At 39.8% G+C, this 123,536-nt stretch overlaps 9 protein-coding genes across 11 annotated transcripts; 3 read left to right on the forward strand and 6 right to left on the reverse strand.

Moving 5' to 3' along the window:
• Positions 1-610: 610 nt before the first annotated feature.
• On the forward strand, positions 611-10,203 carry ajuba (ajuba LIM protein). Its single transcript, XM_038270323.1, has 8 exons — positions 611-3,090; positions 6,287-6,388; positions 6,478-6,545; positions 6,635-6,697; positions 7,671-7,801; positions 7,945-7,996; positions 9,392-9,460; positions 9,605-10,203. The coding sequence occupies exons 1-8, from the start codon at positions 1,587-1,589 to the stop codon at positions 9,728-9,730; spliced, it is 2,115 nt and encodes a 704-aa protein (XP_038126251.1). The 5' UTR covers positions 611-1,586; the 3' UTR covers positions 9,731-10,203.
• A 2,512-nt stretch (positions 10,204-12,715) lies between these two features.
• Positions 12,716-41,974, reverse strand: acin1b (apoptotic chromatin condensation inducer 1b). 2 transcript variants are annotated; one of them, XM_038270425.1, is made up of 18 exons: positions 41,773-41,974; positions 38,104-38,169; positions 37,884-37,995; positions 37,692-37,762; positions 34,370-35,671; positions 33,650-33,732; positions 28,067-28,187; positions 24,313-24,358; positions 21,041-21,186; positions 20,587-20,733; positions 20,334-20,502; positions 19,856-19,915; positions 19,423-19,568; positions 16,778-16,885; positions 14,729-14,836; positions 14,216-14,579; positions 14,030-14,124; positions 12,716-13,942 (listed from the first exon to the last, which is right to left on the reverse strand). In XM_038270425.1, the coding sequence occupies exons 1-18, from the start codon at positions 41,905-41,907 to the stop codon at positions 13,631-13,633; spliced, it is 3,591 nt and encodes a 1,196-aa protein (XP_038126353.1). In that variant the 5' UTR covers positions 41,908-41,974; the 3' UTR covers positions 12,716-13,630. The 2 variants fall into 2 exon arrangements, with proteins under 2 accessions (XP_038126353.1, XP_038126354.1); XM_038270426.1 differs by lacking the exon at positions 19,856-19,915 and having other exon boundaries at positions 41,773-41,966.
• A 208-nt stretch (positions 41,975-42,182) lies between these two features.
• Positions 42,183-56,273, reverse strand: efs (embryonal Fyn-associated substrate). Its single transcript, XM_038270427.1, has 8 exons — positions 56,137-56,273; positions 55,503-55,710; positions 52,614-53,909; positions 52,355-52,477; positions 48,348-49,259; positions 48,207-48,266; positions 44,158-44,415; positions 42,183-44,046 (listed from the first exon to the last, which is right to left on the reverse strand). Exons 2-8 carry the CDS (start codon positions 55,512-55,514, stop codon positions 43,861-43,863), a joined length of 2,847 nt encoding a protein of 948 aa, XP_038126355.1. The 5' UTR covers positions 55,515-55,710; positions 56,137-56,273; the 3' UTR covers positions 42,183-43,860.
• Positions 56,274-62,155: 5,882 nt separating this feature from the next.
• Positions 62,156-71,763, forward strand: dhrs4 (dehydrogenase/reductase (SDR family) member 4). Its single transcript, XM_038270319.1, has 9 exons — positions 62,156-62,282; positions 62,551-62,666; positions 64,159-64,336; positions 65,070-65,171; positions 68,919-68,989; positions 69,068-69,119; positions 70,828-70,962; positions 71,046-71,101; positions 71,182-71,763. Exons 1-9 carry the CDS (start codon positions 62,271-62,273, stop codon positions 71,294-71,296), a joined length of 837 nt encoding a protein of 278 aa, XP_038126247.1. The 5' UTR covers positions 62,156-62,270; the 3' UTR covers positions 71,297-71,763.
• On the reverse strand, positions 71,669-85,120 carry tinf2 (TERF1 (TRF1)-interacting nuclear factor 2). The gene is made up of 10 exons (XM_038270318.1): positions 84,840-85,120; positions 81,878-82,080; positions 81,691-81,798; positions 78,630-78,725; positions 78,435-78,545; positions 78,234-78,357; positions 75,995-76,760; positions 74,483-74,541; positions 74,331-74,404; positions 71,669-72,039 (listed from the first exon to the last, which is right to left on the reverse strand). The coding sequence occupies exons 1-10, from the start codon at positions 84,865-84,867 to the stop codon at positions 71,920-71,922; spliced, it is 1,689 nt and encodes a 562-aa protein (XP_038126246.1). The 5' UTR covers positions 84,868-85,120; the 3' UTR covers positions 71,669-71,919.
• A 1,247-nt stretch (positions 85,121-86,367) lies between these two features.
• cideb (cell death inducing DFFA like effector b) lies at positions 86,368-89,734 on the forward strand. Its single transcript, XM_038270321.1, has 5 exons — positions 86,368-86,507; positions 86,704-86,818; positions 88,193-88,351; positions 88,440-88,624; positions 88,976-89,734. Exons 1-5 carry the CDS (start codon positions 86,482-86,484, stop codon positions 89,115-89,117), a joined length of 627 nt encoding a protein of 208 aa, XP_038126249.1. The 5' UTR covers positions 86,368-86,481; the 3' UTR covers positions 89,118-89,734.
• Positions 89,735-90,056: 322 nt separating this feature from the next.
• homezb (homeobox and leucine zipper encoding b) lies at positions 90,057-121,303 on the reverse strand. Of its 2 annotated transcripts, XM_038270371.1 has the most exons (3): positions 121,227-121,303; positions 121,010-121,065; positions 90,057-91,315 (listed from the first exon to the last, which is right to left on the reverse strand). In XM_038270371.1, the coding sequence occupies exon 3, from the start codon at positions 91,304-91,306 to the stop codon at positions 90,356-90,358; it is 951 nt and encodes a 316-aa protein (XP_038126299.1). In that variant the 5' UTR covers positions 91,307-91,315; positions 121,010-121,065; positions 121,227-121,303; the 3' UTR covers positions 90,057-90,355. The 2 variants fall into 2 exon arrangements, with proteins under 2 accessions (XP_038126299.1, XP_038126298.1); XM_038270370.1 differs by lacking the exons at positions 121,010-121,065; positions 121,227-121,303 and adding an exon at positions 98,329-98,449.
• On the reverse strand, positions 106,386-107,984 carry LOC119773373 (trichohyalin-like). The gene has a single exon (XM_038270358.1). The coding sequence runs from the start codon at positions 107,876-107,878 to the stop codon at positions 106,457-106,459; it is 1,422 nt and encodes a 473-aa protein (XP_038126286.1). The 5' UTR covers positions 107,879-107,984; the 3' UTR covers positions 106,386-106,456.
• LOC119773347 (trichohyalin-like) lies at positions 108,323-110,191 on the reverse strand. The gene has a single exon (XM_038270313.1). The coding sequence runs from the start codon at positions 110,189-110,191 to the stop codon at positions 108,767-108,769; it is 1,425 nt and encodes a 474-aa protein (XP_038126241.1). The 3' UTR covers positions 108,323-108,766.
• Positions 121,304-123,536: the final 2,233 nt, after the last annotated feature.

The raw sequence follows: 123,536 nt of genomic DNA on the forward strand, positions 1-123,536 counted from the left end.
TGTTTTCTTTAATGTCATCTTTGCAAGTCCATACAAAATGTTAATTCTTGACAGACATTCGGTGAAATTTAAAATAATAAATTTAATAATAATTTACTGATCTGGCAACTAAAACAATAAATAATAATAATTATTATTATAAAATAATTAATGCTCTAGACTCATGGAGCACATTTTAGCTTCCTGTTCACAGTATGAAACAGAATTAACATAACTTCTTTTCTCTCCGTTTTTATCCACCTGGCACTTGTTGAGCTCCATAAAAAGGTGTTCCGGCCTATTGGGGAGGGGAAACAAGCCGCCCCTGATGAAAGAACAATACGCGTCAAGTTAAACAAAACAACACCTAACCGACGGAAAGGACCCTTGCAAGTTATTTTAAAAAATAAAAGTAAACGTGTTCCAGTTATGTCCAAAAATACCTAAAAATCTTAGATATTACTCGTGGTTTTGTGCTTCGAAACGCCCCAATGCTTCAAATGCGAATTTTAACTCGAGCTTTAAATCATTTTTCCCGCGCTTTCCAGTTTTTCAAACTTAACGTTGACTAAAGGACGTTTATTTTGAAACCCTTAAACCGGAAGTGTCCGTTTATGTTTTAGCTTCCACCAAACTAAATGAAGAAAAAAAAGAGGGGGAGGAAAGTTATTATTTGAGGGTAAAGAAAGAGACAAAGTTGGTGGACTTTACGGTGCTCCCAGGGAGGGATTTTTTTTGTATTTATCTGGACCGACTCGTTTAAACTCAGCGCGGAGTAACGGAGCGCCGGTTAAAATCATTTCCGTTTCTGCTTCCAAACTTATCAGCTCCTACTGGATCCTTTCTTCTTCTTCCCTTTTTTTTCTTGCATCGGGGATGATAAAAGCAGCCGAACCGAGCGGATGGACGGACCAAAGGGACGGAGTCCAGTCGGTACCCCGTGTGTATCCCCTGTGTTCCTTCATTTTTGTTTTTTAACGGCTGCATAATGTTACTGTGAGCGCGTGAGATGAGCGGCAGACGTCGGCTGAGTCGACTATCTGAGCACAAACGGGTTTATTTTCTGGTCTGCACTGGACCCACATGAAGAGGCATCCTGCTGAACTTCTCTGCTTTGTGTTTTTCAAAGAAAATAAAAAATAAAAGTGGACGCTAATGAGACTTTAGGAGTGTTTTTTTTTTTAAAGGAGACCATCCAGATGCGGCTGGTCGACAAAGGAAGCCCTCTGTCTCCATAGGTCACTCCAAAGTATCCATGGTTCTCTTATTTCTGGCTTGAAGTTTTTGGTTTTTTGAAAATATTTCCATGGAGTCTTATCCTCCACAGCCTACTTGTGTCCGTGGGTTTTTCACACGTGGACTGAAATCATGTTAAAGACTTGAAATGTCTTAAAAAGTTTTTTTTTTTTTTGTATTTTATTTATCTGCTTTGTATTTATTGTGTGTATAGAAGTTGTCCTTGTAATTTCAAGAATATTTCTTTTATTTCTATTTTTTTAATATATACATGTATGGTTTGATTGAAGCTTTTTTAAGTTTTATTTGAGCATCTCTGTTCTGCTGTACATCTCTCCCCTCACACTGTATCATAAAGCAGGGCTCTGATCATGGACAGGCCCATCAGCAAGCTGCTGGGGAAGCTGAAGCTCACCGACGCCGGCAGCGTGAAATTCAACAGCTCCAAGAAGAAACATGATTCTGCCAACAACTCCAATAACAGCAATGCCAACTCTGGCCCCTCCGCGGCGCCGCCTGCCCCCGGCTCTGTGGCCGCCTCGCCCTCCCGACCCGGACAGTTCTCGCTGGCCTCCTCCTCCACCACCAGCGATGCCAATGGGTCGGGGGGAGGAGGAATGGGAATGGGTCCTGCTCCGCTTCTCACGTCAACGCCGTCCTCCTCCACGCTTGGCGCCGTGGCTCCAGATGGGGAGCAGCCGCTCCATCCTTCTACGTTAGCTCAGCTGAGGAGACCCTCCCTGCAGCAGCGAGCTTCCTGCTACCTGACTGAAGGAGTGGATTCCCACTTGGGACTGACTCCTGATGGTGACCCCCTGGGAGCGTTGGGCTCCAAAGCCTCCCTAAACCAGAGACGTTACTCCCTGGAGCTGCAGAAGCTGGTGAGACGCCAGCAGCTCCTGTCCCAGCCGCCTTCTCACTCGGTCCCACCGCTCTACCCTGCTCCTGCTGCGGGATACGGACCTGCTCAGAGAGGAGGAGGACTGATGGAGCAAAGCTACAATGAACCCGAGCGGCACAAGCGCTTCTCCCTCCAGGAAGCCCTTTTTTACAAACGCCTGAGCACAGGAAGCGAGGTGTGGGACAACCCCAGGCCGGCTTCTCTCTCCCATCCTCCTCATCGGCCTTCTGACATCCCAGGGGGGAACGTGGCCTTGTTTTACCCTCCTGGTCCGACCTTGAGCCCATGTTCGTCGTTCAGCCTCCAGGAGTCGGTCCTGGTCAGCCCCAGGTCCAGCTTTGCCTCCAGTACGGCCAGCGGCGGAGGCGGGGGGAGCCCAATGGGGAGCCGCTGCAGCAGCAACAGAACCAGCGGTATCAGTTTAGGCTACGACTCCCGGTACTCCGCCTCAGGAGGGCTCCCTGTCCAACAGCAGCCAGTACAGACAGGAGGGTCTGCGGCGGGTTACGGAGCTCCAGGGAGACCCGGGGGGACCTCAGTAGAGGCCTGGACTCAGTACCTGGAGGGCGGGGCTCGCTCAGGTGCATACGACAGCCGCCATTCGTACCCCCCTGCCGTGGGAAGTCCAGCGGCGGCGTGCTACCAGGGAGGGCCGGAGTGGTGGGATGATCAGCAGGCGGGGGTGAGGGGGAGGGATGCAGGCGCCATGGGTGAAAGGGCCCGATACTCTGACCTGCCTGGGACCCGATACCAGGAGGAGCTGACCCGACTCCTCCTGAGAGATGCTGCTCGAGAAGGAGGGGGGCTGCTGGAGGGGCTGAGGCTGAAGGATCAACCTCTTCCCCCAGCCCCGCTACCTAAACCCGGCACTACGACGCAGGGGTCCGCTCTAGCCGGCGGGTCGCTCAGACCTCAGGAGGACTCTGGAGGCGCAGCCGGAAGGGAGAGCGGGGAAAACCGGCAGGAGTACTTTGGTGAGACGGTTTTCTTTCAGCTAAAGCTTTGAACTGCTGTTCCAATATGGCCGTTTCCACTCTATAGATCTAGAGATGCACCAATAAGAAGGCTGATTCTCTGGTTGATGAACCTCGAAAATCTCAGAGTGCATCAACCATCAAAACGTACGCTGATGGTCTTTTAAAAAAGTTCATTACATTCAATAAGGCTTTAATCCACATCCTAGTAGTAATAGAGCGACACTTGATATGTATGATATTCTTTAGGGGGAGAAACTGAATTTGAGGTCAAAAACCTCACAGAAAAAGGGAGTCGGCTGGAGAAAAAACCCGCCGACTTGCCTCTCTAGTCAAACCACAACCCTAATTTTATTTTATTTTATTTTTTTTTTTTTTTTTTTTTTACAACCCTTTTTTCAACCCTAATTTTAGCCCCCGCTCCCAAAATCCTGTGTTTGGTCATCCAGCATCTGCCTCGGCTGTGTAATTATTGTTGTCTGGTCTCAGATCACAGGTTTGCCTCCGAATGAAGGGGTTGCATGGAAAGATGGACAGATTAATAGCTGAGAGAGAGCATATTGGTTAAATGGATGGTGCCACAGAAACCTGCAGAGACACGCAGGGTCAGAGCGCATCAAGCGTAAGAAGTGAAAGAAATGAAAGAAAAACAAAAAAAAAGAATCCAGACGAGGAGAGGAGTTTGGCTGGAGATCTTAACCAGAAAAAGAAAAGTGCAGGATAGACAAACAGACGACAAGAAAGGCTTTTATCTGTGAACCTAAAGAGGGAGGCAGGTGTTGCAGATTTAACCACAGCAAATATATTTCAAAAGCATGGCCTTTTTATATGAGAGAATGTTTCTCTGTAGCACAAATTACATGCTTCCACATAAAGAGCGACTCCAGTCATTACTGAGTCACACAAGATTAGGACTCAGCCTTTCTGTGTGTTTTTTTTTCCTGTGGCAGGGTGTGTTTCCCCACCTCCAGTGACTTTAGGCCACAGTAATGCTGTGGAAGAGTGTGTGTGTGTGTGTTCAGTGCAGCCTCAGAGTGTGCAGGGTTGGAGAGCTGTAGCCTGTTTTTCTGCTCAGGTATGTGTGCCCAGAGGGGACATACAATACTGTACTCCTCTCAGCCATTTAAGACAGACGCTCTCAGCTGAAGTCGGCACACCTTCAGGAAAACTCCCCTCTACCTGAACAGGAAAGTCGAAACAGAAAGCCAGAATTAATTAAATGTAGAGGAACAAAAAAAACATATCGACTTAGACACTTCTTTTAATTTTTTGTGAAAAAAAACAGGCACAGCTGGACTGGAAGGTTTATAATTGCAGTGCCGATATAGTCACACTCTTGATATCAGAAAATAACACAAATCCAGTGAGTCTGGTTTTTAATTCTGATATAAACCAACACAAAGTTGTGTCAAGTAAAATGAAAATCATCCATCTGCATTCTTTTTGGATGTATCTTCACCAGCTTTATAGATCTAGAATTGCTTCTTTTTGCTTGTTAAGCTTCAGACTTTAACTAGACCATTCTATGGTTTAGTCAGAACTAGTAGCTCATGCTGTATCTGTAAGGTTGTTCTGCTGGAAGACCCTACCCCAATCTTTTTTTCCCCCAGATTCTGTGTTTTTGCTCAGCCAGCTTTTTCTTAACTCTGTCCCAGAACAAAAGTATCCAAAGCCTGATTCTGCCTCTATCTGTGGGGTTACTGCATGGGCGGTTCAAGGCGGGGGGTCAACAGGAGCCCCTGCCCCTATAGAAATGGTCTCTATATAATAAATAAATAGATATATACTGGAACAGAAATTGCAACTGATAGGTCCCTTGAAACCAATTCTTTTTTATTATTATTTTTGCAGTATTATTTTGTTGATCATTAGAAATGTAAGTTTTTGCAGTTTTAGCTGTTTTTATCTGCTAGATCTGAGGTTTATAGAGCTGCAAACAGCTTTTTCGTTGACTTTATTTTGGCAGATGAGCTTCTGCCTTTTTCTCTGTTTCATTTTTTGTTTATTTATTTTGTGTTGGTCTGTGACATGAAATTCCAGAAAAAAATAATGTATTGTTTCTGCATTGTTGTTGTACAGTTACAAAATGGCGCAAGAATACTTTTGCTAACTATTTGGGAGGTTTTTTTTTCCGGGGGGCTTTGCCACAGGCCTGTGTTTGCTCTGAAACATCAAAGAGGTCGTCCAAAGCCTGAAGCAGCACTGAGGAGGATTTTTTTTTTTATTTGTGTGGCACTCCCTTTACCACATTAGAAGAATGAGGGGAACAAAAAAAAAAAAAAGCTTGGTGCCGTCCCTTAAATAGATCATAGAGAGGCCGACCATCAGACCACCAGGGCCTCTGTTTTACATTTAATACGCTGCTTGAAGATGCAGCACCGTTTCCAGGTGCACTGCCACTCTTTAGGTCATTGATGATGTTGCTGTAGTTAGTCAAGGTTCCTAATAATTCCTTCCATTAAGTGTTTGGGATCTTCTTTTATTCAGGAACTTAAATGTAATCTTAATTATTCCACCCACATTGCAGTGTGGTAAGCCCTCACCATGATGGTGCCGTTACCATGTTTGAGAGAAGGGGCTTTGTTTTTAAGTCTTTAAAAAAAAAAAAAGGCTTACTTTGATGCTAGCAATAGCCAGAAAGCACAGATTTTACTGTCATCAGACTACGAATCTGCTTTCCATGCGGGCAGCTGCATGAACCAGTCCAGTTAGAAGGTGTTGGCTCAGTGCTGGTTCTTTATTTTTAAAGTGCTTGATGGAGATGTGTCTTAAAAAATGAACAATTCTTTGGGGAAAATATTATTGAGATAATTGGCAATGTAACAAGTTTAGATGCTTTGTGACTCCTGAAGTGGATAAAGAAGCCCTGTAATTAAGAAAACATCCCAAATTGCTCTAAATGTGGGGGTTTGAATGGAACTCAAAGGCTCTCCTAAGCCTCCAACTCCTGAAGAAAGAGCGCTCTATTCTGCCAGAAGAGCCAGATCCGGTGGAGTTTCCCTTTAATAACAGACGCATGAGTGGATGAGCAAACAGCCTGGCATGGGGAGCCGGGTTCGAGCTGCGTGAAAATCCCCTAGGTGGTGCGAACGAGAGGATTTACAAGTGTTGACACTGCGTGGAGTTGGGTTTCAGGGACACATCCTCCTAGAATGCCGTCGTAAACACTAAGCGTTTTCTTAAACCCTCTGTGCAGGCACCTGCGTGAAGTGTGGGAAAGGCGTGTACGGGGCGGATAACGCCTGCCAGGCTCTGGATCACCTCTATCACACTCGCTGCTTCACCTGCGTATCCTGTGGTGAGCTTTCCTGCAGAATCCCTGTCACACCCTTCATTTATAATAACCTCTTTTTATATTATTTCATAAAATGTTGACCTCCTCTGCAGGACGCACCCTGAGAAACAAGGACTTCTACAATGTCAACAGCTCTGTGTACTGTAAAGAGGATTACATGGTGAGGGTTGGGGTCAAGGCGTGTTTTATCATCCTCCACCCTCTGCTTTTTTCAGCCGCCGTTAATCTGCGTTTTTGTTTTAATTGCAGTTTTCGGGATTCCAGGCGGCTGCTGAGAAGTGTAGCGTGTGTGGTCACCTCATTCTGGAGCAGGTGAGGGAGGGGGGGGGTTCCCATTCACACCCACAAACATTTAGATTAGATTTTAAAAGAATCCACCAATCTAGTTAGGGTTCTTGTTTTTTATGCATTTAATTCATCCCATGTTTTCTCATAATTCCTTTTGAAGACCTCTCCTGAGGACGGAGAAATGTGCTGACGTCCCTCTGTTGGCACTTCTTTGGTTTCCCACGATAAGATTTTCTCTGGAATGTTTGCCTTGGCTTTTTGGTAAATAGAGTAATGAGGCTGAGCGGTGATTAACTGTAGATTTTATTTATTTTTTTTCTACCTTATATGAACCACATAATACTTATAAATAGAAGTCAGCCTGTGAGCCGCGGGAACTGCTCTTCACACGAGGGGTTCCAGGGATAAAGATGTTTATCTCAGTCACTTGGAATTAAAGGGACATTTTTCCTCAGTCCTCTTTTAAAAAAAAAAAAAGATATTCCCAGGATTTATTTCCTACCGCATTGTTTAAAATCTCTGACCTTACATTCCTCCTCTATCTATGCTTCCTCTTGGTGTCCTTCCTTTTATTCCTTCCCTTCATCCTTTCCTCTCCTGTATGTTCCGTCTTATCCGTCCAGCCTTGCCCCTAAAAAGGAATGAGAACTCAGGAAAGTGAAGTTTAGAAAAACATGAAAATATTTTAAATGCATTGGTCTGATTAAAGCTGACCCTTTATTTATTTATAACACAGATGTGACCTTTTCCAGAGTTCTAGCTCATTAGCTCTACATGCATTTTTTTAACACACTAGGTTTCTGTTAGCACATGTTGGAATTGCGCATTTAAGGTGTATTTATATCCTAATAACTGTTGCTTAAGGCGGTATGATCTGTGAGATGTATTAGCAAACTAACCTGAACCCAGTTTTAAGTAGTCAAAGAAAACACCCACACATTGATAGAAGCTATTTTTTTCCCCTTTTCCTCAGATAATAATTTCCGTTTGTGTTCAGATCCTGCAGGCTGTTGGGAACTCCTACCATCCCGGCTGTTTCCGCTGCGTGGTTTGCTCCAAGGCTCTGGACGGGGTGCCCTTCACTGTGGATCAGAACAGCAACATCTACTGCGTCGCTGACTACAACAAGTGAGGCACAAGAGTTGATTGTTTTTCTATACTTTTATTTTTGCAAGTTTGATGCATTAAAGATGAAGTCTTTGTTTTTTTTTTCTATGGCAGGTTTATATCTTTTGTTACAGCAAATAAATCTCCTTATGTTACATTTGCAGGACTTTTGCTCCAAAGTGCGCTGCCTGTTTGCAACCCATCTTACCGACTGAAGTGAGTAGCCTCTTATGAATAATCTGTTATGTTTTAACTTTTTTTTTTTTTGCAGATTTTCCTATTTTCAGTAGTTTTTTTAGCAGTATCGTTTAGGAATATATGAAAGAGAAGGAAATGATGATGATGCTACATTTAAACGCAGCCAACAAAGATAAAAGCAGAGATGATAAACTCTTCAGCTGAAGGATTTAAAAGCTCCCAGTTCAGAGGGAAGCAGTTATTATTAGGGGTAAACTAGTTCTTAGCACGGTTCATTGAATGATTCAGACCTGCTATTACTAGCATAATTGTTAGCTACAGCCCTTCTTTGCATTAAGCTAATGGTCCACATCATATCTTTTAGGTTTCCCATAGCAACATATTTTGTCTGTGTGCTTTTACAGGGTTTCTGCGGGTCATTAAAAATCATTAAGTCTTTAAATTGTTATTTTTTTAAATTAAGGCCTTAATTGGCATTTAAAATGCTTTATAAAAAAAATAAATAAATAAATTTTTTCAAATATATCAGATTTAACCGGTTTCACGTGTTTGCGTGGAACTGCTCCTGGTTGATCCTAAAGCCATATCTTCTGAACAGAAGCTCGAGGCACAGAAAAAGATAGAGAATGCAACTTTTAAAATAAGTGGCTGGAAAACGAGACATTTGGGCATTAAAAGAGCATTAAAAAGCATTAAATTAGAGTTCCTCCTTCCTGTACAAACCCTGTTTTAAATTTATGGCTCTATATGACAGTTTATATTGAATTATTTTTCTTGTATGTTGTTGTATGGGGGGTGGGGGAACAATTGTTTCTGACTTTCTGCTGATTATTATTGTAGATAAATAAAAGAACAGTGGAGCTTAAGGAGCAGGCAGATATTTAATTTATGAAAGCAATTCCGGGAACCATTTTCTCAGCTGAGAAACTGATTACAAAAAAATTAATAATCCTGCTCCTGTTAAAATTGTCTTTTTTTTTGTCAAGAAAACAATCTTGTTGTATACTACAGCAGATAATTATGCTTTGTTGAGCCAGACAATTATACTCTGATTGGGCTTCATTTGTATTAGATTGCTTAAAATGACTTTCCTTCCAGATCGTTTGTAGATTCCTAAATTAATCTGCTCATTTAATCATGTTATTAAACCCTTAACTATATTGTTATGCCTCCAAGTCTCTATGAAACTTCTAGTTAATTTTCAGTTTCTAACATTGAACTGAAGTCAGTTTCATGCTCTTGTGCACAACAATTTTTTGGAGAAATAAAAAAAAAATCAGATCAAAGATAATAAAAATAATCCAAAAGGTTATTAAAATTTAGGTTCCAGGGAATGTGTGTAATCTCCCTTTCTAAGTGAGTGAAGGTGCTCCAGATTATTGCAGCTCTGTGACCTTTCGTGTCGTCTCCCAGGGCAGCGAGGAGATCCTCAGGGTTGTGTCTATGAACAAGGACTACCACTTCGAGTGCTACCACTGTGAGGTGAGTTATCCTTCAACAAAAGGCTTCTCCTTTCCAGGAATGTTATGAAACAGAGAAACGACTGAGCTGGCTTCCCTTCCCCTCTGTGCGCATTCCTGTTCTTATCCGAGTATTTTGTTTTTTCTTCCTCTCTCTCTCTCTCAGGAGTGTGGCAAGCAGCTCTCTGATAAGCCCGGCTCTCAGTGCTTCCCTCTGGACTCTCATCTCCTTTGCCACTCCTGTCACATGAGCAGAGTGTGTGGCACTCACAGCGCCCCCCCGACACACTGAGCTGACTGCTCCAGCTGTGGAGTTTTCCTTTTTTTGTTTTTCTTTTTAAAGGATTCATCAATACATGTTCTCAGTCTCTTGTGTATCTTTTAAAAATGAAACTGCTGATGTCGAGACATTTCATTGGTAACATTTCATGTCTGATTGGTTCGTCACACGTGCTGCCTGCTGTACTCTAGTTTAAAAAAAAGGGAACAAACTACTGCTTTTTAACCCCGGTGTTGCTACTGTTTGCTGTAGAAGAACAAAAGGGATTTTTTTTTTCTTTTTGCTGAATTATGTTGTACATACATTATGACTAGCAAACTTTTGCACTTAAATTTGACTTTACTGTAAGTTGTGTTACATGAATCTGTGCAAGCTGAAGAGAAACAGTAACTTCTTGTACATTAAGTATTTTTTTTTGCGTTTGTGCTCAGATTGTGTACTTACAGAGACTGGTCACAATTTCAATAAAAGCAAATGTTAACAGATGGTGAATGGTCACCGGATCTAATCATTTGCATGTACTGGCACCCCTTTACGAAATATGGAAATGAAAACCTTAAAGGATTATTCATTTACTGCAGATGCGTAAAGTATTTGAAATATTTAAACTCTACAACTAAAGTTTGATTTGACCTTTGTCATACCTCATCCAATGTAGATATCCTGAGCTATTTTCTATTTAAAGCTGCTATAGGCTTAGACTGCTGGATGACATAGGGACCACTTTTGATCATTTTGTTTCTACCTCTATTCTCCATTCCTCCATTCTGCAGTAATTAATTTCCCCTATAACTTTGCATCTCTCTGCTGTTTCTCATAGTAGCTTCATCTGGTCTGTTCTTGTTCTGTTCTGACTCCATCCCAGAGATATGTCAGCTGTGCTGCTGCTATTAAAACCTTTGTATATAGATGTTGGCACTTAGCCTGTTTCTCTGACTAACTGTATGTGCTCTCTCATTCTCTTACATGGGAATAGGCTGAGCGTTTGTGTGCCTAGCTGGGCTGTAGAGGTTCAGAGTTACCTTTTGTATGTCTTCTTCTCTGTCCTTGAACCTCAGACAGCCTCTGCAGAAGTCTGCTCACATGTAGCCTGGTTCTGCAGGTTTCCTCCTATTAAAAGGGAGTTTTACCCCCCCCCCACACTGACCCTGCATGCATGCTAGGTGTGAGGGATTGCTGAAGAGTCGACAAAAATGCAATCAATCGTTGCATTAAGCTCATGCAGGTGGAGCATATCTTGCAGGTCAAAGCCTGGATGCAGTCATCTGGTTTTGCTTGACAAACGTTGGACCAACCTGACTGCATTGTCTGTAAAGTACCTTGAAATATGTTATATAAATAAATGTAATTTTAATTGGATAAACGAGAATTCTATATGCATCTTCAAATTTGAGTTCAACTGCAAAATAATGTGATAACAGAAATATTGGGTAACACATGTAAAAACATAATTGGATAATATCAAATTTGAACGAGGTTTGATAGCTAACAGCAAGACCTCAACAGCATACATATTTAAATAGGAAAAATAAAGGTAGAAGTAATTGAGATATGGTATATTCGTGAGATGCTACAACGTCCAAGTTGAAAACAATGGTAAACATTTGGTGGGAAAAATATTGTGAAATAAAGTTTTGTGTTGATGCACAGATTGGAGATTTTATGGCAAAAAGCATAGAAATGTCTTGGTGACCAACTCCATAGCAACCATTTACATCGGATCTAGAGGCTTTCAGGAGAGAAAACGGTTCAATAAGCTTTGGTTGCATGAGACTATTATTAGAAATTTCAACAACTAACACTCCAGCTGGGCTTGGATGGAAACTGAAAGCAGGATGAAAATAAAGGGGAAAACCAGCAGCTGATTGAGTATGGAGGAGGAGTGATGCTGTGGGCCTGATCTAGAAAGACCCGTATCCCTGCTATAAATAAGAGTCAGGCTTATTGTAGCAGCTCCTCAACCAGAGAACGTGCTGTTCAGATTTAAGATTTTAATACAACTCATTTTGGTTTGGAGTGTATAAAACGATATCTGAAATCATAGGAATAGAATGTCAGCCTTAATATGTATACCTCAATTTTTGGAACAATACCACTTGATAGCATGGGTATCTCTAGGTTCAAAGATATACCGGTAATAGCCTTTTCAACTTTGATAGCTAGAAGCAAATTCTTTTACACTGAAAATGTTCCTGCCCACCAAAATTATCTGAATGGATGTCTGATCTAATGTACCTCAAATTAGAAAAGATTAAATATACATTAAGAGGGTCCAGTGATCGCTTTTATGGTGTTTGGAATCCATTAATAAAATATTGTTAAGCTTAAGACACTTCCTGAGAATCCCTAAGAGTAAAGCATCGCAATCTGATGGCCAAAACCTACAGAAGTACATATAATAAATACGGCTTTTCTTTTGTGTGTGGTAGGAATAAGTGTACATATACGCACATACATTGTTGACTTTTATTTCTGTGTTTATGTTACAATTTAGTGGTTGTATTTTGTGTTTGTAGTCAAGTCCACTGTTTATTTTGTTGTTTTCCTCTGTTTTTTGGTCTAAGATGTATATGTGTATATAACATATGAGTGTTTTATTACTTTTTGATCTTGTGGGTAGGGGAGGGGGGGTGTATTTTGTAATGTTTCAAAAAAAAAAAAAAAACGTATCTTGAGCCAAGAATGCAACTGTTTTAGTGTTTAATAAAAATATTAATATATATATATATATATATATATATATATATATATATATATATATATAAAAACATTTAGGAAATGAGTGGCTAGAAAAAAAAAAAAGATTACATTTTACCCATATTTAGGCATAAAAATGATTTAAATGTTTCAAAATCAGACAGAAGAGACTAAGTGATCTTGGATTTCAATGAAATAATCTTTAAAGATTATTCCAGTATTAGATTATGCTATTAGATGGGAAAAATAATCCAGAATCTAAAGCAGACATCGTTTCAATAAAGCCCCTGAACAATGATCCAGATGGTGTGGTAAACCCAATTTATTCATTTCACAAATTCTTGGTACATTCAGCACTTGGATGGAGAGAAAAAAAAATAAAAAGCAAACTAAAAACAAAATTAAAAATATTAAAATTCCAAATATTAAGTATCAGAAGATGAACCTTTGACCTTTACCTAGATGTGACAGACCAGGCTGCTGAGCTGGGCTTCTGTCCTGCCTTCTCAAACCGGGCCTAGCGCCTCCTCTCCCTGTGCTCCTTGTACGGGTTACAGTGATCAGACCAGTTGCATCGTTGAAGAGAGAATAATATCACCAACTTGCTTCAACACCATAACCATCCACGGCTGAGAAAATAATCAGCATTCAAAAAAATAAAATAAACCTTCGATTCCACTAAGGGTCATTTGTAAATTTTGTTGTATATACATAGATAGATATATTTGACTCTTGATGCTGAACAGTAAAACAGCTTCTAGAAAACATGGGTCACGGTCGGGGAGCTATTTCGGACTGGTTTTATTACAGGGCTCTGAGGGAGGAAGGAAGCGTGCGGCCACGAAACTAAATTAGTCCCGTCCTAAAATGAAGAGGGAGGCATGGAGAACAAACCGCCCCCCCGCTACTTCTCCTCAGCGGAGAACTGAAGCATGATGAAGAGAATTGGTCGAGACTGGAATAGAGTAAACGAAGGATGAAGACAAACGGACACTTCCTTATATCTGAAATTATTTCCTGTATGTGAACGCTAAAAAGGAAGGAGGGGGGGTATGAGAGAAGTGTGGAAGACAACACTGGCGCCATGGTTGAACCGTTGAAAGCACGGTGGAGCAGACGGTGAGGACATTTTCCTTTCATGACTTCCTGCCTGTTGCGTCCTCTGCTACTCTGCACCCTCCCTCTCTTTGCCGCATCCTGCAGCTTCCGGCCCCCTCAGCGGCGCCTGTCCCGGGGGTTGCTGCGACTACGGGAGCGCCGTCCGCTGCCTGACACCGGCGAGGCTCGTCTGGATCGGTGGCTGCTGTCTCTCCTCTTGTCCCCTTCTCTGTCTCGGCTGCGCTCGGCGTCGGCTCCTCTCCCGGAAGGTCCACCGCTTGCTGCCACGGCGCCGACCTCCTTCTCCCTCCCCTTGAGCCTCTCTTTCTTCTCCTCGTCACGCTTCTTGCTGTTCTCCTCGTCTAGCTCCTTGCGCCTTCGTTCGCGCTCCTTCTGCCGTTCCACGCGATCTAGAATCCTCTGGTTCGCCTGCGTTTAGACAACAAAACAAGTTTGTTAACCAGCACAGAAAACACAGAATAAAGAATGAAAAGTGAAGAAGAGCATCTGCGCCACCTGCTCCTCGGTGAGGGGGAGCCAGTATATACAGGGAGCTGCTTTGGTCTTCAGGAACAGGTCGTCTAGTAGTTTAGCAGGAGGTTCATCTTTCTCTGGTGGAGGAAACAGACATGGCTCATTTCAGACGTCGCTTCTCAGTTTTCTACCTCTGTGTTTCCGTTTAATGCGGGTAAAGTGCCTTACCCTTCTTATCAGTCTTCTTCTCCTTACTCTTTGCTCTCTCCCTCCTCCTCCTCTCCCTCTCTCTGGACCGAGATCGCCGCCCCTCCTCTCCGGGTCTGGCAAATTCCCGGACCTTGTCCCGGTCCCACTCTCGCTCCCCTCGAGCCCGTTCTCGCCGCTCCATCTCCCTCTGTCGCTCTGCCCACAGATCCCGGACTCCTCTGTCCCGTTCCCGATCACGCTCCCGCTCTCTGTCCTGCTCCTTGTCCCTGTCCCGTACGGGCATCAGAGGGGGCAGCCGGGGCTGAGGAGGAGCAGCAACAGGAGCAGGGATGACCTGCTCCTGTTCTTTCTCTGGCTTCCGGATGCCTTTATGATAGTCCAGCTGTTAAGGTGGAAAAACAAAAACATTTCTACACATTAACATCTAAAACATAAAACAAACACAAAGGGCTTCATGAATGAGACATTTAGGCCAGAAAGTCAAGGCCTCCAGCAGTAACGGGGAGTAGACGTTTTTTAGGCCTCCATTACCTCATCTTGCTCACAGAAGTCCACACTGAGCACCTTAGGGTTACTAGCAGGCCATTTGACTCCATGAAGAGCCGTCCTGGTGGCAACCGCCTCCTCTGTTGTTGTGTACTGAATGAAAAAGGACAGAAGAAGAGCAGAACTTTCAATTTGGGACCATGAACCAAACCTTAATGAAGGGATTACAGAGTGGATGGTGGAGGGATTGAACCGCCACCAAATGCTCCAGAACACCAGCCTGACAGAGCAAACATCTGTCCCCTGTTTGCTCAGCTCCACCAGCTATCTTTAGCCCTAATGCCCAACAATGGGCCTAATGGAACATCTCGCAGCTACTTGAAAACCCTCCCAGAGCTTCTGTTTTAGACTTTGTGGGGCTGGTTGTCATGGGAATGCTGATTAGCCTGATAAACCAAATTAAATGTGAGATTAAATGTGTAATTTAGTCTCGCCCTGATGAATAAGCATTGGAAGATTGTTGATGAGAACAACCCGTTGTTTTTCAAACCATGTCTGTGCCTATTGGCAAACGCTCTGACCAATGAGAGCAACTGTCTGTGACGTAAGAAGCGCTGGTGGGGAAGTGTAAACAAACAGCCTGTCAGTAAAACGGCAAATATGTCCTTCTTAAAAATGAATAAGCGTAAACCCCCAATCTAATCCTTTCAAAAATAATTCCAAAGCTGAGTCCAACGAGAACTGTTCAATAGTTGTGGCCATCCTCCTTGTTGTGCTTTCTCCAGCTTTGTCATCACGCCCTCAAAACACATCTCTGCGTTGTGATTGGCCCGCCAGTTCTAGGGCCTGAGGCAATGATCAAGGCTAGACCACTCACAGGCAAAAATGATTTTGGCCTCTGGTGGGCGGGGCTAGTTTACTAGGCCAAGTGCTGACGCCACACTCCAGACAATCCAGACTCTTTTAGAAACCTCTCAGGAGTGCTACCAGAGCAGAGGCGTTCATATCTACTGTAGGGAATCTTTCTAAGGCCCCTGTGTTCCCTCTTCCCTCCCCTTGACAGAACATTACTAATGGTCCTCCTGCTCAGTGGCTAATTGTTGAGTTCATTAATTACTGTGCTTTGCACTTAAGCATCTGCCAAACGACTCATTAAAGCATGAACATCCTATTAGGGGCCTTAAAATATATACCGTAAATTCTCTAATATAGGCCCGGGCCTTTATTTCACTCAAGTGCATCGCGGACCAGGCCTTTATTGGATAGAGGCCAGTATTAGAGACAGGCCTCTATTGCTATTTGAGCAAAACAGACTACCAGTGGAATGAATAAAAATGAGATTTTGTGTCTATTTGAACCTATAAAACACTAGGTTCTTTTATTGAAAAAGTACAGTTACCATGTCTCGCTTGGTTTGAAGTAAAAAAAAAAAAAAAAAATCCTCCAATTCTGTTTAATCCTCCTCCTCAGTTTTCCTCCTCCTCTTCATCTCTCCCTTTAATCTCCTCATCACTCGCGCTCCTCCTCATGTTGTGCTGCGTGTCTGTTCTCTTCCTCGCGCAGACGGGCAGCAGTCGGCCTGTCGTCCAGCTGCGCAGGGCTGTGGTACTTGTATGTTACTTACTACCACAAGTATAATGTTGAGGTATGCCCAGAAAAAACGTTTATAGCCCCGGCCTGTATTAGAGACCGGCCATTATTTACCTCCTCTGACAGCGAGACCGGCCATTATTAGAGACCCGGCCGCTATTGGAATACAGGCCAATATTAGAGAATTTACGGTATATATTTAGATAAAACCTATTTTTTAATATATTTAATAAAAAAAAATATTTCATTACATTAAAATACCCAAGTTTTCAGCATGATCATTATTTTCTTAAATTTTAATTAGTTTTTGTTTGAGACAAAGGTATCTCTATAATTATGATAGTTTTTACTTCTTAAAAAATAAATAAAAAAGACCATAGCAGCTATCAGTTATCTACTGGTACGATGTAAATGCCTTTGACCAGAGGTCACCGTCTGCTTTGAACTAACCAAATCTCTTCTGTTAATAGAAAGTATCTGATGCCCTGAAGTCTTTTTACTTACTGTGACGTAGCAGTGAGACTTGATCTTGTCGATCCAGAAACCCTCCTCCACCACAGTCCCCGTTCGGTTCAGCAGCTCTTTGAGTTGGAGCAGAGTGAAAGGTCGGACCTGAGGATGAGAAAAGGCCGCCATCAGACTCTGGATGTTGGATATTCTAGGACGCAAACGTCAGAAGACTCAGTGGAGTGTTTCTATTGGCTGGTAGATGTGATGCTTTTCAGAGCCGCAAATAGGAGGCGAAACGGTGAAGATCAGATAACGGACGGTTAAATGATTAGCTTCACTGTGAAGTAATTCATTACAGACACATAAAATTTGATATTGTGAAAAGTTTTATTGCTCTTTGTAAATCTATATTAAAAGCAGAATCATTAGGCGGCAAAATGTCTTAAGTCTATTTTCTTGTCATTTTATTAATTTATTCTAACAGATAATTAAACCATTCAGTGTCTTGGAAAATTAGACTATTTAAGACAAACTTTAGGAAAGTCTGGAACCCCCTGCTGTCGCAGCATAAACATCTTATGCTACATTCAGACTGCATGCAACTGAAGCAGCAGACTTACATACAAAGTCAATGGTTGAGACGGATCAAGGCGCATGAAACGGTCCAGCAGGGCGTCCAGAGCAGCAGGAGAACCTGCATCTTAATGCATCTGAGCAGCGCCTCATGAGCTTCTGAGGCGCGACACACTTCACAAGCAGCTGCTGCTGGAGTTGGAAAAATTGAACTGTTGCTGCTCGACGCGCCGCATCAATCAGAGAAGCTGATCTGGGAGCTGGCAGGGAGATGGACACAGGGCTGCTGATGCAGATCGCTATAATCACTCCTTTATAATAGTTTATTAACACCTAAATTAACTTTAAATGTCAAAACCTGCCAGCAAAATATGTTCCCCTTTATTATTCTGGTGCCTGCAGTTTGGATTACATACATGAAAACCACTAGCATCTCCTTCCAGCCGCCACGAACGGTAGAGGAAATTCCCCAAGAGGCAACCGGGCCAGAAGCTGCTGTTTAAGGGGATTCCTGGTGACGGAGCACCACCGGTGTACGGGGGATTAGTGCTGGTCTGACAGCAAAATAACATTAGAAGGCAGGATGGTCATCTTGACGGCCTGACTGCACAGATGAAGTTTTCAGGTTGACTTTCTCACTTAAAAATATATTTAAACCAATTTTTTACCTACTTATAACAGCAAATGTAGCAAAGCTGCTCTCTGCCATTGAACACAGGAGACGCATCGGGACACACTTTACTGGACGTGCTTCAGAAGTGTTAAAGATGCTCTTGAGGCGCGTCGGACCTTAAGGCGTACAAGCGTTAAAAATAAAGCAGCAGCTGCTTTTTGGCTGCTTCTAACGCATGTGGTCTGAACGTAGCATTAAAAGAAATAAAATTAAAATCTTAATGGTTCCCAAATCAGTAGGCTGACTGGGTAGATGAACCTGGTCAATGCTAAAGAAGCTGCTTTTTCAGAGTGCTGCACATAGAAAGTCTAAATGCTGCTGTCATTTCTGTTTATGATCCTTTATTATCACAGCTTTTCCTTTCAACAGACGAATGCCAACATAAATGCTACACATAGGATCCAAATGTCGCCTCCATTGATCGGCCACTCCTGAACCAAAGACAACATTACAGAGACCTTCGGAGGCCAAGGAGAAGAACTGGAGCTCAATGGTCTGAAATCAGATTTTCAGATGAACGTAGAAATCTGCATTTTATATGGAAAACAAGGTCCTGGAATCAGAGCTGAGCAAGGATTCCAAATTAAAATATCTATTTTAACTGATGTTGTGTAAAATGCTAGTTATCTGAGACATTGAAATTTTGCTTTTGAGCAAAATATTATAGCAAAAAACAAAACAGGTTGAGATATTTTACTGTTTAATGGATCTTTATCATCCTTAAGAGGAATAAAGTATTTTCTGCAGCACTGCAGACATAAGGACACTGAACTAGAGGATAGATAGTGACTGCCATGATTATTTATGCTTGGTTAGAGTTTTTATTTTAATTCAACACAACTAACAACTTAAAAATTATTTACTGTGGTTTTATCATCCGGTACACTGCATTATTTTCCCTAAACCCTTCTGTTGCTTAGCATTACACCGCCTTAAGGATAAAAACTCTCCATCTTTTAGCGCCATCTCCTGGCCAAAAATCACTATCAGTGTTTAGATATTATATTTCCCATTTTCTTATCAGGTAACTTTAATTAATAATGAATATAGCAGCAGCAGCAGTGATCTGAGCCAACCTAACCTGCAGTGTTGTACCACTGTGTGCCCCTGACTGCTGCCTCTATGACACAAGGATAAAAAATGTGATGACTGAATGTGTAATGTCTCATCTTGTTATCGTCCGTTAGTCACGCCCCGCGCTGCTCCACTTCAGATTACACCTGACCGCAGCTGCAACACCTGGGTAATTTTTCCTGGCGGTAATTATGGGTCTGGTGCCGGCGTTGACTTTATAAACACCTCATTCATGGAAAAGGTGTTTTTTTATACTTTAAATGCAACCAAAGCAACTTTAAAAGTATCTAAACGCTGCTGGCTTAATTCTGCTGAAATGCAGAATAAAAACTAAAAGCAAAAAAAACCTTTTTTTTTTGTATTCATGTAATGGACTCACCAGGTTTATCACATGGATGATGTTGGAGATTTTTCCTCGAGGCGGTGAGGGCTGCCTGGATGTGCGAACAGGGTCGTCGATTGTGACGGAAACGCCAGACTTCTGCTGACTGATGGAGCGCCGCACCAGACTGTCGCTGGGAGTCACTGGAAGACATGAAGAAATGAAATCATTGAGTAGGAGGTAGATTAGAGCTGGAAAGGACTGGTGAACCTGGTTTTTAATTAAACTGCAGCAGAGCTCCTTTAACTTTCACTGCTTCTGAAAATTTAAGACTCAAATTTTAAGTTGGGTTTAATTTGGAAATATTTTTAAGAAATCACCATGAATTTGTGGCAGAAATACAAGAAAAAAAATGTTAGAAGAATAAGGGAACAACTGATGGTGGACAGGTAAATAGTTGGATGTTACTCTTCCCCTGATTCTATTTTACCTGGTAGTTTTTTATCCACTTCCATGGTAACGACAGACTTCGATTCTTCACCGGAAGGAAATGAGGGAACAACATGCGTTGAATCTTCCATTTTCCAGAACCAAAATACTTAAAACATGATAAACCCATAAAGCTTAGCCGCTGTAGGGAGATGGGCGGAGCTTGGTGGAAATGTTGGTGTCTATTATTGCTAAAGATGAAGAGCTGAATATTCCTGTCAGAACAGTCGTTTCATGGCTAAAGGTTTTTCTGAGAGAAGCGCATCGTTACTGACTGATTTCAAATGTACTTTTGGATGCTGTGTGAATCAGAATGAAGAAACAATCTAGTTCTTCAATCTTCAAACAACAAAACACAAAATTAAAGACGGATATAAGTATATTTTACATTTATTTCATATCAAATAAAATGGCAAAAAAAGATTTTACCGTTAATCTGGTAAAAGAAGATCAATCTGCTGAAGCTTCCAGTAGCTTACCTTTCTTTGCCTCTCCATCTAGGCTGACAGTGATCTGCGTCTCAGACGTTTCCTCAGACACACTGCTCTTCTTTTCCCGTGGAGTCTTTGGCTGCTTTTCATCCTCCGTTTTCTCCATTTCTTCTTCTACATTAGTTTGTCCGTTTTCCTGGCTTTCACTGGGAACAACCTGTGATGGAATAAGAGTGTTAAAGCTTTTAAGCGCTTTCATGTTTCTTCACACGAGAAAAATAAAATGAAATAAGGTAGAAACCTGGGTAACGGTGCGTCGGATCTTGAGGCCTTTATCAGGGTCGCTCCGACCGGCGTCAGAGTTCTCCTCGTCTCCGGACGTCTGCAGCTCCTCGGGGTGAAGGTCCACCACTGCGTCCTGGTTCACCTTGATGTCTGGAATCAGAGACTGAAGGTGGGAAGTCAGGAGATAGGAGAAGGTGGAAGGAAAAGACAAGATCAAAAAATTCAATATTTAAAACCATATTCATTTGCTTTGAAAGTTTGAAACATTTTTCAGCACCAAGAGATTCAAATTAAATTTTCAAGAGGAAAAAATATTAAAGCTAATATGAGGACGATCATGGTATACATTGCTTTTTCATGAACAAAATATCAAAGCAAGTTTACTAGAAAAGCCCCACTAATTTACAGCCTGTGAAACAATTTATGGTTAACTTCTAAAGTGGTAAAGCCAATAAACAAGGTGTTGGTACCTTTAGGGAGTCTGTAGTGATGCTGATCGATGGCTTCTTAACAGTGACTGCTGTGCTGGAGCCCCATCGCCTCTTCCTCCCTGCAGCGTTCCCCGTTTCAGACTCTCCTGCTCCTCCATCTGTGCTGGCTGGAGATGCCTTGCTGCCTGCAGGTGATTAAAAAAATATACTTTATCACCATAAAAACAAAAACAAAAAACAAACACAGGTGACCCACTCTGCAGGAAACAGAAACAAACTAACAGGTTACAGAAAGAAACCAACCTAAAAGGAGACAATCACTTTGAGTCATTAAGGAGTTTGTAAAAGAAAGACTGCATCTATTACATAATTCTTCCCTGAACTCTGTCAGCTGCTAAAGCGCTAACACATGGAGACAAGCAAAAGACAAACTGGGCAAAGTACTGCACCAGAAATGTCTAATATTTGAGATCTATTGAAATAATCCTCAATATGCAGTAACTGTTCATGCTATAGTTTTGTGGCACGTCTAAAGGCTCTACTTACCACTTAAAGGGTTAAAAACCAAAGTAGAAAAAAAAAATGCTGTCCCATGGAGATTATGGTTTAAACTCAGTTTAAGTTGGAAATATACCATAGAAAAAACATACTTTAGGGCCCACTGACCCGCCATCATTCATAACTCTGTCTGAAACAGACAAATATTAACCATTTGTTCAGGACTAAGCTAAATAACTTCTTTAAGAGTCGGTTCTCTTTTCTTACTGACAACTTTCCATTTCCCATTGCTGCCGCTTGTCAGAGGAGACACACAAGCATAGTTCAGGAATTTACATTGTTATATGATGCATTTAATAAATTACATCCTATAAACAGCAAATAGAAAACTATAGATCTATCCATAAAACAACAAACAGTCAAGGCCAGGATGGTCCCTTGAAAAATAAACAGATCATCAGGTTTACCCATGAGGTCCAAATGTTCAAAGTTCAGTATTTTATACTTGACAATATTTAAAGTTAAATGTACAGTAAAACAGAACTCATTTGTGACTTACAGATTGTTTTTTTTTGCCTAAACAAAAAAACAACAACAAAAAAAAATACAAATGTTGGTAGCCTAGTAAACTAGCTCCACCCACCAGCGGGCAAAATCATTTTTGCCTGTGCGTTGGTCTAGCCTCAATCAATGCCTCAGGCCCTAAAACTGGCTGGCCAATCACAACGCAGAGATGTGTTTTGAATTTCTGGATGCAAAGCGGGCGGGGTTTTGAGAGCGGGACTACAAAGCTGCAGAACGCTGGAGAAAGCACAACAAGGAAGATGGCAACAACTTTTGAACAGTTCTCCTTTAACCCATTTAGGCCTAAAACGCCTGGAAAAAACACCTTAAAAACCTATGGCCGATTTTAAAAAATACCCCTAAAACCTGAAGTTTTTCTGTAAATTCAGCAACTGTGTCAATGCCTAGTAAATTATTGATATCTCAGCTTCTGTAGCAGATAGAACTCAAAATATATTTTATCTTTGAAATTCTTCCCAAAAAAAAATGTGAAAAGCAGTAATCAAAAAAAAAAAAAAATTCAACCTTTTATTTTTTCCATATGTGATCATGTCTTCATTGAGAATGTGCAATATAAAACGTTTTCAAAATAAAGAACAAACATTACATAAATAACTATCTGATGATTACTTATTAACAGTATTATTATGCATAATAATGCATATGTCTGTGTTATAAATTGCATACAACCTACCTCCAGATGGCCACAAATCTGTCCCGGGACATATTTTGGGGGAACTGCGTCCTGAAGAGAGGTTTACATACACAGCCCAATAAATGTCTTCATCTCCGTCACAGTCACGGGTGACCACTTTGCCATCTTTGCTCTTGTTGGAGTTTGGTTTGTTTGGTCACTGTACCTATTCGTCTCGGTAACTAGATGCATCCAAAGTTCTTCATTAAAAATATGCTCAAATGCCTGCAGCGGTGTGGCGTCTGCAGGCAAATCAACTTTCACTCCAGGTGTGCGGTTGAAAACACTCCGTGCATTGCGGTGGTAGTTCGATTGGTTCAGCGCGTTCAAAGTCATCATTTCATCTATACCGTCATCAAAGCCGACACACTCCTCAAAATCACTGCCTTCCGACAACTCTTCTCTGTCAAACTCCTCCATGTTTGCTTGAAAAAAACTTCTTTCTTCTTGCTTGACTTATATGCTCTCCCGGCGTCAATGGTAGAATGACGCAACAGCACCCCCGGCTTGAATGGTAGAAATGCGGTAATGCTTTCCCGGCCTAAATGGGTTAACTCAGCATTGGAATTGGTTTTGGAAGGATTAGACCTGGGGTTTTCGTTGAAATGTGAGCAGGAAGAGGCTCTACGCTCATAAATTTTTAAGAAGGACGTATGTTTGTTTACATTACCCCAACAGCCTTCTGTGGCGATTACTACGTCACAGTCAGTTGCGCTCATTGGTCAGAGCGTTGGCCAATAGGCACAGACATGGTTTGAAAGAAAACGGGTTGTTTTCATCAACAATCTTCCGATGTGTCATTCATTGGGGCCAGACTAAATTACACATTTATTCTCACATTTAGTCTGGTTTATCAGGCTAAAATATTGGTATAATGTTAATGCTTTCAAAGGGATGCAAAGCAAAAGCATCAAATTCAGGCTAGTTTGATTCTTCCAGGGACGATTTTCATAAACATTTTCTTAACATGTCAGTTGCTTTTAACCCATTTTCGTAAGAATTCTTTCATAGAAGATATTAATGGTATATTTCTGATACAAAAAAAACAACAACAACTATTTAGCTCTATTCTACTACGCCAAGTCGTATAAAGATTCTGTTCTATTCTCTACTATGAAATCTTTCCAAATGATGAAAAACCGTTTTATAAAACTTCTCTAGAACATTAACTAAAGCAGAGACTAGTTAGGCTTTTCAATTATCTTTTTTTTTTTATTTGGTAGTTAAACTAAACTCCATGCCACTGGTTTGTTTTATTTGACAGCTGTTCCCCAGACAGGAGATATTCTTTCCTCTGTTGCTGTGTTAGCAGCTGCCCTCCAGGGCTAACACCACAGCTTTAAGGATGGAAACATGAAAACCTGGCGCTAAGGAAACACCTCATTAAGCCCAATAAGTTAAATAGTGAGATAATTATATTCAATAAAAAAGTTATCAGATGTTGTCTCCAGCCTGCTGCATCTAAGGCTCAGGCTACAAAGCAGAACACTAAAACCAAAAACATCGCATTTCTTTTTCGTATTTCCTAGTGGTGTAATATGAATGCAATACTTACTGGACAGGGATATCTTGCGAGCAGCAAAAGCCTTAGGAGTGGTGCTCTGGAAAGACAGGGAGACAGAAAGAACATACAGAAACCCCAGGGGTGTGGGGTGAGATGAGAACCCAGAGTCCAGACCCAAACAGGTAACAACACAGAGGAGGTGAAAAGGAAAAAAAAAAAGTGGAGGAGGGGGCGGGGAAAAGGTGTGTTAGAGTAACTGAGACCTGCAAACCTAAACCTTTGTCACTTTAAGGGATGGGTGCTTAGGCTGATCCACACCCAAAGAGCAGAGTCATCCACCTTTGCTCAGCAACTACATCTTTACTGTCAGTTTTAGGATTGAAAGGAAGAATAACATGAATTTAAAAGTCAGTCAGAATAAAACATCTCTTTAAATCTTAAAATATGACAAAAGATGCAGTAAAAGATGCTATAATTGCTCCAAATAAAGGTTGAACAGAGGTGGAGAACTGAGTGTTTACGTCTTTTCCCCTGATTATTAATACTGCAGGTAAAAATCCCCTCTTCCTATATAATACTGTAGCTTCAGTATTTAAATATATGATCCCCAAATTAACTACAACTTTTAAATAAACTGTCAAAAAAGGGCAGTGGTTTAAAAATGTTAACTATATTAGAAAAAGATCCCAGATCTTCCCATGTTTTTAAATACAGGGGGAAACAATCAAATCAAGAAGAAGGTGAATAAACCACTTTGTTAATCCTTTTAAACTGTAGACATTTGAAACAAAGGAATACTGACAAGTCATTTCCTGGTACCATTCAAGACCTGATTCCTTACTGGATTGACTATGGCCCAACCGCACCACAGTGTGCACTGTGTCTAGGAAACAAGGCTCCAATCAGAGAAGGCAGAGCAGTGAGTGCAGGGCTCGGTTTCAGAGTGCAGATTAACCAGCAGGCAGGAAGTGGTCACTGGGTCGGACTCGAACTGGGGGGGCAGGGGAAGACTTTCTCTGGGCTTTACTGCTGCTCACAGTCACATTTCAGTCTTTTTAGGAAGCACAGCTTTCAGTGTTGCTTGGTGGATGCTGATGGAGTTAGAGTCTCTGAGGTGTGAGCACCAAAAAAACAAAAACTTTGGCAAATATTTTCAAAATTGTCCCATAGAGCCCAGAGAAAAATCAGCAGCAAGATTTTCTTTTCTGTCAATTGTCTATGAGTCTCTTTGAAGGTGAAATAACAAAGTCTTTATAAATTAATAATCCAGGAAAGCAGTGAAAATAACAGACTTGGAGTAGCGCTGGTGCTGAATGCAGGATGAGGCTCTGACAATGGATGAACACCAGTAGGCAGCAGCAGATCAGAGTCAGAGCATCCCGGTTTCCATGAGAACAATTGTTCTAGTCAGTGGTTGGTGTGGATCTGGGCATAGGAGGCTTCATCGGGGTCTCTGTGCGCCCAGAGTGAATAAAAGCAGAGCGTCCTTTCAGGTGGCAGCTTTGACACATTTTCATGGTAGAAAACAGTCTCTGAAGGAATGGTGTGTCCAGGCCAGGCGTTGGCTGAACGGGCTCAACTTTCCCCGTCTCAAAGGGTCAACATGACTGTCATGATCTGAGTGACTGAATCGTCCATAAATAAAAGATTCTCTTTGAGGATGTTTAAAGTTTCCACCCGCATCAAGTACAGCATTGATTCTCAGTCCAAAGTCAGTACTGCACGGCACCAGCAGAGGGGCGAGCATCAGATTATGGGCAGAGTTTAAATCCAAGCTGTAGTTTTTCCTGAGGACGACGCCTCGAGGCTTCGTTTCTCGTTCACATGGTTGCAGCAGAAGCAGGGGAGAATAAGGAGTGCGTTACAGTCCAGTTTTGTTCAAAACGGTACCCATGGTAACCGCGAACTGCTGCGGTTACCAAGGCTGCTGCTGATGCGAGCTCCGCCTCCTGCTGGCTCAGGTTTAACTCAGTGTCGTGGGGTTGCAGACTCTGGGCCTAACTCAGGTACCATCGGCGCACAAAGCGGGGCGGGAGTTGTAGAAGGAGTAGGAGTGGAAGAGGTGTTGTTGGTGGTGGTGGTGGTAGTAGTAGTACTCAGCAGGTACCAATAGGGACAATGGAAGAGGCATGGGCACCTTCATAACAAAGCAATCATGGGGTTTTAAAACAGCAATCACACCATCAATATATAGTGAGAGAGAGAGACAGAGAGAGAAGCGATCATAAAGGGAGACGGAGGCAAATAATGGACAGAGAAGAGAAGAGAGCAGCAGGAAAGGGAAATCAAAGCAAGACAGGAAAAGAAAGGAAGTGACAACAGTGTGAAAGGAACAGCAGCAAGCTTCATCATGCAGCTCGGCGTGCACACACTGTTAACATCCATCATCCATGCAAACCCAAAACAGGTAGAACGATAGAAGCCACACGCTGACAAATGCCACAACATAGATCCAAAACTAATATATCTGCTAATCTCGATTAAAACACCTCTGATCGATAGATTTCCTTCCTGCTTCTCTACTACTTAAGACTGAGCAGTGATGTGAGCACTGAGGAAGAAACTGTTTCTGCAACTCTTACTAAGCATCCTTTATCTAATGTAAAGAAGCAAACCATCTGGAAGAGCATGCCCTGATTAAAGTAGGATATGAAGTAGTTCTGCACAAGCGTGAAATGCATCCATTACAGCACCCAAAGCTAAACAATTAGTAAGGAAACTATCGAGTATGGTACGGGGAGAAAATGGAAAGAAGAGATCAAACAATCAGGCTTTCCTGGCTGATTCTTCCATGTCTAAACTGCAATATCCCCCCTTTCAGAAATAAATAAATGAATACTCTACAGGTCATCTGAAAGAAATATGCTTTTTTTTTTTTACTTATCTTTTGTCCATATTAAATTAAAGCATCCATATTTGAAATAAATCCTAGACAACAAGAAACTCATTTTCACTCCATTTATGATCTTTTTCCAGCGGCTCACCATTACAGCAACGGGCTCTGCCTAATTTGATGCTGGATGCATACTTGATTTAATTAAGTCAATCACGCAATTAGCATTCAGTCTTAGGTTGGTTTTGTAGTTCCTAACTGCCATGGCATTTCTAGACACCCAGGATCTGATGGTAGGTCTGAAATGGTGCATCAGGACAGGAGGAAAATAAAAAAAAACAACATCTGCAGCCAGTGGGAGCTCAATAAGAGGCTCCTGCTGCAGTCAAATACAGCAGCACTGCTGAATCCAATTACTAAGCAATAGCTGCTATCTCGCAGAGTGAGAGCTTTTAAATCAAACGTTTTTCCTCACAGGACATTAGGAGCGATACAATGGAAGCCCGCCCTGAAACATGAACGCTCCGCTCCAATATAGCAGCACGTAACCTATCGGCGCATGGAGCAGACAGACAACAGATGCGTGTGGGACCATCCGCATGAATAAGCTTGCCAGGAAGTTGGAAGATGCGTTAATAGCAGATGGAAGGAATGAGTTAATTCCCAATACCTCCAAGACCCAAGTCCAACTCAGCCCCTTTGGTTTCAGTGATTATCTAAAGATCAAATTTAAAATGTGTCTGTTTAAGTTTTGCAACTACTTTTGTATTGAAGAGTATCAAAAGAAAAAAAAAGTTCAGTTTTACGTTTGATCAAACTTCAGGGCTAGGTTGGTTTTGAGTGACCCTCCCCCAGCATTGCTCATGAAACATGCTTTCACATGAGTGAGGATGCAGGTTAGTGGGAGATAGAGCCAAGACCCCAAAAAATAAAAGACAAAAAAAACACCCACAACCTTCCCAGTGACCTTACCTCCTCCGTGCGGCTCTCGCTGCTCTCAGGCTCAGCCCCAGATGCTGGCTGCTGGGCCATGGAGCTCTCAGAGTCCGGTTCCACCTCGGTAACGGCAGCTGTGCTGGGCTCGGACACCTCCCTGCAGGGAACCAAACCACCGTCAAGGAGACGTATCGCAGCACGTTGAACATTCGTGAGCGTTTAACTAAAGTTCTCAACATGGCTGTTAGCCTGCGTTTTACGCCGGGCTGTATGAGGGTTTGTTTGTGCAGCAGGACACAACATGAGTAGGTCAAGACGGGGGGAGAAGCAGGAAGTCAGAAGAAGAAGGGGCGCTGGAGGCTGGTGATCTGGGTCACTGCTGCTATAAATACCTCGCCCGCTAACTGACACCCAGGGTCACAAACCGACTCATACTCTAGACGTACACTCACAGAGGAGACTGTGGGTGGTCTTTATCTGATCCGTCAGGGGGTCTCTCAGCTGAACCTTCACCGTGCGAACCAATCAGACCTCACACAGGCCCACTCTAATTGAGCATTTTAATACTTTTTATAAACAAACAACCCAGGAAACATTTTATTTTTAGCCAACCATCAACCCACTCCGGCAGCAACAGCAGAGGCTTCTACCTTCATGGTTTGACAGAAGCAGCACCCTGTAGGTGGGAGGATTTAATCCTCCGGCAACCCTTCCTTATCTCTCTTCTCTGATTCCTTCACTGCTTTGGGCTCCCTGGAACTATATGTCACTGTTTGCATAACAGAAAACTGAAAAAATGCAAACTATGTGAAACAGAACAGGAGGAGTTGCCTTTAGATTGGTGAAATGAGACTAAAGATGATGCCAAATGACCTATAGTAATACAAATATTCCAATAATATCAAGATACTTTTAAATGGAAAACAAAGCCATGATTAGTCTGTACAGCATGTAGAAACAAGCCCTGATAAGGAAGGACAAAAGGAAAAATGTGACCTTTAAATGAATGAGGTACTTGAATATAAAGTACTGTAAGGCCCTTTTCCATTCATTTATATTTTCTTTGGTTCATCTAAACAGAATGCAGATGATTTTCCATTACAGTTGGGCACCAACGGCAATTTTTTAATACTATTCATGCATAATGTTACATTATATTATCTTAAGTATAAATAAAATCCATTAAAAGTGCTTTTAGCAGCTCAAAGATTTGAAATAAGCCGTAGATTCACTGCAAGGTCTCCTACAAGATGCTTCACCAGTCGACCTTTGCATTTTTTTTTTCTTAAAATACAAAAGATGCCTCCTGGCATCATTTCAAAGACTCTCCCGGACGAGGGCCTAAAAAAGTAAAAACAGGCTGGAGCTCCAGCAGAGCCTGTTCAACCAACACTAAAGCTTAGTAAAAAGGTTTGGTCACAGCAAAAGAACACGGCTTTTTTTAACCTTTCAGGAAACGGTACTAAATTTCTCCAACATTTTGTAAAGGATTATATGTCAAATTGTTAAAGCCGAGGCCGGAGGCACACCTGCACAGGTGTAACTAAAGATTCAACCCTTTATAGCCTGGACAGGGTAAGGGGGGCAAACCCGTGACACAAGGTAACCATGATTATTGCCCTTAAAGCAATAAAGATCTTAGCAAAGAGATGAATAATCAATTAACTTATCCTCTTAAAAAAATAGCTCTCTACTCATCCGGTAAGACAGGAATGAGGAAGCACAATGAAGTCCAACTGTCACCTGAAGGTTAGTTTCATAAGCTGTAAAAAAGGGACCATAAAATCCACTTATACATGTCAAACTACCTAATAAAGCCGATCAAAGAGATTCGATCCAACATAAATGACCAGAATGAGCCGATAAGAAGGCCCAACACATTTGTAAGCTGTTAAATAAAAAGGTAAAGTGAGCTCCCACAGGAGAAGATCATGAATGCTGGAACCAGCTGGAGAATTATAGCACACCATGAGGGATCAGTGTACAGCCAGCAGATGTCTGCTTTAATGATCTCCCCTGACAATGCAAAGACCATCACCTAACTACATTACACATTCATTTTTAAATTAAAAAAAATCTACATGCAAGGAAAAAAAAAACATGAGCTAGAAACACTAGGAGTGTGTTCTTGTGCAACACAAGTGAGAGAAATCAATGTTTTTTTTTTCTTCTATGATCTCTGAGGACATTGGTTATTCATTAGTTTCGTTCAATTAAAGGCTATTTGAGGCACTGATCCCCCCCCACCAGCCCCTTATCCCCCAACAAGAAATCTTCCTGCTCCTTCACCCAACAAAAGGCTTTCATCAACGCCCCCACCCCCGTTTTTTCCCTCACATGGGCGAACATGCAACACGCTAACCAGGCCGATGTGAATGGATGACATGATATTTCACAGCCAGGCTTTAGCTGCCGGCTAATCGGCGGCGACAGAACAAACGTTAAAAAAAAAAATCTATTTCAATTTCTACCCAATAGATGGAAAAGTACAAGCAGCAACCTGAAGCCTCCCGTCGCCTTTTTTTTTTCTTTTGGCTCACCCTTACCCGTTTTTGTTGCCTTCGGACAGCATTATGACCGGCCGTGAAAGAAACACTCTCAGGTGGGGGGATCGGCACGGTGGGACTGGAGGAGGTTTAGCTCGATTAAAGGCTGAAAGCGGGGAAATGAAACGATAAAGCTAATCAGCTCGCTGCTGTTTCTCACAAGCCGTACACTGCGTCGGAATCAGGGATGCGGTACATGCACGATGGCCATGTTGGCTAGGACGAGTGAGCCTTACAGAATGCGTGGCCGACTTCCGGTGCCGGATTTCCAAAGTAAAAGCATGACGCGTTAAAGTCTTGAGTTCGATTACGGATAATTTTATGGGCACTAACATAATCTGTGCTTTAATATAAGGACAGGAAAGCACAGAAAATTATTATTGTTCTTAAATACAACTCCGTTATTTTGTGGTAAAAGAGGAGGATTAGGGCCACTGAAACTGATTTTTACATTTTATATCAGTATAATATAAGAAAAAAGTCAGAATTCTGACTTTAACCTTAGAATTCTGACTTTTTTCTCTGAATTCTGACTTTAATCTTCGAATTCTGACTTTTCTCCCAGAATTCTGACTTTTTTCTCTGAATTCTGACCCTTTTCTCTTAATTCTGATTTTAATCTCAGAATTCTGACTTTTTTCTCTGAATGCTGACTTTTTTTTAGAATTCTGACTTTAATCTTGGAATTCTGACTTTTTTCCCTGAATTCTGACTTTTTTCTCTGAAATCTGACCCTTTTCTCTTAATTCTGATTTTAATCTCAGAATTCGGACTTTTTTCTCTGAATACTGACTTTATTTTAGAATTCTGACTTTAATCTTGGAATTCTGACTTTTTTCTCTGAATTCTGACTTTAATCTCAGAACAGTTAACAAACATGTTAGCATCAAGCGGCAGCCATGTCTGTTTTAGAGACTAAACTAGCTCTCGTTTTAATCACCTTCTGCTCTTCCATTAATGAAATAGCATCACCGGGAACCCCTAGTTGCCTAATTCTGTCATTTTCTACCAATGTATCACTGGCCCTCCCAAACAACTCACATCTTTGTCAGTGAAGCTGAGTGCTACCACATCTCTTCCTTCATGGTTCCCATCTACATTAAGATCCAAAATTCTCAGATGAAAGTCAGAATTCTGAGATTGAAGTCAGATTTTTGAGAAAAAAGTGAGAATTCTGAGATTTTTTTTCACATATTAAACTGAAATATTTAAAAATCAGTTAACTTCTTCTTTTTTTTTCAGTGGCCCTAATGCTCGTCCTTACCCAATAACTAACTAAATAAATAACTGGAGTATTTTTTTAAAGGCAAATTCCACAGTTATAAGTATTTGTTCACAAAATCAATGTGACTTTTAATTTTGAAAAGAAAAAAACATTCTTTTACAAATATTATAGTCAATAAGAGTACTGCTAAATTGCTGCTAACTAGCATTTTTCCACAGATATTTTGATCAGTTATTATTGTATTATTAGTCCTTGAACATTGGAAGGCTTCCTTGCTTTCATGCTAATATTTAGCTCCATCCACAGATCCAATCATTTAAAAACAAATATGCCTCTGAATTTATTTCATCCCTGATTTGTGCCACTCCATTAGCACTACTCATTATGCTTTAGACTACAAACTCCTTTATTTTTGACAATACATTTATTGTAAATGTAATATAATAAATAAACTATAAGGAACATCTTCAACTATTAAAAAAAATGTTGTACAATTTTTATGTGAAAAATCAGTCCTTTCAATTTATGACTTCCTTCCTTTTCTTGCTCCACCACCAAAATCTGACTAATAAAAGAATCATCCTTTAATGGTGTTTCTCTCAGATCCTCTCTCAGGTTTTTGCTAGTCTTAAGACCTTGTGATTTGTGATTATGTCTCCATAGACCAAATAACATCAAGGATATCCAGTGCAATGAAACATTCATGAGGAATTGATTTCCCCTCTAATATCATCTAGCAGCTTAACCCCCTGAAAACAGCTAAATATAACAGATTCTTTATAATACATAGAGAACTGTGCTCCTTTTATCCACCTTTAATGTCTTTATGAAAATAGCATGTGTCTCAGAGAAAGCCTGCTTTAACAAAACAGTTAAGTGAGGCTTAATTTAAATAATTCCTCAAATTTGGGAGTTTTTATCTGTGAATGATCTACGGTATATCTTAGAGTTAAAATGCCTTTGAGTTAAATAGTTATAGAGGAAAAAAGGCTAAAAAATAAAATAAAATAATGCAAAGCTCAAAACTGATTTCCTTTAAACATCTTCTTGCACACAAATTGTGAAGCACTGCTTCGATCGTTCTAAACTATAAAATAATATGTATGTTTCAGCACATTAATATCAGCTGCTATACTTGCACAATAAATTTACATCTGCTTTTCTCTTGTACAACTAACTTAATTAAGATTAAAAAGGCAAAAAAAAAAAAAAAACCTTGATTCAAACATCCTCATATTTAGTAGCAACCAGAGATACTTTGTTGAGTCTAATAGATGCAAACCACAGAACAACTGGCTTGTTATTCAACCATGTCTAACAAGCATCCGCTTCTGGGATTTCAGTGTAATAGTAAATAGGAAAATAGCATGTTTATTAAAAAATATTGAAGTTTTTAAAAGCAAAACGGTGATAAATATTCATGGTCCAACTGATAATTGACTATTGTAGAAAATCAGAGCTGAGGAGGTCTAAACTACTCAAATCTAAAGACAAGTATAGTTAAGAGGCATACCTACAGAGAGGGTTTGGAGCAAATAAAAGTCCTTTAAATTAAATAAAACAGTCAGTCTTGTTCCAGAACAATACAATAACATCTATGAAACTGTATTAGATCATATAGAATACCCTAAACTATCATGTACTAGGAGTTATTTGCTGGTCTTCCATGATAAACAACAGCTTTAAGCCTGTTATATACTCTAGGAACTGTAATGTAAATTTAGCTAATGTGTAGAGTTGAAAAAAAAAATATCTAAAACTTTTTACTAGAATGACTGTTTTTGAATGTTTTTGTGGAATAATTATAGACTTGGTTATATTTGGAAAATCTTTTTAATGTTCACTTACCTTTTTGAAAGGTTAGGTTTCTCAGAGTCTTTATTCAACTTAGTCTTTTCATTAACCTCTGCCCTTTGTCCTTCGTCTGCCTTCTGTGAAACGAATAAGAGTAAAACAAATGAAAAAAAAGATGCAAACAAGACAATACTTATTTTAAATGTGTGTGCAAGAAGAAAGCCTTCAAGTTATATTCACTATAAGGGCTTAAAAAAGAGAAGAAAACCCAAACCTGACCAGGATCTGGGATAAAACACTCAAACCGGAGCTCTGAGTATCTAAGATCTAAGTATGATAGAAAACGACTCCCTAAACTTTGAACCTGTTATTCTGACTAAAATAATGCAAAATTCTTATTATTTTTGGCTTTTAAAAACTAACTTCAAAGTATGTTTCTTAATTTCTATGATCAGGGCTTCATGTCCTGAAGATTTTGCCAATTTATGCATTTGCTAAATTCTCATAAAGTTAAATATGGTGTTTCCTTTCAACATTATACAAAACCTTTAAAATATATTGTTTTTAATCAGGGAAATAAGCAGAAAGTGTCAACATGTTTCCCATTAACACATTTCTAAATTGCTATTAGTCAGTAAACCCCTGATATATATATATATATTTATTTTCTTCCTCATCAAGAGTTAAAAGCTTCAGGGTTGCTATCAGAATATTCTCTACTTTCTCATGTCCTGAGGCCTTCAGCATGAAAAACACCCACACTGAGGCACCAACCTTCAGCTGACTGGCAGGCTGAACTTTATCCCTGGAGGAGGAAGAAGAGGATGATGATGATGATGAGCGTGAGGAAGACTCTGATTTGGAGTCTGAATCTGAGGAGGAGTCTGAATCTTTTTCTGCAGCTGCTGCTTTCTGGTCAATCCTCTCCTCCTCTTGTTTCTTTTCTTCCTCCTCCTTTAACCGCTGCTCCTCTCTTCTCTTCTCCTCCTCTTTGTGTTTCTTTTCTTTTTCCAACTCCTGGTGTCTTTTTTCCTCTTCCTCTTTCTGTCGCTGCTTCCTCTCCTCTTGCAGCCGTTCTCTTTCCTTTTCCTTCTCTTCCTCCAGGCGTTTCTTCTCCATTTCTTGCTCCTGCCTTTTCAGACGCTCTCCCTCCCTCTCCTCCTTCCGCTGTCTCTCTCCTTCCTGTTGCGTTTTTGTTTCCGATGACGGAAGAGGGGATTCACTGGAACACGTAGCGGTTGAATGTGCCGTTTCTCCGGAGAACCCAGGAGATGAGGTCCCTTCCTCCGACTCCATCCTGTCCATGAGCAGTGAGAGGGGGCCGGAGCGGCGCTTCACAGGAGGCTCGGGGCTGCTGGAGCCGGAGCTGGAGCCGGAGTCTTGCCTCTGCATGGGGGGAGGCGGGAAAGAGTCCATCCCATCTGGAGCTCCTCTTTCTTGATCATCTGGGGGGCTTTGCTTTGGAGTGTCAGGTAGGGGGAAGAGGTTAGGGGGTGGAGAGGGGGGAGGTGTTGGGTGACGCAGCTGCATGGGAGTGTCGTGTACCTGCGGAGGAGGGATGTGCTGAGGAGGCTGAAGCTTGCGTTTGGATCTTGCAGTAGCTGATGACGCACTGGGAGCCACCGGCTGCTTTGAGGGAACCGTTGCCTTTCTCCTTCTTGCCCCTCCAGGACCTGGTCCCCAATCCTCGTCTTCATCGCTGTCATCATCGTCCTCCTCCTCCTCATCGCTGTCGTCTTTAACGTGGTTTTCAGCGGAACTCCGGGCGGAGCGGCTGAGATTGAGCGCAGGCTGAGCTTTTTTTGGAGTGGCTGCTTCCTTCTCCTGGCCTGGGGGCAAAGCGGCTGCGTATCCTTGCATGTCAGGCTGTCCCAGGACACGGACTGAGAAGGAGGCGACAGCTCGTGGAGGGGAGGTGGCTGATGGCTCCTTGGGTCCTTGGGGGCCGCGCTGCAAACGCGCTCTTGGGGCTTCAGTAGACTCTCGGCGGTGGGAAGCGGGAGCAGATCCACGACCACTCACAGAGTTATCCCCTCCAACATCAGGACCAGAGGGCTGCTCCAGGGTGCCTTGATGCTTTTGGACAAGGATGACAACTAAATTACATTTTTGAAGGTTTTTAAAATAACATTTAGGTTTGAAATGTTTATCTGTATCAGTTAGATACAATAAAAAACAAGGGAAGTAGCTATTTATTATAAAGCAATAAAGCATTGGGAGAAATTTGTTAAGCTTAAGCAGCTCAAACTGCTTTGTGTCTTCTGGTTTTTAGGTAGAAAATAATTATAAAGAGGAACACAAAGAAACTATTATTTAAATAAAATTAAAAAATTTTATAATTCACTTTTATTTATGTTTGCCAAAAGCATCACTAACTGCAGATTCAGCTTCAGGTATGTCCATCAGCTTCACACATCTACAGCCTGATTCTTATCCCACTCTTTGTACAAAAGCAGAAAACTTAGGCTTTATTTCAATTGCCAAGAACGCGAGTATGGACTCGTATTCTTGTCAAGTATGTTATTGACAAGAACACAGGAAGTATGCACTCGGGGAGAACGCGAGCACAGAACAAATCTGTGTCAATTGGAACAGAAGCGTACTTCAGACCACAGACTCGGCTCGTCTAGAGCTGCATTTCTCCTCCTGTTATTAATAGTCTGTAGATAATAATAAATTCTTACTTTTTTCTTTTATTGGGGGAATAATAATTAACAAAGTCAGATAAACACAAATCAAATTAACATTTTGCCAAATAAAACAAAAAACTCACACACAGCTGTGGTTAGCCCTGGCTGTGGTTATCCTCGGAGCTTCGCTGGATGCCACGGTCCTCTCAACATCAGAATTTTTTTTTAAACTACGCACTAAATCAGTAAACGGGTCATATAGTGATGCTTAAAAGTATAATGTTCTCGCCCCAAATGATCTTAAAACGTACTTTTTTAACAACGGCAACAGAAAAGAGAACTTTTAACTTAATACTCTAAGCTCTGTAAGCGCTCAATTGAAAGCTGTAGCTGCTGCAATGCATGCTGGGACAGCTGTCAATCTCACGAACGGACAAGTCTGCTCTGATGTGTACTCGGTAAATAGGGAGGGGCAAGAACAACATCCGGGGACTCTGTCTGTTCTTGTGAATTGGAACAGTACTAGGGCTGAGGGTGATGACGTTTCACGAGTACACGAGCACATGAGATCGCACAAGTACACATATTGAGAAACGGCCTTAGACTCACTCGATGTGAAACGTCTGTGAATAGAAACGTTCCAAATGTTCCTGCTGTGGATTCTTAATAGGATTCAGGTCAGGCCTTCAACTGGGCTCCTTGATTAGAGGGTGAGTCTTGAGGATCAGGATCGTTATGGTTCTCCTGCTGGAAGGGGGAACCTTTTCTCTTGTTTCAAATGTTTGGTTTTTTTTGTGTTGTTTAGCACCATTTTTCTTCCCATTAACCATGACCCCACAGTAGATAAGCACTTTCCTCCACACTGTAACGCTACTGCTACCATGTTTACCAGGTGGATGGTGTGTTCAGAGTCAAGTGCAATGTTTTCGTCCACGTACAGTTTGTTCTGTCCATGTTTGTTTTCTGATGCCTATTCAAGATTTTGGCAAACTGCTAACATGACTTTTTATTACGTTCACTTCTTCTCCATCTCTCTTAAAAAAGCCATAATGCTGCAGTGTACTACAGCCAGTAATGGTCTTTCCAACAGATTAATGTGTGTAAGTTCACATTTTAGTATTAAAAATGTTTTTATTGCTCTGATGTAATGAGATAATCTTTAATCCTGTATTTTTACCAGATGCAAATCCTCTTAAATAACAAAAACGTGTGAAATTACTATATTTTTAGGTCCCTGAGAACTGAGTTATTGAAATAAATAAACAGTTGTAACTACATAATCTAATATAAGGAATATAGGGTATATATATATATATATATATATATATATATATATATATATATATATATATATATATATATATATATATATATATATATATATAATATTTTTTTTTTTTTAAAGTACCATAACTTTACAACATAATATTGATTCTCTTTCCTGTTATTTAATTCCGGTTACTGACCTTGCTGGTGAAGGGAGGGCTGTCATTTTCTTCAGACTGGTCTTCATCTTCCTCTGCTCCAGCTGGGCTTTCTGCAAAAAAAAAAAAAAAAAAAAAAAAAAAAAAAAAAAAAATACACACAGCAGCCTTTAAAGTCATGTTGCTTCTTTACCATATGTCTGGCTCTTTTGAGTGTTTATTGAAGAGTTTTACCATCGGCCTCCTCCTCCCGCTGGGCCTCTCTCGCAAGTCTCTGTCGTAGGAGCTCTTGCTGCTGGGCCAGGTACTGTTTAATGAAACTGTTCTGACACATCTCTTCTCCTATCTAAAAATTAAAACAAAAAAACAGAGCAACACAAAAACAAACTTTAAACTGCAGGAACTGTAGTTGAAATGTTTTCAGAGCAACTTGGCTTAGAGAAAGAGGTCCAACCTGTGAATTAGGCTGCAGCCCACTATGAGAAGATGATGACCTCTGTAGGTTTTCCAGCATCAGAGCCTATTGGGAATAAAAAATAAAAAATAAAAATAAAAAAAGCAAAGAAAAAATATAAATCCTTTATTGTCCAACAATGGGGAAATTCATAATCTGCATTTTGGCACATCCCCTTGGGGAGCAGTGGGCTGCCATTGTGGGGGCCCTGGGTAGCAATCAGTATTTAAGGAATTCGCTCAGGAACCCAGAGTGGAGGCTGTGGGAATCAAACTAGGTACTTGCAGCCTTCTCAGAACACAAGCGCACTGCTCTAACCCACTAGGCCAACACTCCCCAATCAATACAGATATGGAAACAGACTCTGTTTATAATCATCAAAGCAACAGAGAAAGGGTTTCAAGAAACTGATATTAGCTGCAAATACTGAACATTAAATCCTTCTTTCTAAAATCTGACTTATGAGCTTCTATTTTTACAGAAACTATGTTCTTTGAAGGGAGTGCTATAATCCAAATGCCATTTATAAGGTATACTCTACATCCCACAGTCTGATGTTCACTAACTCAAACCTACAATGCATCCTGGTTGCTATCCCACCAAAGACTGCACTGCAGCACTGAAAAATGTTTTCACTGTATGCAAATCACAACAAAGCTTGTCTATTTCCCTATATACAGACTCAGCAATCTTCATTGTAAACCTTTACGCTGATAAAAATAATGCAACCACTTTTTGCATTTACTTAATCATATTTAGTTACTTTAACTCAATTTGTTTTATGTCCTACCCTGCTAATATGAAATGATTGTGTTAAAGTAACTAAATATGATTAGGAAAATGACAAAAAGGGTTGCATTATTTTTATTTTTTGTGCAGATATTTTCAGCCCAATACTTTCATTTGCAATATTTTCACTGCATATCAAAATGGGTACAATAGTAAATATTTATTCTACAAACACAGCAATGATATTGATCCCATCTAGTCCTATTATAACAAACATGATCCACAGTTTCTGTAAGTTTAAGCCACCTAAATAAGGGTTATTATTTCAATATAAAATCTATGTCAATGTTTCCCCATTAACTGTTTAATTGAGTTGCTTTTTGGGTGTTTCTGGGTTATGTTTCCAAGGCTTTCATACCAAGAGTTTTTAAAAAGTTCCCTATCTTTTTACAGTGTGTCCTGAGCTTCATTATGGCTTTGAGTAGAATGAGCCAGCTACCGCTATCCCTGATCAATCTGTACCTTCTTAGGAGACAAAGGGAGAAAACATTTGAGTTGGGATGTTCCAAAAAGAAGCAAGAAAAAAACAGTGTTTCATCAAAAACTGATTCAATGCTTAAAATAAGGAATTGGTGGAAAAAGTAATGGATGAATTAAATTTCTAGGAAAGAAGATCTGAGTGTATTGAAGACTTTAAGACTTAAAAGTGAAATAATTCATTATAAATCATTGAAGATTTTGTATAAAAACAACAAAAACGCCCTTCACATTTATTAATTAACTAAGAGATATTATTGATGATAAAACTCTGTTTGCCCTTTACTAATTCACACCAATAACTGGTAAACAAAAACATCATGAAGCAGACATAAGCTGAAGTAAACATCTGTTAAACTGCTGAAAACATATTTAAATTCCATCAGTTTTGCTTTATGACATTTTTTGGGACACATTGCAAATGATTCAAATAATTGCAATTACACAAGAGAGTTTTAGTTGGAATTTGCCTGTTCTAGATTTATTCAATCCCCCAACAATCAGCAGAATTAAATCAACAGTCAACAAGTTGGGTACTTTCAATGAACAATAAATGGGCTCAAGTATTTTTTCAACACACAAAACCACTTTAGATGATCATAACTGCTAAAAACAGACACATTGTGCAAGTATGGCATTGGGGTAGAAATAGAAGAACACATCACTAGAAAGGAGTCAAACTAAAAAAGTAATCTTCACTACAGTGATACTAATAACTCAAACATGATATCGATCCCAGGAAAGTATTTGATATTCTAAACCCTTTTCAATACAATCTGGATGAAAAGAAAAATTATGTAAGCAATGGCATAAAACATATCCTTATTAACCTGAATAACTCACCGTGTCCAATCTCAACATAGAAAATCTTTTTTTTTCAACAGAATTAGTCAAATAAGAGTACAAATAAATGCTAAATAAATAATCAAAATCTAAAAATAACACCAACAAAAATTTGCAAACATTACTTATTTACTTATTTATTAGTATTGATATCATGCACAATTAGTATTGTAACCGTTTACAGCCTTTAAGTATTAATACTTTTCAGAGTTTTGACAACACCACTAAAGTGGCGATCACCTTTGTAAATAATTTGGCAGTCATGTAGCAGCTGATATCAAACATATATATATATATATATATATATATATATATATATATATATATATATAAAGAGTTTAAAACTCTGTCTTCTTTATATAAGCAATCAACCTATAAATATCCTATGGATCTTTCACTTGAGTATTTTTTTTTTTTTTAAAAGCTAAAGGTATAAAAAAAAAAGATTTATCAAACTAAAAAATGTCAGTTTATTCTGGTAAAAAAAAAAAAAAACATTATTCAAAACTTTACCCCAAAAACCCAGATTTACTGTTGTCAGAAGAGATTACGGATTATTGCGAGACAGCAAGGTTTCTATGGTAAAAAGGACTGTCTCATTAATTACAGCATTAATATTAACATTAATACCAAATTTATATAAAAATATATATATATAAATTCCATCTGTTAATTGGAAAAGTTTAAGTTATACCTTGTTTATATTCTGTAATAATAAAAAATAAATCTTTAAGGAACCTTTTGCCATCTGATTATTAATCAAAAAATTATTGAGAGATTAATTGATCAGCAGCATCAACATATCTTATTCGTCCTCATGAGTAAAGGTCGTTGTAACCTCACAACTTCTGTAAATATAACCATATATATATATATATATATATATATATATATATATATATATATATATATATATATAACTCAATATATATGAATAAAAGTTGAAAAAACATGAAAATATATCTAGGATCAGGTGGCATATTAAATCAGTTGAATTGAATTCATAATAATTTATACAAACTACAAGCTGCTAATTGGATAAAAATCACGTTTAATAAAATAATCTAGATATATGTGGGAAACATTTCTGGAAAGAAAAAGTGCACACTTTAGCAGTTGATGACGCTTCCAAATATGTTTACATCGCGAGGCGCGCTCCCGTAACCTCCCCCAACACACAGACATGCGATGCGCGCGGCCGGCGGCTGTCATGTACTGTACACTGTGCGGCTGTTGGCTACTCTCAGCTTAGGCCTCGACTTGACAGGTGCACACTTCAACAGTGTGCAACACGGTGCTCAGCGAACTGTTCCAAACCCGGACTGAAGCTGTCGCTCGATAATTCAGTTGTATTGCTAGTCAGAACCATTGGACCGTCCCTACTGTTGTTTATGCGTAATATCGTGTGTGTTGATTTATGTATTCCCGCTTCTACACACAGTTACGGCCTCTAACGTTTGCCCCCCCCTCCCGATGCTGTCGCTCGCCTTCTTCTTCCCGAACTTAGCCGGACTCGACACAGACATCCAAAGCACGCGCAATTATAAAAACAAAACCTACCCCTTTAAGTCGCTTTATTAGAGTGTTTTTCTGCCCGCTTTTTGGTAGGTTCCTTTGCTCCAAAGCAGCTTTCAAATCCGCAACTCGGAGCGACTGTAGAGGTTTTCCATCAAGCGTAATATCTTCGTCCGCCATTTTGCTCGCTCCGCTCGTCTGAACTCCGACGGACGTCGCTACGGCTGCTGCGCGGCGTCACACTTCGACACTTTCCGGAGATTTTCGGCTCGTCCGGAAAGCTTTACGGTAAATATTACGGTAAATGGAGCTCAGCCGCCCCGCCGTTTATCCCGTGAAGATTAATGAAGAAAAAAAAGTTACTTTATTTGGAAACAATAAAATTTCAGGGAAACAATAAATAAAAACTTTTGGAGTAATATAAATATTTAAAACAGTGACATCAGAAAACAAGATTGCTTTGTTTCAAAACTCTATTTTGTATTATGAGCAGAAATACAAAATACATACAGCAATTGTAGTGTTCATAGTAACGTGTGTTTCTTATCAATGAAAAAAAAAACCTTTAGATAAGAAAATCGCCATATTGGTGTATTGCTATGTAAAATGTTAGAAAAACATATCCAACAACTGCAAAACACTGTAATCCAAGTCTTGTGATTGAAGAATTTGCATATGCAAAATTTTTGGAAATTAAAGACGTTCAAACAAGAAACTCCAGAACAAAAAGGGTTAAAGCAAGAAAAACTATCGATCATAATGCTCAAAAATAAAACCGGAGAAGGCAATACTTCAATATACCACAAGGTGGCGCAGGTGGACAAGACAATGTAACAACAGCCCTCCAAGAAACACATGAAAACTTCAGAAATTGCTAAGCAGTCACATTAATGACCAAAAAAAAAACATCCTTTACAAAAAATTTAAACCTGTATCCCAACTTTAAGCCCTTTTCTCCCGACTTTAATACGATATGTAGCTTAAATTTAACAGTAAACATAGTTGCTCCATAAAGACCCCATTAGCCATGATGATCAAGATTAGTGTAACCAGCAACAACATAGTATTCAAAAACATGCCGGGTGTTTTTTTCCCATTAATCTGAGGATGTAGTGTGATTTATAAAGCAGTTTTTACCTGAGTGGGGTCAACGTGGTAAATTATGCATTACGCCGACCGTTTCAAAAGTCAGGCGTGTGACATTTGTGCATCCTAAAGTGAGAGATAACACCTATGCAAAAGGGTCTGTTTTTTTTCTGTTTAGTTTTTTTACATTTGCTTAATTCCACATGAGTACGCATCATTGTTAGGCATCTGGTGGGAAATGAAGATGAATGACAAAGAAAAAAAAGATGCAAAGAGACACATCCAAACAAAACGTGTTGCAACAGGTGAACTCGGTCGACAGGTTTCTAATCCACCTCACTGTGGGAAAGAACAAGATTAGGTAATTTCTCATCAATACAACATTAGTCATTCTCTAAACACTGTGAGTTTTTAAGATACTTCAATAACCTGCATAACGGTTAACTGAAGAATGTGCTGAGTGGGAATTGTTCTCTAATGGAAATGGAAAGCAATCCCCTCATTGATCTTTCCTTTGAAATACTAAAGTCAGCATGCTCTCAGAGTAATGAATAAACAAAAAAAAAAGACCATCGGGTATCATTGTACAAAGGGAGGCCAGAACAGAACACAAAGGCCCTCTTTCTGGACTATTTTTGGAAGAGTGGGCTTTACTAAATAAATAAAGGAAGGAAGAAAAACAGCCATCATGTGCAAGGAAAAGGAAATATGGCAAGGATATTAAAGCAAAGCACCCAAAATAACAGGTCCACATGGACTGCTTCAGCCTCAGGGGGATTTCAATATTCAATAACTTAACACTTAAAAAAACAAAGATATCCGACATCAAAGCAAATTTTTAAAAAAGGGGGATAAAGTCTTTATAAAGAGAAACCAACATAATGAAAACCCAGCTGAATTATAACAGCTGCAGAGTGCCGCAGGGGGAATGGTTTCCCTCACAGACAAAAGGTATGGAAATATAGTGGTGCGAGGACAAATAAGGCATTTCAACACTAAAATATAGATGTAGTGTTTATAGAGTTTCTATCAGAGCATCATGAAATATCAAGAAGATATTTGAGCCAGACGCTGCAGCAGAGTGGAGAACCCAGCGGCTTGCTGGGAGAGCTCATTGACGCGGTCCACCATCTCCTGGGTGGCAGACACTGACGGATAGTTTTGTGCTGCTCCCTTTGTTGCCACGACGACCGCCTTCAACGATTGGCAGAGTCTCCCTCCGGAAGTTGTGATCTGAAATGGGAGGCGGTAAAGGTCAGTCACCAAGACATCTGTTCTTCGTTCAGTAAAAAAAAAAGTGTTAGACCGGATGATCTAGAGAAATGCCAGGAGCTCAATGCCTACCTTGGCCCGGAGGTCGGCGGAGGTCAAGAGGCGGGACAGGGTGTCCCCGATGAACACCAGCTTGTGCGCGGTGACAATGAGGCTCTTTCCCCTGGCGACGAAGACGCGAGGTGGTTGGTTCCCCTGCACGCTGCTGTAGAGCACATCGATGGCGTCTGCCAGGGAGGAAAGGTGCGCCAGGCTCTGGGAGGAGTAGAAGGACAGCAGCTCCGAGTCCTCCAGGGAGAGCGTCACCGGCAGAGGAGGCGACGGAGTCAGCTGTTTGGAGAAACGCAACAGAAACTGAATGGAGGAGCACATTTCTAACCAATTCCACCTGCAAATATCATTTATACCCTTTGAACTTTGTCACATTAAAGCTCTAGCTGTTATGTATTTTATGTTTTTATACTTATTTATTTAGTAGAAAGTTAATAACTCATGGATTTAAAAGTATAAAAAAAATAATCTAAACAAATAATACATCTCTATTCAGCTTCATTTACTCTTAAGTCACAATATACATGCATTTTTTTTTCTTTAATTAACCCTGAGGACCAAGTAATGCAACAGGCAAGTTGGGGAGGAAGTTATGTAGATTAAAGCTGGGTTAGGATATAAAAACATCCTCATAAAAAATGCTAAACAATTGCTTTAACATTCTAATGAACCATCCCATTAGTAAAAGATGGTGGCTACAGCCTTATGCTTTGGGGGACTGTTACCTGCAGGGCCAAAGAAGGTGTTCAAAAACTGGGCGGCATTTCACGCCCTTACACTGCTCCTTGAAATCTACTGTCCTAATAGTTTTAGATGCATCCCCTCCCCTAATACAGCTGAATCAAATTAATGGCTCATTAACAGGGCTTTGCCAACTTTGATGACATGCTGAAGGAGTAATCAGTCATTTAAATTAGCTGTGGGATAGAGCAGGACTGTAGTTAAAATCTGCACAACAGTAGATCCTGAAGATCAGTTGGTGACCCTGATCTAACAGGATAATGACCCTAAACATAGGAACATTTAAATAAATCCATTTGATCAAAATATGTTTGTGTTTTCTGGGACAAAAATCCAGATTTCTAAGCACGGTTAGATGTTTGTGGCAGCAATTCAAAATGGATGATCCCGGGTGCTATCTATCCATTGTGACTGAGCTTCAGCTATTAGCTGTAATTAAAACAAGAGAAAAAAATAGAATAAAAAACAAGCTAATTTTGGCTGTTTTGGTTGGAAATACAATAATCAAGAAACAAAAAAAAAAAAAAAGAAACATTTTCCATTTCTTACGTCGAAAAATAAATAAATAAACTTCTCCCTCAATTGAATGGTTATTAGGGACATCCAAAAATTGGGGCATTACTGAAAAGGATGCCCACAAAACAGCAGATCTATGAAGTACCACCATCAGTACCACTCTGGACCAGGAAGTAACGCGACAGCTTCAAGGCACTCCACCAGATCTCTATAGCTTTTCAACACAATATATTTTTATATTGACAATGAAATGGCTAAATTGGCAAAACTAATTATAAATACAAAACTTCTGACCAAAATAAATGGTGAATAAAGTCTCTTTATGCTGGCTGTCAAGATTGATTCTGTGTCAAAGCGAAAACAAAATGGATGTGGAAGGGGGATGCTGAATTGGAAAAGGTTGTCTAAATTCATTCTTTTTTGTTTTTCTTTTTTGTTGTTTTTGTTTTAGAACTGAAAAACGGATAACGGCTCTTTTCTTTTTCCCCAATAGGGGATTTAAAGACAAAAAGGTTTCTATTCTATTTGAAAAAGAAACTCAGGAAACTTTTTTCCAAATCTGGATTTGCCATTACAAAACCTAAATCTCATGGCCAGCATGTATACAGACCTTCTACAAATTATCAACTTAAGAAAGCCACACTTTTCAGTTTTTTATCTGAAAGCAAAAAAAAAGAAGCCTTTTCAAATCACTCCACGCCTCTGCTGCTTTGGTTTCTGGTACATTCATTCAAGTTTCACGGCTAAACTTGGCCAAATTCGGATGATTTAGGAGGAGAATATTTTGCATGTCGCTCTTGTAAATTTACCTCATCTTTACTTCATTCTAATTCTTGGTAACTCTTTTCAAATCATCCCAACGGACTAACGCAAAACAACACTTGCAGACTAAGACTGAACAACAGAAAGGGAGCAGAAGAAAAAAAAAAAAAAGAGTCAGATCCAAAAGTGGGATCAGCCTAGTAAATTATTCATGTTGAAGCAAGGCTACATGGCATACAGCCCCAATGATGTCACTTTCACTTTTTTTTTTTTTTTTTTTTTATTAAAGCCCAACTAAGATTTTTTAAGCCACACATATTTATTGGAAACTGCTTCAAACTGTGAACAAAGAATATCAGGGAGGTTTACTTCACTTAAATGGAAATCAGCTGCAGAACTTTTCCTCTACATCTCAGATGTAAGTGCAGCGTTGGAGAAGCAGTACAACAAAACAAGAAGCTCTGCTGAAGGAAGAACTGTGCTTTCTGTCACTTATTGTCCTGAGAGCCTCCTTCCTATGTGAGGCCAGATTGTTGAGAATTACAAGTGAACTCTTGTTTTTGGCCTGAGCTGCCATGACAAGGGAACCCAGCGAGCGGCAGGAAAAATGCAGACTGCTGCACTGAAGACGTGACTTCAGCTTGTTGAAGTACAACAAGACCTCAGAGTCTGACGCTCAGAAGAAGAAAAAATGGTGACATTTTATAATGTTTGTATGCAGCTATTCTGTCTTTTTTTAAAACACTGCAATCAACAAGGGCTGCAGAAGCCAGTGCAAAGCAAAGTGATGATGGGGGGGATAAACATAGCGAGTCTGCTTTGGGAAGCAAACAGCTACGGAGAGCAGGATTAATGAGTCACAGTGCTTAGTAGTAAACAGAGCGCGCTGTCAAGTCAGAGTGAATAAGTGACTTGTCCAAGCGGAGCTGCTGTTTGTGCTTTAGCGCTACACAAATCATGGCTGACAGCAAGCAGAGAGTGACACAACATGGCCAGGTACAGTCACGGGAAAAAGAAAGCGCACTTCAATCTTAAGAGGTTCACATAACAGAGAAGAAACTAGAATTTCAGGTTTATTTAAGTTGCCTCAACGGCAGAAAAAGAGAACCGATGTTTTAAAAAGGGAAAGTAGCAGCCAGGTACTGCTGATCATTGATCAACAGGTGTGAACAGTTTTCTAACACGGCGTCAAGAAGCAGCTGTTGCTGCTCATCAGCCTGGGCGGAGATAAACCGCTCTATGGTGGGAAACATGTCAGACAGCTGCCAATCTGCCAAGGAACCTCACCCCAAGATTAAACTGTGTAAAGCTCAGAGAAATTGGTAAAAAAAATAAAATAAAAACCCATGAGAACTTCCTGTCTGAATCCACAATATGACAACATGAGGCAGAACGTGGAAAAAGAAAAAAAGGACTACTGGAACGATGTCCGTCTAACATAGGAGACGGATGTAATGCACCATGCTGTAGAAACTAAACTATCGGCACAAAACAATTCACACAAACTGTTGAGCATGTGCTCGTTTCACAGCCACAACCTTAAGCGCCGTGTCGTCGTCAATTCTCCCATGATCCCTACTGCGTACCAAAGGATTTCACAGTCAAATGTGAGGTCAGCTGTCCAGCAGAGGATGTCTGGTCAAAACGGGTCATGCAAAAGAAGCCCTGATCCCAAACACAGCTGCCAATCTACAGCAGAGGGGCCGAAAAGCAAACGCATCAAGGTATTCAATGGCAAAGCCAAGGTCTAGACTTTAGTCTGGAGGTTTTAGATTCTACGCCGCTCTCTTTAGATCCCACACAGCGTAATAGCCGAAGCTCGATGAACAGAGGAAAGGTAATAAAGATGATTGGGCCAAGGACGTGAGGGACGGAGAGTCAGACAGGTGTTGATGCTAAAATTGTTTTCTCCTCGTTTTCATCTCGGCTTTATCTCAGTTTCTTAACGATACGGTAGAATCTATGGTTCTAATCAGGTAATTTACCATATAACCACTCTAGAAACAGGAAGAACTTTCTTTGACTGGAGGAATATCGGGGAAATCACTCACCCTTGGCTCTCCACTTTGTCCGTTCTCGTTGAGGACCTCAGGAGGAAGATCGGGTTTACCCTGATGACATAAGAGGACAATCAGTGGCGCTGTGAATACCTTTATAGTCATTGTGTTACCAACAGCTACCAGCAGACTGACCTGCAGTTTGACATATCCAACACTGTCTCCTGTGGGTGCCGGGGGTGGGATGGGGGTCAAACCAATCCCTGCATACTCGTTACTGGGGTCGTCCTCTCCGTTAACCGGGGTCACCGTTAGGGTGATGCAGCTCTGAGCGGGAGCCAAGGGGAACATGGGTTGAGGGGTCGGGGGCAGGGGCCGCTCTTGGATCCAGCTGCCCTTGCGAGATCCCATTCCACCGCAGCATGACTTCCCATCAGCCACCGGGAGCGCAGGCAGAGGCCTGCGAGACAGAGATTCCTGCGAGGACAGACGAGGTCGCCCTTGAGCCTGTAAGAGGAGGCTGCACTCTTCGAGAGAGCGTTGGACCAGCGATAGGAGCCCCTCGGCAGGTGGAGCGTTCCCGACGGCGGATAACGCCGGAAGCAGGTCTGACAGCCGAGCCCAGGCTTGCTGAAGAGGTGGGGGAGGGTCCCCCGCATGGCTGGCTTTCCAGGTGGAAAGGATCTCAGCCAGGGAGGTAGCCAGGTCCCGTGACGACAGGGAGGAGGCCGCGCTCAGCAGCGAGTGGACAAGGTTCGACAGAGAAGCTTTCCACTGGACATCACCAGAGCCGTTACTGGAAACAGAGTGGCGGCGAGTGGAGATGGAGGAGGATGACGATGACGAATGAGGAAGGACCTCAATGGTCAGGGCGGGCATGTCGTAGATGCCACAGTCCGGCTCGGACGAGTCTTTCTGCTCTCCGCTGCTGGATCGTTTATCTGACCCCGGGACATAACAGGTGATGTCCTCAGTGGGGAGGCTGCCGGTGGACTCAGCCGGACCCAGAGGAATCCCTGGAAGTGTGGGGACACTGTAGACTTCGTCTTCATCTTCCTCAAGATTGATGGTCGACTTGTTCAGAGTGATTGTGGGAACATCGTAGACCTACAGGTTGAGGAAATAACAGTTTTCAGGGATTTTACCAGCAGTATAGGGTCCAATAAAATAGAGTTTTCTTGAGAAGGCGTCTGTTAATAACCTCTTACCAATAACACTAGACAAATCTGGTTTGGAGAAGAATTAAAAAGCTATAACCCGGTTGTTGTTGTGGAAGAACGTTCTAACTCAGCCAAATCCACGCTAATATTTAGCAGACTATACCTCCCAAGCATTCTCCAAATCTATTCCAATCACCCTCTTATTCACATGAATACAGACCCTTTTCCAACCCATTCTAAGAATTTTATTTTTTTGCAACAGAGACATTTTTGCTTTGGATTAGTCGTGCATTTGGGCTCACTCTAAGGTCACCTAAGTGTTGTTTCCCTACTCACCTAATATAAATGGCTTTAACACCACAGGAGGACTGAATTTATGCATCAACACAGTGTTGGTTTAAGAATCAGAGATATCTCACCCTCTTCTAACATTTTACATAACAAAAGTAGTAATAAAACTATGCAAGGTTCGAGCTGATAATGCATCAGGTCAATATCTGTCAAAACTTTAAGCTGCAATATTGGTATGTCTGAAAAAGTTGCATTTAATTTGTGTAATAAAACTCTTCCTCCCAGCAGTCTGGTTTTAGTTGACATGTCTTTGATATTCAACAGTAAATATGTGGAAAATGTTTTTAACACAGAAAAAATGCATGCAGTACAGTATATTTGTCAGATGTTCTACTTAAGTCTCCAATAGTTTCATCATAACCAGTCTAGTGAAGTAGGCGGGAAATTTAAATCAGCAAAAAATTTAAATATTTTATAAAACCACAAATGTATGCAAAATTTAAGCTACTCTACTTCATACCAGTGAGAGTTCTAGATCGACTGATCGATAAATTATTATTATTAATTTTAAATGAAAATTACAAGTTTTGATCAGAGTTAAAACTTAAGTAAAACTTAATAATTCAACTGAAACAAATTAGAGTATTTCCCCCCCTTTCCTGATCCTATCTTAATACAACAAATTTTTTTAATTCTTTAATAAAACGGAATTGTATCATAATCATTGTAATTCTCGTTTAGTACTATGTCTTAATTACAGGGGCCATGACTCTAGGGGCACTGGCCCCTGTGGGCCCACACTTAGTACTGCCCCTGCTTGGTTAACAATTACTGTTTTTTTTTATACCCAATAAAATAAACTGTAATCTACATGTAGGACTAGAAGGAGACGGACAAAAAGAAAAAACAGGGTCCAGCAGCTGGCTCACATTGCAGGATAAGATTAAAGGGGAGGCCACTGTGGTCAGGGTGGTGGTGGGACACCCACGGCATGGCCCTCACACATGGGTGTGACTGGGGAGAAAATAGTAACAACATTTGGACTGGATAGACAGGCTTCCCCAGCAGACAGAGACAGGTGTGGCCTCGCCTTGTGGGGGGGAGGAGGACGTAGGGAGACAGACCGATGGTGGAATGTGGGAAGAAATAGTGGCCGGGTATATGATAGGCATCTCTTGCATTCATGACCCACTGCACTTGTATAGACATGAATTCCAGAGCAGAGTCACCGCTTCCAGAAATTTCTAAACTAATGACTCCAATAAATGAAACCAAGTATGAGAAACATGAACGAGACAAAACTGTAAGTTAAACTTACTTAAAAGTACAATTGATCAATAAAGAATCCAATCAAAAACCAAAAAAGTTAATTGATAGTTTATTTTTTCTTAGCTGATATAAACCAAACAAACCGATTTTTATATTTGACACCAAGGTTGCTGTTATTTAGGATAGAACAAGATAAGTTAGATTGGTAAAGTCTAACTTCAAGGTCGGATCCGGAAACAAGACTGTAAGAATGCATGGATCAGTCGGCCAGAGATCCAGATAGGGAATAGACAACCGTTTAAGAGAAAAACAATGATTTTTCATTTATTCATTTAAGGTATAAAGACTATAAGAACATTATGCCCACGGTCTATAAACAGATCAACAGCATACGGTTTACTGTGGTTTTCCTTACGTAATAATAATAAATAAAAGCTAGTTCCTTCATGTTCTGCTGCATAACCTCCATTACTTGTTGAATTTAGTATGAAGGCGTGAACTGATTGAACCAACGGGTTATATTATTCAACTACTATCAGGTTCCTTTAGGGGTTACCCAAAAAAAAATAACAATCCTGCTGAGGCAAAAAGCAGGTAAAAAAAAAAATTAAATTAAAACAGTGTTGGCGGTTATATACCTAAATTGGTGCATCTCTAATAACTTGAGGCAAGTTAACTTAGAGTCAGAGTAAGAGAAAAATAAATATCAGTGCATTAGTTAGAATTAACCTGAAATTAGACTTTCCATTGTGGAAGTAAAATTTCAAGTATCATGTATAATTTTGAAAAAAACTTTTGGAAAAAGGGAGAAATGTCATTAGATCCACTCTAAAACAAACAAAAAAAGTATCTTGTGGGTAATTGGTAGATTTACAGCCATCAGAATTAAATCCACGCTCTTTGGTGAACATTTGGAAACTTCATCAGGTCTGGGCTGGTCTGAGGTTCTCGTCACACGATTTCATACCATCAGACTTGCCATTTTTCAGAAAATCATTCTCAACTTTTTTTTTTTTATATAAATAGGCAACATTTATTTCAAATATAATAACCAGAGCATTAATAACGCCTTATCTACAGAGGTGCTACTTGTGATTTTCACGTGCAGAAACATTTCCAAACAGCTAAGTTTGCTTGAAGCGTTCAATACGCTACAGCTTACTAGCTGTCGGCAGCAACATGTGGGGGAGGGGTAGAGTCGTAGCTTTCTGTAAGGCTCATATGGTCTCAGATAATTCAGGTCCAACAAAGACACTCACTCTGGATTTTCATAAGAATGAATTTAAACCACAAGATCGACATAAATGTTTTTTTTAGCTTCTTGTTTCAGGCCACAGGGCCCTCTGTATGTGGAGATAAAGGTAAGACTAGATTACAGGACTCAACCCGATTGCATTTTCAGATTTCCTCCAAAACACTAACATCTTTGTCTGCTCTTTTAAGACACAGAACAACACACTAGCAATAAATAACTGCTTTTACCTCTGTCTCGGGGTCAACTTGTGATTGGACGCTCCGAGGGGTGTCATAAATGCCGTCAACATCCTCTGTGCAAGCAGATGGGACCGGCTGCTGCCACCTGCCACTGGGAAGGGTGTCATACACCTAACATGGCAGCAGAGGACAACATGTTATGACTGTGGATCAGCATGAAATCATCCATCATGATGTTGGAAAAACATCAGCTGTAATGTTGGATGGCTACAAGAAGCATCATCCGGGGTTTAGGGCGCCGCCATACCTGCTCAGCTGCAACTTCTGAGCAATCCTGCTTTTCCCCGGCTTGATTCTGCACGCCGCTGCTTCTGTCCAAGCCGTTGCTCTTCTTTTCGCCGTTACTTTGAGAAGTTCTGGTTTGCTTATCCTTTTGCTGCGGGCTTGCGGGAATTTGCTGAGTTTTCGATTTGGAAGCGGTCGATGAAGGCGTTGTTTGCTGTGCGTCTTTCCTGGTGACCCCCCTCACGGGTGGTGCTGGTGGAGGGGGTTTGCGGGCAAAGCTTGGCGACCCTAAAGACTTAACCTGCCCTGCTCGGATTAACAAAGGGGATCCCCGGTGACTGGCAGTGGCAGGTTTGCCCCTGGTGGCAGCAGGGTTTGGGGGAACACCCTTGAGCAGGGGGCGGGGAGACGCTGGGGTGGGGGTCAGCGGAGATGGGTGCTGGTGGGCCAGGACAGTTGCGGGCGGTCGTTGCATGTTTGATCCAACAGGGCTGGGTGTTTGATACACTCCAGGTTGGTCCTTGCTTGCTTTAGGCTGAGGGGTTCCACTGATCCCAGCGGTTCCATTAGCAGAAAGAGCGCTGGTCACCCCACCGCCTGTCGGAGACTGATAAACCTCGTCAGTTGCAAGCGGTGTCCCTTTGGGCACCAAGTAACAGTCGTTGGATTGTTTTTCTCTTGGGACGAGGTACGTAGTGTCCTCTGGTTCATCTGTAGCCCTAGGCAGTCCGCAGGGGGAAAGGTAAACAGACTCCGAAGCTATGAGAACTCCAGGCTGCCTTGCATGCAGAGCTGCAGAAGGCATGGGGCTTAGTGGTTTCTGGTAAACAGTTCCAGACATTTCAGAGCCCCGCCCCCTTAGAGAAGGGGATCTCGGTCGTCCTGCCGCCCCGATATCCCAGTCCGGTCTGGGGCGGGTGCCAGAACTAGAGTGCGAGCGCGGCCGGCCAGCCTCCACTTTGCGTAGCTCTCCGGTGCGAGTGGCAACCCCTCCACCGGTGGGGGGTGGGGACAGGTAAACCCCGTCCGCATCGGCCGTGCTGCTGCCGGCGACGGTGCGCGCCAAAGGCAGGCTAGGGGACAGGTACACAGCGTCGTCCTTTGGTCCGGTACTAGATTCAGAGCCCGGCGGGGGGGCAGTCTGCAAAACTTTGAGGCGGTTGGCGGGAGCAATACCCTGTTTGCCATGTAAGGAGCAGAGCCACCACCCTGGCCCGTTGTGCTCCTGTTCCAGAACCATCAAGATGTCGCCTTTCCGAAAAGCCAGTTCTTCTGGGCTTTCTGCAGTGTTGTCATACAGCGCCTTTGCCAAAACCGTCTGAAAAAAGAAAAGAGGAGGAAAGATGTTTGAGGCCTTCAACACTTATTAGTTCACCAATTAAAACATCATTTTAATATACAGCCCACAATGAAACCGTTTAGGATCATGTTTTCACCCCAACAAATAATTAAACTAGCGTTTATTAACATATTTAGGCTCTCAGTTCATAACCAACTTTTTTATGGGGGGGGGGGGGGGGGGTGAAATAACAACAAATTATTTTAAATATGAGTTTATGTTCCTTTAAGGTCGTAAGAACACATATTCACGTCCTGTCAGACTCCATCTTTTAGTTTGATAGGGGTCATAATCGCTCCTATGAACCATCAATACTGCGTACAATAAAATCCTCACACTAATTCAGACATGGGCGGTTCTAGACGGGGCCAACAGGAGCCAGTGGCCCCTGATCTAAAAAAAAAAAACAAAAAAAAAAAAAAAACTGCAAAAAATGATGATGCAGCAACTTTTTTTTTAAATAATGCACAGTATGTGTATATTACCTTGACTTAAGCAGATAGATATGAAAATTTGTTGATGGAATAACATGATAAAAAAAAAAAGAAATACAACCATAATCTTATTTCAAGTGCACAGAAAAAGGCCATAACTGATGTGAAAAAAAAGACTGACTCCACCGGGGCCTGTTGGTAAATTTTATCTAGAACTGCCACTGTCACTATCTTTCGTTTAATCCTTTATCAGCGCAAGAAAAGTGCAGAGAAACTGGATTGCAACCGTCTGGGGTTTCAATTTGGTCACATGTTTTTTAAAAGAAGAAAAATGCACGAGGATAACAGAAAGCATAAAAATCTGTAGGCAGGGTTGGCAGCTCCCAACCTTGTTTAACATGTTGGATTAGCACATGAAGGCTCTTTTTTTCTGATCTTATTTCAAATTGCGATCAACTAACACCAATATCAGCTGCTCAGAACATGAAGAAACACACAAACAATCAACCACAGGGCATTTAAATCAAAATATCAAACAAAGAAGAAAAACAAATCACCATGCCGAGTGGAAAATCATGGTAAGCATGTTTTATTTAAAAGCAAGAAATTGCATAAAGTGGGGGAAGAGACCCAGAGTTGTACTGCAAAGAAATGGAGAGCAAAACACACTGAATAGTAAAGAGCTCAGGAGATCCGAATGAAAAATCCAAATCCCCATCTTGGTCAGTAATGATGGCCAAAAGAGAAAGAGGAAGCAGTCGGAGGTGGATCAATGATCAAATGGACAAGAGCTTAATGGTAATGAGCAAGATGAGAGGCAGGGGGAGGGGATGAGAGGCACATCTGTCCCTTGCTGTTTAGGGTTTAATTGCCAACCCAAAGTCAGAGAGTCAGGCCCCCCCTTTCATTTTCTAAACCAAACCCCCCCTCAGGGATGGGGAGGCTCCAATGAGCCATGTGGGACCCTTCCTCCCTTCCCCTGAAAACACTAATGAAGGCAATGAGGATCCTCATAAAACATACAGAAAAAAATACTCATAAAGGAAAAAAAAATGTGCATCAGCTTCAATGTATTCACTTCTGATCTTTAAACCACAATTAGATTAGAAGTTTTAAGGAAGGTAATAAATGTACTTACAGAGACAGACATGACTCCAAACTCATCAGATATCTGTGAAATCTAAGCGTTCAGCCCATCCATCCATCCATCACGCTCATCACATCAGATCCTCCCTCCTGATGTTGACGGGCAGCTGGGAGACTGGCTGCCGGGGCACAGCTGGCTCTGGGCTGGACTCATCTCAGCGCTCCGGGCTGCCTCCACCTCCGTTTTCAACGCGGATCTCCTGCAATCCACGAACAAACCCTCGATCACGCTTTGATGAGAGACAACAAACCGAGAAACCAAACCGGTCCGGCCGCCTTAAAAAAATATATAAAAATCACACACCTCTAATACATAAAAACGTGCCCACACTTTACGTTAACCCTGACATACTGCATTTTAAAGCATTAAAACAGCTTATATAACCTTAATAAACGGCGTGTTGAATCTGACATCAGCAATAAATATAAATTCAAGCGATTAGGAGCCGTTAAGGCGATAGTAAACCGTAGCGAGGCCTAGCATTAAACACTAACCGTCTGGATTACACTCACTATCGCTGCTAACACTCAATTCAAAACAATGGATATGGAGCAAAACGGATAAATCGGCTGCTACTAATTTGATAATCAGTTGCATCGTAGTTTAAAAAACGCAAATTAAATACCTTGCATGAGCCCTATCAATACAGATCCCATCGACGTAAAGCTTTGAGAGGGATATCTGAGAAATCGCTTCTTTCCAGGCGTGAAAATCTATGGCCATTCGGGTTCGATGACGTAGGGGTGGAGACGACGTAAAAGCGTCCTACGTAAACCTCTCCGCCATATTGTGAGAGGCTTTTTTCTTTTCTTTTTTCTCCTCTTAACTAACTGATAGCTATGGCTACCCAATTTATCTGTTAATGGAACATCAATCACTGACCAACAATTCAATAACCGCCCAATTAGGAATTGTTTAAACGAAACTTTGTTCCCGGGGAAAATAAACAAAAAGAACTCTTTATCTAAAACTCCCCATACATCCAAAAGCTAAAGTTATTTTAAAATTTGATTGCAATTTACCCCTCAAGAGAACTATTGAATTTGTTTTAATATTGATGAAAATAAATGCTCATTCTGTGAGAGGGATATAGAATCAATAGATTTCTATGGATGAAATCAAACCAAAACATTTTGGAATTGCTTAGAAACATGGATCAAATCAAAAATTGCACTTCTTGAATCTATTTCTAGAGATATGGTAACTTTTGGAATATTATTGAAAAACAAAACAACAGAACCAAATTTTGTGTTTAGCAAAATTCTTTAATAATAAACAAAGAGTGCTGAGATAATCCCCAATCTTTAAAGTTTTTTTTTTTTTTTTATCCGAATTCAAGTTATATTTGAAATCTCTTAAATGTATCGAATCATACGAATACCTGACTGAAATACTGATGGGTTTGCCCACCAATGTTCAACAAGCCTAACATGAATCCCCTTGTTGCCATGTTAGTAATCATTTCATTATTATAAGGCATTCCTTTTATGTATTCTTTTTTTTCCTTATCAGCAATGCCTTGTACTTCCATTTTTTGAAATCTGCCTCTACTATGCCTTCCACAGATTTGTACTGTTGCTATTGTCTTACTTGCTTGTACTTACTTTTTAAAAAATAAAGTTAAAAATGGACCAACTGTGCCATATCTAAAAATAAATACTGCAATAAATAAATTGCTCTGTAAATAAATAACCATTCAATTAATTGCCCCCAAAAATACAATAAACAAATTCATGTAGGTAGAAATTAAATTATACAGTGAGACAAAGTATATCTCTTTAAATTAGCTTCTTTATTTATTCGCCTTTGTAATAATTACCTTATTTATTTATTGTCCATTATAATCTTGTAATCAAATAAAGTACCAAAGATGGCCTTCTATCACTCTAAGAACATTTCCAGAAGTAAATGACTCAGTGAGATCTTGAAAACCTAATTGACTCTTTATCTTTAGTCGAACTGACTAGTACAATTGTTTCCTAACAGGTGAGTCAGTCAATCAACTAAAGTTGATCCAGAATGCTGCTGCCTGTGTCCTCGCTAAGACTAAGAAAGTAGAGTGCATCACCTAATTTCCAATTAATGACTTACTGCCATTGCATCAACTGCCTAAACCTCACCAGTCTTCTGGGTTAAATCTAATCAGCATATCCAGAAAGAGAACCAGAGTAGAGAAGCAGCATTTAGTTATTATGCTCCACTAATCTGTAGCAAACCTTCCAGATACTATAACAATGTTGAAACCTTCTTCTCTCTCTTTAAACCATTGATAGAATAAGCTTAAGTTTGTTGTCTATCTTACCTGTGTTTGATCCCATGGTAATACACCTACCATGACAATGCTGCCAAGTAAACAACACTTTCTGTGTTCCGAGGCAAAGCAATCCTTTCTGCTCAAAGCGGCTCTATTTGAACCTAATCTGCAGAGGGAAAGCAACTATTCTACTTTTGGCTAATGTCGCAAAAATGTGTTTTTGCACTGCAAGAGGCCTCGGATTTGTTCATCCTCCTTTGGAAGAGCCTAATCCCAAAAACAGGGGTGGTTTAGCTCTACCCAATTTAAAATGGTATTATTGGGCAGCGCAGTTATCAGCCATTGTGACTTGGATTGGAGGGGATGAGGAAGCAAAATGGCTTCAAATAGAACGGGGTGAAACTAAAGGTATACAATTATCTACTCTTCCCTTCCTAGATATCAAAACTGTTAATAAAATGAAAGTTGGAAATGAATGGACCAAACACACTTTAAAAATATGGACAGAGGTTAAAAAGATGCTTAGAGATACAGGGTCAGTCTCCAGAGCTATGCCTATTGTTGGTAATATAGACTTTCCGCCTTCCACATGGGACCAAGGCTATAAGAGATGGGCAGCTAAAGGTCTTAAAATATTAAACCAATTATTCTATGGGGCTGACTTAAAGTCCTTCGCACAACTTCAGGAACAGTTTGATCTCCCTGCAAATGATTTATATAGATATCTGCAAATTAGGCACTACATTACTAGTCACAAGGAACGTAATAGACTTAATAGAAACCCAAATGATATAGAACAATATTTTATTACTATTGGAGAAAAGACCTTTCCAACCCGAAAACATGTTTCACATTTGTATAAAATTCTCTCATCTAATAATTATCATAATACCTATAATGTAAAAGAAAACTGGGAATTAGAATCCAATTCAATAATAGAGGACGAACAGTGGGACATATTGTGCGAAGGCAGTCACAAAGGAACTAACAGCCAAATGTGGAGAGAATTCAGTTGGAAAATTTTAATAAGATTTTTTCGCACCCCATTTTTAATTTCTAGATTTGTCAAAAATCCTTCAGCGGCCCTATGTTGGAGACAGTGTGGGAAGATTGGTGACCATACGCACATTCTGTGGGACTGTCCGGTTATCAGTCAGTACTGGAAGGGGATTAGAGATGAAATAGAGACAATTATAAACAGAGAAATACCTTCAAATGCTTTGTTTTATTTACTGAATATAATACCAGACTGTTTTAATGAAGACCAAAAGTATATTTTGCACATTTTACTATTAGTAGCTAAAAAAACTATAACGGCAAACTGGAGACAAGTTTTGTCACCATCTATAGCAGAGTGGAAGAATCGGGTAAAACAAGTGTATATGATGGAAAAAATGACCGCTTGCTTACAACTCAAAGTGGACAAGTTCAATCAAAGATGGCATTTGGTGAAATTGTATTTGGGTTTGTGATTTTGGGCTCTAGTGATTCTAATGGATCGCAATCTGCTCCGTCATCGGTACTACTAAGGTATATAGTTGAATACGTGTGTGTATGTATACTCGTAGGTGGGTATATATTATATATATAATTTTTGCTGTTTGTTTACTGTATGTTGTATTTTTGGCCTGTGGGTAAGCACCATGGAGGGGAGGGGGAGGGGTATGAGTTTGTGTGTATGTATACGTGCGGTTCTCCCTTGTAAGGTATTCAAAGTCTCAGGTGACCTGGTTTATCGTGCTGCATTTATGTCGAAATATTGTATATGTGGCATCAGTATTTCTGTTATTGATTTAATTACTCTTGGCTCAGGGAATGTTCTTTTGTTGTGAAAAGTTTTAAAAATAAAAAGTTCTAAAAAAAAAAGGAAGAGCCTAATCACTGGAAGCGCTATGATTTCCATACTGCAGCAGCTCAACAATGACACGACATAATGGGAAACAAGCAAATGGTGAGAGGTGGAGTTTCAGTGAAAGCAAGCATCTTTTTTATAGGTTTGAAAAATATTATTAGAAAGCAAGTAATATTACATGATGGTTGCTCCATAATGCCAACTGCATTATTTTATATTTAGCTGACTTTGAAAGACTAAGAAAAAAATACATGATATAGAACCTTTAAAGCAACACTGCTTAACTTTTAGCCACTGTAATTTCCATTTTTCCATGTTTAGTGCCTCGAAAAGAAACCGGCAACATTGCTCTGCTGCAAAAATTCAAGTCTTACTTCATGATATTAAAATCTCATATCATAGTTTTGTTTTCTATAACTTCTTTTACCTTAATTAGCATTTGAGTAGGAGAGCTAAGGTTATCGTACAGCAACTTATGGGCCACATGACCTTACCAAACAAGATTAATTGTTGCAAGCTTTTTGAGTGCATAAACTCCCTAAAATACATCTTACCAGAATCCAATAGATGCATTGGGCTCGACAGAGAAATGTTTCAGACCACTGAAATGCAGTGACGTGTATGACGTCAAAGCATCCACCGGAGGTGGAAGGCTGAAGCCAAACAAAGATGGCTGCATCAGTTTCAACTGGAATACCCTATATTTCTTTTTGAAAATGAGCAAAAGGATGTGATTTTTGACTGTGTGAATGGGAAAGATGTTTACAAGATCCGGGTTGGGTAAAAATCCTATTTATCAGCTAACTTCACTAGTTGTAAAACAAATCAAGCATGTGATACGGCACAGCTTCTAACACTGCTGTGATTGGCTAAAAGCTCAACAGAAGGCACATGCAACTTGGTGATTTACCAAATCAACTTGAAGAATTGTACTGAATGTCCCCCCCTTTTGTGAAGACTTTCCCCCGGAGCCTTACCTGATTGATACTGTGTTGAATTCAAATTGAGCTACATCCTGGCTTATACTAGGTTACACATGACCATTACAGATCTGAACATCTCAAATTACATAGGCAAGTTTTTGAGAAAATCAGCATGCATGGCGCATCAGTGTGGCCTAAGTGCTTTATATTTTCTGGAGAAATCAATTAATTAAATCTTATATTAAGCTAACATTTGGGTCAAAAGTGTTGCTTAATGACAACTGTTGCAGAACTAACAGATTTACAGGAAAATGGTGAAAATGTACTTCAGAGTGCCACCTGATGGGTTTATGTGCAAAAAAAAAAGTGGATTTTGACGTTAGCTACACTTTAACTGGCATTTTGGCATTAAATAAATTGTGCAGCTAAATTTACCTTAGCAATAACAACTACCGTGTTTTTCAAGAAACTTGATACATATTCAGAGGTAGATTAATGTCCAGTTAAGTGCAACAAAATGCAAGCAAAAGTCGTCGCCACAAGCTCTTCTAGGAGGAGGATTTCTTGCAAGTCAATGACTAATTGCAATCAACAATTTTTCCTAACCAACCTGACTGTATGTGTCTCTGTAAAGTGCCTTCTGATTATGTGTGTTGTGTATTGGTACTATATAAATAAAATAAAATGAACTGAATTGCATTTTAGACTTAGACAGATTTATTTGTCATTTCGTGTACACGAGTGTAACAAAAATAAATTTCGTTAAGAACAGCTCTCCAAACAATTTATTTTTTTTCAAAGTGCAGCCTTGAAAACAGTAAAAAAAAAAAACAACATAAGAACAGTAATATGACTGTATATTTACATTTCTAACATTTCATTTTTTTTAAATTAATGAAATATAATAAAATACAATAAAATAAACAATTTTACAAAACATTCAGCAGCCTAATGGCAGTGGGGAAGAAACTGTTATGGAATCTGCTATTTTTTGATTATTATTATTATTTTATTATTTTTGCTTGTAAGGTCTGTGCCCATTAATATGAGTGACAAAATAAAAACAAACTGAGGAAAACAAAAAAAAAATAAAAATAAATAAATCCAAGAACCTTGTATATTGTAATTGTTAGTGCTTGACTGCTTCTTCCAATTTCAGAAATCGCTGTCCAGGAGAACGTGCCACTCACAAAATGGCGGACGCGCTTACGTACCCCGTGGTCAGTGAGGCCAAAATATTTTTTCGAACCATCACTCTCCGTGTCTTTTAGTCTGTTTGAATGGTCCTATGACCTTACAGTAAACTCTATACCGTGGTCACCATTATTATTATTATTATTCTCTGAAATCGGACATTATCGGAAGCGTTAACTGTTGCAAATGTAACTCATCTGTGATTGGCTGCTTTTCGTGGTGCGTTCAGGTACGTAAAGTCTTGTCACTAATCAGAAAACTGACCTTAAAAAAACTTTTAAAATTATAGTTAAGTTACCTTACGAATAAAATACGATAAAAAACAAAGAAATTATATAAACTGAAATCTCTCCCGTGCAAACATAATGTAAAACTCGGCAAATTAAAATAAGTCGCATTTATTTTATTTTGACATCCACACGTTTACCCGGAAGAGAGTAAATGTAGCATGAGTCAAAGGTCCTCTCGCAAGAGTTTACCTTAGTTTTGTCTTTTATCAAAAACCCACCGTTGCGACGTCGTTCGTTAGAGAGTGCATGTCCTGCATGGTGAGATGACCGTCTTTATGAAAATGTGCATTCTTTTACGCACCGGCTCTAAATATATCACAGAACATAGATGAAATATTTGACCATTTACACTACTGCTCCATTAATGGGTGTTTATGTTTTCAGTATAGGTGATTTTAATGTTTTTCTTGGTTTTCCACCTTTTAGAGCCCTAAATTCAATAAAATAACTAATTCTGCCAGAGTCCCTGACCTCTGCCCTAGTTAACCAGTATGTACTTGAAGTAACCATACTACTCTGCCCACAGGTGATGTTTCGGGGTATATCCAGCATTCTGAGGACCTACCCTGTTTTTGGCCAGAGAAGCATGTCTCAAAGCAGTCTGCAGGGGAAAGTAGCTATTGTTACAGCCTCCACAGATGGGTAAAAAAATGACTGTTTTTTTTTTTTTAGCTAAAACAGAGACAGAAGAGGTGATTGTGGTTTATTGCTCTGACATATCAGCTTTCCAACACAAAGAAAACATGCAGTGGATCTGTTAGAATATTTTGCCTCTGTGTCCATTTTTTTTTTCATGGAATGTTACCAAGATAGTGTTTCAAATGCCTCAGGACTTCCAGTCTCTTGCAAAAAAACAAAACCACTGGAGGTCATGAGGCGCCACATTCCAACACAAATAAATACAATGTGTATAATTGGGATTTTTAATAGAGCAGCATAAAATTGTAAGTAGTTAAATAAATATATGCATGAAATGGTTTTCAGCCTCCCCAGTCAATGCGTGGTAGACACTCTTCGCTCTAATTACATCTGCAAGCAGGCTTGTACAAATAAAACTGGAGTTTTAGCCCATTTATTGTGAAATAAACATCTCTCAGTCTGTAAATGTCAGTTTTAAAGTCTTGCTAATATTCCAGTAGTGAAGAGGCGTTGATAAGTATTAAAAGATATGATCATCTTAAATTTAAAGCTATCTACAAAAAAATTTGTTTATTAGATTATTTAAGGTCTTTCTGTCACTAGTCTAGTATTTCTCATTTTAGGAAAAGATCATTTAAAACCTTATTATTTATAACCAGCTTATGTATGTTTAACAATGTTTACTTTAGAGATACACTGATCCATCTTTTCCGATCCAATCCGATATCGATACCTGGGCAGATATCCGATACCGATCTGATTCAACTATTGAATGAATAAATCATATATCTTGCCATGTGAGTGACTGCTTTAGCCTTGATATAAACATTGTTAGAAAAGGTAAAACATTAACAAAGATATAAATGTATGAATAAATCCAGTTAAATATCCAAAATAAGAGCCAATATCCAGTTCAGGTATCGGATCGGTGCATCCCTAGTTTTCTGTTGTTGTTTTCAATAATTCACCTAGTTAAAAAAAAAAAAAAAAAGACCAAAAATAAATCATAAGGGTATAAATGTAGGTTTCTGAAACTTGCTGAAACCTCATTTTCTGTTTATAGTAGCTGTTCAGTCGGTGAAGCCTTGATAAATAAGCTTCTTTCTCCCTGCTAAAGAAAATAACCCCATTGCATGATGCTGCCACCACCATGTTTCGTGTATTTAGGCTGAGGTGCAGCCTTGTATTAACACTGAAATGACTTCTGGCATTTATGTCACTAAGCAACCTTAAAACATAATTGGTTGGACCTGATTTTATGCGGTGATGTCAGGGTTGGAATACTAATACCCTAATGTTTTCAACCCCATGTATATTTCTCCATCCACTTCATAGCCCGACTTGTTGTTTTCCTGTCACATAAAATCCCTTTGAAATGTGTGGTTGGGATGAGATGAAACAGGCATGGAAAGTTCTAACAAAGCACTGCTTCTCTCATGATAAGCCCGTTGCTTTTTTTGTTTTTAATGCTGGCTCTCTCACCCTTTTTCCCCAGAATCGGCCTGGCTGCAGCTCAGGCTCTGGGAAAGAGAGGGGCCCATGTGGTCGTAAGCAGCCGGCGGCAGTCCAACGTGGACAAGGCTGTGGCTTTACTGCAGAGCCAGAGCATCCAAGTAACTGGAACCACATGTAATGTCGGCAAAGGGGAGGACAGAGAGAAGCTGGTTCGACTGGTGGGTTCTAGTGTCTTCAGTAGAATACATTCTGGCTTTCTGCAGTTATTAATCCAATAATGTAATCAAAGCATTAAACAATCTTCTGTATATCTTATGACATTTATCCACTCAATGGAAAATTTGACTAAAATCTTGGATTATAACTGAAATAAGTTATTTTTTTTCATACTAACCTCAAACATTTCCTGTGGCTGCAGATCAGACCTGTAGAAAGCTCTGCTCAGGGGGGGGGGGGGTAGATGCACACATTCAGCTGAGATCCTTTCTTTCCTACTGGGATGTGGAGCGAGCTGGCAAAGAGATTCCAAGAGGCCTCCTTCTGTGCAATTGGGGCGGCACATTTTCTTTGTCTGCAGACATTCAGATGGTTTCCACTAATGCCTAACGTTGTAATGAGTCGGCTCAGGCTTTCCAAGTTCCCTTCACTTCATATTTAAAGCCTTTCTTTCAAGGACAGAAGCCCTTTAAATGCTTCAGCAGATCATAAACCTTTCCACAGCAGAGGTGAGATTCGGGGTACATCTTGGAAAAAACCTCAAGAAGGCTTCCTGCCCCTGTGAAGGGTTTCCATGGAAACCATGTCTTTATAAATGGCTTATATCCAGTAGACCCAAGTCCCTTTTATCTCCCTATTTCTGATGTAGATCTATGGCCTCAAAAAGTGTCCTTTTTGTGGAATTTATCACTGCAGGATTTAAGTGTTTAGTTTATGAGTGTGTGTTTCATTTAGACGGTGGATCAGTGTGGGGGGATCGACATCCTGGTGTCCAACGCAGCGGTCAACCCTTTCTTTGGAAACACCTTAGACTCCACTGAGGAAGTCTGGGACAAGGTAAAAAAAAACATGAAGGAAGCATATTATTGATAAAGGTGGAAGCATTAGAAGTGTCCAAACCTCTAACCTTATGTTGTATCGGGACTTTATTGGGACAGTGCATGGCTGTGAGCCTAAGGGGAAACGATGCATGGTTTTAAAAATCTTTATAAATATTAATCAGCAAAGTGTGATAGACATTTTTTTAAAATTATCTTAACAGATTTAGCATTTTCTTCCATCTTCCATGAAAATTAGTAGAGCTGGGTAAAAAAAAATTGATTTTGGATCGATTCCTTTCAATTTTTGCAAAATCAATGTGTAGGGATTGAGATCGATTAGTTTTATAGTGCGTGACGTTGACGTTTAAATGAGCAGGCGTGTGCAAATACCGACACAAGTAGCCCACCACTCAGCAAGCCGTCCAAACCTAAGTCTGATGTTTGGAACCATTTTGGATTTAAAACAACTAAAGATAATGTGCTGGATAAAACACACATTGCAAGATCTGTAATGTGGAGGTCAGTTACTGTAGATGCTACAAATCTCAGAAATGAATTGACAAGATATCGCGCTATGCTAACATCCGACAATAAACCTTCCAGGGCTAAACGTGAGGCTTCATTTTTTTTCACTTTTCACTACTAGTTTGCACTTTTGAGATAGTTTTGTTTACATCTCAAGTGTAAACTATCTGATTTACAAGTTTGCATGTTGTGTTTGATATGAAAGGAAAGGAAAAAATAAAAAACATGAGTATTGTAAAAACACAGTTGAACCACTTTCATTCCTGTAAAAACAGATCGAAAATAATCAGTTCAGAACCGTATGAATCGAAATCGAATTGATTAAGGACTTTGGCTGAAATACCCAGCCCTAATAATTAGCTCCAACTCATTCGGATTGGACCTAGAGCGCTGCTGATCATGCATTTGTAAAGCGGTCATTCTGCAACATATTACTGCTCAGTTGGAGTTGATTCATTCTGGCTCTGGGAGGTTTCAGGTCATTTTCAAACCGGGCAACACTCTAAAACAAAAACTGGTTCACCCCAAAGATAAGACACCCAGAGCAAGACAGAAAACATGGTTTACACCGTTCAATGTAGTGAGGAGTGCACAGATCTGTACATTGTAGACACCAAGCAACCGCTACACAGGCGCATGGCTCAACACAGGAGGGCCAACTCCTCAGGACAGGACTCAGCTGTTCACCTACACCTGAAGGCTAAAGGACACTCATTTGAGGACAACAGCGTCCATATTCTGGCCAAGGAAGAAAGATGGTTTGAGTGAGGGGTTAAGATTCTTTGTCAAAGGTGCTTTAGGAGATCTTGGACAAACGTTTCCAGCAAGCTGTATTTTTGAACACAACCATCCCTTCAGACAACCCCACAAAACCATGCCTTCAAAACACATGAACGTGCATGCTGTCTGCAGCACGTATAGAGCAGCGCACCGCCCCTGTACAGGGGTCTGAACGACTTCGACAGAAATAATATTTGAAGGCAGGATGGTAATCTGGATGAACTGACTTCACTGACGATGTTTTCAGGTGGACTTTCTCGCTTCAAAATAGATTCTAACTAGTTTTTACCCGCTGATCACAGCAAATATAGCTGCCATTGTTACAGGCAAAGAAAGGATAGGGTAGCTCCACCCAACGCGCATCAGACCCACTTTTTCCACCGCGCAGCAAGAGCAACAAAGATGCTTCAGCCACGTGTCAAAACTAAACTTGTACAAGCATCAAAAATGAAGCAGCACGCGTTTTTGCTGCTCTGCTGCTTTAGGTGTGAACAGGGTGACCAGACGTCCTCTTTTTCCTGGACATGTCCTACTTTTCATACCAAAAATAAAAAATGTTCGGGGGAAATTTAAAAATTGTCTGGGATTTGTGAAGAAGAACAGAGCCGTGAGCTCCGGGGCTGGGGACAGAATGACCAACAGGACCCGGTGAAAGTAGCCTGGACACGGGCGGCCCCGTGCATACCATCACCGGGTCGTGTGAACGCAGTATAACAGTGGCTAGATTCCAGCCATGGCGTCCTGCACGAGCATTGGGGGGTCGCTTCGTTCATGCGTTATGGTACTCGCACAGGGGGGGAGGGACAAGCGGACGACCATGATTGATGTGTCATGGAGCCAATCGTGTACAACGGACCGTCTTTTGTGATTGGTTGAGGTTATTCATTGATTTTTGCACTGTAGCGGGGACCATTTATTTTAGTTTCACTTCCAGACCTTCTATTTCACTGCTTGCTAACCTGTGCAGAGATCTTCAAGCCACGAGGTAAAAAATGCATTAGAAAAGATTTCCTAGTGCACCTTTAACCTGGAAAGAACATCTCTTGAAAGAGGAGGTGGTCTTAGACATAACCTTTCCCCCGACTACAAAGAAATTTTGGAACAATACCCCGAAGATTCACCTCCAACTCACACTTCATTGAGGCTCTGACCAAGGAGTTAACGACCCATCAGAACCCGCTAACGACCTTTAACACCCCCCATTGTGACCTCCTTGGCCAATCCACCGTACACATCAAAGTCACATTTTGTCCCCCCGTTTTCTTTTCTAATATACCTACTAGGGTTGTCAAAAGTATCGATACTGAAACATTGTATCCGGATACAATACTCATTTTCAAAAGTATCGATACAGTGCCAACACCAGTGGCACCTAAAGTGCATCTAAAGTGCAGAATAGAGGACAATGCACTTTCAGAACACTGTGTGGTTAAATAATTCTGTGCACTTTTCAGTTTCAGACTTTTTCTGTAACAGGTGCACCTGCTGAGAATTATTTTTGTTTGGCTGGCGTCATTGTTATGTGTGCAAAGCATAGCCAAGGAAGGAACATTTAATTTTATAATATATATATATAATTTTATAAGTTTTTTAAGCTTCAAGCTTGCTTAATATTGTGCACAGCATACAACCTCAAAATAATGTTCTTATTGTTTATTGTATTTATTTATTGTATTTTATTTATTAATGAAAATATTTCTGTTGAATTTTGGAGTCTTTGTTTTTATCCTTGTGGTATCGAATATTTTCCTTAGTATCGGTATCAAGTTAAAAAGTTTAGTATCGTGACAACCCTAATACCTACAGTATATTAATCTCAGTTCTCCCAACCACTAGTTAGAACTGAAAAGCCTCTTGGATGAGAGGTGAAATGTCTTCTAGAAAACTTTATGCCCAGTGACCTAAACTGAACTTTTTCAAGCCATTTTCTCAAGAAAAACATGTTTCAGTTTAATCTTTTAAATAATTTGTTTCTAACTCAAATTTTTTCTTACAAGTTTGTAGTTTTTGTTTGTACTGAGGTCAAAAAGTTCCCTTTGGTCTCATAAGACTGGAGTTGTCTGCTCTTCTCCTTGGTCTTTCTAATGCCGTTTATTAACAGATATTCTCTAATAAAACCTCAGGTGCTTTCACACAGATAAAACTACCGACCGGTGGATTCTCACTATTTAGATCACTTATTAAAGGAATTGTGTATATTTGACTTTTTAGGTGTCAAAGTGCGCAGCATTCCACTCTCCAATTTCTTTAAAATCATCCCTCCATTTCACAGTCATGCTTGGTTTTGTGCCTCTTTGAAATAAAACCCAGTTAAAACCTCATGTCATCTGACAAAAATGTTAAGATTAAGGAGGACGGAGGCTTTTTGCAACATCATTTACACACATTGAAAACAAATATTTCTGTTTCACACTTTTTTTGCAAGCTTAATAACAATGTTTTTGTTTTTTTTTTCCAGATTTTGTCTGTAAATGTCAAATCAGCCTTCCTCCTGACTAAGCTGGTGGTGCCTCACATGGAGAAGAGAGGGTGAGGGCAGAAGGGAAGCAGTTAACCTCTGATGTTGTGATCTGCAATGGTTCTGATGCATCTGAATTTCTCTTTCAGAGGAGGAAACATAATATTTGTGTCCTCTGTGGCTGGATACCAACCGATGCAGGTCAGATAAGATGCATCATCAGAAATATTGGGTGTTAAAGTTTAAACATCTCATGTTTTCGCAATATTTTCCCCTATTAAGTACAATACTGACCCGAACATAGGACGACCCTGATAATAAGATGATCCCCTCTTTCTAGGAACAAAACAAAAAGACTAAAAAGAATAAAAATAGACTATTTTAATTAACTATTTTATATTGAAGAGCTAACGATTTCATTAAAATAGAATAGAAAATCCCTTTATTGTCCCACATTGGAGACATTCAGGGGTTTACAGCAGCAGAACGGTTATAAAAAAATGGTCACACAATATGAATGATTGCACTGAAAGATTTGTGCATTTAAACAATAGAAAGTAAAAAAAAAAAAACACAGTAATGACACATTTAAGGGAAATCTTGCAACACTTCAGCTCGAATGCAATCTGAACTTTGCTCACAGAACGTCTCAAAACCTGCATGAGGCTTTTCCTCACAGACAGCCTCTGCCTCACTGCACTCCTCTCACCCTGCAGCTCTGCGATTTTTTGATAAACATTTCTTTTGCTGTTTGCATTTTTATGGTCTTTTTGAACGTGCCATCTTCTGACATTGCACTATATAATTCAAAATTTCTTTGGTGCCTGACAGCTGTTTGATGCCTCCACTGCATTGACGATCCGTTATTTTAATATTGGCGTCATAACTCTGCCTCAAATGTCTGCAAACTTGTCTGACTTTTAATCCACTTCATTCTGGGCAGCAACTCTCCCTTTGTAGCATCCTTGTCACTTCTTCTCTTTGTGATAGAAAAATGACCCCAGCCAGTTTTCCCATTTAAGAGATCTTCGGCTTTACAAAAAAACTGGCGCCCTCTGCTGACAACAGTCATTCTGTATAATTGGTTAGACCCCGATTATTAGGCGACTTAACATTTTGACAGTTTCTAACGAAAATCTTCCCTTATACTTGGACCAATACAGTATATCAATGGACCACTGTGTTTCCAAGTTATTGTACACCCTGGAAAATATGTAGGAATGTGATTTGAAATACATAATGCATAGCGCCATTGAAGCAAGTAATTTAAATATATTTATGTGATGGGGAAAACATTTTTACCAAAAATCGCATCTGCAATATTTGGTGGCTCTGGCTGATTAGTTTGTACAACCCTCCTCTTCCTCTCCATTAATCAGCACTCTGCTCTTCCTCTTTCTGATTCTACGTTCAGATCTTGGGACTGGGATTATCCTGCATTATGTCATTATCTTTATTTAGATTTTCTTTGGAGATTTCTCTGAGTCATGAACTTTAACAAAGTTCCCAGTTTTCTGAAGAAATATAGTCCAACAGCACCATAGATCCTCTGCCGTACTCGGCCATTGGTGGCGCCCTTCCAGGTGTTTATTGTTTAAAAGGCTCAATTTTAATCACATCAGTTGCTATGCTAGTGGATGCAAACCTCTTTAGAAGAATAACCCTCTGTCTTCATGAATAGCTTGTTTTGTTGTCTAACCTATTAAATTAAAAAGTGTTGCACATGTGATTTCAAATGAGCGATCTTCCCGCAGTTCTACAAATGTGTAAAGGTTCTGTTTTGTGCAATATAATGCTTTACCATTTAAAAAAGGGTTTTAAGACATCTTTACCAGATATGTAAAGATATTTGGAGGAGTAAGTTTGTCTTCTGGGTTCAGTAAAATGTAGATTAACTGCTTCTCTGCAGGCTCTGGGCCCCTACAGTGTGAGTAAGACTGCCCTGCTGGGGCTAACCAAGGTGCTGGCCCCTGAGCTGGCTCAGAGTAACATCAGAGTGAACTGTGTGGCCCCTGGAATCATAAAGACGCGCTTTAGTTCTGCGGTGAGAACACAAACACGTACACGTTTTGGACTTTAAGGCCTGTGGTTGTTGATCGCTCTATGACGGTTTGATTTTTGTTCCAGTTGTGGGAAAACGAAGACATTTTGGACGAGTTCAAAAAGCAACTCAGCATTAAAAGGTGAAGCTTAGTTTAACAAATATTTTATATAAGCTGCTGAATTCATGTAATATTTCTCTTTTTCCTTTATGTCGCTTCAGAATCGGGAAACCTGAAGAAATCGGAGGGACGATAGCTTTCCTGTGCTCAGATGAGGCTTCCTACATTACAGGAGAGACCATCACGGTGACGGGAGGAATGGGCTGTCGACTCTGAACCCTGCTGACAGAGCCTTAGACCCGTTTATGATCTTCTATTCTTCAAAGTGATTGTTGTTAAAAAACAAAACAAAAAACTAAGATAATTATGGATTTAAGGTGTTTTTTTTGATAAGATTATATTTTCTCAAGATCACGGATCATTGTTCAATGTTTATTCCTTGTATTTATGCATCCTCAGTCATTAGAATCAAGGTAGTAATTCAAAAAATAAGCATTTTCTAAGTTGCAGATATAGCTGTGCAGAGTCTAAATAGCATGAGCTTGATTTTATATTTTGTTTTTTTAAATCACTGATGACTGAAATGTTTGGAAATCTATTTTTCCCACTAATTATACTTAAAACAATGAAACAATAATAAGCTTTCACTCCAATTCAGAATCTTTATTAGTTAAGCACATATAAGGATTTTAATTACCTCAAAACTACATAAAAAAAAAAAAAAAATCAAGTGAATATACATGTAAAGAGCAATAAAAACATAAGAGTCTATAAAAAGTCACAGTGCTATTTGTGGGTTGTTTTTATACTTTCTTCAACTTCTTCCCAAGTTAACTTTTTTTATATCACAAGTCAGGTATGGTTTTAATTTCCCAGCAGCACGCCATGACCTCCTTTCATCACCTGCGTTTGCTGGCGGAGGACAGCAAGTTCGGTCGGGTCATTGTAGGTTTCCAAAACTCCCTCAGGGTGGGAACATATGTGCCATGTTTGGTCTTGTAGTAACGCTTGATGAACAGCTGGGGGAGACAGAGCACAAAATGAAGTTTGACAGCTGACAACTTTGAAGTTTGGAAATATGTTTGACTGATGGCTAGAACATCAGAAAAAGTCATTGAGATAAAAATTTGAACAGATTGAGATTTAATAAATCTTTATTATATAAAATATGTTATTCATTTTTTTATTTTTTTTAACAACATCCTGACCACCTCAGAATCCAGAGGGCTGTTACACAAAATCAAGATGGTGGATTAAACCTGGCTTTTCCAGATATCTTGGCTTAAATAAGCCTCCACTCAGTTTCACCAATCCGTTACCATGGCGATTTATTCTGAGCAGCTCTTTTCATTATTCTAACAGCCAGACTTAGCTGATCCTGGGGCCTTATTCAGTCAGTCACCGCCAAGATAAGTGCCATCGAAACAGTGCTGGCAGCCAGGAAGGGTAGGAAGACATTATTGGTAGTTCATGAAGCTTGGGGACCTCCTGACAGTCCTGTACGCTGCTTGGAATCTATACATTTGCTCCCAATCCTACTCAGATGGATGATTATTCCGCTAAACCAAAACCTAACAGCTAACAGATCCAAACAGGTTGCAATATTGACTCCTATTGTTGATTTATGAGTTTATCCTTTATCTTCCAGGTTAGTAATTAGTTTTGGTAACTTGTATTAGACCCTCCTTTGTGGCAAACAAGAGAAATTGAGTGTGAAAATTTTGCATACTGCGAGATAGAAACCTTAAAAAACCTTGAGGTTTTTTTTTTACCTTGAGTTTTTATTTTTTGACCTTGGGTTTTTATTTTTTTACTTCGTTTTGTTTATGTTAGAGAAGCTATAAGGCCTAGGGCTTTAAAAGGCTGATAGTTGATGTTGATTTCTGAGTTTATCCTTTATCCTCCAGGTTGGAAATTTGTTTTGGTAACTTGTATTAGACCCTCCTTTGTGGCAAACAAGAGAAATTGTGTGGTCAAATATGGTCTGTAGGGGCTGCCTTTCTTAAAGGTAAATGCAAAATATTTCACAGAGTACCAGCAGTAGTCCAATGTTGCATACTGCAAGATAAAAACCTTAATTTTAAAACTTTAGTGATATAAAAAAGTAAAAAGCCAATTTAAACAGTAAATCATTTAAGTCTCTGTATCAGCATTGACATACTGAGGATTATCTTGCAACAAAAATGATTTTCTTTCTATTAAGTTTTTCTAGAATTTCTTACAGAAGCACATTTTGCAGTTTTTTTTTAAAAACCATATATTTATTTGGTAATTACATTGACCTTGAGTTTTTATTTTTTGACCTTGAGTTTTTTTTTTTGACCTTGAGTTTTGTTTTTTTTTACCTCGAGTTCTGTTTATGTTAGAAAAGCAATAAGGCCTAGTTTTAATGGGCGGGCTTTAAAGGGCTGATAGTTTACAATTTCAGAAAATAAAAACTAAGTAGTATTTCGTGCACACGAAATACTATTTCGTGGCCACAATTAAAATTTTTTTTTGACCATGTCATCAGAGGGGCTCCGTAGGATATAAATGAATAGAAGGATGCAGACATTCATAGACTAAAAGATGAACAGAATGATAGATCCAACCCCTATGATGTTCCAGTCGTTAGCTTGTTTTCTTAGTAATTTAGAAATCCCCCCCCCCATTTTCCAGCTACTGGAGTGACCCCCTCTTGCATATTATTATTATTTTTTACAGCGACTCCACCCTTTCACTGAATTACATGTTCTGACCAGGAAATAGTGCTTGTGCTTCCCTTTAGATCTTAATGTCCACAAATCATGATGGAAAGAATATTTTTTTTTATTTTTCAGTTTAGTGGCTTGTTTTTTTTGTTTTGTTTTTTTTTTGACAGTAGGCTGACAGGAAAGGGGGTATGAGAGAGGGGGAGAGACATGCAGCAAAGGACCAAAGGCCAGATTCAAACCCGGGTCGCCCGCGTCGAGGACAGAGGCCTCCTGCACACCCCCCAGAAAGAACATTTTAGTAAAAATATTTATATTTAAAAAGGAATTGAAGGGGGATCAGCCAAGGAAAGTGGGGAAATTTTGAATGGCTACTACTGTATCCATCTTACAGTTTAAAACACGCAAAAAAACTGTCTAAAATTATAAACTTAACACCAAAGGTGGATGACAAGAAAACAAAAACAAAAATGCATTAAGCCCTTTTGTTATATAAAACCAATAGGACTTACGTGAATATCAAATATTTTCATTCCTTACATCATAACTGTATAACAACTGTGCATAAATGTAATTTATGTGAAGAAAAATATCACCAATAACGTTTGGAGCATACATACCCTCCCTTTGAAGTTCTTCGATGCCTCATCCTCAGAATCCGCTACGTAGTCGTCTGCTGTCACAGCCATCGTCTCTAAAAGCAAAAATACCAGATTAAATTCAAGTTTTTTCCCCCATCAATTTCAATCAGTCATTGAAGGTTTTAAATCACCTTCATGATCCCTCTGCCGGCTAGAGGAGCTGCTTCCACTGGATACAACAGGACGATTTCTGTTGGGTGAAAAAAACAAAGTGGTAACTGTAGACAATGAGAGCTCAGGTTTCAGGTTAATTTAATGCATTTAACTCATCTAATGTATGACGATTAACGGATGAGCCGAGAGAAATAAATATTTAACATTTCAATTTAGAATCCATGCTATTAATTTAAACATTTAATCATAACAAGTTGGTTTTTATTTTTCTGATTCACCAATTAAGAGTTTTTATGTCCAATTCCTTTTAGAGTGAAACTGACCAGGATTTTTTAACCATTGCATCTTCTCAATATATCATAATGAAAAAGAATTTCTAGAGCCTGGATAGAATGAGAGCTGCAGTGTTCAAACATCAACGCTTCTGGAAAAACACAGATTTCCCTGCAAATCTACAATACAGTGAAGTCACTCGGATTAACAGGCAGCTAGAAAGAAAGAGAGCAGGTTTCCTAACAGCCGTAACCTTTCTTTGTTTAACAATCATTTTAAAAGTAACAGCTGTGTCCCACTAAGGGAAAACAAAGCTTTTTATTAATGTTTTACTAAAGCACCACCTCCTGTAACAGCTTGAATGAACTGGATCCACAGGAAATACAGTTTCACTTCTTTAATCTTTGCTTCTTCATGTTTAAACACCTGATTAAAAACCAACTGACTTTGATTTGATGAGTGTTGTTGTCAATCTAATAGTGCTAAGCTATGGCAGCTTAACTGATTTGGTAAATTACTGGTTTTTATAGTTTCCTACTCGCTGGTCTTGTGTGAAATCTAGGGATCCCAATCTGCTTTGCAGTTTAATATTCAACATTTTTTCCCTAATTAGATTACCATGTTTTGTTTGTTAATTTTTTACTTTAGAACACTGAAAACATGAAAAACTATTTGAACAATATTCATAAACCTCTAAAGTGGAAGAGAAATTTCCTCCATTTTAAATCTGGACTCAGATCTGATTCATTTCAAACTACAAGGCAGACTTATGGAAACGAAACTGAATTATCTCACAATACATATCATTTTAAAAATGTCATCCTTTGGTAAAAACTTTGATGTCAGACCTTGAGGATAAAAGATACAACCTAAATAGTAGTTATAACATTTTCTTTATTGATATTATTCATAATTTCTTATGATATTAATCCTTCTCTCTGTCAGCCTCTTGATAACAGAATAAAAGGCAAACAGTTTAAACAAGCTTTCCTTTTTCATACTAAGCATATTATTGAAAGCAGATCTGACATTTCCAGATCTTACAGCACGGCATGAACCCTGAGAATCTTTTTGCTCCTGTTGGTAGAGTTGTTGGTGTTTTCTTTAAATATGTTATAATCACATTCCTGCTCTAGATATAAAAAACAGACTTAATGGTAATTAAATGATAACATGGATCAACAACAAAGATGATCAACAAAACCCAGAGCATAAAAAACTGATTTCCTTAGATCTTCATTATTCCTCAGCCTTACTCTTTATCATCCAGACCAGGACTTTCAGGTGTTCGTTTCCACGTTGAGGACTTCTTTCTCTGCTTCTGCTTGTTAAAGGACTTCTTCTCTCCTCCAGACAAGCCGTCGCTAACAGAGGAAAAGGACAGTTTGTGGACAATCACTCTGGGATTGCTGCTGAGACAGGAAGCCAGCATAGAGCAGAGAGACGGATCTTCAGGCAGGTGGAGTTTTTCGATGCCTAGCTTGTTTATATAACAATTCAGCAGTTCTCTGTTGCAGCCGTTGTTCTGTGCGGTGTGTGATCTCTCTTCCTCGGTGTCGCCGATTCCCTGGTTCCTGTTTATCCTTTTTCCTCCAGGTGTATTCTCAGAGATCTCTTCCTCCTCCTCCGAGTCGCTTCCTGCCGGTTCAGGATGCTTCCGTTTCCTGGGATTGAGGGGGCTCCTCTCCTCATGCACCTGCTCCACCTCCACAGGCTGCGGCTTCTGTTTAACCAGAGTGAATTTCATATTTGGACTCTGTTGACCATATGTTGGGTCGTTTGAACTGGACCCCTGAGCACCTTGCAGGGTTTTTTTCTTGGCAGAGATCATGGCTGGAACATCGTCGTTAGAAATGAGTCCGATAACAGGTCTAATAAACGGCCCCTCTCCTGGCTTTGAGCCGTTTGTCCGCTCAGGGGCAGACAAACTGACCCCTGTTGGTTGGTTAGACGGGACTTTTCCAGATGGAGGCAGAGAAAGAGAAGCCAGGATAGAGTCCCCCATGTTTGGGGGAAGAGACGCTGTGAAGGGAAAAACAAACAGCAGTTAGGGGTCAGTAGAGCTTTGGGTTCCTGCATATATTTTTCTGTCAAAATTTCATCGATTTCCATAATAGAATTCTTTGGATTCACATTTATTTTATTTTGGATACAAAGGCAGATCAATAGAGAATCAGCACCAAAGCTGACTGGATGGAGAAGCAGCTTAAAGCAGGAAAGGATACTTTATTTTCAGTTTTACATACCTATTCAAACTTCAATCTAATTCCATATTATACAAAGGTTTCTGTACACAGATCATTATAAGACAGGGAGGTTCCAGCACCTAAGCCCAACAATAATAGGCAACCATAATGTCTGAAACAGGGAAATAAACCACTGATGGCTGCACTTACACAAAAATGCAAATACAAAACCCCGTACCTGCAACTGAGGGGGAACTCCTATTAAACGCGTGCAAGAGTGCGCACGAGCCAATTTCTCCTCGGCCACGCTCTGTTTAAAAGTTGCCATTTGCATCGTTCATACACACTTACTTTCCAAAGGAAGATTTGCAATTTTTTCACTATGTTAAGACTCACCATTGGTTAGGGGAAATGGTGAATGACGAGCACATAGGAGAGACTTACGTAAACATCACTAGAATGATTGACAAATAGGAGGACCACATATTTTGATGATCCACCGGGAAAAGGAGCATCCTCCACTTTACCTTTAACATCTGCTAACACTGGATTTATGATCAATATTTGATATTAGAAAATGTACTTGTTTGAATTCAAATTTGTGTTTTACAGCAAGGTCAATTTTATTATTAGTATTTATTTTCCCCTATAAAGATTCCTACCAAATCGAGGTCATGCTACGGTGAACAACAATTATCCTGTTTAAGATTTAAAGGCTGAAACCAATGCAAAAAAACAACAAAAAACATAAAGAAGTCTTCAAATAAAGTCTTCAAATTTGTCTTTCCAATCTCTTATCAAATGTAACATAAAATATAAAAAAAACCTAAATGAATAAAACAACATTATTTTCTTTTTCATTAATGACAGTCATCTTTTTGGGTCTGTAATTTAGGGATGCCACTAATGATTATTTTGCAAATCGATCGATCTGTTGATTCGTTTTTTCGATTAATAATGAGACAGCCAGAGGTTCCATAAAGGAGATTTTTTATGAAATTAAACAGAGAGAAAATAAAAGGTTTCCACTTGAGGAGTTAGGATAGAGCATATTTACAGACAAAAACATTTTTTTTTTCTTAAATGCAAAAGTTTACATATTTTCTTTTACAATTTTGATATAATTACTGCTCTAAGTAGGTCGCTCTGTCAGCTGAAGGTATGTTTTAGAGTCTCTATACTGTAGTTAACAATTAATCAATTACTAAATTATTTGACGATTATTTAAATAATTGATTTATCGCGCTTGGAAACACGTAAATCCCCCCTACAATACGAAACTACAACCTCACCAAAGGTCATAGCCTACCTGCCGACTCCAGGTGACCCAGACAAGCCTGATGTTGAAGTAGGATGTCGAGCAGCTGCGGCTGAGTGGCCGCTTGTGCACACTCCTCCAGGACAGGAGGGGTATCGCTGAGCCACGACACTGTCTGTAATCAGATCATTTGTTACCCTCTAAAACAAAGCATTGCATCACCACACATGACTGATGTGTCTTTGTCACTACCTGGCTCAGGTTTGGAACTGGAAGCAACTGGTCGAGTCGAATCAGGAATTCCCACAACAGTTTCTCCAGCTCCTGGTCAAACTTTGGGCCATAATCCACTGGAAACTGTTCCTATCGGAGAAACACCAAGATTACCATCTGCTCGCTGTTATTGACATTTCTCTTCAGAGGGGCTGCTGGTGGACAGGTACTCACTTTAAAGAAGTGCTCTTTCTCAGCTTGGTTTGTTAGCAGCATTTTAACAAAAGCGTGGAAACTTTCCACCGTTTTCACAATCTTTAAATCCCTCTTCTGGAAGACAAATAATCACAGATTACACTTTTTACATTTTATTGCAAAAAAAAAAAAAAAAAAACTTCAAACACTGAATAAAAAAAAGAAAAGAAATCAACCTTAAATACTAATGTGTGTAATGCTGTTTTATAGACACTTGGTAGTGGGGGTTTAACCTTTTGAACCTGTCCAAATAAGCCAAAATCAGATATAAAAATACAGCCTGTAATATCAAAATAGCCAACTTTGTTAAATTTACATAAACAATTTAAATTTTAAAGTGACTAATTGCTTCCCTGAATGGCTAGTTGAAATGCAATTCACGTAGTGTATTGGTTTTGCATACAAACAATACCCTCTGTGTTATGGTGCGTTCAGATTGGATGCAGTGTCCAAGGCGGAATCACATAGAGTTCCTATATTCATGTGGCGAAGCAGCCAGCGGTGAACATCACGCAGTGAGAGCGTTCACTGCTCCACCCTCGCTCAGATTGAGTTGAGGTGTTGTCAAGCAGCAGCACCACATAGGGAGAGAAGAGCGGTGAACACTGAAGATGAAACGAGCTGAACCTTTCTATGAAATCACGACATGGCAGCCAATCAGGGACTGGTTTTAAGCAAAGTTTTTTTCACTTAAAATGGAACACAGAGGAAATATTGTTAAAAAAGGTAGATATCAGGACTCTTCTCAAGATGTTTTTAGTTGACTTTCAAAAAGCTGTTTTAATTTAGCCCAAGAACGACGGCCAGCTTTCCTCCCATACCTCCAGCACAGACCCCGGTCTGGTTTATGCCTGATTAGATTTATGAAGAACCACCACAGAATGGGACCTTCATCTAGATGGAGCTCTGGATGAATCAAAGTTATTTTCAGCGCTTCCTGTGCTTTTCCAAAAATGGATGTAGGCCTTCTTCAAGGGGATTCAAAAGTTGTGCATAGAGAACAACTTAGCAGCAGTCCATGATGACATGTTTACCATCTGCTTTTAATATGAAATGCCGAAAAATGACATGGGGTTGTCAGGGGTAACTGTAGGTCAAAAGCAGAGAGCCTGGGAGGCTGATGATTTACTAAATATTAAACAATCATTCCAGCCAATAAATAGGGTAAATGTGTTCACTGTTATAATCAATAGCAGCACAGGAATGACATTTAATGTTATGCAATAACTGTGTATCCTGAAACAACAGCATTAACCTCTGCTGGGATGATGATGCCATCAACAGTAATTGAAAATGATAAAAAAAAAAAAAACACAAATGAAGTAGCACTGAAAAAGAAGGCTAGGTCAATTTGATTCAATTCGGAGCTGAATGGCCTCAGGTGACCTAAACAATAGGGCTGCAACTAACGATTATTTTGCAAATCAATTAATCAGTCAAAAGTTATTTTGACTAATAATCGGATAGCCAAAGGTTCCTTAAAGATTGATGTTTACAAAATCAAACAAGGTGAAACTAAAACTTTTCCACAATTGAAAGATAAGTTTTATTTTTTTTTTCATCTTAAATGCAAAATTTTTATTTTTTTTCACAATATAGGCATAATTTCTGCTCTAAGTGGGTTGCTCTGTGAGCTAAAGGCATGTTTTAGAGGCTTTATGCTCCAGTTAACGATTAATCGATTACTAAATTATTTGACGTTTATTTCAATAACTGATTACTCACGATAAATCCAAATAATTTTTTCAGCCCAACTAAAAATTAATCTTTAATATCTTGTAAAAAAAAAAACAGTGGCACATGCAATTGTTTTATTCATTTTATGTTTTATTTTTTTACAAATGACCATTATAAATGCACATATTCAGTCTATTGGCTAGGTTTTTTTTGCACATCAGTGGGGTGTCAAGTTTCACGCAGCTGAAGCTCGTCCTATTCAATGATGCAGTCCAAGGTGTAAACACTGCATCAGAAATGCAGAGCAGTGAACTAATTAAGGGGCTTGCGTAAAGTCACTGCGGAAACTGCCTTCAGTCTGAATGCACCATAAAAAATAAAAAAAAAATCTATGAAACACCAACCACATAAACATAGTAAAGGTTAGTAAACAACTGATTATTTTGAGCGTGAGCTAATCATCATTGGGTTTAAAACCTCTGTATTGTGGCGCCCGTCACGATTTATTTGATCTAACAGCACCTGTATGAGCCTTACACCAGCTGACATTTTGGGCCAGCATTAAAAGCTGCTTTTTATTTTTTTGTACAGGAATTCACCAACACATGCTCACTTGCACAGATTCACTAGTGCAGTCATGTTTACTCTTAGTTTAAATTGAGAGGTCTAACATTTTTAATCACCATTTCATTTTTAATCATGTAAACGGAGGAAGAAAAAGCAATAGTTGCTTTCAAGAACATTCCTGTCCTCTATATTGATTTACACAAGTGAGATCATTTTTACTGGTGAACATCCTTGGGGGATTCTGATAGAATCTAAGAAGTTGCTGACTATTATTTTCTTTCAGTGAGAAGAAGTAACTTTTGACCGTGGAACCATGAGTGTCGCACATGCAGAAAATATTATTTGAATAAATAAAGTTATTCAAATTTCATATGGAAATGTAGGTGTTTCCATGGATATGTTGGGCATTTCCACATATTTGGTTAACTCTGTGTTTGTTGGGATGACCAAAGTAAATGGTTTGTTCATGCTTAGATCCACGCTGCCAGAGTCACATGAATCTGGATTTTACAGCATAGATTTCATGATTTTAGCTCAGTTCAGGTTTCAGGAGGAGAGGATTGAACACTTTGTGCATGAGGTCCCAGGGAACCTACTTTAGATCAGTTCTAATCATCTGCTTCTTTAATTCGCCCTTGCATCAATAAACATTGCCCTGTTCTAATCAAACAGGTACCCCAAGATGAATTAAAGTTGGCTAAAGGTTTTCCCATCGTTATTGATACGAAAATGGTGAAAGAAAAAAGATATGGGGGAAAAATATTTGGTCTGAATTACAATTCCAGCTTCACTTTACCATAGTAGAGGAAGATGAAGATAAAAGAGGAGCAGGAGCCCGGATCCTCTCCAGATGTGGGGCAATCATGTCAATATCCGGCTGTTTGAGACACAACTCCAATATCAACTGAAAAGACAGAAGGAAAAGTGATTAGGAAGTGCCGTTTAACTGAGGAATTATAGTTCTTATTATTTATTAAAGTCACCCGTGCTCTCAGGCCCAGTGCCAGCTTGCCCTGATGTCGCAAGGTAAGAAGCCCAGGAACGGTCTCACAGGCTGAAGTGACAAATTCCTCCACGACCCCATACTGCATCACATCCCTCTGCTTCAGAACCTTCCAGAGAGCTGCCGACACCAGGCGAACAGGAGGGGCCAGGAGCTGGAGAGCAGCAAAAGGAAGGCTGGCATCTGGAGAGGGGGAAAAAATAAAATATTGGAAAATTAATTGGACTAAAGAAGGCAGCTGTTGGAAGCATAGTGAGGATAAGGCAACATCAGTCTGGTGTAAAGAAGGAGTTTTGTTCCTTAGGAAACAAAAAAACACATTTTATTTTGGAATAATTTCATTATATTTCTCAACATACTGATAAATACACAGTGGGGAAAATAAGTATTCAAACTCCCTGCTATTTAACAAGTTCTCCCACTTAGAAATCGTGGAGGTGTCTGAAATTGTTATTGTATGTGCATGTCCACTGGGAGACATACTCTACAAAGGAAGGAAAAAAAAAACAGAAATCACAATATATAATTTTCTCTTAGCATTTTCTTTGTATGATACATCTACAAATAAGTATTTGAACACCTGAGGAAATTAAATATTTGGTACAGTAGCCTTTGATTCTGATTGGTTTCAATTCTAGAGGTGAAATGTTTCCTGTAGTTCACCAGGTTTGCACACACTACAGGAGGGATTTTGGCCCACTCCTCCACACAGATCTTCTCTAGATCTGTCAGGTTTCTCAGCTGTTGCTGAGAAACAGAGTTTTAGCTCCCTCCAAAGATTCTCTATTGGGTTTAGGTCTGGTGACTGGCTAGGCGATGCCAGAACCTTGATATGCTTCTTACAGAGCCACTCCTTGGTTATCCTGGCTGTGTGCTTTGGGTGAATGGCTGTTTGTACTCCCCGCAGCAGTGTGTCGCAGTGAGGTTGACGCAGACATTTTTGATTTATGCTCAATTTTGAAGCGTGGTTTGCGCTATACGCTGTGGGTCTAGATACGGCCGAGGCAGTGAGGAAGTGGGGGCAAGTTTGTCCAACAACGGAGAGACATGAGGGCGAAAAAGAGCGGGGATCCAGGTGGAAAAAGGGTCCCCGCTTTCTCACACACCTCGCTCTTCTCAACTTCACACGTTGTTTTCCGCAACTGCGGTCATAAAAACAAAAAAAGCCGGCCTCCTGTCCACGGCCACCTACAATTTTAGAGAGGTGCAGAAGAGTGTCTGCTGAGACGCCGGGGCCTTTTTTTTTTGCTCACTGCGACACCTACGCAGACGACATAATTTCGAAGTATAAATCAGCCTTCATTGTCATGTTGGAAGACCCGGCTTCGACCCATCTTCAATGCTCTAACTGAGGGAAGGAGGTTGTCCCCCAATATCTGGCAATACATGGCCTAGATTCATCCCTCTCCTTAATACAGTGCAGTCGCCCTGTCCCATGTGCAGAAAAACACCCCCAAAGCATGATGCTACCACCCCAATGCTTCACAGTAGGGATGGTGTTCATGGGATGGTCTTCTTCCTCCAAACACAGTTAGTGGAAATATGACCAAACAGTTATATTTTGGTCTCATCTGACCAAATGACTTTCTCCCATGACTCCTCTGGATCCAAATGGTCATTGGCTAACTTAAGACAGGCCTTGACATGTGCTGGTTTTAGCAGGGGAACCTTCCATGCCATGCATTATTGCAAACCATGATGTCTTAGTGTATTACCAACAGTAACCTTGGAAACGGTGGTCCCAGCTCTTTTCAGGTCATTGACCAGCTCCTCCTGGGCTGATTTCTCACCCTTCTAAGGATCATTGACACCCCATGAGGTGAGATCTTGCATGGAGCCTAAGTTTGAGAAAGATTGACAGTCATGTTTAGCTTCTTCAGTTTTCTAATGATTGCTCCAGCAGTGAACTATTTCTCACCAAGCTGCTTGGCAATTTCCCCGTAGCCCTTTCCAGCCTTGTGGAGGTGTACTATTTCATCTCTAGTGTGTTTGGACAGCTCTTAGGTCTTTGCCATGTAAGTAGTTGGAATCTTACTGATTGTATGGGATGGACAGGTGTCTTTATGCAGCTAACGACCTCAAACAGGTGAATCTAATTTAGGATAATAAATGGAGTAGAGGTGGACATTTTGAAGGCAGACTAACAGGCCTTTGAGGGTCAGAATTCTAGTTGATAGACAAGTGTTTAAATACTTATTTGCAGCTGTACCATTCTAATAAATAGTTAATAAATCATACATTGTGATTTCTGGATTTTTGCTTAGATTAGATTATGTCTCTCACAGTGGACATGCACCTACGATGACAATTTCAGACCTCTCCACGATTTCTATGTAGGAGAACTTTAAATAGCAAGGTGTTCAAATACTTATATTATATACTTATATTAGTTATATATAAATAATACTTATTTTCCTCCACTGTAGATATACTAGAAAATCTAGCATTTGAATTGCATCATGTCTCTGTAAATGCACTTCTAATGAACAGCACATAGCAGTTGAGATATCCCTTTTTTGTGTTTAATTTTACTTTATTTGACAGATCAACACACCTAAGCATACAATTCTAATGTAGAATGGTCTTCAATATTGGTTTCAAATGAAAATCTCCCAAATTTGGCATCCATTTAGTATTTGACCCAGCTAAAGCAGGGCTTTCACTAACTTTGCATCCCAACAGCATGATGCTGCCTACACTATGTTTCACCATAGGGACATCTGTATAGTTTTCCCGCAATTAAAGCTGTTATTTTAGGTTCAAATACGTGGAAAGCATTCCTAAGTTGGACGCCCATGACTTTGTAATTTTGTACATTTTTCTTTAAAAAACGTCAAGTCATTTCGAGCTGCCAAAAGAGTACATTTTGCTTCGATAAACTTCAACAATGTTTGTTACCCAACATTAGCGGTGAAAATCGTAATTTTTAGTTAACTACTTACCGTTTTCTTTGCTTTTTTTCTCAGCCATTGCAAATACTCCGTTTAACTGACGTTAATAAAAGTTAGCTTAGCACCGAACAGAGGCAGAGTTAACCACGTATGCTGGTAAAATGAGTGAACACATGTAAATAAAACAAAACCTTTCCGGTCTCGTGCAGCGCTTTAAAGCACAAACGGTACAATAACAGCAACGTTATTCGCTGCTTCTTGGTAACAAACCGAACTAAACAAACTTCTATCGAAAGTTCCGCTTCTCTGCCATCCCGCCTTCATTGAATTACCAAGAGAAGCTTGGATTATTATATTTGACATGCCGAGTGGGTGGTGCTTACCGAGTCTCTATACGAAACATTGGTCACACTCCGCTCGGGTGGGTGTGTCGTTCAAATAATCGAGCATACCCAAAAGAGATTTCAGGATATGACGTAGAAAAGTTGCCCGCCAGCTGGAGAGACAAAAAGCAAACAAACAAAAAAGCACAACTGACATCAATAGTCTTTAAAAACATTTCTTGATGTAAGCGATATTTCTGTTCTGCAATTTTCTATATTCCAGCCAAAAAAAAAAGCAAAACAGTCTATTAAGATATTAAACAAATATAACGAGAAAATATTTGACATAATACATTTATACCTTTCTTTGTTGTATAGAAACAGTTAATATAATATTTCAGAAGCGAAAGTTTAAAATATACACTAATATACATTTATGTAATATTCTGATTAGCAGTCAGCAATATGTCATAATATATGCAAATGGGGGAATAATTAACAAACTTTAAAAATTGCTATAACTTTTGTTTAAAGCTCTATAAGGCCAGAACACAGACTGCTGCTAAATAGCTTCTAAAACAAACTTCAAATAAAATGGATCTCCTTTATTTTGTGATCATGAAAAGTTAGTACAAAACCCTTTTCTCTTTTTATTTCATACAATGTAACAAAAAAAAAAAAAAACATGAAAAATAAGCAATTTAATCACCTGGTTGCATAAGTATAAACACAACTTTACTAAAAAACTTTACTAAAACATGTTTTTTTTTTTTTTCTTTAGCAGCAGTCAGTTAGCTAAACTTATCTTAAATATAATAATGATCCACTCTGCGTCACAAAAGTTCCCCATTTCTATTGGATTGTGAGGTTATATCTTGTCCATGCAGCTTTTCTGGAGACGTCTGTGGCTCTGTTTTTCCAAACTGTTGATATTCTCCTTGGTAAAATATTTTTTTTAACCCTGCTTAAGAAAAAAAAAACTATTGGGACTAATAATAAACATCCTTCTGAACTGAAAATAAATACCAATAATAACCAAAATAAACACAGTGTTACATTAAAACAGGCCTAAAACTAACATCTGCTTACCGACATGATAAGGATTGTTCCATAAAATGTTCTTTGAAATCTAAACTGCCAAGTATGATCAGCTTTACACTTTGTTATTGGTCATTAGAAGTATTTTATTTTACTTGATTTAGTCATAGCCAGAGTGAACTTTGCCTTTCTCTGTTCTGTTTCTGCATTATCAACAGGTTGGAGGCAAAGTCCAGCTCCTGGGTCAAACACAGAGAGGAGCTCAGGCATTTATCATACCATAACAGCTGAAGAGCACAGCAAAAAGCTGAGAAAAGAGCAAAGAGAGAAGAATGGAAACAACATCTTCACTCCTCAAGTAAGTTGACAGCTTGTTTTTACTTTTTTCTCATTGATAATTGCCAAATCAATAATGTTAGGCTGAAGGTTCGGATTTACTGTGGCTGCTTTTAAGGAGTGGCAGTCTGTTTTTTTTAATCATAGATAAAATCAAAATTCAGAACCTAAGGAAAAAAAAACATGTTTACTTTGCTTTTCTGGTTGATTTATTTCAGATCTGTGACCAAGCGGGTCTGGTCCCCACCTCAGCGACCTTTCAGAGTCTGCTGTAACAGAAGGGAGACCAGGAAAGGGATCACAGCAGGGACCCTGAAGGAGCTGAAAGAGAGGGTCAGAACAACAGCAATATCATAATAATGACAGAAATTAAGAGAAGAAAATGTTTAACACAACATAGTTGTGAAAAGATAAAATTGACCCTCAACCAACACGTCAGATTTGTAGACGTTAACGTTATATTACAGCTGAGAGGGGGCCGGTGGGAAATGATGCTTGTTTACATGTTTTATCAACTGATCAAGCTTTGGTTTAAGCATCTGAAGCATTAAGAGAATTCAAGACATCCTAAAATCAAAGATGAAAAAAGGATCACTCTGTAATTTTAAGTTTTTTTTTTTGCTGCTTAATTTTAAGCACTTTAAGCTTTCACACAGATTTCAAAGGTAAATAGTGCATAATTGCCAAAGATGAATACCTGTTAAAGAAAAGTTTTATATTTATATTATATACCTTCTGTTTTATTAATTGGGAGGTTAATTAAACACATCACAATATTATCTAACTATTATGGCGGTTAGTGTTTTGTCTTTAAGGTCAATTTTTCTATCTTTCCTAGTTACCAGCTTATTATTTTCCAGTTTGGTCCCATTGTTGTTGAGACATATCTCACTAAATTTTAGATTGCTGAGTGAAAAAAAAAAAAAAAAAAAATCAGCTGTACGGACATGAAAACTGAGAGCAACTTCTAAACATGTTAAATCTTTTCAAATATTTTAGTGATCTCACAAAAATATTTAGTTCACATTTTAAGAATTATATAGATTCCTCACATAACAAATAATCATTTACTTTTTTTTTTTTTTTTACATAATTTCAATACAATCCAATTCAATAAACTCTATATGTTGCAGATTCATAGGTATAAGATTATTTAATTTCTTATTTATTTAAAATATAAAATCAGATTTCAAATACATTTTCAAATACATACAGTTTATTGTTTGAGTTGCACAGCTAACATTATTATTACACAATTCAAGCAAAAATCATAATGTACTCTTTATAAACTCAGTATTAATTCTGCGTAAGTATACTTTATTAATTCTAAATCCATAAACCTGACAGTTATGCATTTTAATTAAATAAACTATAGTTAAATTATGAGTATGAATCAGGTAATGTTTATCTAATAGGTTTTGTGTTGAAATTCTAAAAAGGCAAGGCAAGGCAAATTTATTTGTATTGCACAATTCAGTACAAAGAAAATGCAAAGTGCTTTACACGATTAAAATATAGGAAAATAAAACAGAATCAAAGCAAGTAGGAAAAAAATACGAAAATAAATAAATAAAATAAAAAAATGAAAAAATGCAGACTCCAGCAATGACGTCTTTACCAACTTCTGTCAACCCTGTTGACTTTATAGGTCCTGGATAAAAATACAAATACGTTCTTCCTAACCTAGAACATAGTATCCTCTATTAGGTATGCCAGGCTTTGCTGCTGACCATTTCTGCAGCCTCTGTGTACCTGGTGTGTGAGGATGATGGTACTGAGGTGGACTCTGACGAGTTCCTCATGACCTTGCCGGACAACACCACGCTCATGGCCCTAGAGCCCGGACAGACATGGAAACCTCAGGCGGTGAGTTGGACGCCATTCTGGAGTCTTTTAACGTTTCCTCTACCTGCACCTTCGCTCTGGGTTTGATTCATCCTTTCTATCTCTAAAGGGTTCAGTTGTGCTTAAAAACCACGACAAGCCTCGTACTGGTAAAGACATAGCGCGAGTCACCTTTGACCTTTACAAAATAAGCCCCAAGGATGTGTTTGGCTCCCTAAGTGTGAAGGCCACATACCAAGGTCTGTACTCGGTGAGCGCCGACTTTCAGTGTCTGGGGCCAAAGAAAGTCCTCCGGTAAGTGGATCTGGGTTATTTATTCAGGGGAAGCTCAAGATTTTCAGCTTAAAATTCAATTATTTATCATAACACCTTATGAAAAAAACATTTTTTGGTGTCTGTGTTGCTAGTTATTTTAGCTGATAAGTTAGCTTGTTCAAGTCAGAGTGGTTTCAAATGGTTAAAAGAAAAATTCTAATGTTAAAACTGAAAACTGGACGTTTTTACTCATTCTAGCTCATCCTCAAATTGTTTTCTAAAATGCTACCTCCCTGGATGGGTTTAATGGAGCTTGTATAAATCTTACGTCTTCATACAGGAGTGCACTATCTAAATCGGATAATGTTATGATGTTTTTTTTTTTATTAGGGAAGTGCTGCGCGTCGCCTCCGCCCTCCTTCAGGGTGCGGGGCACCTGCTTATCACCGCTGCATCCATGATCCGACGCGTCATCGAAGGCGCTGAGCTCTGGCAGCCGCAGAGGGCCGAGTACACAGCCAGCTGGCATTAAATCCTCAGCCTGTGTTGTTGCCTCAACATGAAATGTTGCCTCTTTGACATATTGTGACTTTACTCTTACAATCAGGCCTTAAATTGGCAATAGTATTACAAATATAAGTTTCATTTCTCCTTAATACAACCACGGACTGAATAGTAGTTTCTAGCTGTGTATATTTGTATTTTTGATGTGGGAGTTGTTAATCAATTCTTCTGGTAGTTGGATATTAACAATATGTTAAGATTTTGTTTATGAGGGCTTATAATGATTGTGATCATAGTGTCACAATGAAATGTGAGACTGAGCAGTGGACCAAAAAACATCTACAATTTTGAGGCCTGAATGTTTAGCAATAACTACTTTGACGGTATTAAGTAGTAAGCTGAATATGAAAACAAGTGTCTGTTAAAATTTGATTTATTTTTTTTTGCTGCTGTGTTTTAAGCAACATATTTTATGTAGTATCCTTAAACCTTCCTGTTTTTTTGTTTGTATATTTTCTGTGAAGCCTTTTCTTCTGCAGGGTGAAAAATACTACGATCTCAATGAGCGAATAATTTGTGATATAAATATTTATATTGGGATTCTTTGAATAAAAATTGTAATAAATACATTTTAACAAAGAAAAATGGAACAATTTTAATATAAATTCATAATCATGTATACAATATGTTCATTATTTATTAAACCTACAATTAATTCAATTGTTTCAGTAATTCTGGACACAGGGTAGGCATACACTTAAAATGAGAATTGGGATTGGTCAGTTATCAACTGAAAAAGTATACATATATATTATTTCAGCATTTCTTTATCTATACTGTTATCTGAACTCACTTAAAACACTTTTTAGATGAAGGACTGTTACATAATTAAGCATTTCTGGCCAGTGTATCTAAATGCTATGTCCAGACATTTAGAAATAACGAATCAACATCATGGGAATGAGTTTCCAAAGTGCTTTTATTGAGCTGTTATAAAAACATTTCTACAGCAGTAAAAGGCTGACTGATGTAAAGCTGCATTCAAACTGCAAATGAGGACCTTTAACACGATCAAACAGTGAAGTGTAACATTTGAAAGGAAAGAACAAAACAATGAAAATCCTTTTTCTAAAACTCGTCAGAAAAAAAACTCACAAATTTTTACCAATCTTCTTATAAACTATTGTAACAAGTGTGCGTGGAGAGCGATCAGTTGCTACTCTGCTTCTCACTCAACTCCCTGAGCAGCTTCTCTGTTCTGTTTCTTTAAAAATCTTTGTTTTGCTGGTTCTTGATGTTAGCCACCACCTCCTTGTGTTGCTTCACTGTCATCCAGCTTGGCTGGTACTTTTTAACATAATATCGTGCGTCCACAAACCACTTGACCAATATTTGTCTCTGTATGCCGACCAGCTTTGTCAGCGAGCTGTACCGCTCAGCGGTTGGATACTGGCACTGCAGGAAGGCGTTCCTTAGCAGCAGCAGCTGACCATCTGTCTTCAAATTGCTCTGAGACTTTGCTGCCTGGGTCTCCTCCTGTCTGGTCCCAGAGGTTGGAGCAGGATTCATGGCTTCTTCCTGTTGGTCTGACTGGCTCCCTGTTCCACTGGAGACTAGTTTGGTCTGTGCTCTTCTCTTCTTGGTGAGAACTGGTTCCATATTGGCTCCATTAGTGATCCTCTCATCATCTTGTTTTTTACTTCTTTTCCTTCCCCTTTTCTGCTTTCTTGGTCCGTTCCAGTTCACCTCTCCTCCACACTCTCTTCCTTCGCTCTTCTGATCCTTGTTCTTCACTTCTTTGTCAATAAACCTGTCTCTGAGCTCCTGATCTTCTTCAGCATCATCATTGTTGGATTTTAAATTGTTACAGACCTCTCTGATGTCCTCATAATCCCAGCTGATCCCACAGAGGAGCCTCTGGGCCATAAACCAAACCCTCACCTGGTCTGGATGGAGGGAGCAGCGCTGAGCTAGAGCAGCAGTCTGTTTGGGTGTTAGATAGGGGGACCTGCTGAAGGCCTTGTTCAGCTCCTCCACCTCATCTGGCTGCATGTCCACCTCGTTTGCATGAACCCATATCACCCTTTTATCCTCACAGAGCACAGGGAGACATAAGCGGGCGCTCCATGGAAGCGATGGAGCCTGGTTGCCTTCAACAGCAGTGGGTGTCTCCTGTTTGGGTGTCCTCTTTGTTGTGTCAGCAAGGTGCCTCATCATAGAAAATGGCTACGAAACAAAGCAGATGAACAGAGAGGTTATAAAGAGTCAGAATATGAGCTGAATTTGATTTAGTCTAATTATCTAAATCTCTCTCTTCATTGGACAGACTGTTAAATAATAAGGAAATAATTGTAGAGCCATTAGTAATACTGATTTAAAACTGGATAATGTACACCTACAGACATAAAGGGCTGGTTACGCTCCCTCCAGCAGCGTGTGGCAGTGAGCTTGTCGCAGACACTTTTATATAAATTCCCATCTGCGCCAAGTTATTCCACGCCACAACGCAAGAGGGACATTAAGGAACTAGCTGTGGGTCTAGATACGGCCGAGGCTGTTGGGAAGTGGGGGAAAGATTGTGCGACAACGGCGGGACATGAGGGCGAAAACGTGCGGAGATCCAGGTGGAAAAATGGTCCCATCGTTCTCGCGCACCTCGCCCTTCTAGCTGGTCCAACTTCACGAGTCGTTTTTCGCAATGGCGGTCATACAAATAACACAAGCCAGTAAGGTACCAAACAGGAAATGCGCATAGTGTAGAGCAGATGTAGATTTGACAAATCAGAGGCCTCCTGTCTGCGGTCACCAACAATTTGAGAGAGGTGCAGCAGAGTGTCTGCGGGAGGGGTGAGGGCACATTTGCATTCACTGGCCTTTGTTTCTGACATCAAATTGACTGTTTAAAACACAAAGGCAGAACTGCATCATATGTAAACCATCAACAAAATGTCAAAGACACGTAGAGAGCACTATTAGACATACATGTGTATGGTTTATTAGCCAAAAAAGTCAATGTCTGGATTAACCAACGTTATATGACATTTAAAAAATATATACGCCAGTAACTGGGTGCAAATTTATTTTCTAAAAAAATGACTGCTGCAGGCGTATTATTTGTTATTTTCAGGTGTTGCACTCTGCCAGGGCTCGATGTTAACCATTGCCCGATCGGGGCAAGTAGTTTTTATTGTCGGGAGAGTACAAATTTCATTGCATTTGCCCCCCGGCAAGTGCAATGATCGCAAAAAAAAATGATTTATCACTCAAAATTACTTTAAAATCACCGACATTCGATGAAAACAACCAGAAGCATTGCCGGTGCCATTTTTGTTGTTTTGTACACATTCTCGCGTGATTTGAAAAAGGAGCGAGATTTTCTGCCAGATGGCGTGATTTTTGTCCGGGAATTGGCGTGAATCAGACACATTTTTTTCGACTTGGAAGTATAAAAAATAACAACAAGGCAAACAAAAAATGTAAGTACAGTAACACACCCACCACCTATTTTACCCTCCACCCATTTCACCCACCACCCAGATAACCCTAGATTAAAAATGATCGGTCAGGGATTAGGAAAATTGGCATAATTGTATGCCATGCGCACAGTGTAAATATGGCTATCTTAAGGCAGTCTTTTGTAGTGATTCAGGTCATACATTAAAAAATGTTCACAAACTTTTTTTTCTCTTAGAAATTGGAGAGGTGCATTTAAATGTTATAGAGCTAAACAAGTTAAATTGGTGACCTGTTATGTTATTGTCTTGTTGCTGCATTTATGTTGTCCGGGAAAACTAATCCATAGTCAGTTAAAAGTCAGGGAAATCTGAAATTATCTAAGACTGTGGAAACCCTGTATAAAATAACTATGTATAATGATTCTCTAGAAAAGTCACAATATATTAATAGTATCATCTTGTATAAACATACCGTCACTCTAAAATTAAAGTCATTTGTGACATTGACTTCTGTCTTGTGATTTATCTTAAGTTTTTAACCTGTCAATATGTTTTTAGATTTTTAATATTACAATTTATATTTTTCCAAGCACACAACAGTTTAAAGCAAAGTTTAGTTTATGTGCAGGAAGGATTGAAAAGCATGTTAACACGGTAATGTGAGCTTGAGTTCATTATCTGACGCATGCATATACACACCAGGAACCTGTAAACTTAAAAAATACTGAATTATAAGAAACATAAAAAAAACAAACATGTTTCATTGATATATATACAAAAATGAATATTAGGAACTGTATTTATCAAACATTATACTGGGCAAGTAAAAATTGTTTCTGGGCAAATAAAATGTGAAAGTCACTTGCCCAAAGGGCACGTGGTAAAAATCCCCCCTGTCTGCCTTTGCTTAATTTGTTAATAAATAAAGCCCTTTGTGTGTATGTACTATAAAAACAGTAGTGTATTTGCACAGTGGTTAAACAACGAAGTACTGGGGCTAAGCAAGTTAGCAGCTCCCTGGTTTCAGTCAAAGCTGCTAAAATCCAGAAGAGTAATCAAAAGATTCAATTCAGGGTTTTATGCCTTGAGTTAGGGCTGGGCGATATGGCCTACATAAAAAAAAATCTGTTTTTCTTTATTTGTAATTCGATTTACAATTTTTTTTGTAATTATTAATTGCATTATTGGAATTATTAAGTAAAACAGTAAGTGCATTGGGGCACCATTTCTTTGGCTATGCGTAAAGCGACCCTGCTCCTTTCCTGTCATATGGGTTGCTTTGCACAAAAGATTCGGCAACAGTTAAGGCCAATTTATGCTTCTGACACATAGCCTCTGCTACCATCAAATCTGTCCTTGTGTGCGACCACACCCCCCAAGCAGAGGTTCTGCACCATCGTCGTGCACCTCAAAAAAATCCTGACTAGGTGTCGGATGGTCGCAAACCCACGCAGACCTCAAGCGGAAGTGCGCAGACAAAAAGTGATTGGTCATTGGTATGCCTTTCTGGCTGTTTGTGTGGTCGTTCTTCTCGATTTGGTGCCAGGGTGCACCATTATTAAAAACCGAGGAACAACTACGATGGACAACTACGACAAAAGATTAATCGAGAAGGTTAGGAAGTACAATCCGTCAAAGTTCTCGCCAGTTCTCAAATAGGCTCCCCCTAGCACTTTGGCAGGAAACTGCTGTGCGTCCCTAGAATTTCCAGACCAATGTTGCAGACACATACTGGCAAAACTGGTTCGCGACCAGACCAAAATGACATTTGATGTGTGCGGTTGCAGAAGTCTAATCTGCCTTTTAGCCGTTTCTTAGCTGAGGTTTGTTAGTTTTTGCAAGTTTGTTCTTCCCGGAGAGACTGGCATTTTTCATATTCGGCTGGATGTGACTCTTTTAGATATTGAAAAAGGTTAGTGGTAGTGATGGGTCCAGCAACACCGATGCGGTCATCACATATATCGAGCTCTAGCAGCATAAAACCCTGTGCCGGTGCGCATTTCATTTTAAGAAGGACTCCTGACCGATACAGGAGCTGTTTTGAACCTACTGATGCACTAAACTGGATTTAGGTAGAAGATGTCTTTCAGTCATCAATGCACACATTCAGCGACACACAGGAGCTCTTTCAAACATGGGCACCATTTCATTCACAACACCTGTCCCATCAACCAAGAATCAGAATCAGAAATACTTTAATAATCCCAGGGAGAAATTACTTTCATTATATGACTCCATCTGTAATACAGTGACTGTAGGAACAGTTTGATGTAATACAATTTCATGCAATACATATAATTAGGGGTCCCTGCTCCATCTCACCATTAGTTTGGGGGTCTTTGCCCGGAAAACATTGAAGACCCCCTGCTTTAGAGGCAAACTTTTAGAGATGGACGGAGGGCCATTGAGGATCAGAGGAGCCTGCGGCCAGAGCGAGTGGTGGAGTGGGATGAGAGAAGGCTTTAGCTGGTCCGTCTCAGTGCTGGGTGTAGGTTTCAGCCATACTCTCTAAGGCTAAATTAAAACGGCTGTTTTAAAAGCCATTCACAAACCTAAATTTCCTCTATCTTCAATTTTGATTAAAAATTGATCTCTGCTGCCTCCTTACTAAAGCTGCGATCAATTCATGGCACTTTCTCATCTCCTAATTTTTATACTTAAACGTATAAAGGATGATCTTTTATTTCCGGGTGGATCCTCTCAATAAGTGGTCCTCCTAATTGTCAATCATTCTGGTGATATGTTTACATAAGGCCGTCCTCCGTGCTCGTCCCATTAGCTATTTTTTTCTGTGCATGCGCACTTTCAGGCGTATATCTGTGGTGAGCTACGGATTCAGACAGCCATTGCAAATGACTGTCATCTTTCTCACCGTGGTTCTTTGAAAATGGCCAAGTGTCATAAGAGAAAAAGTGTCTTATTGTTAATAATATGGGCCCACTGTCGCCGTAGGCTGTCGCTACCCGACAGCGTGACTGATAACAAAGATGGGGTAGGCACCGCGCAGTGCAGGAGAAGTTATGTAACCAACAGGGAGCAAAAAGTAGTGTCTGAACGGTCAGTTAACTGAGTTCTCTATAAAGTCCACTATATAGTGCTCTCTATATAGTGACTGAGGGATATAGGGGTTAGTGCGGAAGTTCGGGCACAGTAAGCAAGTTTTAAACAGAGCGTGCATATGGACAATACCTTTAATAATACAATGTGAATGTACCTGAGACAACAGTATTGAATGATCTATGGATTTGATGCTCTAATCTAACGAACCATGCCATCACTTGATAACGTTATTTTATTTTATTTATTTGAAAGGAACAGCATGTATTAAAGAACAGCAGGATCTGTAAATACACTTGGATTTGGCTCAAGGCTAGTTTCCTTCCATAGTCCTGTAAGATAGGGGCAGCAGATACAAGGAAAAACATAAGGTACATGTAATAATATGTACAAGAATACAGACCATAAATGAAACATACATGTAACAAGGACAAAAGACACACAAAAATCATAAAATTAATAGACAGTTTCAGAAGAAATACAATGCAATACCCACAGATGATGTAACACACAGTGAACATAACAGGTGATGCGGACGCCGCAGAAGCCATTTTTGTAACATGACCGCCTCAGTGTTGTTGGAAAGAGTAGCATCATGTCGCTGATAATTACACACTGTATCTTTAATCTTCTTTCCCCTTGTATTTCTAATTGGAGGCTCTGAGGAGGATTCACTAGAACTTAGGGTTGCTGTAGATGAATTCCCTTGCACTGCAAGGTGAATCTTCAAAATATAGCTCAACACAAAGGTTTTTTAGTGCATTTTGCCTACATGTCTATTTATTTTTGCTCTGGTCTGAACCTTTCACATCAATGTGAATGTGCAGTGTCTCCCCACACTGTGCACATTTGATCACTGCTGCACTTTATGAATGGAAAAGTTCCTTTTTCAACGATAAGCTGCTGCGTCTATAGAGCTCATGCACTACCTCTATAAAATAAATGTAGTTTTGTATGCACCATGTATACAAAATGACAAAACAAAGTTAGTCTAAGTCTATTTATGTTATTAATATAGTTGGTCTTTGGCCATGCCGAGCTGTTGCTTTACTGCAAGATATTGCAGAAATGTTGGGCTCTATTTAGTAGCTCTATTATCATCCTACTTTCTGGTGTTTGCCAGCAGATGGCGCTGTTTCTGTTTAGGGTGCTGGAATTTTATTTAGGTTCAAACAGGTCTATAAAAACACTATCAGGGTTGATGTTTGTTGTATAAAACCTTATTCCATAATAATCAATTGGTTTTTGAGGACTGCTTTTACCATAGGAGGACAGAAAGTGACGTCAGATATTATAATTTAAAACATTTTTGTTTTCATGTGATATGTGTGTAACGAAGACGGCTGGATTGACAGCTAAAAGGCTAATGGGTGAATGTAAAGTCATATTCAATGAAGTAAATCATTATTGATACATATTTATTTCAGTGACCAAATAAAGTCATTGAAAACCATCAAAAAAAAAAAGCTTTTATGAACAGCTACTGAAAAGACAACATTTAAGATGAAGATGAGATAAGATAAGATAAGATGAGCTTTATTGATCTCACAGTGGAGAAATTCACACGTCACATATTGGCATAGAAGTTAAAGAAGGTGCAAACAAGGAGGAAAAAGGTGCATTAAGAATAAACATTATATATACAGTATATCCAGGTATATACAGTATATCAAGATAAATAAGGATTAAGGTGCAAGTGTACATGTATCGTACACAATGAAAAAACAAAATAAAGATAAGAAATAAAAAAATAAGAAAAAATAAAATAAAAATATGTACAATCCGGATGGCTTATATACAGGTGGATTTACTTTAACGTTAAAGTGTAGTAGATATGACTTTATGTTAGGTTTATTCTGGTAAACAAGCTTCCAGTAAATTGTAAGAGCACTGAATCCCTCAGATAATTTATGTTTAGATTAAAAACATTCGTTATCAGTGGCCTTGACTGTGCTTTCTAAAGTTTGCAGTCCGACTGTCCTTTTTTACCCAATCATTTCAGCATTTTTATATAATCATCTGTTTTTAATTATTCACTTTTGTATTACCTCGAGACCAAAGCAATGTAAGCAATATAATTTTCTTATGTACATCAGTTTAAACTATGCTGTTGCTGAACTGTGCTATACAATTAAATTTGCATTGCCTTACTTTAGACCTATAAAAATAAAATAAGAGGTACCTTAAAACTGACAGACAAGCCTCATGGAAATTTACAGATTATGACCGTTAAACTTTAGGTAGTTGGACTGATGAATGGAGCCAATTTATCCAGGGGAGATTAAGGAACACACACATTGATTATATAGATTTTATATATATGAGATGTTAAATCTTTTTCCGTTTATTGATAGTAAAGATAACATGTTTTAAGTTACTTACTTTCACTAAAGTTATACATAATCTAAAAATATAAAATTGTCTCAAAAGTAATAAAGGTCAAAAATATCGGAATATGTTTACGACGTTAACACTTTGTTTACGACATTAAACCTTTAATTTAGTTTTAAGCATAGTTAAAGGAAAAATAATAACATGAACAAACAGGATATTCTTAATTATTGATAACTTTTTAATAGGTGACGTCCTGTTAGCTTCTTAGATTCACCTACTTTAACATAGCTTTTAGCTAGTAGCGGTGTCATTAGCACCAGTAATTAACGACTTTTAGGGGTTTTCTTGTTTTTTTAAAGCTTCGCTAATAGAAAGATATATTTTATATCTCACCTTATTTGTTGTAGTTTGGAGTTCCTGTCTTTAACGGAGTCACGATGAAGTGTGAATGTGTTACTCCTGCTGGCTCGTAATCTCACCACATCCGTTAAAATGAACTAGTCTAATAATCCTTTCTCAGGAGCAGCAGAGAAATTCATACAATGACCAAGTGATCGTGACGAAAAAAAATCTTAATTTTGTTTTTTGTTTTTCGAATCAAGATGATCTCAAACATTAATGCAACACTTAAAATAAATATTAATTAACAGCGTTGTTCAAATTATGAATGGATTTTCTAAAAACTAAGCTTAGACTGAGTAAACTTTCACCCTCTTTTGCGTTGTCATATTTTTATGGAAATAAAAAAAATAATTTATGGCCACTGAAAAAATAAAAAAAGGTTAACTGATTTTTAAATATTATTTAAATTTAATATGGGGAAAAAAAGTCAGAATTCTGACTTTAATCTCAAAATTATGATTTTTTTTCTCAGAATTCTGACTTTAATCTCAGAATTCTGGCTTTAATCTCAGAATTCTGACTTTAATCTCAGAATTCAGACTTTTTTCTCAGAATTTTGACTTTTTCCTCAAAATTCTGACTTTTTTCTTAAAATTCTGACTGAATTCTGACAGCTACCAAACATGTTAGCATCAAGCCATAGCCATGTCTGTTTTAAAGGCTAAACTAGCTTGGCTGTTTTAATCACCTTCTGCTCTTCCATTAATGAAAAAGCATCACCAGGGAGCCCTTGGACATTTAAAAAAGACACCTAATTCCGTCATTTTCTACCAATGTATCACTGGCCCTCCCAAACAACTCACATCTTTGTCAGTAAAGCTGAGTGCTCCCACATCTCTTCCTTCATGGTGCCCATCTACATTAAGATCCAAATTTTTTAAATTGAAGTCAGAATTCTGAGAAAAAGTCAGAATTCAGAGAAAAAGGTCAGAATTCTGAGATTAAATTCAGAATTCTGACTTTTTTTCTCATGTTCCTGTTTGGCTGTGACGTCATCCTGGCGAGAAACATCAGCTGTGCTGCTTCCATCAACACCCTTGTTTATAGATGTTGGAGATCGGCCTGTTTTCCAGTGTGGTCCTGTTTCTCTGACCGTGACTGAGTGGATGTGCTCTCTTCGTCCTCTTGCATGGGAACTGCCTTGGAGCTCGTCTGCCTGGCTGTGTGTTTCCTGGACGGGGCCGCCTTTTACAGCTGCTTTTTGTATCTCTGCTTCTGTCTCCTTGAACCCCAGTTGGCCTCAGCAGATGGACGCTCACACTGAGCCTGGTTCTGCTGGAGGTTTCTTCCTGTTAAAAGGGAGTTTTTCCTCTCCACTGTCGCTACAAGCATGCTTAGTGTGAGGGATTGTATTTGAGTCAATGAGTCAATGCAATCAACTGGTTTTCCTTAGATAGAAAACTTTGTATCAATTTGACTGTATGATCTGGTTGAACTGTAAAGTGCCTTGAGATGACATGTGTTGTGAATTTGGCGCTATATAGATAAACTGAATTGAATTGAAATTGAATATTAAACTGAAATAAAATGTAAAAATCTGTTAACTTTTTTTGTTTTTTTCAGTGGCCCTAATCCTCTTCCGTATATTTTTTGACGTCATAATATAATAACTACTCCCAAAAAAATACTCCCAAACACATCGTAACCATTTCCTTCAGAAATTTACTGCAGCTACACAAATATGGCCTTCATGAATTTGTGGACATTGTAAAAAAAAAAAGCTTTTAAATGTGTCCTAAAAAAGTCCTGTTTCCAGTTTGCTAAAAGCAATAGATGCCATATTGATTGGTACATCAGCTCCTAATTTAACGTTTCATTACTGTTAATGGTCGTATAATGTGGAAGATGGAGCCCATGCCAAATCAAATCACAATCAAACTCTTATGTTTTATTTATTTATTTTATTCTGCTGTAAAACAGGCTGATGGCGGCATCATGCTTTGGGGGTTGTTTTCTTTACCACAAAACAGAAGGTAGGCGATAACAGGAAAAGATGAATGGAGCACAACACAAGGAAGTTCTTGAAATAAATATATATGAGGGTTTAAAATACTTCAGACTGAGAAAGAGGTTCATCTTTAATCCAGATGGCAAATCTACACTGACTTAGAAAAAATTTATTATTTTTTTAAACTGTTAACCAATTTGAAATGCTTAAGATCAAAGCCTTAACATGTGGTAGAATGGCGCAGAGAAAGTGTACAAAGCTCCAAATCTTTTCTTAATCATTCTTTGATTGAGTTTTTGAGTTTTTTTAAAGAGTAAGAATGAAAAAAGAGCGAATGAGAGATGGCTCGCTGCAGTGTGCGTCTGATTGAGGCTGTGGCTAATCTGAGGGACATTTCTCTGAGCAAAGTTCAGTCTCTGCTAGAATGGTGTCCATCAGAACCAGCAGGAGCAGCATGGAGGCAGCCCAGAACGAGAACGACACCTTCAGGTTCCTGCAGATGTACTCTCAGGTGAACCAAGGCTGTGGATCTGAGGAAAGGTTTGGAGCCTGGAAGCCATCAGGATAAACTAATTCTGGAGATAAGACAGAATGGGGAGAAGATGGAGAAGCAAGCATCTGACTTTACACAATCATCGTTGGCCCTGATTGATCCTGAAAACCAGCAGGATCTCAGTGCTTCTTCAGAGCTGATCTTTGCACCCCAGGCCTCCAATAGTAGCGTGTCTCTGTCTAAAGACAGACAGACTGTTTTCTATAACAGTTGGTTGGGTCAATTTTTTGCCACTCTGTTTATCCGGAGTACTCTCCCAATTCCCATCTATTAGAAATGGAGGCTCAGTCTTACTGATTTGACTGATTGGATGATTGGTTTGTGTAATAAAGATTGTGCGAAGAACCCAATGAATGTGTCATGATCTGGCCTGTTTGCTCTCCCTTAATTAGTCATTCCTTTCACCTATCGTTTTTCCCTCCCTGCCTCAATTATAATTTATTCCTCTCACCTGTTTCCTCTGGTTTATATTCAGTTCAGCCTGAGCATTCAGTGCCAGATCATTACTTGTCTTTTTGTTAGCCTGTCTGTTAGTTTTGTTCCTTGGTTCATGTCCTGGATCCTAGCAGCCAGTGGAAAGAGGGTTTTTGTGTTTGTCTTGTCTCCTGATCGTCCACTGTTCCTCCCCCGCGGAGTCCTCTGGGTTTTGGCTCATTTTGTGGGGAGGTTCAGTTTTTATCCAGTAAGCCTGGCTCCAGGGAGGAGACCAGTTTAAAGTCCTGCTTCAAGTTCCGGTTCTTCGTCCTGTCTTGGTTACCCTCTTCCACTGAGCCTGCCTGTCTGCACCTGATCCTGTCTGCTCCTGGGCGTGACCACATGGTCATGCTTCTGGTCCCAGTCAGACTCTGAACCCTCCTGGGAGCCTGTGGATGCCTGGAAGTCTGGATCCTGCCCCCTGTTTCTGTTCCTGCCTGATCTGGATCCTGCCTGTTCTGTCTGTTCCTGTCTGTTCTGGATTCCTGACCAGGATCGGCTTCCAGCATCACCTCTGGGACTGCAGCACTTGGGGACATTCTTGGTCTGGACTGTTAAAGGTATACTATGCAACTGGTGTTGATTTTCCAGCGAGGCTCCCCCCAGAGGGCGAAAGTAAAAGTGCACTGTCGTAAATATGCACAGCTGTTCTCCTGGTTTCTCCGTCAAGCCAGGCGCGGTTGTTTTGGGCTTAGCAGACAGGCGAACGCAACGAATGACTAACACAGTGAAAGTATGAACATGCACACAGAGAGAGAGAAACCATTCCAATGTTACTTACAATCACATCAGCAGAAACGCGAGGTCTGCGTCAGCCTTGCAGCCTTCTTTTTATTTTAGCTCTCACCATTCGGAAAAAGCTTGCCCGATGTTCACCCGTCTACGACTCCTCTCTCTGTCCGGAGCCCTTTTCCTCTTTCTTGCCTGCTCCGACATGGGCTTTCGCTGTTTTCACGCTGGTTCCGCCATGATAACTGCACAAAGATCGCCACTGTGCTAGCAACGAGCATGCTTTTAACTGGGGGAGTGTAGCAGTTCTCGCCGTAAAGCAAGACCGACTCTCGCAAGACTTCTGAGCCTGTGGGTGCGGGCCGAGGGCTCCTGCAATTGCAAGTGCGATATTTCCCCCACAGACCACCAGGGCGGCCGAGAATACCTTTGTTCAACCTGAAATGACTCATTTAATCATCCAAAACGTTATGGAACACATTAATTAACTGAAAAATGTTGCATAGTGTGCCTTTAAACCAGAGTGTCTGTGATTGGGCGGTGCCCCGCTCCCCATCCTGGAGTGTCCGCAAGCCACAGCTCCGCTTTTGTTTTGTTTATTTAATAAACGTTTTGAACTTTCCAACTGACTGTCTCTCCTTGAATACTGAGTCCATCTGTCCTCGGTTCATGACAGAATGGACCGGTCTATGGACTGAGCTGGGAAGGTTACAGCCTCAGCTGGGTTACAACAAAAAATCATTACTGTCATTGTACCTCATGTAGTTCAAAAGCCACTATTCCTGATGATACTGAAGATATCACAATGGGAAACCAAATTGACATTCACTCTTCAGTCCTCACATCCAAGGACAAGATTCGAAAGAAGGATATACCACCACCTGAAATGTTGGAGGTGATGTGGGATGTCAAAACCTCCAAGCTCTCTTTTTTTTAGGAGATTTGGACGATACCAGGGAGACGAAATAATCATAATAATTGTGAGGGTTTGCTGGGAATGACTGGCAGAGTCCCCAGTGAGAAGGAGCTTTAAGTCCCAACTCTGTGAGAGCTTTGAACACGTTGCGGTGGGAGGTGGGGGACATGAGTCTGAGTGGACGATGTTCCATGCCTCTTTTATTGAGGTGGCTAGTCGGAACTGTGGCTGCAAGGTTGATGGTGCATGTTGCAGTGGCAACCCTCACACCAGCGGTGAGGGAAGCTGTCAAGCTGAAGAAGAAGCAGTCCTGTCATGCTTTATTGACCTGCGGGACTCCAGAAGCTGCTGATGAGTACCGGTAGTCTAAGCGGCAGGTGGCTCAGCTGGTCAAAACTCAGGCGTGGAGAAAGACTTCCGTATGGCTCCGAAGCGATTCTGGTCCACAATCCGGCATCTCAGGAGGGGGAAGCAGTGCAGAACCAACACTATTTATAGTTGGGGTGGTCTGCTGCTGACCTCGACTCGGGACTTTGTATGTCAGTGGGCAGAGTTCTTCAAAGACCCCCTTAATCCCACTAACACGTCTTCCATTGAGGAAGCAGAGCCTGGGGGCTCCGGGTCGGGTTCTGCCATCTCTGGTGCTGAGGTCACTGAGGTAGTTAAAAAGGTCCTCTGTGGCAAGGCATCCGGGGTGGATGAGATTTGCCTTGAGTACCTTAAGGCTCTGGATGTTGTGGGGCTGTTTTGGTTAACACACTGCATATTTTACATAAACATAATGTAGAATTAATAATAAGTATAAAAATATTGTACTTTATGTATAATGTATTGCTTATATCTGTAAATGGGATTAAAAACTACATCTCGATTTGTGATTTCTGTATAAATCTTGCATGTACAACACAAGTGCATTTTGTGCTGCAACTAACGATTATTTAGCAAATCGATTAATCTGTTGATTATTTTATTGATTAATCAATTAATAATTGGAGAGCAAAAGGTTCCTTAAAGAAGATTGTTCACCTTATCAAACCAGGTGAAACCAAAACTTTCCACTATAGTAGTTCTGGATAGAGCATATTGAAAGGAGAAAAAGTTTTTACAATCCTAAATGCAAATTTTTTATATCTTTTACAATTTTGATTTAAGTACTGCTCTAAGTGGGTTGCTCTGTTAGCTAAAGGCATGTTTTAGAGTCTCTATACTTCAGTTAAGGATTAATCAATTACTAAATTAGTTGACGATTATTTCAATAATCAATTATTCACATTGATTGTTTCAGCTCTAACTGCATTATCTACATCTTTCTATGAAGTTGGCTGTTTTCGGGGAGAGCGACTTAATAACCCTGTCAGATACCATTCCCCCCTTCTTAACATTGGGGGAGCTGCATCTGATGGGCCTAAAAATCATACCAGATAGCATTCCCCATGCTTAACATGTGGGGAAAGGTATCTGATGGGCCTATAAACACTGTCAGATACCTTCCCCAGTGCTTAACATTACCTCTACTCATGGGTGTAAAGTTTTTGGCTTCCCTAATCATTTTATTGATTTGAATACCCTAAACTACTTTTCACTGACTTACTGAAACACAAAATTGGTTTGGTAACTTCACTTAGATTTGAACTTTATAGTCAGGTGCATCCAATCATGAGAAAATGTATCTAAGGTGGCCAGTTGAAAGTTGTTCTCCTTTTTGAATCCCCTCTGAAGATTCATCATGGGAACCTCAAAAAACTCTCAAATGAAAACAAAGATTGTTCAACATAGTCGTTCAGGGGAAGGATACAAAAAGTCGTCTCAGAGAACTCAAAGTGTCAGTTTCCACTCTGAGGAATGTAGTAAGGATTTTTTATGGCTTTGTTTGTGTCATGATTGTTTTAAGAGATCCGACCCACATAAAAAAAAACCCTCAGAGACCAGGGGAAAAAGTTTAACAGGTTTATTGAAAAGGATGGTTTCACAAAGTAGGAACTGGAACTCAGTGAACAGATGAACCAGAACTGGAAAGTCTGGAGGGAAGATCACAGTGATCAGTTCAGGGACCGTGGGAAAATTGGCTGAAGCTTGAATACTGTTGGAGCGGGACTCACGTTTGAGGGGGTTCTTGTTTATCCTTGAATCCCATCAGTGTGGGTTTATCCAGAGAAGAGGTAACCCGTTGGAGAGCGGACAGGGCTGTCACTTGGATTTCCATAAGGGACTTGAACGGCTCATATGGATGTTTTCCCCTGCTCAGTGTGAGCTAAGTTAATCCTTCCAGGGGGAGAAGGCCAGGCATCCAGTTACACATGAAGGCTTCCTGCCGAAGAGCAAAGACAAAAACAATATAAGACTCAGAGAAACAAAGGCTCAGGTAAGTCATTGGAGAGCGGACTGGTTGACATTCGACATTCGTTGGACCCAGAGGAGCTATGGAGCGGCCTGTCACTTGGATTACCTTGGGTTGTCGGGCTGTCACTTGGATTACCTTGGGTTGTCGGGCTGTCACTTGGATTGCCTTTGGTTGTCGGGCTGTCACTTGGATTGCCGCCGGTCCGTGGTGTGACTGGTGGCCAGGAATCCAGGTGCGACTGCACATAAGGAGAGAGGGAAAAGGTGAGATCACGGTTGATTGGGAAAATGCAGAAGACTGAATGCTCTGTTCATACTTAAACTGGCTGCCAGAATTGCCAGAATTGGTGGGATGTGGTTCCAGTTGTGGGGACCTTGGCTGGTTGAATGTGGACGTGACATTGGAGGGCGGACAGGTAAGGTAATGGTAGCACAGAGGGGCAGCGGAGCAGACTGTCAACAGGAGACTTTGATGAAGTCTGAGGTCAGAGGAGAGGAGTTGTGAAACTCTTGGCGTCTCGAGAGGTTTCTTCCAGGGCTGGAAGGACTCGAAAAATCCCTGAGGATCTGAAGGTTTCCTGCAGAAGATCCACAAAAAACAAAGGGTAAGAGCATGAATAAACATGAAAAGATCAGAGAATAACTCAGCAAAGCTCAGATGGGCTAGTGTACCAAAAACAGGCAAACACTCTGGCGAACAGTTGATGACAGTCAGCTGCTCATATACTCCTTTGAGGTGATGGTGATTCGTTGCAGGTGTGGGTAGTCGAAACGTGAAGGCAAGTAAACAGATGGCACCATCAGGTGGACGAATGGTACAACTGAAAAGGGGAAAAAATAACCCCACAAACTGGAACCCAACAGGCTTAGAGTAGAACATTTCAATAAGTATTTCTTTTTTTTTTATATATATATAAAAATAAAAAAGGAGCAAAAACGATAAATATAAAGATTTTGTTTTTCATTTTCAGAAACAGTAAAAAAGTAAAAATAGTTTTTTGTGGGAAAGTCAGCCCCACAAGACTAATATAAAAGAAATTTTCTTCATTTTGTTTTAAGGAACTTTAAAGGAAAGTAATTTTAGCATTTTTTTTGTTATTTTTGTTGTTTTTTTTGTTGTAAAAGATAGAAGAAGGAAAATGGAGCATCAGGAGGCATTTCATTTCTTAGAAGACTTGAATAATCTTCGCCAAAACCCTTTCTTCTTTTTCTTTGCTTCTTTTACGGGCTTTTCTTCCAGTTCTTCAGTAGATGCCAGCTGTTTCTCTACATCTTTCTTTTCTACATTTGCCTCCTGAACCTCTCGTTTTGTGGTCAAGTCAGGTTTTCTAATTTCTTCTTTAAGTTGCTGTTTTCTTTCATCGTTCTTTTTCTTCTCATTGCAAAGTTCCTCCTGGAGTTTTTTCATCTCACCGTCTATCTTTACTCTGTGTTTGGCAAAGTCCTCCTTTTCTTTTTCCATATCACTCTTCTCAGCCTGGAGGTTTTTCTTTTCTTGCTCAAAATCTTTCTGTTCCTTTTCTAATCTCTCAACCTGAACCTTCAGTCTCATTTTCTCCATTTCAAGTGTTTTACTTTCCTCCTCAACATTCCTCTTTCTCTGTTCTAGCAGGTTCATTTGTTGATCTAAATGTTGTTTTCCTGCCTCCAAAGCTCTCCTCTCTTCTTCCAGAACTTTTTTGAGATCTTCAATCTCCTGTTCTGCATTTTTCTTGGCATATTCTGCAATTCTTTTCTCCCTCCCAATATCTTTCACCATCACTTCCAGACGCTTAATTTCTGCCTGATGATTCCCCATCTCTTTAAGGTCCTTCTTAAGTTTTTTCTTTTCTTCTTTCAGTTTTTCAATGGCTTGTTTTACCTTGTTCTTAATTTCTTCTGTTTCATCCTTTTCTTGGCGCAGTTTCATCTGTTCCTCATTCAGGTCTTTAGTCTCCTGTTCAAAAAGTTGCTTTGCAGCCTCTAGTTGCTGCTTCTCTGCTGCCAGTTGTGCTTTTTCTTGAAGCAGCTCTCCTTTCTCTGCTTCTAATTGAACTTTTGCCTGATCAATCCCCGTTTTTTCCATCTTGAGCTCCTCTCTAAGAGCTTCCAATGTGCGTTTCTCCTCTATCAAAGCTTTATTTTCCAGGATTTGTCCCTTTATCTCCTGAAACTCTTTCTTATCCATTAATTGAATTTTAGGTGTTTCAGCCTCTTTGTTCTTTGTGGTGGCTGATTCCTTAGTTTGAATCTCACGTCTGGCTTTTCTCATGAGCATGTCCCTCTCTGATAAGAGCTCAGAAACTCTTAATCTCAAACCTTCTGCGTATCCATGCAGAAACTGGTTTTCCCTGCAAACCGTCTGAAAATTACTTCTGCCAGTCTGAAGCTGCTGGTTGAGGTTTTCTATTTCAGCTTGCATCTCAGCCATACGAAGGCTCATAGCTTCTGCGTTTTTCTTAAGCTCAGCGTTCTCAGCCCGGGATTTATCGTGGAGCGTTTTTACAAAGATATATTCACCAATGAACTTCCTTTCAGTTATGCTAGATGGTGGAGTTATGGTGGTTTCTTTGTTCCCTGAGCTCATGCTACAGTCAGCCATTGTGCTTGGAAGGATTTAAGAAATACAACAAAATTCAACTTTACTGGAAAGTAAGAGATTGAAATCTGCTGCCAACAGTTTTCTATGGGTAAAGACGTAGGTATCTGAACGCTGAGTGGACTCAATCTGACACAGTGCCAGCAATGTGGCTTTATAGAGTTCCACAGCTGGGTCTGTGACCTCACATTCTAAAAGAGAATGTTACTATGTCATAACACCGCCCACATGCAGGTGGGCGGTCTGTGTTTCCATGGAAACAATATTTCCTATAAAATTACACTTTAATTTTACTGGACTAATCCTGTCCTAAATTTTCTTTGCAACATTAATTTCCCCTGATATTTATTATATCTAGCTTTTGAATAGCAACCACAGATAATATTGTTGACCTAAAAACAAATAAAAAAGAAACATCTATTGTGAGTAACTAATTCAAAGCATAAATGAAAATGTCTTTTTAAATAGATATTAGTTTATTATATAACTGCTATTAAAATTTGTAACTGGATCCTATCTGCCTGCCTACTTGAAATCAGAGTTTTCTTTGGTTACAGATAGAATAAAGTCATATTTTGAAAACAGAGTCATAATATTACCCAAACAATAATATGAAAGTAAAGTTATGATCTGACATGATGTGATCAGCTCCACATCACCTCACACAGTGTTCGAACTGTGGACAAATGTTTAGCAGCCACTTCATTATTTGTTATTTGTGAGCTTTGTTAAATGTTTATTATCAGCTGTAAGATTAATATAAAAATTTTTTTCTTCATTTTGTTTTAAGGAACTTTAAAGGAAAGTAATTTTAGCATTTTTTTTTGTTATTTTTGTTGTTTTTTTTGTTGTAAAAGATAGAAGAAGGAAAATGGAGCATCAGGAGGCATTTCATTTCTTAGGAGACTTGAATATTCTTCGCCAAAACCCTTTCTTCTTTTTCTTTGCTTCTTTTACGGGCTTTTCTTCCAGTTCTTCAGTAGATGCCAGCTGTTTCTCTACATCTTTCTTTTCTACATTTGCCTCCTGAACCTTTTGATTTGTGGTCGTCAAGTCAGGTTTTCTAATTTCTTCTTCAAGTTGCTGTTTTCTTTCATCGTTCTTTTTCTTCTCATTGCAAAGTTCCTCCTGGAGTTTTTTCATCTCACCGTCTATCTTTACTCTATGTTTGGCAAAGTCCTCCTTTTCTTTTTCCATATCACTCTTCTCAGCCTGGAGGTTTTTCTTTTCTTGCTCAAAATCTTTCTGTTCCTTTTCTGATCTCTCAACCTGAACCTTCAGTGTCATTTTCTCCATTTCAAGTGTTTTACTTTCCTCCTCAACATTCCTCTTTCTCTGTTCTAGCAGGTTCATTTGTTGATCTAAATGTTGTTTTCCTGCCTCCAAAGCTCTTCTCTCTTCTTCCAGAACTTTTTTGAGATCTTCAATCTCCTGTTCTGCATTTTTCTTGGCATATTCTGCAATTCTTTTCTCCCTCCCAATATCTTTCACCATCACTTCCAGACGCTTAATTTCTGCCTGATGATTCCCCATCTCTTTAAGGTCCTTCTTAAGTTTTTTCTTTTCTTCTTTCAGTTTTTCAATGGCTTGTTTTACCTTGTTCTTAATTTCTTCTGTTTCATCCTTTTCTTGGCGCAGTTTCATCTGTTCCTCATTCAGGTCTTTAGTCTCCTGTTCAAAAAGTTGCTTTGCAGCCTCTAGTTGCTGCTTCTCTGCTGCCAGTTGTGCTTTTTCTTGAAGCAGCTCTCCTTTCTCTGCTTCTAATTGAACTTTTGCCTGATCAATCCCTGTTTTCTCCATCTTGAGCTCCACTCTCAGAGCTTCCAATGTGCGTTTCTCCTCTATCAAAGCTTTATTTTCCAAGATTTGTCTCTTTTCCTCCTGAAACTCTTTCTTATCCATTAATTGAATTTTAGGTGTTTCAGCCTCTTTGTTCTTTGTGGTGGCTGATTCCTTAGTTTGAATCTCACGTCTGGCTTTTCTCATGAGCATGTCCCTCTCTGATAAGAGCTCTGAAACTCTTAATCTCAAACCTTCTGCGTATCCATGCAGAAACTGGTTTTCCCTGCAAACCGTCTGAAAATTACTTCTGCCAGTCTGAAGCTGCTGGTTGAGGTTTTCTATTTCAGCTTGCATCTCAGCCATACGAAGGCTCATAGCTTCTGCGTTTTTCTTAAGCTCAGCGTTCTCAGCTCGGGATTTATCGTGGAGCGTTTTTACAAAGATATATTCACCAATGAACTTCCTTTCAGTTATGCTAGATGGTGGAGTTATGGTGGTTTCTTTGTTCTCTGAGCTCATGCTACAGTCAGCCATTGTGCTTGGAAGGATTTAAGAAATACAACAAAATTCAACTTTACTGGAAAGTAAGAGATTGAAATCTGCTGCCAACAGTTTTCTATGGTTAAAGACGTAGGTATCTGAACGCTGAGTGGACTCAATCTGACACAGTGCCAGCAATGTGGCTTTATAGAGTTCCACAGCTGGGTCTGTGACCTCACATTCTAAAAAAGAATGTTACTATGTCATAACACCGCCCACATGCAGGTGGGCGGTCTGTGTTTCCATGGAAACAATATTTCCTATAAAATTACACTTTAATTTCACTGGACTAATCCTGTCCTAAATTTTCTTTGCAACATTAATTTCCCCTGATATTTATTGTATCTAGCTTTTGAATTTCAACCACAGATCATATTGTTGACTTAAAACCAAAAAACAAATAAAAAAGAAACATCTATTGTGAGTAAATAATTCAACGCATAAATGAAAATGTCTTTTTAAATAGATATTAGTTTATCATATAACATATGCTATTAAAATTTGTAACTGGATCCTACCTGCCTGCCTACCTACCTACTTGAAATAAGAGTTTTCTTTGGTTACAGATAGAATAAAGTAATATTTTTAAAACAGTCATAATATTACCAAAACAATAATATGAAGGTAAAGTTATGATCTGACATGATGTGATCAGCTCCACATGACTGAAGCCTCATCCTGAAATCAGCATGAGTGAAAAGGCTATTTCTTTCATCTCTTAGGCTTAAGACATCAGTGTTGTACAAAGAACACTTTATTATCCTAATATTATGTCTTTATTCTCATAATTAATTTAAGGTGTTAGTATGGCCCTAATACTCTACTCTGTACAAAAATAACAAAATACCATCGAAGGGGTAATGTAACAAAGTGCTTTTATTGAACCTTTATAAAAACATTTGTGCAGCCGTCTCATGGATATGAGATACATGGGTATATAAGTTGCACTTGAAAATATTTTTACAAAAAGAAAGAGCTGAATGTAAAACCTCAAAAGACAAGAAAAAAACAAAGTTTAAAGATGCTTTAAGGATATATTTTGAACTCTAGTAGAACAGGCTAATCAGAAGAATGAGCTGCTACTACTGCTGCACAGCAGCTTCTCTGCTGCATCTTTAACTGCAAATCTTTGTTTTGCTGGTTCTTGATGTTAGCCACCACCTCCTTGTGTTGCTGCACTGTCATCCAGCTTGGCCGGTACTTTTTAACGTAATATCGTAGGTTTACAAACCACCTGATCAAACTTGCTCTGCGCATGCCCACCAGCTTTGCCAGCGAGCTGTACTGCTCAGCGGTTTGATACTGGGACTGCAGGAAGGCGTTCCTTCGCAGCAGCAGCTGACCATCTGTCTTCAAATTGCTCTGAGACTTTGCTGCCTGGGTCTCCTCCTGTCTGGTCCCAGAGGTTGGAGCAGGATTCATGTTTTCTTCCTGTTGGTCTGACTGGCTCCCTGTTCCACTGGAGACTAGTTTGGTCTGTGCTCTTCTCTTCTTGGTGAGAACTGGTTCCATATTGGCTCCATTATTGATCCTCTCATCATCTTGTTTTTTACTTCTTTTCCTTCCCCTTTTCTGCTTTCTTGGTCCGTTCCGGTTCACCTCTCCTCCACACTCTCTTCCTTCGCTCTTCTGATCCTTGTTCTTCACTTCTTTGTCAATAAACCTGTCTGTGAGCTCCTGAGCTTCTTCAGCATCATCATTGTTGGATATTAAATTGTTACAGACCTCTCTGATGTCCTCATAATCCCAGCTGATCCCACAGAGGAGCCTCTGGGCCATAAACCAAACCCTCACCTGGTCTGGATGGAGGGAGCAGCGCTGAGCTAGAGCAGCAGTCTGTTTGGGTGTTAGATAGGGGGACCTGCTGAAGGCCTTGTTCAGCTCCTCCACCTCATCTGGCTGCATGTCCACCTCGTTTGCATGAACCCATATCACCCTTTTATCCTCACAGAGCACAGGGAGACATAAGCGGGCGCTCCATGGAAGCGATGGAGCCTGGTTGCCTTCAACAGCAGTGGGTGTCTCCTGTGTGGGTGTCCTCTTTGTTGTGTCAGCAAGGTGCCTCATCATAGTAAATGGCTACGAAACAAAGCAGATGAACAGAGAGGTTATAAAGAGCTGAATTTGATTCATCGGAAAGACTGTTAGTCAGAGCAACCTTTGACCAGTTGATTCTATTAACCGTAAACAATGTTATCCATGTTTTAAAGAAGGTTAACTTTTTAAGGAAAGTTATACAAAGTGTCTGTAGACAATTACACTTTAGGACATTTTTTCCCCGTTTACCTTTGTGTCCTTTAACCTTTTAATCTTTACTACAACTATTGTAAAGTATGATAACTTCCACTTTCAAATATATTATTTTTTATTTGGAGCCATCCAGGATTCTAAAAGGAGACCTTTTTAGATGCTAAGAAACTGAAGCTAAGAAACTGTGTGAAGATGGATGGATGGAAGGATGATTAGGGATCGAAGGAAGGATGGATGAATGAATAGAAGGCTGGATGGAAGAATGGAAGGATGGATGTATGAACGATGGATGGATTTAGTAGGGATGGATGGATGAAGTATGGAAGGAAGGATGGACAGATGGAAGGATGCATGAATAGAAGGATGGATGGATGAATGGAAGGATGGATGAACGGAGGATGGGAAGGATGGGTAATTGAAGGAGGGATGGATTGATGAAAGATGAGAAGGATGGGTGGATGAAGGAGGGATGGATGGATAAAGGATGGATGCATGAATAGAAGGATGGATGGATGAAGGGAAAATGGATAGAAAGGGTTGACGAATAAAGGTGGGTGGATGGAGGAAGGATGGATGGAAGGGAGGATGGATGGATGAATGACGAATATATGAATGGAAGAATGGATAAATAGAAGGATGGATGGATGAATAGAAGGGTGGATGCATGAATGGAATTATGGATGAAAGGAGGGATGGATGAAGGATAGATGGATGGATGGAATGATAGGGTGGATGGATGGATGGATGGAATGATAGGGTGGATGGATGGATGGAATGATAGGGTGGATGGATGGATGGATGGAATGATAGGGTGGATGGATGGATGGAATGATAGGGTGGATGGATGGATGGAATGATAGGGTGGATGGATGGATGGATGGAATGATAGGGTGGATGGATGGATGGATGGAATGATAGGGTGGATGGATGGATGGATGGATGGAATGATAGGTTGGATGGATGGATGGAATGATAGGGTGGATGGATGGATGGATGGATGGAATGATAGGGTGGATGGATGGATGGATGGATGGAATGATAGGGTGGATGGATGGATGGATGGAATGATAGGGTGGATGGATGGATGGATGGAATGATAGGGTGGATGGATGGATGGATGGATGGAATGATAGGTTGGATGGATGGATGGAATGATAGGGTGGATGGATGGATGGATGGATGGAATGATAGGGTGGATGGATGGATGGAATGATAGGGTGGATGGATGGATGGATGGAATGATAGGGTGGATGGATGGATGGATGGAATGATAGGGTGGATGGATGGATGGATGGATGGAATGATAGGTTGGATGGATGGATGGAATGATAGGGTGGATGGATGGATGGATGGATGGAATGATAGGGTGGATGGATGGATGGATGGATGGAATGATAGGGTGGATGGATGGATGGAATGATAGGGTGGATGGATGGATGGATGGAATGATAGGGTGGATGGATGGATGGATGGAATGATAGGGTGGATGGATGGATGGAATGATAGGGTGGATGGATGGATCGATAGATGGATGGATGGAATGATAGGATGGATGGATGGAGGAAGGATGGATGAATAGATGAATGCATTGATGGAAGGAGGAAGGATGGATGAATAGAAGGATGGATGGATATATGGAAGGATGAATTGATGAAGGAGGGATGATGAAGGATAGATGGATAGATGGATGAAGGATGGATGCAGGATGGATGGATGGAAGGATGATGCAAGGATGGATTGATGAAGGATGGTTTGAATGATGGATAGAAGGATGGATGGAAGGATGGATGGATGGAAGTATGGATAAATAGAAGGATGGATGGATGAATGGAAGGATGGATGGATTAGGGATGGAAGGAAGGATGGATGGATTAGGGATGGAAGGAAGGATGGAGGAATGAATAGAAGGATGGATGTATGAACGATGGATGGAGTGATGAAGGATCGATGGATCGATTTAGTAGGGATGGATGGATGAAGGATTGATGCAAGGGTGGATGGATGAAGGATGGATGAAGGAGGAATGGATGATGGATAGATGGATGGAATGATGGATAGAAGGATGGATGGATTAGGGATGGAAGGAAGGATGGAGGAATGAATAGAAGGATGGATGTATGAACGATGGATGGAGTGATGAAGGATCGATGGATCGATTTAGTAGGGATGGATGGAAGAAGGATGGAAAGATGGATGGATGCATGAATAGAAGGATGGATGGATGGATAAATGGAAGGATGGATGAACGGAGGATGGGAAGGATGGGTAAGATGGGTGATGCAAGGATAGATTGATGAAGGATGGATGGAATGATGGATAGAAGGGTGGATGGAATGATGAATGAAGGGGGGATGGAAGGATGAATGGAATGTTGATTATTGAAGTTTGATGGGTGGATAGAAGGATGGATGCAAGGATGGATGGAAGAATGGATGAAGGATGGATGGGTGGATGAAAGAATAGACGGATGGATGAAGGATGGATGGATGAAGGGTAGATGGAAGGATGAATGGAAGGATTGATGATTGAGGTTTGACGGGTGGATAGAAGGATGGATGGATGAATGGAATTATGGATGAAAGGAGGGATGGATGAATGAAGGAGTGATGGATAGAAGGATGATTGGAAGGATGGATGGAAAAATTGATTCAAGGATAGATGGATGAAGGATTAGGGATGGAGGAAGGATGGATGAATAGATGAATGGATTGATTGATTGAGGAAGGATGGATGAATAGAAGGATGGATGGATGGATTGATGGAAGGAGGAAGGATGGATGGATATACAGTGGGGCAAAAAAGTATTTAGTCAGCCACCAATAGTGCAAGTTCTCCCACTTAAAAAGATGAGACAGGCCAGTAATTTTCATCATAGATATACCTCAACTATGAGAGACAAAATGAGAAAAAAAAATCCAGAAAATCACATTGTCTGATTTTTAAAGAATTTATTTGCAAAATATGGTGGAAAATAAGTATTTGGTCGATAACAAAAGTTCATCTCAATACTTTGTTATATACCCTTTGTTGGCAATGACAGAGATCAAACGTTTTCTGTAAGTCTTCACAAGGTTTTCACACACTGTTGCTGGTATTTTGGCCCATTCCTCCATGCAGATCTCCTCTAGAGCAGTGATGTTCTGGGGCTGTCGCCGGGCAACACGGACTTTCAACTCCCTCCAAAGATTTTCTATGGGGTTGAGATCTGGAGACTGGCTAGGCCACTCCAGGACCAGGACCTTGAAATGCTTCTTACGAAGCCACTCCTTCGTTACCCGGGCGGTGTGTTTGGGATCATTGTCATGCTGAAAGACCCAGCCACGTTTCATCTTCAATGCCCTTGCTGATGGAAGGAGGTTTTCACTCAAAATTTGACGATACATGGCCCCATTCATTCTTTCCTTCACATGGATCAGTCGTCCTGGTCCCTTAGCAGAAAAACAGCCCCAAAGCATGATGTTTCCACCCCCATGCTCCACTGTAGCTTTGGTGTTCTTTGGATGCAACTCAGCATTCTCTCTCCTCCAAACGCGACAAGTAGAGTTTTTACCAAAAAGTTCTGTTGTGGTTTCATCTGATCATATGATATTCTCCCAGTCATCGTCTGGATCATCCAAATGCTCTCTAGCAAACTTGAGACGGGCCTTGACATGTACTGGCTTAAGCAGGGGGACACGTCTGGCACTGCAGGATTTGAGTCCCTGGCGGCGTAGTGTGTTACTGATGGTAGCCTTTGTTACTTTGGTCCCAGCTCTCTGCAGGTCATTCACTAGGTCCCCCCGTGTGGTTCTGGGATTTTTACTCACCGTTCTTGTGATCATTTTGACCCCAGGGGGTGAGATCTTGCGTGGAGCCCCAGATCGAGGAAGATTATCAGTGGTCTTGTATGTTTTCCATTTTCTAATAATTGATCCCACAGTTGATTTCTTCACACCAAGCTGTTTACCTATTGCAGATTCAGACTTCCCAGCCTGGTGCAGGTCTATAATTTTGTTTCGGGTGTCCTTTGACAGCTCTCTAGTTTTGGCCATGGTGGAGTTTAGAGTGTGACTGTTTGAGGTTGAGGACAGGTGTCTTTTATACTGATAACGGGTTTAAACAGGTGCCATTAATGAAGGTAACGAGTGGAGGACAGAGGAGCCTCTTACAGAAGAAGTTACAGGTCTGTGAGAGCCAAAAATTTTGCATGTTTGTAACTGACCAAATAATTATTTTCCACCATATTTTGCAAATAAATTCTTTAAAAATCAGACAATGTGATTTTCTGGATTTTTTTTCCTCATTTTGTCTCTCATAGTTGAGGTATATCTATGATGAAAATTACCGGCCTCTCTCATCTTTTTAAGTGGGAGAACTTGCACTATTGGTGGCTGACTAAATACTTTTTTGCCCCACTGTATGGAAGGATGGATAGATGAAGGACGGATGCAGGACGGATGGATGGAAGGATGATGCAAGGATGGATTGATAAAGGATGGATGGAATGATGGATAGAAGGATGGATGGTTGAAAAATGGAAGGATGGATGGATGAATGGAAGTATGGATAAATAGAAGGATAAATGGAAGGATGGATGAAGGAGGGATAGATGAAGGATAGATGGATGAAGGATTGATGGAATAATTGATAGAAGGATGGATGCAAGGGTGGATGAACGGTGGTTGGATGAAAGATGGATAGATGGATGAAGGATGGATGTAAGAATGGATGGATGGACGGATGGATGCAAGGATGGATGGATGAAGGATGGATGGATAAAGGATGGATCAATAATGGATGGAAGGGAGGATGGATGTATGATGGATGGATATATAAATAGAAGGATGGATGAAGGGCCGCTGGAAGGCATTATGGATGGATGGATGGATGAATGGATGGAATGATGAAGGATGAATGGAAGGATGGATGGACGGAGGATGGGAAGGATGGGTGGATGAAGGAGGGATGGATCGATGAAAGATGAGAAGGATGGGTGGATGAAGGAGGGATGGATCGATGAAAGATGAGAAGGATGGGTGGATGAAGGAGGGATGGATCGATGAAAGATGAGAAGGACGGATGGATGAATGGAAGGATGGATGAAGGATGGATGGATGAATCGAAGGATGGATGAAGGATGTATGTATAAATAGAAGGATGGATGGATGAAGGGAAAATGGATAGAAAGGATTGATGGATAAAGGTGGGTGGATGGAGGAAAGATGGATGGAAGGGAGGATGGATGGAAGAATGACATATATATGAATGAAAGAATGGATGAAAGATGGATGGTTGGATGAAAGAATAGATGGATGGATGAAGGATGGATGGATGAAGGGTGGATGTAAGAAATTATGGATGGAAGGATAGATGGATGGATGAATGGACGGATGGATGCAAGGATGGATGGATGAAGGATGGATCAATAATGGATGGAAGGGAGGAAGAATGTAGAGATGTCCCGATCCAGGTTTTTGCACTTCCGATCCGATACCGATATTGTTTTTGGACTTCCGATCCGATACCGATACTGGCCGATACCAGCCTATCCGAGCATGTATTTAAGTTTAAGTTAAAGTATTTAGCCTTAGTTGTAAGACTCACGTTGAAAAGGGTTTTAGTACTCTTGATAACATCTAGCCAGCTAAATTAGGTGAGATTGAATAAAACACAATGCTTGGTAACAACAAACTTACCTGTTTATTAAGAGATAAACACAAACTGGACAAAATTATGAATAGCAATCTGAAATTGCACAGTGAGCAGTAAAACCGTAAACAGTTAAAGGTGCAAGTATTACTGTAAGTTTTAATAAAAATGCAAAACAGGGGAACACTGGCGCAAAATAGTGGAATGGATCGTTTCAATCGGCGAAACTGGAAAATACGGACCGCATTTTTTTTTTAAAACTGGATCGGCAGTCTGGATCGGCATTTTACATGCTTTGCCGATACGCATTTTTTTGCCAGTATCGGCGTCCCGATCCGATACGTGGATCGGATCGGGACAAGCCTAGAAGAATGTATGACGGATGGATATATAAATGGAAGGAGAGATGAAGGGCCACTGGATTAAGGAATTATGGATGGATGGATGGATGGATGGATGGATGGATGGTTGGTTGGATGCATAAAAACATTTATGGATGGAATGATGAAGGATGAATGGAAGGATGGGTGGATCAAGGAGGATGGATGGTGGAAGGATGGATGAACAGAAGGATATATGGAAGGATGGATGGATAAAGGAGGGATGATGGAGGAGATGGATGAAGGATAGATGCAGGATGGATGGATGGATGATGCAAGGATGGATGGATGAAGGATGGATAGAATGATCGATAGAAGGATGGATGGAAGGATGGATGGATGAAGAATGGAAGGGTGGATGGATGAATGGAAGTATGGATAAATAGAAGGATGAATGGAATGATGGATGAATGGAAGGATGGATGAAGGAGGGATGGATGAAGGATAGATGGATGATGGATCGATGGATGAAGGATGGATGAATAGAAGGGTAGATGGATATATGGAAGGATGGATGGATGAAGAAGGGATGATGGAGGATAGATTGATGAAGGGTGGATGCAGGATGGATGGTTGGAAGGATGATGCAAGGATGGATAGAAGGATGGATGGATGGATGGATGAAGGATGGAAGGGTGGATGGATGAATGGAAGTATGGATAAGTAGAAGGAAGGATGGATGAATGGAAGGATGGATGAATGGAAGGATGGATGGATGGATGAAGGGAAAATGGATAGAAAGGGTTGACGAATAAAGGTGGGTGGATGGAGGAAGGATGGATTGAAGGGAGGATGGATGGATGAATGACGTATATATGAATGAAAGAATGGATGAAGGATGGATGGTTGGACGAAAGAATAGACCGATGGATGAAGGATGGATGGATGTAGGATGGATGGAAGGATGAATGGAATGTTGATTATTGAAGTTTGATGGGTGGATAGAAGGATGGATGCAAGGATGGATGGATGGATGTATGAATGGATGAATAGAAGGGTGGATAGATTAATTGAATTATGAATGAAAGGAAGGATGGATGGATAGAAGGGTGGAAAGATGAATGGAATTATGGATGAAAGGAAGGGTGGATGGATAGAAGGGTGGAAAGATGAATGGAATTATGGATGAAAGGAAGGATGGATGGATAGAAGGGTGGAAAGATGAATGGAATTATGGATGAAAGGAAGGATGGATGGATAGAAGGGTGGAAAGATGAATGGAATTATGGATGAAAGGAAGGGTGGATGGATAGAAGGGTGGAAAGATGAATGGAATTATGGATGAAAGGAAGGATGGATGGATGAAGGAGGGATGGATGAAGGATAGATGGATGATGGATTGATGGATGGAGGAAGGATGGATGAATAGAAGGATGGATGGATATATGGAAGGATGGATGGATAAAGGAGGGATGATGGAGGAGAGATGGATGAAGGATGGATGCAGGATGGATGGATGGAAGGGTGATGCAAGGATGGATGGATGAAGAATAGTTGGAATGATGGATAGAGGGATTGATGGAAGGATGGATGAATGAAGGATGGAAGGGTGGATGGATGAATGGAAGTATGGATAAATAGAAGGATGGATGGATGAATGGAAGGATGGATGAAGGAGGGATGGATGAAGGATAGATGGATGAAGGATTGATGCAAGGATGGATGGAATAATTGATGCAAGGATGGATGGATGAAGGATGGATGGAATAATTGATAGAATGGTGGAAGCAAGGATGGATGAACGGTGGTTGGATGAAAGATGGATAGATGGATGCAAGAATGGATGGCTGGACGGGTGGATGCAAGGATGGATGGATGGACGGATGGATGCAAGGATGGATGGATGAAGGATGGATGGATGAAGGATGGATATATCAGTGGAAGGATGGAGGAAGGGCCAGTGGATGAAGGAATTATGGATGGATGGATGGATTAATAAAAGGATTTATGGATGGAATGATGAAGGATGAATGGAAGGATGGATGACATGGAAGGATGGATTAAATGATGTATAGAAGGATGTATGGATGAAGGGTGGATGGAAAAATAAAGGATGGATGGGAGGATGGATGAATGGAAGGATGGATGGATGAAGGATGGAAGGAATAATGGATGAATTATTCTACAAGTAGCTTAGAATAATCTAGTCCAGGTTAGACGTGTCTAAGTGTTGTAGTATTAGAACCAGACCACTTCTAGTGTGACATGTAGACTAAAAAAAGTGTTAAAAACGGACTTTATTGAAGTTTCACAAATCAGAAAAAGTTTTCACAAATCCCAGACCTGGTTTTAATTATTCTACAAGTAATTTAGAACAATCTAGTCCAGGTTAGATGTCTCTAGGTGAAACAAAATTAGTAATTTCTAATTACTAATAAAGCTAATAAATAATTTCCTCGGTTTATAGCTAATCTGTTAGCATGTTAGCTTAACACACTTTAATAAAGTTTTAGCTAGCAGTTTCGTTAGCTCTTTAAAGAAAATTTTTTTTACATTTTATGTCTTTCTCTCAGTGTTATCTGTTCATATTTAAACAAAATATATTCATACTTACCTAGTTTCAACTTAGTGCTTAGAGCTGGTGTTTAAGCCTCCAATTGCAGCATGTCTCTGTCGACAAAAAGAAGAATGGTTTTCTACAACAGCTGTCTGGGTCAATGTTTTGCTATTCTATTAATACACAGCACCGTCAATTCCCAACTATTCTATTCCTACCGATTGTGGGATAAAGAACCCAATTAATGGACCGGGCTATATAAGCAAATACAAACCTAGAGGCTAGCTTTGTAAGCTTATTAGGGATTCGTTCCCTTCCTCTTGACTGTAACCCTATGAGGCCTGGCCAAAACTGTGGAAGTAGGCACCCTGCATCTACATAGCTCTATTACTGCCGTATCACAAACTCACCTCTATGCTGTTTAATTAAATTTTGCTGTTGGTTTTAAAGGATGATTTTTTTTTTTTTAACTCTTAATTCATTTTTTAAATGAAAATTCATCAATTTAGTGTAGTATCCATGGTGTTGTGTTCCTTCTTTTAGTAGTTTTACTGGATTTTGGTAGAGTTATTACAAAAAAAAAAATAACAAAAAAATTTATTAGATAAGATAAGATAAGATAATCCTTTATTTGTCCCACAGTGGGGAAATTGCAGCTTGTAACAGATAATTTAATATTTTTTAAATTTAACCTTCATTAGGTATGGTTGTTTCATATCTTGTGTTTCAATAAATGATTTCCACTTAAGAAAACCATCAAAAACAACCACAGACACAATGAAAGGTTTCTGTTTTCTGTCATGTTTTTCTTTTGAGTATCCAGTTTTGCTTTTTTCCTTGTTTCCTAATTTTTTGGTTTAATTCTTAGTTTATTGTGTTCTTTGTTTTTTTTTTCCTCAGTTACTGTCCTAGTCTTGGTTCTATTATATTTTCTTTTGAGTTTTTAGTCTTACTTTTCTTCATGTTTTTTAGTCCTAGTGGTTTAATTATTATTATTTTGTTATTTCCAGTCCTCCAGGTTTTTCATTTGTTGCCCTCTGCTGCCCTCGTGTGTTCTCCTTTTTCCCTAGCTCCTATTTTGTTTCCTCTGTCCTCAATGTTTTCCATCTTCTCATTAGCCCTCTCTTTGTCTTTGTCTCCTTTAAAATTCTGACAGAAAGTCGCCTTTATACACACATATATATATATATATACAAAACATATTTAGTACAAAATAAGATACAGTTAATAAATAGCTCCTTAATAGATCAACTCTTTGGCTTTTTGCTAATCTGTTACCTTGTTAGTTACTTTAATAAAGTTTTATCTGGAAATTTAATTTAATTTTTTAATGTATTTTCTAGCGTTATCTATCCATTTTTAAACATTAGCTAACAAAAACACATCCAGTTTATCTTACCTAGGTTTTTTTGGTTAGATTCTTTGACTTCAATGGAAATAAAAATAAAGTATGTGTCAGAACTCAGAATTGAAGACCCAGAATTTCAGGAAGACAGACTGATATAATTTACAAAAGCGTTTATTGACAACATGTCAAATCTGCGAGTCGGCAGCTAGGATGAAAAAGGCCAAAATCTCTGTAGAGGGGAAAACTCTGCTTAGTGATGATGTAAATCTGACGGAGGACGATTGCGAGGGTGTGAGTCACTAACCTGGTTTTAAAGTTCAGTCTGAAGCCAGAAGAAGGAGTGGAATCCAGTCGGATGATATCCCACAGCACGTGGTGGAGGCCGCCCACAGAGTTCCAGGAGCCAAAGCCCAGAAGGCTGCTGGTTTGGCTGACGGGCAGAGGAGAGCAGACGAGGGAAAGCAGGAGTTTCCAGAAGGCAAAGCCAAATCTGGTGTCTATAAGGTAAAAAGGAGTCCAGGCCAGAAGATCAGAGATTCTAAGGGAAACCAAGTCAGAGTTAGGAGACAGATCCAGGGTGACAAGCAGACGGAAAAAAGGGACGGGCAAGCTCAGAGGTCCAAAGGCAGAACCAGTCAGGATAAGGCAATCAGAACAAGACACAGGGTACGTTTGAGAACTCTCACCAAAAGCTCAAATCTGGCACTGATGACTGGGGGCAAGCAGCCTAAATAGAGTCAAGAGCAGGTGGATGAAATGAACAGTAATGAGAAACTGGGCATAGCTAGGCAGGTGAATGGAATAAACCATTAAACCAGTCATCAGTGCCAATATCATGACATTATTAACATTTGACTCTTTACACCTGCTAATCTTCTGGCTCATAAACCCCACCTTACACATTTAGATAAACATCTACAAATTGGATATTCCTTCCAGATGCAAAAGCGAGGTTAATATAGTGACCAAGCTATTTTATGCAAACAATTATAAAAGTAAACTGATTCAATTGTCATGATCTGGCCTGTTTGCTCTCCCTTAAAGGAATAGTACACCCAAAACATGATTAGCCTTCATTTTCTACTCACCCCCATGCTGAACAACACTCTGGAGTACTTTTTTGATATCTCAAATGCATCTGGAGATCTGGGAGGCTTCTTGCTGTCTGCTGACATTCAAATAATGGAGGTCTATGGTGCCCGAGGCAGAAAGGTCCATAAAAGTCCACAAAAAACG

The sequence above is a fragment of the Cyprinodon tularosa genome, unplaced genomic scaffold (assembly GCF_016077235.1).
Source record: "Cyprinodon tularosa strain WSP-4 unplaced genomic scaffold, ASM1607723v1 ctg76, whole genome shotgun sequence".
NCBI classification, from domain to species: Eukaryota; Metazoa; Chordata; class Actinopteri; order Cyprinodontiformes; family Cyprinodontidae; genus Cyprinodon; species Cyprinodon tularosa.

Bases quoted from the DNA above. Each gene is read 5' to 3' on its own strand.
- LOC119773373 (XM_038270358.1), bottom strand. From the start codon at position 107,878: ATGGCTGACTGTAGCATGAGCTCAGGGAACAAAGAAACCACCATAACT.
- tinf2 (XM_038270318.1), bottom strand. From the start codon at position 84,867: ATGGCTGAGAAAAAAAGCAAAGAAAACG. The intron at 76,761-78,233 runs GTAGGCTATGAC...TTCCCTTCACAG, and splicing joins GGGTCACCTGGAGTCGGCAG to CGTCTCTTCCCCCAAACATG. The intron at 74,542-75,994 runs GTAAGGCTGAGG...TTCACCCAACAG, and splicing joins CCTGGTCTGGATGATAAAGA to AAATCGTCCTGTTGTATCCA.
- acin1b (XM_038270425.1), bottom strand. From the start codon at position 41,907: ATGGCGGACGAAGATATTACGCTTGATGGAAAACCTCTACAGTCGCTC. The intron at 28,188-33,649 runs GTAAGTGAACAT...GGTTCCCTGCAG, and splicing joins AAACCTAACCTTTCAAAAAG to GGAGGTGTCCGAGCCCAGCA. The intron at 14,580-14,728 runs GTAATGGAGGCC...CCACCTTAACAG, and splicing joins ACTTCTGTGAGCAAGATGAG to CTGGACTATCATAAAGGCAT.
- cideb (XM_038270321.1), top strand. From the start codon at position 86,482: ATGGAAACAACATCTTCACTCCTCAA. The intron at 86,819-88,192 runs GTCAGAACAACA...ATCCTCTATTAG, and splicing joins TGAAGGAGCTGAAAGAGAGG to GTATGCCAGGCTTTGCTGCT. The intron at 88,352-88,439 runs GTGAGTTGGACG...CTATCTCTAAAG, and splicing joins AGACATGGAAACCTCAGGCG to GGTTCAGTTGTGCTTAAAAA.
- efs (XM_038270427.1), bottom strand. The intron at 44,416-48,206 runs GTGAGTGATTTC...TTCTCCAAACAG, and splicing joins GACAAAGTGGAGAGCCAAGG to CTGACTCCGTCGCCTCCTCT. The intron at 44,047-44,157 runs GTAGGCATTGAG...CTCCCATTTCAG, and splicing joins CCGCCGACCTCCGGGCCAAG to ATCACAACTTCCGGAGGGAG.
- ajuba (XM_038270323.1), top strand. From the start codon at position 1,587: ATGGACAGGCCCATCAGCAAGCTGCTGGGGAAGCTGAAGCTCACCGAC. The intron at 3,091-6,286 runs GTGAGACGGTTT...CCCTCTGTGCAG, and splicing joins AAACCGGCAGGAGTACTTTG to GCACCTGCGTGAAGTGTGGG. The intron at 6,546-6,634 runs GTGAGGGTTGGG...TTTTAATTGCAG, and splicing joins ACTGTAAAGAGGATTACATG to TTTTCGGGATTCCAGGCGGC.
- dhrs4 (XM_038270319.1), top strand. The intron at 69,120-70,827 runs GTCAGATAAGAT...GCTTCTCTGCAG, and splicing joins CTGGATACCAACCGATGCAG to GCTCTGGGCCCCTACAGTGT. The intron at 70,963-71,045 runs GTGAGAACACAA...TTTTTGTTCCAG, and splicing joins AGACGCGCTTTAGTTCTGCG to TTGTGGGAAAACGAAGACAT.
- LOC119773347 (XM_038270313.1), bottom strand. From the start codon at position 110,191: ATGGCTGACTGTAGCATGAGCTCAGAGAACAAAGAAACCACCATAACT.
- homezb (XM_038270371.1), bottom strand. From the start codon at position 91,306: ATGATGAGGCACCTTGCTGACACAACAAAGAGGACACCCAAACAGGAG.